The sequence below is a fragment of the Anastrepha obliqua genome, chromosome 1 (assembly GCF_027943255.1).
Source record: "Anastrepha obliqua isolate idAnaObli1 chromosome 1, idAnaObli1_1.0, whole genome shotgun sequence".
Taxonomy (NCBI): Eukaryota; Metazoa; Arthropoda; class Insecta; order Diptera; family Tephritidae; genus Anastrepha; species Anastrepha obliqua.
The window spans coordinates 76737377-76881555 of record NC_072892.1 but is presented as its reverse complement, the minus strand read 5'-3'; the positions used below and the strand labels follow the sequence as shown (position 1 = coordinate 76881555).

General features: G+C 36.4%; 1 protein-coding gene and 1 long non-coding RNA gene across 2 annotated transcripts in view; both read right to left on the bottom strand.

The window, feature by feature from the left end:
• LOC129242047 (uncharacterized) overlaps window positions 1–16470 on the bottom strand; it is a 23865-nt gene extending 7395 nt beyond the window's left edge. The window contains exons 1-2 of the long non-coding RNA XR_008582167.1: window positions 16313–16470; window positions 2242–2441 (exon numbers count right to left, since the gene is read on the bottom strand). This is a non-coding gene — a long non-coding RNA (uncharacterized LOC129242047). The remainder of the gene's footprint in view (window positions 1–2241; window positions 2442–16312) is intronic.
• Window positions 16471–28869: 12399 nt separating this feature from the next.
• LOC129242001 (cadherin-86C) lies at window positions 28870–102077 on the bottom strand. Its single transcript, XM_054878568.1, has 14 exons — window positions 101831–102077; window positions 100493–100872; window positions 74722–74822; window positions 74162–74664; window positions 72516–72599; window positions 69279–69404; window positions 58258–58407; window positions 53097–53211; window positions 49879–50071; window positions 47575–48883; window positions 47355–47503; window positions 38227–38317; window positions 33147–33346; window positions 28870–32700 (listed from the first exon to the last, which is right to left on the bottom strand). The coding sequence occupies exons 3-14, from the start codon at window positions 74798–74800 to the stop codon at window positions 30033–30035; spliced, it is 5667 nt and encodes a 1888-aa protein (XP_054734543.1). The 5' UTR covers window positions 74801–74822; window positions 100493–100872; window positions 101831–102077; the 3' UTR covers window positions 28870–30032.
• Window positions 102078–144179: the final 42102 nt, after the last annotated feature.

The window sequence follows — 144179 nt, the reverse complement described above, 5'->3', positions numbered from 1 at the left end:
ATGACATAGGCATACCCTTACAAACATGTAAGCTACTTATCCTTGAAGAAATCGTAAGGAAAGCAAACGAATGATGGCGTAATGAAGCCACCTGTAAAATCGTCCATCAACTGTGGCCGACTCTTAGTGTAGTCATAACGGGATATTGTCTAATAGATAGGCACGCCCAAAGGATGGGTGTGCAAGCACATGACTTCTGTAGAAGTTGTCTTGATGAGGAAGAGGAAGAGACAATTTTACACTTTCTTTGCCATTGTCCAGCTCTATCCAGACGGAGATTTGCTATTCTAGGTAGACAATTTTTTAACGAATTGGAAGATTTCAGTTCCGCAGAAATAGGAGGTATTCTAAAATTGTTTAAAAGCACACACTGGTTTTAGGAGAAATAGGGAAAGCTCCCCACACGACATCACAATGGGCTATGAGCTTGAGTGTGTTCCACAGGACAATTGCTTGGGCTTAACTCGCTTGTCTGGCAACGGTGTTACACAAAACGATAATAGTTAGTTTGGAGTTCATAAAAAGCAACGGAACATTTTAAAGGACGAATTCGCATTATTAATCAAAAGCCTGGGCCGTAAGCATGAATAAACGCCTCGCCAGTCGCGTATTGGTCGCTCGAGGAAGCCAATAGAACGTGAATGAGCCCAAATCATTCGAAAAGTTAAGATGGAGTTAAACCTCCCTCCCACACTAATATATGGAAATATCAAGGATGATTTTGGTAAGGAATCACATTCCAAAACAGTTTGAAGAGTGTTGCACGAGGTGCGGGTAAACTGAAAATAGCAAACACATTCACTTTTTAGCGACCGCCGTGGCCAAATGGGTTGGTGCGTGACTACCATTCGGAATTCAGAGAGAGAACGTCGGTTCGAATCTCGGTGAAAGATGAAAAATTAAGAACACGTTTTTTCTAATAGCGGTCGCCCCTCGGCAGGCAATGGCAAACCTCCGAGTGTATTTCTGCCATGAAAAATCTCCTCATAAAAAAATATCTGCCGCTCGGAGTCGGCTTGAAACACATATGTGGAACAACATCAAGACGCACACCACAAATCAGTCGACTACAAGCCAGTCGGATTTGCAAAAAGTATTAAAATCATAATCAGAAAATATTAGGGAAGAAACTGCAAAAAAATTAATAGCTCAACGCAGAATCGCTGAAATGCCGTCCTCAAACAAAAAGGCATGCTAACAAAATATTAAGTTAAGTTATATTTACATATTAGTTTTATTGCCAATACCTTTGCCTCTATGAAAGCGACCAGTTTTAAGTTATTTAATTTATATAGATAGAATAAATAAAGTTCATACTAATATTTTCTTTTATATAATATAAATAGTCAATAAATGAGGAAATGTGAGAAAAATATGTATCGATGCTACAATCACAGTCAAAATGATGTAGCAATAAAAAAAAAAAAATTAAAATCTTGTAATAAATTATAATACCCCAACAATTTTTTTTTTTATTTTTATTTAATATCATATTTATGTATTTTTATAAAAGTCACAAATAAGGTTTTAGTTAACAATTTACGTTTTTATGAAATAATAGATTAATTCGTCCCCTTAGTATTAAAATAGCCTATACATTTTTTGATGTTTTGAGAAAATGAATTTCAAACTTTTTGTCGAAAGTAGCTCTCACTCAAATCTCGTTATGTCTGTAAATATTTGTTATTTTTTGACTGACGTTTTGACCCACTTTGTGGAACTAGAATTTGACAAAATTATGACTATATATAAAATCGACGATGGAGAATCCAAAAATTCAATAAAAAAATAATATAATAGCCTATGAGCACATAGGCTATTGTTATACTAAGGGGACGAATTGAAAATAATTATTGCCCGAAATCGAATGCCTTCATTGCAATTTGAAATGCGACTCCCCTCTCTGCGAGTCCCCCGTACTGTTTACCATATTATTGAGCGTTATTAAAGAACTGGAAATTTAACTTTTGCTGAATGTAATATGGCATAAGTATGTGGATATTTCAAAGGAAAATTTGCTGCAAAGAGCCACACAATTAAACATTCCGGAAAATTCGCTTCTATCAGGGTAACGACTCAAAGCATAAAACCGTGATTGTACGCAATCGCCAGATTTGAATGATATCAAGAGCCTGTGGTCGGTTATTAGGTTCGAAAATAAACTAACTTCGAAAAGGAGTTACAAGAGGAATGGTAAAAATGTTCTCATATTAAATATATGTATGTATTATAAGTATTTACCTTATTTTCTTGATAAAGCATCATTTATTTTGTCCAATCCATTGTCAAGCCCTGCTTTTAGCCCGTCCCTTATTTTGCTTGCAGTGTCATTTTCTTGCTCATGATAATAAACAAAGTACACTATTACGCCGACTATTAGAAAAACCACAAAAAATGCGCTTAGAATTGATATTAGAACACTGAGCGCGCAATTGAAGCAGCTGCAAAGGAAAATAAATGTACACTTGTGTAAATTAATATGGGCAACCCGTTGGTAGATGTATACATATATGTATATTAATAAAATTTTCAGTAAATTTCTTTGATCTATTGTAGAAGCGCAATTATATTCCGATAAAAATTAATAATTTTCGCTTTACCATAATTTTGTCTTACACTGTTAAAATGCAGTGCTGCCTAATTTCAGGTATAAAATTTTGATAAGAACATAAAGCAAGTAACATCTTTTTAATCACCAGAACAGGATAAAAATTGTTGAAAATTGTAAAATTTATAAAACGGGAGTGGCTGAAAAGCAATTTTCCCTAGTGCAGCAAAGTAATCAATTGCAATTTATGTGATGAAAGACAATACTGACAATTTTCTATAAGGTTTTTCCGTTAGTGTGGGGAGTATGTGAACAATAACAATTCCCCTTCGGTTTTACTTTCCCGTAAACTAAGAGCTCTAATTCATTCATTCCGAAACACACATACATATGTATGTTTTTATAATATTGCTTAGCCCAAAACTTAACTAAAGACTTAAGTGTAGTGGTTCTTATAAATATAAGGGTGGTAAGTATGTGTAAATGTAAAGTTAATGTTAGTTTATCTTGGGTGGTACAAAAGTAAGTATAATTTGGATTCGTTTGGCAATTCCATGTTTTAAATTCATTATTTTAGATGTAAGTTCTTGATAAATTGTACGTACATAAGAGTTAAAAATGTTCGATACGATCTCGATCCCCTATGGAACGACAGTCCGATCAAGGAGATGTCAAATTGGACAGGCTGACTTAAACATTCAACTAAGGCAGCGCTGAGTTTCTCAACTGCCGCCTCAATACCCTGTTATTTTCGAAGTCTTGGTGGCGTTAGGCCAAAGCCCTGCAACGGCCCCCTAAACTTTTGCCAGTCTGTTTTTCTGGGGTTTCTAGAGGGCAATGACATTTGTGCCTCTTCGTCACACTGAAACTCAATATAACTGTGGTCCGAGCACGAATCTTCGGCAAGGACTCTCCAGTTCCTGATTGACCACCCAAGCTTTGAATTTGATAAGGTGAGATCAATCACCTCCTGCCTTTCATCAGTAACAAACGTAGGCTGTCTGCCATTGTTGTGTATGTTTAGGCAGAGGCGTCCCTGGAGGACGTAGCGCCCATGGCAGCGAAATATTAATAACGCCAAAGTGCAAAATCTTTCTACACCCATTGTAGCTCTTAAATAAGACAGTATAAGTTTTAACTTGCTGAAGGATCTCTCGCAGCTAGCAATGGAAACTGCTATTGTCAGTATAATTTGAATGCCGACGCGAAGATTCGGGAACACGCTTTCATTTTCGAACCGAACAATGAATTTGACGAGTGTTTCTGAACTTGAAATGGTGTTTTTTCGGCTCGTGAGCAACATCCTGCATTCAAGTATTTCTTCGTAAAGTTCATTTCCATCAATATCACTCACGTAGAATTGACCTAACTCGTTGCACTATTTTTTGAGATCGTATTCTTTTTCCTGATAAATAAGATCTTTAAGGGGGAAGGTCCTTCGCTTCCCACCTCGGTGTTTTCTCTCGATCCCACATACTGCTTTCTCCGTCGCGCTAGGGCCGCTCCAAGCTGTTCGCACTCTCTTTTCATATGAAAGAAAAACTTAAACCAGGAGATCTTACTGGATATCTCAATATCTTTAACAGGGTTCAACATGCAGTATGCATAACCCAGGCGAATGACCACACGGAATCCGTACTCAATTTTATAAAGAGATACAAGGCTATCTTTCCGTCTAGGGAAGAGTGGAACCCTAACCCAACATGGCTAAATGATGACTCACAAAAATGATACAGAGATGCTTCCAAAACGTTCCAAGGAGTAGGAGCAGGATAATCGGATCTAGAGCACACAAATCTCTAACTTTAAGTACAGATACCACGATTTTCCATGCGGAGCTCTTCGCCATAATGGAAACTGTAAGAATCATATCCAAAAGCCAATCGGTTCTCAAAGCCTTGAATAGCTTTACATTCAAGTCAAAAGTCCTAATAGAGCAACAATGCACTTAACAAACTGGGCACACATAATCAAGTCTCCCTGATTTTGGTACCTGGACATGAGCAACATGAAGAAAAGGAGAAAGAAAACTTGTATGCCAAAAGAGGAACAGAAGGGCTATTTATTGACCTAACCCCATTTTTCGGCTTTAACAAAAATAAACCAAAAAATGGATCCAAACTAAAATCAGGGAACACTGGAACGGCACAAGCGGCCTTAATCACTCCAAAAAGTTTTTGAACTTCAATGCCAACAGAGCAAAATCTGTTCTAACCCTAGATAAAAATGGCCTCAGATTACTCTGTGGAGCACTTATAGGTCTCTTTGCCTGTAATAAACACTTTAACACAATAGGGTTATCTAGTACAAGATCATGCAGGTTCTGCTGTGATGAAGAGGAGTTTATGGAACACTTAATTACCAACTGTGAGGCCACAGGAGGCACAGAATCCTGGGCTTGTGCCTACTAGAGGAGGAAGACCTACAGTTGCTCCCTCCTAAGGAACTGGTGCGATTCCTCGGTATACTAAATAATTATAATTAAGTAAATAGAGGCGCACAATAAATCAATGTGGTCGCAGTGCATAAAGCCTAATCTGTACAACCATTACCATGTAGTGGCAACATAGGGAAGTATTAGGCATCGTACAAAGAAGTGCTAACCAATGCGGTGTGACATGATACTATTACTTTTATATTCACAAAAAGTGTTGCCGATCCACAAAGTCCCCACAACTTAAAACCACTTCCTTTCTGATTACAAATTATGTACATATATATGTACATATGTATGTATGTACATATAACCGTTCAATATGGTTTGAGAACTTAGCATTTAAATTTGAAATTTAAAAAATTTTAACACATTCTAGCATAATTCTTTCCAATAATTCTTCGCCACTTTCGTTAAGATATGGAACTCTAAATTTTCTTTTTACCCTAAAAAATCTCACTATTTTAAAACTTATGCCATTAACTTTTATGTAGTGGTTATGTTTCATCTGAGCGGCGACATATCTACTCACACCACATAAAAGTAAGTACATATCTGCGCAGTTTAGTAGATTTGCTCATGTTTGTATTTGCGTCATCTTGATTGTATTATGCGAAGTATTATATTTGGGTATTGCTGGCGCCAAGGAACACATAAATATGAAATTGTTAGTGTATGCTAATGCTTAACATTAACATAGCTTCTACAGAAATTTATTCAATGAGGTCACAAATGTATTACAAACTCTCATGCAATGGGTGTACAAAACACTTGGGAAAAGAATGCCTCTCAAATGCGAATAAACAGATATGTACACTCTTTTCATTTATATGTGTACATACATTGTATAAATCCTTATAGTGCGACAGAGGGGTTGTTCTAATTTGCTTTACATATATATTTAACACACATTATTTTTATACCCGCGCCCACTTGAACACAAGAATACTGCCATTTTGTTTACATAACGGTTGTATGTAACATCATATGAATATAGTATAGGGTGATTTTTAAGAGCTAAAGGAAAGTTTTTCAAAAAAACACACGTAAAATTCAGAAAAATGCATGAAATTTTTATTTAAATCGATAGGACAGTCCATATAATTTAATGTTTGAAGATTATTTCATGCAAATGTTGACCGCGACTGCGCTTCAAATGGCCCATCCGCTTAGTCCAATTTGTCCAATTTTGGCGTACTCTTTCCAATGTTTCGGCCGGTATCTCACAAATAAATGCTTTAATGTTGCCTTCCAATGCGTCAATTGAAGCAGGCTTGTCTGAATAGTCATGAGCTTTAACAAAGCTCCACAAAAAATAATCTAAAGGGGTAATATCGCACGATCTGGGTGACCAATTGACAGGCCCCGAACGTGAAATAAAATGTTCACCGAACTCGCCTCTCAACAAGTTCTTTGTTACGCGTGCTGTGTGGCATGTGGCACCGTCTTGCTGAAACCACATGTCATGCAAGTCAAGCTCTTGCATTTTGGGCAAAAAAAAAGTTGGATATCATTTCACGGTAACGCTCACCATTCACAGTTACGTTACGATTCGCAGCATCTTTGAAGAAGTACGGTGCAATGCTACCTCCAGCCCATAAACCGCACCAAACTGTGACCTTTCTGGATACACGGGGTAGCTCTTGCAATTCTTCTGGCTGATCTTCACACCAAAATCGACAATTCTGCTTATTTACATACCCATTGATCCAAAAATGAGCTTCGTCGCTGAACACATTTTTTCGATAAAAAAGTGGGTCTTAAACTTTCTTAACAGAACACGCATTTTTATAATAACATTCAATGATTTGCAAGCGTTGATCGTTTGTAAGACGATTAAAGGTTAAATTGTAGACCAAAATGAAGATGTTTGACAGTGAAACAAAACACGAGACGTGCGTCAGCTGTTTAAACCAACTGTTTAAAAAGATATTAGCTAAAAAATTACCCTTTATATGTGACTATATTAACTTATTTTAAATTTCAATCTTAATATTAAAATATTTTGAAATGCAATTCTGCAACAATGTTTAAGTTCTTATTTCTGAATGCAACCATGTGTAACATTTTCCCTTTGTAATGTTAGATACAAGGCTCGTTTGCAAAGTCCGTTCAAAAATAAAAACTACTTACATACGTAATTGTTTGGGGTAAACCTTTTTTATTTTTCTACATTGCCTCCTTTAAGCTTATCTACTTCGTCTACAACTCTGTTCTACTTTGTATACCCCTTCCGACTAAAAGGATTTGTCCATGTCTGAAAAATAGTAATTTCTTTAAATTGGAGAACAAACAGTAGTCCGATGGATCCGAGGGAGCCAAGTCTGGAAAAAAGAGTGACGCGAAACGAGTTGGAACCCTATTTCCATTAATTTTGCGACAATAACTGCTTTGGCGTGAGCTGAAAAACTTCTTCGATTAAACGGATGCCGAGCACAAATAAATATGTATATACATACGTATTTATGTATATATGTATGTATATTGACAATGCATGTGTTTGGCATCTACATATTTGTGCCTAGTTACCGAGTTCTTTATACATGCATATACTACATTTCACGGTATTGTTGTTTGTAAAGCTTTAATTTAGTAATTTGCTACGATTTTTTTCAGGGTTTAGAAAGATGAATATTCTAAATCCAAAAGGTAGTGGTTTGACAAACAATTGTGATAACCAAAATCATACAGAAGTAAAATACAACTTAACGTAGTATTTTCAACCCATTATGGAAAGAATAATGAGATGGCGCCTATCATGGTACCGTTACTTTGCTCTCAGCGAATTTGACTATGAGTTGAATTGTTTAGCACCAGTATGGCCAGATTACCATTTTCGTAACTTGAGTTAGCATTTTTTTAGTCTCGGAGTTTTAGTTCTTTCTTCATGACATTTTTCTAGCCTGTTCTAATTAAAAGTAATATATACATTTTTTAAAAATTAGTTATAATTCACTTAGTTTTATTTAGCTTTACTTTTTTTAACATCTGGTCGCATTGCCCACGATTGCAGTTGCTGTTGGTTTTCTTCTGCTTTCAGCAGTCAACTCTCTCTCTCTCGCTACTGCAGTGTTGCCTAGCTTTGCATATAAAAACGCACTAAAATGCCCATTTAAAGAAAATAAAATACCAAATATTAATTGAATTACTTAAAGAACTTTATATGCGTGACAAATTGTATTTAAAATGTGCGTTTTTTTTAATAAATAAATATTTTATTGATATGTACAATTAAATTTATGAGTTTTTTTGTTAAAAGAAACTCTTTTGTTAGGGGAACAACTTATTCGCTATATTTCATGTTATGTAACAAAATACTCTTTCTCTCTCTCTCTTTCAAAGGTACTCTTTTTGTAAAAATGTCGTTATGGTTTTTTCAGTAGCCAATTCTAATAATCCATCTAGGTAGGAATTTCGGATATTGCTTGTGTCATATCGTCCCAAGTCCAATGAAGTCCTTTATTCGTTGGACGTTTTATGTGTTGCTTATTGGGCATTTACAATTATTTAGGGAACAATTTTGTTCTTATCTTCATAAAATTATTTGTTTTATTAAGTTTTTTTTAATTTTTGTGAAAAAATATGTAAAATCTGTAATATTATATTTAAAATGTACATTTACTTAATCAAACATCATACACGCTAAGCTCTTGGTATGGATGTATTTAATTGTAGCGCTCCATAAAATTATCACGATAATTTTGATGCATTCGACGAGTCCTTTTGGAATTATTTGTCTAAAATTTGTTTTTTCTAATTTTACCATTTTGATAGATGTTTTTCGCCTAAAGCCATTAGAGTGTTTTGAAGCCATAGTTGGAATATAGATGCCTCCTAAGGTCTTCACGGTCAAAAGTTCTCATTATCACATTATTTTATAGTGTGAAATTCTATAACTAAGTTTCTATAAATAATTTTTTTAAAGCTCTTTTGTTACAGTTAGTGTTTTTTATCCAGTACTAAATACAAGCCAAATCCACAAAAATGTTTAGCCCATTTGAATAAAAAAAAAAATAATTACATACGCTTGAAATTAAAATTGTTAACTACGAGACCTTTGGTTGGACATGTGAGCTTAAAATTAGTTATTTATGCAGCTTTATTAATTTGTATCTATTGAATTACTTGTGCACTTAATACTGAAAATTTACTGAACCAAAATTTTTTAATCCGACGACTACTTAATAATAAGTTTAATATACAATGCATAGTTTTTTTTATCCACCCAACCTTTATTCCACTTGGGTATATGAAAGTAATTTTTCTTTAAACTTATTTAGTTGATTTTACGGAAAAATTGGCCAAAAATATTCGTTATGGGTAGATACCAATCGACCCATTTTTGAACCAGTATTAATACTCCAAAAACGGAGAGTAATTCTTTAAAACCGTTCAAAAGATATTAATAAAAAAAAAAAAAAAACGATTGCGTAAATGTAGTATTTTGTGTCACTATCAGCTTGAACATTAACTCAAGAACGAGATTATACTCGTATATATACTATAGGTATATATAATTGGCACGTACACCCGTTTGGGTGATTGGCCGAGCTCCTCCTCCTATTTGTGGTATGCGTCTTGATGTTGTTCCACAAATACAGTTTCAAGCCGACTCCGAACGGCAGATATTTTTATGAGGAGCTTTTTCATGGCAGAAATACACTCGGAGGTTTGGCATTGCCTGCCGAGGGTCGACAGCTATTAGAAAAATGTTTTTCTTAATTTTCGTGTTTCACCGAGTTTCTAACCGACGTTCTCTCTGTGAATTCCGAATGGTAATCACGCACCAACCCATTCGGCTACGGCGGCCAAGAATGAGATTACAACATGGTGAAATAATTTGTAGAGGTGGGGCCAAGATCAAACCGTTAACCGGCTCTCAGCGATTTCGAGAGAATAAGCTGATTGGCTGACGTAGCTGGGGACATCATAGAGGTTTGTTTACGAAAAAACTGAGATTGTGTTAGTGATATAAGAAAAAAGGCCTCTTATCCAAGCGTTAGCAAGCGGCGAATAGATGAAGCTACTGGCATGAATAAATATATCTTGGCGGCGCTGAAATAGAGCTGCCTAAAATTAAATTAGCCACCAGTTTTATGAAGCATAACCATACTTGGCGAGTCTTGCACGATAACTTTGTTGTTGCTTTTGCATGCAAATTTCACGTCAAGCGAGCCGAGCAGGGAAGTGGCAAATAGAAGAGGTCTAAAATCAACATAGCCAGTTAGATCTTTGCCGTCTGAGCAACGGCTGATTTGTTTGTTTGTTTACAATTCTTTATTATCTTATAAAATATATACATTTTTGTCTAATAAATCTTATAAGTGCACTTACATACATACAAGAGTTCAAATAAGATAAAAGTTAGCTTTCGGTAAACACATTGGGATGTGAGTAACCCCATATTTGGGTGTAGTTCGTTTATTTCTGGCACTTGGAAATATACCGTTAGCTGTATTTTGGCAAAGACGATTTTAATCTTCGAATTCATGCAGTAAGTCCTCAGTTGCTGCGCACCGAATTTATGGAGATGAAAAAAAAAATAATTGCGTGAAATTTACCCAGTGTGTAGTTCGCGTACGTTTTTTTGCATATAAGTCACCATATACTGATAAGTTTATGAGTTTGTCATCATCCCAATCAGATCAAAATTTATCGACCTCACTTTCTTTACGAGGCCGACATGGAATTACAAAAAAGAAAAAAAATCACCTTTCAAAGGTAAGTGTACGCCCCATATTGAAAAGTTTTGACTATTTACTTATGTATATATTTTTCAAGTTTATACAAAAATATAGTTCATACTATTGCAAAAACCATATAATGCAAGTAACTAACTAACTAATAATTCACTAACTAATTTTTATGAGTTTGCTATTTTTTCGTATTCTTACTACTTAATTTTTAGTTTATACTATATATCTAATTAGTTTTCTGAAGCACAAGATAGTTTCCCCGATATATTTCTTTTTCCTTTAGAGCGCAAAGCTTATTTCTAATAAAATTTTTCTTTATGTTAATAAAATCCAAGCATGATATTGTATTATGTGATATCTTTGAATAAATTCAATAAAACGATTCATTTTAAATTTATTTAATCTAAATACTTACAAAAAAAGCTATAAATAAAAACTTCAACTCTGTTTGTGGAAAAAAGGTGTGTCTATCGAAGGCTAATGACAGAGTGTTCGAAAAATATAACAGTGATAATGGCAATTCCTTGTATAGTTATGTAATATTGGATTCTAAATGCTGTAGGACGCATTAAGCATCAATTAAATATATGTATAAGATAATAAATGGTAACTTACGTAAATAAAATAATTATACAGAAATTACTTCAATATCGCATGTTTTAAACCAAAAAAGATATTTCCACTTCTGTTAGGAAAACGGGTAATTTTATAAGTTGTATATCTTTAAGAAGTTTATTAAAAAAAGGGTGGTGCGAAGACATTGGAACTACAACATGTGAATGAGAACTACTTTTAAATTGTTCGACGTGTAGATTGAACTTCGTAAGTATTAACTCCTTATAAAAACAATTTCAGAACTGTAGTACAAGTACAAGTTTATCATGGGAAGAATATTAGCATTATAAAAAGATCCACAGAGTGCGCCAAACAACTAACGTTGCATATTCTTCGAATGAGACACTTCTGCAAACCTAATTTTAGTAGTATATGCACTACCCCAGTAGATTTTACTATATTGTAATTTAGATTGTAAGCCCATAGTACACCATTTTCAGTACACTGCTTGAACACAATTTTCTAAGGCGATGGAATGAACGTAGATACCATACAAGGTAAAGTCCAAAATAAACAAGTCTGGCGTCAGAAAAATGTTTTTGATGGCGACATCTTTTTAATGATTTAAGAAATTGGAAGTTCCATTCCTAACTGACTTCCAGTGAAAGCTTGGTGACATTTGGTTCAGTGGAAGCAAAGTAGTGTCAGTATGTTTGTGTCATCGGTACAAAAATAAGTTTCCAACAAAGAGCTGTCAAATTTAGTTTTAAAATCGGTAAAACGTTTACCGAAACATTTGAATTGATGAAAAAAGATTAAAGCGATGATTGTCCGTCTCGTACCAGAGTTCATGAGTGGTTTACACGTTTCGGAAATGGTTGTGAGGACATAAATGTCAATGAACATACGGGCCGCCCAAAATCAGTAATTACCGAAAACTCCATCGAAATTGTTCGTAAATTTGTCAAAAACTGTAATCATCGTTGAAATTCATGGAATCGGAGTTGAATATCTCCAAAACATTGATATATCGCACTCATGAACTCATCATTTGGGCTTACGAAAGGTCTGTGAACGTTTCATTCCGCACAAGTCAACTGAGGACCAAACATTTCTCAGAATTCAACATTGTGTTTCCAACATTAACCTGAAACTAAGCGTCAAAGTGCCGAATGGAAGACCCCAGATGAGTCACCACCCAAAAAATTGCGTTTGAAGAAATGAAAAATCAAGTCGATGCTATAATTTTATTATTTAGTAAAAATAATATAGAGTGTTTATAAGTGAATATTGTTACTTTTCTGTGTTTGTATTTAAGTAAATCAAGTGTCTGTAATAGGGCATTTTTTAAGCTTATGCAAAAAAGAAGTATTTTTAAAGTTAAATATTGTTATTAATTCTTAATGCTAATTTATAAGAAGTACTATAAATCAAAAGGCTGATGTAGTGACTAGATTTTTGTGTTATAATTTTTAAATTCGGTCCACGCTTTAGACATTATAAATAACTATATCGTGGTAGCAATGGAAAGCCAACCCGAAAATATTATTTTATCCCGATTTTGACGTTATTATAATTCGATGTAGCCGGCTGCACGCACCAAAAAATGCGTCGTTATATTCCTCATGCGTCGTTACTATAAATTATGTTATGTTGTGTTGTGTTGCGTTGCGTTGCGTTTTGTTATATTTTGGTTTGTGTGCGTGTGTGCGTTATTATGTTTATATACATAACAATGATGTGTTTATATATACACATAATAGAAAAAGTCTGCGTTCACCTATGCAAATATTCTTTGCATTAGAAAAAGTTCAAAACAATAAATATTTCAGAAATTTTTTTTAATGAGTTTTATTTAGTTCACTTAACCGTAACTATCACACATATTTCGCTACCAATAACAAAATCAAATTTAAAATGAGATCACATAAAATTAAAAAGGCCATTCAAACTAAACGGAAAAAGTCTGCGTTCACTTCAATAATAATAAAATAAAAGGCTTAAGATCATAGAAATGTTTTAAAATTAATAGCTAGTTGCTTTTTATGACTTCTAGAAGGCGTCTTTTCATTGATCCAACTAGTTTGGCTGTTATTTCTGGACTTATGGCTTCCCATTCCTCTTTAAGCGCGTTCTTAAGCATTTCCTTGCTACGCTCTCGTATTTTTTTTTTCTAGAACGTCCCATAAGTGCTCAATGGGGTTAAGGTCAGGTGATTGTGGGGGTGTGCGAAGTTGTTTTGGAACATTATACAACAACCACAACCTAAAAATCTCTGCTGTGTGTTTCGGGTCGTTGTCCTGTTGGAAAACAAATCTTTCACCGAGTCCCAGTTTGATGGCACTTTCTCTCAAATTCGTTTTTAAAATATCGAGATAATCATGTCTGTTCATTATCGACTCAATAAACTGTATATTTCCAACGCCCGAACTAGCCATACACCCCCATATCATGGCACCTCCTCCCCCATGCTTTACCGTAGGTACCAGATTTTGCTTTCCAAGTGCCGTTCTGTTTTTCCTCCAAATAATTTTACGACCTTTTATCCCGAAAATGCAAAACTTGCTCTCATCTGAAAAAATCACACTATTCCAAAACACAGGTGGCTTGTTTACGTATTCCTTGGCGAAAGCCATCCGCTTAAGTCGATTTACTCGTGATATGAAGGGTTTTTTTCGGGCCACTCTGCCGTGAAATCCGATTCTTTTGAGAATTTTTCTTACTGTATCTGGATGTACTTTCTTTTGGTATTTTACTTCTATGTCTTTTGAAATTTGGTTTGCTGTTACTCGTGAATTAGACTTCACAAGACTAGTTATGTTGCGTTCTTCTCTTTCCGTCAGTTTTTTTGGACGCCCAGAACGAGGCTTAGACTCCAAACAATTCGTTTGCTTGAAGTTGTTTATCACTCTTTGGACCGAGGAGTATTGCCTCCCAACAATTTTCGCGATTTCACGATAGCTCTTCCTATTTTGCCACAAACTTACAATGATTTTCCTTTCACCAATATCTATTTCTTTTCGCCTTTGGTCCATAGTAACAAAAAATGTATTTCTAATATCAATTTTTCCCTCTTTAGATTTGTTCTTAACCGCGTCAACTACATGAATGATTTAAAATTAAATTTAACGTAATTGCCATGCAAATAATCGTCACTATTCGAAATGAACGCACACTTTTTCTGCTCAGCCTATTTAAGTAACTGTACTACAATCCCGTTATCTGAACACGACGGCTCAAACTCCAAAAAAGTTTGTTCATACCCTCTACGAATAATTTTCTTTGAAATAAGTGAAAAGAAATAACTGAGAGTTTTAAGATAAACACGTTAAATTATTTTAATACTTTATAACAGTGGGTGAACGCAGACTTTTTCTACCGTGTGTATATATATTATTGTTATTATGTTTATATAAAAATAAATATAATAATGATTTTTATATATGTTATTATTATGTGTATGTACAAATAAATATATCAATAATATTTATATAATGGGTTATTTGTATATATAAAAAACGAGGTTGTCTGTAAAGTCGGTTTACTGAAAATAGTTTAACGTGACAACGTCATAAGAAAATACATACTGATGGAATGGTTGCATTTTTCAAAAATTTTAATTTTATTTGTTTGATAGATATTTTGAATGGATATAGAGAAGGAGGTAAATGGAATCGCAATGGAATTGAACAAGTTACATTTACACAAACGTGAAAAATGTCGAAACATTTATCAAATTCACGAAAGATATGTTCAATTTCGATTGTGCATCAGACGTTAATAAGTCAACAACACTAAGAGGCAACATCAACGATTTGCCTTTTTCAAGACACATTACACTCGAAACACTCCCTTTTATTTTCTATCATATCATATCGGAGAGAATGGATTCGTACATTTGATATGTCCATATGATTTGTATGTATCTTCATTACAATTGTCAAACGCGCGAAATTGTATATATGCATGTTTATATGTATTGGCATAGGACATATGTATATTAGACCATGAAAATTGCACCAACGTATATGTATGTATGCATATTTATATACATATATTAGTATACAACGTATCTTATAAGGTATGTGATAAATATTACCATATATTTTTCCTTCATATATAATAATAAATTAATAATAAAAACATTAAAACAACAGGCATTATTAACAACTAGTCGTAACTAATTATAAATTCGGTATATATAAATATATCATTATTTATATTTCTATCGAATTTCGTCCCGCACAATTATTTTGCACGGTATTACAAATGTTTAGAAGAACATTTGTAATAATAGAATTTTAATAAAATTCGTAGTTCTATTGAGTAAAAATGGCTTTAACTTAAATCTTGAATTAATAAGTGAAGATTGTTACTTTTCTGCTAATATTAAAACAAGAAATTATTTCAGTTAATCCAAGATTTTATTTTGTGCATTAATTACTAAATTTAAAACTGATCGCTGGTACTGTGCTTTGCTAAGCCTCCTCTGGACACTTCATACATCCATGGTAAGGTGGGCTCATTGGGAACAAGTTCTGCCAACTGTTTTATAATGAGGTCTGCAATGTAATCGATTGCGTCGGGACTATCCAATAATTCTCTGTAACTCTTTAGCAAACGTCAGCTCTTTGCAAAACATGAGTTCCGTTTAAATAACCACATCATAAGAAATAAAGCTTTGTAAATTCTCCATCTCGATCTCGGATTGCGTCAAATACTCTATCATGTCCTGACTTAAGCGGTATGTATTCCATGTCGTACTATCATAGTCCTGAACATACCGATGAAAACTCTTGAGCGAGTTGTTGCTCGTAAGCAGACTATTTTGAAAATGATATGTTTTTTCTACAAATTTTACTTTTCCTACACTTTTACTTAAAATTTCTAGAGTTAGCATCCCGTGTTTTGCTAAGGGAGCCGATTTGTCAAAAGAGAACGAGAAAGCTGCTTACTGAGCAAACCTTTTATCACTGAATCATGATTGATATCCATGTTTTGTTTGAAGTGTTTCAATATCATGCCCGTAAATTAAATAATTGCCCGCGTTTCACATATTTACATTCTGAGTTAACTTACCAACACGCTACATTTCCTGCCAAACATTTACACATTTTGAAAGGTAGGTACTTAATCTTAATGAATACAAAACAATCCGCTCGTCAAATGCCCGGTTCTCACTTTATTCTTTCAAGCTATACAAACGGGAAATTGAAACTAATAATAACTTGCTAAACGAACAACCAGCCACCCAACACAACCTACATTTCAAATGTATTACAACTCGTCTCCACGGGCAACTGTTTATATCTTCATACTTAAAAAATATATTGCCATTGGCTAACTCTACACGCTCAATATATGTATGTATGAATATTGTAATATTTGGATTGATGAAAAAAAGTCGATATCATGGATAATGTTCGTGTCAGTATTTCCATAATTTTTGTGCTACATGGTTCAAAGTTTGAACAATGAAACAGGAAAATTCAAAAAGATTTTAATGTAGGTGTGTATGAATTCAAGTACCGCCAATTCCTCTAGAAGAGCCATGAAACAATAATAAAATGTGATGTAAGATGCCTAATTTTAACCCTGCGTCGGTCATCTTCAGCTACGTAAATGTCCGCGATGTCTTCTTGGAAAAGCTACCTTTTACTTCAGTGCAAATTTTAAAGAAAAAATAATCAAAAGCATATAAACGAAAACGTTTGCTAAATAACAGGTAATACCGGTGTGCTACAAAACACAGCAAAAGAGGGCATTCAGTTTATTCATGGCCCAAAAGACAAAATGAAAAAAAAGTATTGGGTAAAATTGTACTGCACTTCATTGAAACCAGACGAAAAAGTTGCGTGTATCACTTTTCGGCAAGGGATTTCGAGATCGGGCCAGTTCGAAAGATAGCGAAGTTGTCTAGTGATCATCTTCCGAAGCCTATCGAAATCTTGCAATGCTGAAATGAGCACAAGAAGGCCCATTCTTTTGCTTCTCCGCAAATATTTTTTTACGGTTTACATCGAGACGGGATAAACTTATGTCTCTTTTTCCCTTACTTCCAAATTGCATAAATGGACTAAATAGCATCCTAGGTTAGATTCTCTTCTTCTTAATATAATTGGCGCGATAACCGCTTACGCGATTTTGGCCGAGTTTAATAAAGCGCGCCAGTCGTTTCTTTCTCGTGAAGCCTAGTCCTTCTCCACCTGATCTTTCCAACGCAGGGAGGCCTTCCCCTTCCTCTGCTACCACCAGCTGGTACCGCATCAAATACTTTCAGAGCTGGAGCATTTGTATCCATTCGGACGACATGATCCAGTCAGCGTAGCCGCTGAATCTTTATTCGCTGCGCTATGTCTATGTCGTCGAAAAGCTCATACAGCTCATCGTTCCATCGCCTTCGATATTCGCCGCTGCCAACGTATAAAGGTCCAAAAATCTTGCGCAGAATCTTTCTCTCAGACACTCCAAGCGTCACTTCATCGGATGTTGTCATCGTTCTGCGCCATACGTTAGGACGGGCATGATGAGAGTCTTGTAGAGTGTTAGTTTTGTTCGTCGAGAGAGGACTTTACTGCTCAGTTGCCTACTTAGTCCAAAATAGTACTTGTTGGCAAGAGAGATTCTACGTTGGATTTCAAGGCTGACATTGTTATCGGTGTTAATGCTGGTTCCTAAATACACGAAGTTTTTTACAACCTCGAAATTATAACTGTTTGTTTGAAAACAGGAGGTACTTCGTTTTGTCCTCGTTCACCACCAAACCCATTCGCTTTGCCTCTTTATCCAGTTTGGAGAAGGCAGAACTAACAGCGCGGTTGTTAAGGCCGATGATATCAATATCATCGGCATACGCCAACAATTGTACGCTCTTATAAAATATTGTGCCTGAGCGATTAAGTTCTGCGGCTCGTACGATGCTCTCCAACATCAGTTTAAAGAAGTCACACGACATCGATTCACCCTGTCTGAAACCTCGTTTGGTATTAAACGGCTCGGAGAGGCGCTGCTGGTGTTGAGCAACGTCATCCTTGCATAGCCGTATTAGTTTTGTGGGGATACCAAATTCAGACATCGCGGCATACAAGTAGCTCCTTTCCGTACTGTCGAATGCAGCTTTGAAACCGACGAAAAGATGGTGTGTGTCGATTCTCCTTTCATGGGTCTTTTCCAAGATTTGGCGTATTGTGAATATTTGGTCGATGGTAGACTTTCCAGGTCTAAAGCCACACTGATAATGTCCAATCAGTTGGTTGACGGTGGGCTTCAGCCTTTCACACAACACGCTCGCTAGAACCTTATAGGTGATATTTAGAAGACTACTCCCTCGGTAATTGGCACAGATTGCAGGATCACCCTTCTTATGGATTGGGCAGAGCACACTTAAATTCCAATCAGCAGGCATGCTTTCATCCAACCATATTTTGCATAGGAGCTGATGCATGCACCTTACCAGCTCCTCGCCGCCATGTTTGAGTAGCTCAACCGGTAGTCCGTCGGCGCCCGCGGCTTTGTTGTTCTTAAGCCGCATTATCGCTATTCTCACCTCGTCATGGTCGGGTAGCGGAAAGACAATTCCGTCGTCGACGATTGGGGTATCGGGATCTTCACATTCTCTGTGACATGCGCAGCTATCACTGTTTAACAGGTTCGAGAAGTATTCCCTCCATAATTTAAGAATGCTCTGGATGTCGGTCACCAGATCACCATCTTTGTTCTTACAGCCCTGGTCTTGAAACCTTCTGTAAGCCGCCGAACTTTCTGGTAGAATTTTCGGGCGTTGTTCCTGTTGGCCAGCATCTGAAGCTCCTCGCACTCACGTATTTCGGCCTCTCGTTTCTTCATTCGGATAATACGTCTCTCTTCTTTTTTTAGCTCTCTGTAGTGATCCCACATGGCTCGTGTTGCGACCGATCGCAGCGTGGATCTATAGGCGGCATCCTTTCTTTCTGCGGCACCATGACATTCCTCGTCGTGCTAACTGTTTTTTCGGGCTCATCGGAATCCGATATCTTCTTCGGCGGTGGTACGTAGGGAACGAAAAATGTTGCTCCATTGCTCGTGCATGCCGGTTTTTTGGGCAGTGCTCTCTGAGAGCAGGAGTGAGAGTCGAGTGGCGAATCTTCTGGCTGTCTGTTGTGATTGCAGCTTGTCGATGTCGAACATTCTTTGCGTAGGTAGATGTAACAAGGAAATGATCCGAGTGGATGCTGGGCCCTCGGATCGTACGTACATCTAATACACTGGAAGCGTGTCTTCCATCTATCACAACATGATCGATCTGGTTTCGCGTTTTTCGATCAGGGGACATCCAGGTAGCTTGGTGGATCTTTTTATGCTGGAATCTGGTGCTGTAGACTACCATGTTTCGGGCCCTGGTGAAGGTGATCAGCCTCTGTCCGTTACCGGATGTTTCGTTGTGCAGGCTAAATTTTCCGACTGTGGGACCAAAAATTCCCTCCTTCGCACCCTGGCGTTAAAGTCACCAATCATGATTTATGTCGTGGCGGGGGCAGCGCTCATAGTAACGTTCCAAGCGCTCATAGAAAGAATCTTTGGTCGCATCGTCCTTCTCTTCCGTCGGGGCGTGGACGCAAATTAGCGAGATATTAGAAAATCGCGCTTTGATGCGGATTATTGCGAGACGCTCTTCCACCGGAGTGAACGACAGTACTTGGCGACGAAGTCTTTCTCCCACAACAAATCCGACACCGAATTTGCGCTTTTTTACATGGCAGCTGTAGTAGACGTCGCAAGGTCCTATGGTTTTCTTGCCTTGCCCCGTACATCGCATCTCCTGGATGGCAGTGACGTCAGCCTTTACTCTCACGAGGACATCAACCAGCCGGGCAGAGGTGCAGAGGGTGCCTTCCCCATTAAGGGACCGGACATTCCAGGTGCACGCCCTCAAATCGTACTCTTTATTTCGTTTGCAGGGGTCGTCATCAGTGAAGGTAGTTCTCATCCGAGGCTTTGTTGCTGTTTTCATTGGGGGGCTGTTTAAGTGACAAGTCGCAAACCCAGCGCACAACCAGCTATCCTGGAATGTTTCTCCTTCTCACGTTAGCTCACTCCCGAACGGGTGTTCGGAAGCTACCCAGATGATACGTGGGCTAATCCCGTAAGTTGTGAGCTGCTTGAACCATATGCAGAAGAATCGTTCTGGTCACTTCCAAGTGAATGGCGGTCAGTAACTTTCCCCACTTGCGTGGACTTCTACACATGGAACCATCCTCCTAGGTTAGATTAGTTTAGGTTAAATCGCTGCCCTTGCGAGGGGCCCACTTAGACAAAAATTTAAAATTTGTCCGTTGTGATATTATACAGGGGAAGCGGAGTGTTAATCGCTGCAAGGAAGTGTGATACTTAAACCCCAAATATCCGCTGGCGTAGCGAAAAAGTGAGAGCCCGACGAGAGCAGGGCAACTGAGAAGAAAGCTCTGAGATGATTCCACCTCGTCCTCCAGACAGCTTCTGCAGAAAGGGCTTGAAGCAATGATATGCCTCACCGCATGGACACCTAAAGGATAGTGTCCTAATACTAAATTCGATAGTTGTGAATTTGTTAGCCTTAGAATTTCTCTCGAGTGCCCCTGATCTACCCGCGGCCAGAAGGATCTTGCAACTTTGGAACAACTAAGGGAACACCAATCCTCTCACTGTCTGGCTAACTCGCCGGCCCAGCAGTTTCCCCCCTGTCCCGCTGTGACCATTGTAGGGCGCCAAAGTAGTGTTTGTTACCGGATTCTCCACGTGATGGTGATTAGCCGTTAACGCTGTTGGTGTTTTACATTGATCACTCCACGATGGCGGAATTGTTGATTCTCGTATTTTAGCCATAGTTTCTATTGTTTCTATTTCTGTTTTATCAGAGTAAGTTGAGCACTGATTTGGGTTTGTTGTTTGCGCGGTAGCTAGCGGTATACTCCGTTCACGCGGTAGAGTGCGCTCTACTGGCATTCTAATTTTGTTTATATCGTTGTTTTTTTTATATTGTTTTTTTTTTTTTACTTACGTCTATTGTCTTTTTTTGTTTTTGTAAATAACAACACTAAGTTGTGCGTCTATTTTGCGAAGTAAGGATATTTTAAATTGAAGATTTACCACTTTAAGGAGGTTGCACTCGAGAGCGAGGTGTTAACACGTCCGAACATGATGAGTATTATTACATTACCATTACTCATATAAAAGATCATAGTGTCTGCTCTGGAGATCCATGTTCTTAAACCAAGCAGATATCAATGTCTTCTTCCCTGAGAATGACACAGAGGTTATCGGTGGCTAGACTAGCATGGGGAAGGTTGATTTGAGCTACTCTTAACATGACTTTGTTAAGGGAAGTTCATATAAATCGGCTCCGTGGAAATCGGAGGTTCCCAAGGTGCCATGGAGCCATGTGCTCTGGAATCGCGTCCGTCGCAGACACATCAAGGTCACCATCCGGAGTAGCAGACACGGAGAAGGCCTTAACTTTAGCCATCCTGAGGCCAAAGCGAAGTTGATACTGCTTTTTCTTGAGTACCACCAGGGACTCGTCAGAAATAAGCAGCAGGGCTGTGAAACTATTTTTCTGAGGTTCCAGCTTCGGTTTCGGTAGCCAAATGTGATCTTTTGAGCTTAAACGAATGCCGGAGTGATATGGCTTGGGCTCGATGTACTGGGCCCGACAACTGTGTCCTGGCTAGTGTGCCCAGCACATTCTCAGTTTTTGTTCTTTTCCATTTATATTAAATTCTTTTTGAACACCGTATTTGGGTCCCACGAGTAGGTACGGAAGAGGATGGTTCACCACGTCAGAGCCGACATTCGGTAAGGCACTTACTACAGCCGACCTTGTAAGTGCATCGGAGCGGACCTTTAAAGACTGGTTATTTTGCAGTTATTGGCACGTTAGTTTAAAGTGCCAAGCTTATCCTAGTCACAGGTTGATATCGCGAGTTGCTTGACGCAAGACGGATATCCACTGTAGACATAACTAACTTGTGGTCAGACGATACTAGGAGGATTGTTTTAGTTTCGGTGCTACGCTACCGCCGGCATCGCTCTCAGGATCATCACACCTACTAAGTCTCTTCATCGCGGCAACGGTTAGTAGAAACGCATGTAAGTAGAGATGTTAAAAGACTAGATATCATGGATGCCGGTAAAAGAATGAGATATAATTTTAAACATAATTCTAATAATTTTTTTGGTTTTGTTTTGTTTATGCATTCATATTACAGAGAAAGGCGCGTGTCCATAGATATTCTCACCAGTTATTGCTTATTGATGCTTTCCATTTCAATTCAACCGGGCTATTCGGGTCATGTTCTTCGATTTCGATGAAACTTAAATATGTTGCTCTCTGGTCAAAATAATAAGACACGTATTTTTTTGTTCGCCCGAAAATTTTTTTTTTCAAGCTTTATCGGCAGTTTTGTTTTTCGGCTTAAAATCGATTTTTTTTAATAATATAAGAAAGTTTCTTTTTTAAATGCTCATAACTTAGTCAAAAATGAACCGATTTTAATAATTTTGGGTTCAAATTGATCGTCATTACTTACACAAGCGATTTCATGTAGAAACAGTTGCAAAAAAGTAGTTGAAAATTTTTTATTTTGCAAAAAACAAAAAGTGCGAAACAGATTTTTTACTCAAAAACTCATTACTCAAAAACAACTCATTTTAGCTACTGGGCATTCAGCTTAATTGAAGTTTGAGGTGTCCTCTTGATTTGGAAAAAGTTATAAAAAAAAAAATACACTTTTTGAAATATTGAATTTCGAAAAAATTTCAATTTTTTTTCTTTTTTGCTAAATAAAAAATTTTCAACTACTTTTTTGCAATTGTTTCTACATGAAGTCGCTCGTGTAAATAATTACGATCATTTTGAACCCAAAATTATTAAAATCGGTTCATATTTGACTAAGTTATGGGCGTTTAAAAAAAATTTTTTCGTATACAATTCAAAAAAATCGAGTTTGAGCCGAACAACAAAATTGCCGATAACTCTTGAAAAATTTTTTTTCGGGCGAACAAAAAAATACGTGTCTCATTATTTTGACCAGAGAGCAACATATTTAAGTTTCATCGAAATCGAAGAACATGACCCGAATAGCCCGGTTGAATTGAAATGGAAAGCATCTATTATAAAATGCAATATCGGTTTTCACATGCGTATCCACATGTGTAGCCGCTGAATCTTTATTCCCTGCGCTATGTCTATGTCGTCGTCCAGCTCATCGTTCCATCGTCTGAGATATTCGCCCTTGCCTACGTACAAAGGTCCAAAAATCTTACGCAGAATCGTTCTCTCAAACACTCCAAGCGTCGCTTTATCGGATGTTGTCATCGTCCACGCTTCTGCATGATGAGAGTCTTGTAGAGTGTTAGTTTTGTTCGTCGAGAGAGGACTTTACTGCTCAGTTGCCTACTTAGTCCAAAGTAGCACTTGTTGGCAAGATAGATTCTACGTTGGATTTCTAGGCTGACATTATTATCGGCGTTAATGTTGGTTTCTAAATACACGAAGTCTTTTACAACCTCGAAATCGTGTCTGTCAACAGTGATGTGACGCGAGTACGCCAACTGTTTGTTTGTTTGTTGACAGGAGGTACTTCGTTTTGTCCTCGTCTACCAGCAGACCTATTCACTTTGCCTCCAGTTTGGAGAAGACAGAAATAACATCGCGGTTGTAATGGCCGATGTTGTCAATATCATCGGAATACGCCAACAATTATACGCTCTTATAAAATACTATGCCTGAGCGATTCAGTTCTATGGCTCGCACGATCTTCTCGAACATCAGGTTTAAGAAGTCACACGACATCGATTCACCCTGTCTGAAACCTCGTTTGGTATCAAATGGCTCGGAGAGGTCCTTCCCAATTCTGATGGCGCTACTGGTATTGAGCAACGTCATCCTGCATAGCCGTATTAGTTTTGCGGTGATACCAAATTCAGATATCGTGGCATATAGGTAACTCTTTTTCGTAGCGAGATCTTCACATGCTCTGTGACATTTGCAGCTATCACTATTTAACAAGTTCGAGAAGTATTCGCTCCATAATTTAAGTATGCTCCCCGGACCTCAGTCATCAGATCGGCGTCTTTGTTCTTAAAACCTTCTGTAAGCCGCCAAAATTTCTTGCAGAATTTTCGGGCGTTGTTCCTATTGGCCAGCATCTCAAGCTCCTCGCGCTCACGTATTTCGGCCTCTCGTGTTTTTTATAATGCGTCTTTCTTCCTTTCCGAGCTCTCGGTAGTTCTATAGAGAGCATTCTTTCTTTCTGCGGCAGGATGACAATACTCGTCGTACGAACTGTTTTTTCGGGCTCGTCGAAATCCGATTTCTTCTTCGGCGACGGTACGTAAAGAACGAGCAGAGAATTGCGCAATGAAATTAACTGTTACTTCTCTTTGCCTTTTCGTCATATCGTTAATAATGATTAAACAAACCAAAACTCTAAAATATTCTACCAAATCAATTTCTATAAGAAAAATCTTTCAAACAGTCTTTACAGTCATTTAAAATTAGATTTATAAATCGACTGAATCAATAAAACTTGTTAAACACTTGTTTTTGTCTATTTTTCATTGAAATCAAATCAAACGCATTGTTTATTGCTGTAGTTTTCTTCCTCCATGATGTTGGGCAGAGAAGTCTCAATGACAGGAACGTATGGAATTTGGGGGGTACTCGTTTCGCGAAAACTAATCACCACAGACACATTTTTCACCAAAAGTTAACAGTAAGGGACTGAATTATGTAAATTTAGTAGCAGTCGATAAGAATTTGTTGGTGATTAGAAGCAAATAATGTTATGTAGGTTAAAATGACTATATTTGAATATTTTCCAAATCATCCAAAATTATATACATATATTATGTCTGTCTCTCTGGTGCTCTGTAAAACTTTGTTGAATTCCCTTCAACTGAATCAAAATCCTCTATAGAAAACACTTCATTACCAGGCACACAGAAAGATGGCATATGCAAATTTAAATTTGTGAATTTACACTGTATGCGGCCGTGTGCACTTGCCACAGAAAAAATATTAGGATCCGCAAAAAATGTCCAAGGTATCCAGCGCGCACTCATAATCACAGTATTATCAGAGAGCGTTAATGGAATCCATTAACATTCTCTGTTTTTACTAAATATTACATTAAAGTTACAAAAGGCTGCGCTGTCGAACGAACATTTGCCAAGTCTAATATTAAAACAAGAAATTATTTCACATAATCCAAGATTTTATTTTGTGAATTAATTTTTAACTTTAAAACCAATCGCGAAGATTCGCCAATATGAAACTATTTTGTTAAAAATAAATAAATAATTGGCACGTACATTTCTGTTAGGTGTTTCGCCGAGATCCTCCTCCTATTTGTAGCGCGCGTTCCAGAATTGGAAGGCCCTACAGTTTTAAGCCGATTCCGATAGATGGTTTCTTATGAGAAGCTCTTTCATACTGGTACTGTGCTTTTCTAAGCCTCCTCCGGACACTTCATCCATCCATAGGAAGGTGGGCTCATTGGAAACAAGTTCTGCCAACTGTTTTATAATGAGGTCTGCAATGTAATCGATTGCGTCGGAACTATCCAATAATTCTCTGTAACTCAGCTCTTTGCAAAACATGAGTTCCGTTTAAATCACCACATCATAAGAAATAAAGCTTTGTAAATTCTCCATCTCGATCTCGGATTGCGTCAAATACTCTATCATGTCCTGACTTAAGCGCAAATTTCACTTTTTTCACAAATTTACTTTTCCTCCAATTTTAGTCAAAATTTCTAGAGCTAGCAACCCAGTGTCTTGCTAAGGGAGCCGATTTGTCAAGAGGGAATAAGAAAGCTACTTACTGAGCAAACCTTTTATTATTGAATCGTGCGTCTCAACAACGTTTACAAATTGTACGAAATCGTTGTGTTACGAAAATCGAAGCTTTGTGAGAAGTGTTCATCGCGCGCGAAGGGACCAGAATTTTGTTCAGTGATGAGTTCTATTTTTGGTTGAATGGCTACTTCAGTAGCGAAATTGCCGTAATTGGGCTGAAGAGGAACCCGAAGCCGTTCAAGAACAGTCATTACATCTATTGAGAACAACCCTTTGATGCGGCCTATCGGCTGGAGGAATCTTCGGCCCATATTTCCTCACAGACGAGGCTGGCGCCAATGTAACAGTGAATGGTGAACGCTATCGCGCCATGATAAACGACTTCTTGATACTGGATATTGAAGCGCGAAATCTCCACAACATTTTGTTCATACTGCCCGTCAAACAATGGATTTATTGCGTTGACGTTTCGGTTCTTAAGTTCTTTATGGATAAATCAGCTTCGATTGAGGCATTGGAGATCAACTTACTAAATTTATTCACAAAATACCAACCGAAGTCCTCCAGCGAGTCAATTAAAATTACGGAATGACGAATTACGGCGCAGTTGCGGCCAACATTTGAAAGGGATTATTTTTAAGAAATAAATGTCATGAATAGTTCTATATAAAAATAATAAACATATTAATCCCGTATTAAAGTTTAGCTCAATAAAAGAAAAATATTCATATATAGATATATAGCTTTTCATTTATTTCTGGAAGTAGTTTGAAAATTTTAGTTCCTAATTTAAAATTTCTTTTACATCTGATGAATTTATGTACATGTGTGTATCTTAAATAAAATTCATTTATATTTAAATACAATATTATAGACTTTCAATAAAAAATATTTTGAATAAACATCACAAAAAGGAAAATACATGACTTATTTATGAGTAAAATCGAATTGAAAGTGAAAACGGAATAAAAAACTAGTAACTCTCTGGTACATAGTATCTATACGGTTATGTATTTATGTATATATATGCGTTCGTATATATTACTTAATTGATTCGTAAATGCTTTGTATGATTTAGGAGTAACCAATTTATGTCAATACTGTGCATACAACTAATAAATGCGTCTATAAAATGGGTTTGGAATAACTCCTTTTCTTATACATATATTAAACAAGTATGCATGTACATATGTATATATATTTATGTGTATATGGGCATAACAGTGTTGATATATGTACATATGTAAGTAAACATTGAATATTCCAGTATATTCACTTGTATACGTAAATATTAAACTTATACATATATACATATTATTATGTTAATACTATACTTATGGTATATTTTTTAAGATGTAAATATGGTATTATAAATAATAATATATAAAAACTTTTACTTTAAAATTCATTAATTCATATTAATAAGGATATACATATGTACATATATATTTACTTACCCTATATGCAGCAAATCTATTATCTCTTTTTTAAAGACTTCGTACACATATATTTATAAATATATGTAAGGATATATATGTACATATTGTTTCATTATATATTTAGTGAAAGCTCCAATAGGCGGGCTTTGATGGTAGTCTACTTGTTGTCAACTTATCAGAATGTCGCAAAAATAATATTAATATTCAGAATAAAATATGAGCTAAACCTGGCTCGGACCGATATTTAAATTGGGCTGCCTGTCCATTTTTGGAGTCAACCAAACTCATAGCCAATGAAAGTTATAGTTTGTACCACCAAAAGGACGGATGGAATTTTTGTCTTAACATACAAAAATGGACGTAGTTTTTATTCGATCTCAACAATGTTTTTGCCAGATCTACATAAATGAGGGAAGAGATGAGTCGTTATCGAAATAAATGCATTTTCCCAAAAATGGTTCAGAAGCAAATCAGTTGATTCCTTCTAAATCGCCGGCTAATCTGAAGAGATGAGTCGTTATCGAAATAAATGCATTTTCCCAAAAATGGTTCAGACGACAATGAAGTAAAATGGGAACTGGCTGTGTTGATTTTTTTTACATATCACCAACATACATATCTCAGTTTTTCGTAAACACAACCCCCAGACGTAAGCAAATCAGTTGATTCCTTCTAAATCGCCGGCTAATCTAATCTCGAGCCGGTTAACGGTCTGATGTTGGCCACACCTCTGTATTCTGTACATCGCGCATTAAACTGTATTGTACTTGTAACGTTGCAACTTATTGTTTTTCTATGTCGCTACGAGTGAGTAGTGCATAAAGATTATGCGTAAATTCATACAAAAAAAAGAAATCGTTGAATTGTCGGGAGATAACAGAACTAGTAAAAATGGATAACAGTAACTTTGTAATAAACAATATCAGAACTTCGTATATGAGGTCTATTTTCTATGGGAAAAATACAAAAATTCTTTGCTCTCAAGAATGTGCCCCTCTATGACAGCTTTCACTTTATATACATATTAATATATCATACTATATACAAATGTATTTTAATCATCATTTTTATAAATTTTTTATGAATTTATGATATATGGAATACTTATTATGTAAATGAAAAAAAAACCCTATGCCTACATACATACGCTTACTATTTTGCCAAACTCGGAATTGCTGAGGTGTAATGAAATGTTGAAATAATTACTCTTAAACTGTTGTAGTTTAAAAATCTATCTTCGGGGTTTAGGTATAGTTATATAAGTAATTTATGCAATATATATACATATATATATATATATATATATATATATATATATATATATATATGTATATATATATATATATATATATATATATTATATATATATATATAATTGGTGAGTACACCCTTTTTGGGTGTTTGGCCGAGCTCCTATTTGTGGTGTGCGTCTTGATGTTGTTCCACAAATGGAGGGACCTACAGTTTCAAGCCGACTCCGAACGGCAAACATTTTTATGAGGAGCTTTTTCATGGCAGAAATAGACGCGGAGGTTTGCCATTGCCTGCCGTGGGGCGACCGCTATTAGAAAAATGTTTTTCTTAATTTTGGTGTTTCACCGAGATTTGAACCTACGTTCGCTCTGTAAATTCCGAATGATAGTCACGCACCAACCCATTCGGCTACGGCTGTTAGCATATCAAAAACTGTAATTTCTTCGATTTGTTTATGATATAATGCAGTATATTCACTGAACATTTTGAGTCATTTGAATTAAAAGTTCCCAGAGTTACCAACTTCAGAATTATACGGAAAACAGGCCAGTACTATTTTAAGACGTTAAACTTTTTTTTGAAATTATGTTTTCGAAGTCGGTGACCGCTGTAATTCGATGCGTTTGAAGGAAATTCGAAACATCAAATTTTTGTCGAAAACTTCAAGTTTTTTAAGCAATAAATTATGCTTGTTTCCTTGAAAATTCGAGTGTAAACTGTTAGAGAGCACCATTTTATTAATTCCCAAAAAGAACTTACCGATTATGCATTAGATCACTATTAAACTAATAAATTCTTTGATTATCAGTACAAAGTTATGATGAACATGTGCTAATTAAGTAAGGGGTTTTAATGTATGTATGTATATATCCCCTATAAATAAGAATAATATGATGATGTACATCGTCTATTACAATTATTTGTTTTTGATGTATTCTTTTTTGATTCAGAATTTGTTGTTTTGAATTTCTTTATAAAATAATTGACTGCCGAAAATCAATTGCCCAAAATAATAAATTTTTCATGCCTATTATTGCCCCTACCTAAAAAGCAAGGTTAATCCAGAAGCAAAAACTATTACAGAAACATGAGTTGTTTTGTTTGTATGTATGTATGTATGTAAACATGATGACATATAGAAGACGAGTTCAATAACAAATTGTTGCTTATAAGTTTTAACAAAACTTAAAGAGTATCACAAATAGTATTTATGTTATTGATATTATAGTACCTTGCAAATATTTGTAATATGTGGTATAAATATGCTAAGACCAAATAAGACACCTCCGTTTCTATGAGTATTGTGGTGATTCGCCTCCCGATGCAATTTTTCTCACTCGACTAACATCGTCGTATGCAATGGAAAATACACTTTTCTTATCAGCAATGGGATTTCGACGGCCCATGCTATTGAGCAAGGAATTCATGGCTATACCAGAGTCGTGGTCGTCTTCTAATGTAGATGCGTTCAGTTGCTTTTGAGTATTAGTACTTGACGTTGCAATTGCAGAATTTTGGTTTCCTACATTTAGGCATATTTTCGAGTTAGTTACTTTTACTTCATTTTCCCTGATGGGTGATGGCTTGGGTTTCACTTTTATGTTGTTGCCTGGTGTCTCTTTAAACGCAGCAAAAGGTGGAGTCTCTGGATACATGTAATGCGGCAGTTTAGTTGGTGGTAATGGTACCTCAGGAGCATTTTCCCGTTCAAATCTGTGCTCTGAATGTTGTAATAGTGGATGGCTAGTATCAGTCTCAATTTTGGGGTTATGTTGCTTGTTCATAACAATGTCTTCCTTGAGAAGCCTATTGTTCTTAGGAGGTGACTTTCTAGGAGCTGGTTCCGGCTTGGATTTAGCTTCGTCAGAAATAATTGCATCGGGTTTCGAGTATAAACGTGCCTTTGAAAGTCGTTTTTCTGATACACTATTCTTTTTTTTCGATACCGTCAAAGACTTCAAAGAATCCGTTCGAGCTCTATTATTTGCAGTTTTCTGCTTGCCGTAATACCATTCCATGTATTTTGGCACACCTTTTTCAATAGTGTCTGTGTCATTGAAGCGATCATCTTGATAATTTAAATCAGTTTCACTTTGGTATACACGATCTTTTGCTGCATTACCTGCTTCCGGTGTTTCTGTGTATGTACTATTTATAATATTTAATGAGGAAGATTTTTGTTTTTCAGTATAATAGCGACTATGTGCAGGTTCAGAGGAGCTTTTACAGCGATTTAGACGCTGTGAGTTTGTTTTGCGTGTATTTCGCGATTTTACTTCTGGTAGCCTTTCTCTCTGGTCAGAGGAAGACCTCGAGAATGTTCCGTTACTGGATTTCTCAGCAATAACCTCTGCTCTGCTATAGTTTTTATTCTTATTTTGATTAGGTGTAAAAGCATTACTTTTTATGACAATTTCGTCAGCATCAGATTCATTCGAATACTCAAGCTCATTATCATCGTCGTAATCATCATCAACATCCCCAGTAGAAGCGTTGTTTTGAGGGTAGTATGATATTTCATCGACTATTCTTGTTCGATAACGGCCAGGACTTCTTGTTTTCTCATCTAATGAATCGGACACTTCTATTATAACTTCCCGACCCACTTCGGTCGCTTTTTGTCCCATGGCAATATCTTTTCGTTTCATTTCTTCGTTTTTTTTTCGTCGTAGAACACTGGTTTTAGTTTCAGCGTGCCTGCGAAGTGGCTTTTTGGGTGGGGTCCGTTTTCTGTACTCGAACATCTCATCGTCTTCCTCCTTAATGGGAGTACGTATTTTTCTCTTAACGTCTTCTACCATAATAATTCGCTTCCGGGGATGTGTGCTGCTCCGATACTTACTACGTTTTTTTTGCTTCTTACGTTTTATCCAATAAACATGATCGGGACTATTTGGAGGGCTGAAACGCACAAATTCGTATTCATTCTCCGACATGGAATCATCATTTTCACTTCGAGCTTTGCGCCGCATAGATTTTCCCTGCGTATTAACAGTCGTTTTTTGAGCAAATTCAACATCTTCGTTTGTCTGGGTCCCAGCTTCACATTCTGTTTGTGTTGCAATTGCTACATACTGTCCTGGAAGGCTTTGGGTCTCTAATACTACCTCTTGTTGGGTATACCGAGTTTCCAGCTTTTCTTTTTCCATTAAGATTTGTCGCAGTAATGCATTTTGTTGCTTTAGTGAGTTCTCGAGCTCGTTTGTTAGCGATTGATTCGATGTTGAGAGATGCATTTGACCTACGAGATCATCGGGCTGTATTGTTATTGCTCCATGAACAGGTTGCGTATGTATCACTTTTACTTCAGGCTCTGTTTGTGAATAAACTATGCTATTGGCACCTGATTTACCGATAGCAATTGATCCCCCCTTCATTGTGGAATGTGGTTGAATTGCATTGGGCATTGCTTGGATATACGTGGCACCTGGAACGATTTGATAATGCTCGCGTATGATTTGTTTCCCATCTGGTTGCTCTTCAATGAATCGGCGCATTAGAATTTCTTTCCCACTATTATCAACCATTAGTAGTTGAGGTTGTGAGAGGTTTGTTGATTTGACTGGTAAATTGACATAAACGTTATTATCGTCGTCCACCACTGCAGCGCTATCGCGGGTTTTATCCCTAGTCATAAGTTGTAGTATTTCAATGTTTCCATCTTTGATAAAAAATTCGCGTTTATTTTTTAAACTGCTTCGAGCTGTATTATAGTTCATATCACTGCCGCGATCCATCTCTTGACGACTCAGGGAATCGTGGTCAGAATGCTTAGCTTCAATGCCATTGCGTTGCTGATGTTGAGCCAATTGTTGCTTCATTTTGTTGGATTGAAAGTGTTCTGTATCTGTATCTAAAAGTTCTCTCTCATCTGCGATATCCTCGATGTATATATCTCGGTCATTTATCAAATTAGTTCTAGAGTTATGAAATGTGTCGTCTTTGGCTGTACTGCTGTTTCTGAAAGATAAAAATGGTAAGAGAGATATAGTAATGCATTGAATTTATTTATATGTATATTATATTTATTGTAATTTTAATTGTAATAAATAAAAATATATTAATAATAATAATGAATTTGTTTGTACTACATATACGAGTATGCAAAATCTAAAATTCAAGATAGGGCGGTACTTCTAAAATACTATTTTTTTGTCTATTATGAAGAAAAATATGTTAATAAAACAACACTCTTCATAAGCTGCAAAATTATAAGGCCCTATCTTTCCATTTTTAGGATGGCATTGAGGCGCACACCAAAAATTTGAGCGGAAAGGAAAAGAATCTTGCGACATAACTTCAGTGGCATTTTTTTATGAATATCATGATTTATACTCTACTCCTATATATGTATGTATGTATGTATTTCATAGTACGAGTAGATAAATCTGAGCACTTTTGCTTACTTTATTTTTACACGCCTTTGTTGTTCTTCCGCGGAACGAATGCGGTGTCTGTCTTCGCCGCTTTTTACAGTTTCATGAATTCCTACGTTTTCGTTAAACTGCTCACGTCCATTGTGGAACTCCCAACGGGTTGGCTTCGTTCGCGGATCTGTTGGTTTCTCGGCGGACCAGGCCTCGCGTCGTCCCATCCATTCGGCGACCTGTGGTTACAAAATAACAAATGTTTATATTCCCAAAACTTATTTAGTTTGTTATCTATAAAGCAATATACTTATAATTAAAGGATATACAAAAATATAGAAAATACGTATATATATGATATATATGTATATATATATATATATATATATTCTCTAAGCACATTTTAAAAAGGTATTAGGGTCTTACTTAGACATACATACATATCTCTCTCGTGTATAACTGAAAGAACTGCACGAGTAAGTAGAATTTGTATAAATGTACTTATACTATGTACTCGTGTGTACCTACATAAACATGCCTATGTGTGCCAATAGTCAGCAATTGGGAGCAACAACAAGTATTTCGAAAAAAAAAAACACCTACAAATGTACAGAGCTGGGTAAATTCAATTGCATTTCTCAGTGACTTTTATTAATGCCAATATAAAGAATGAATTTTGTAATTTTAATTAATTATAATATATATGCTGGTAATGTATTTTTTTTTTCCAAGTATTTGAAAGGAATTGAAAATGTAATCAACCTATTGCTAGAGTATTTTTGTTTGCACTTAGAGCAATTTTAAAATTAATTGAGAAAGCGAAATTTCATTCATGAATGCGAAATTTGAAATTTTTGTTGTTGGTCAAATAATAAAATATGTAAGAACACGCTACAAGTTTTTTGTAAGTATTGCATTTTATACATATCGTGTTAAATTTAATAAAAGGGAAAGAGGTGGAAAGAAGCATATTCGTTTAATTGTGAAATTAAGGGCAAAAAATAAGCAACAAACGGAAAATAAGTTTTCACTAAGCCGTTGGAGGGAATGTGCGTTGACTTTCATTGAAGTCAACATTTCAAAGCAATCGAAGGTTGTGGTTGGCAAGGTTATTTTGTCCGTCGTAAAATTTGTATAAGAATGATCACACGATTAATCTCTTATCTTTGTACAAGTGCTGAAAAGGAGCACAATGGAAAAATATTTGATGTGCTGAAAGGAAAAGTGATGTAACTAATTTGAAGTTGTAAAAAAACGATGGTTTTTTTTTGGAAAAAGCAATGTGTATGAATGCGAGGAGAAAACAAGCAGGCAATGGTAGGAGAAGCTCTGAGAATAAATTAAAGTCGGCGATTAGTAGCCAAGAATGATAGAATAAAAGATTGCGTCTTCCCGATCCGCTGGGAATAAACAGACAAAAATAAAGGAATAAGCGAAAGCAATGAAGACTCTCAAACACCAAAAATTATAGAATATGTGCTTGTGCCTTCAGAAATCGCTGTGTCGTCAGAGCCCATGAGTAAACGAACAAAGGAAGTGGAATTACTTGTGTGGGAAGAGAAAGAGTAGGCGAAAGCAATAGAAACTACCACGTACACACACTTTCTTGCTACGGCGTCTTCCGCATAAAACTGCATTTGGGATCTTTATATTCCTTTGTTCTTTCACAATTTAACACGCGGAATTTCGTTTTCATTAGTTTAAATCTCATAAATATCAATATTACCAAATTAGCCAAAAACCAAATTAAAACTGCATTTGGGGGCAAGAATGTTGGAAAAAATATTGCGCCTTCCGTATTCGCTGCGACGTTAACGCTACGAATATACAAAAAAAAGGCAGATAAATTTCTTGTTTGTGAAGAGGAAGAATAAGCGAAGGCAATAGGAACTGCCAACCACAAGAAACTCACACACTTTGTTGCTACGGCATCATCGACATTTTGGTTATTCCAAGTAATGATGACAACCGGGTGTCAAAATCGCGAAAAATAAAGTAATGGTTTTCAGAAAGCGCCACCTTCTGCATCCCTTGGTACTTCTAACCGACTTTACAATTAATAGAAAATTTATTGTCATTTCATGCCATGCTAATGCGATAGTTCTATTCGTATTTGTAACGGAGCAGCCAACAAATTAGTGAATACATTTTTTTGGATTGCTGTTAAAATTACTTTGAGGAATCTTAAATGCCTGCCATGAAAAAGCTCCTCATAAAAATATCTGCCGTTCGGAGTCGGCTTGAAACTGTAGGTCTCTCCATTTGTGGAACAACATCAAGACGCACACCACAAATAGGAGGAGGAGCTCGGCCAAACACCTAACAGAAGTGTACGCGCCAATTATTTATTTTTATTTTTAATCTTAAATGGAATTAGAAACATTACATTCCCTGAAACTCAATTGAAAAATATGTATTACATTAAATATTATTAACCCCTTCAGATCTGAATTATTGTTAATGGATAATAAAATTATTTTTTTACTAATTATTAGTAAGAAAGACATCATAAAAACAAATGTTTGAAAATCATATATTATATATTTGTTGAGTTTTCCGAATTTTCCGGCATGTGCACAATTATGCTCATTAGGTCCCAAGTGTTGTCAACAAAGTAAAATAAAAATATTATAAGGCTTTAAACATTATGTGCATAATTCTGCACATGAGGTCCGAAGGGGTTAAGCATGTAAAGGTCTATACGTGTAGCTACAAACATATGCCTGAATGTATAAAACCTGCAGGAATCAATTGCATTTAAGAGAAAAGCTTGGTAACGCCAGATTTTCAAGTATTCTTGTTTGCAGTGATTTTTGGTGATTTTTAACGTTTAGATAGTGATTTATTTAGCGCTTTTGCTAGAAATATTACAATTAGAATGAAATGAAATATAATTAGTTACAACAGCAATATTCTCTTCTCCATTTTATAATGTGCGTCTTATGAAATATTGTGCTCTAATGATGCGTCTCTAACGACGCTACGACGACGGTTAATGCGACACCTATTTGAAGAACAAATACAGTATAAGTTAAAAATACAAAGTCCGGCACTCGAAGTGTAACCAACTGCATGGGCATCAGCTGTCTGTTAGTTGACAGTCCAGAGAGTGAACCCGAAAAAAGAAAATCCGTAATGGATTTCAAACGTAAAAGTGTGATTGCATTATATTTGGCTGGGACATAACAACCAGTGATTGTTCGTGAGCTCGAGCACCTTAAAGTAAATAAAGGTTTTATTTATTGCACCAATTGAATTGAATTGTACAATGACATTGGTAGCATAGCGAAACGTCATGGAGGTGATCATCAAAAGACTGCAGCGTCACGTGAAATGGTTCAAAAAGGGAAGGAGCGACTTGAGCGATGTCCCCGATGAAGTGCCAATCTGATCGTAGCATTCGCTGCATACTGAAAAATGATCTTAAAGTCAAGCCTTGCAAGATCCAAAAGGCGAATGATCTCACACTAAAGCAGCAACAAGCCAGACTTGAGTGAGAGAGTTGCTTCGCTTGGCCGAAAGCGGTCAATTTCCGAACATTGTGTTTTCTGACGAGAAAATTTTTCAAATTGAACAATTCGTAAACTCCCAAAACGATAGGGTTTATTTAACCGACCGTTCGCACGAGAATTTGAGTCATCGATTGGCTACCAAGAGGCTGCACCCGCCACAGGTAATGGTTTGGGCCGAGCTTGGCGTCAAGGTAAATGCGAAAGATTATCGGGAAAGTATTCTGGAGGTTGTCTTGAATCCGTGGGCAGACAAACATTTCGGTGGCAGACCATGGACGTTTCAACAGGTCTCGGCACTGTCTCACAAAGCTTGATAACAAAAGCTCATAACGTACACACAATGGCTCTCAAATTCACCAGACGCGAGTTCGATGGATTATTCTCTATGTGCCATTTTGGAGAGCAATGTTGGAACTAAAAGATTCACCAGTCTCGAGGTGCTGAAAAAAGCCATTGACCGCAAGTGGATCAAAATACCTGGAAGTCACATTCGGGCAGCTTGCGAACTAATTCTGCTATTGAACTAAATCTTCTATGTAATTAAATTTAACAAATCAATAAAAGAAAGTTTGTTTTTTTACAATTAACAACAAATTTGGGGCAATACTTAAACATGATGTACTTAGCATGAAACCTATGATTTTATGGTCTCTTTGTAGACGCTCCCGTACTTACTCGTGCAGCTTACTACATACTTGTATATACTCATATATGTAAAATAAAGAATTTTAGTGTGTGCCATAAATGAATGAATTAACTTAAGCAAATCATAATAAATAGCATTAAATCAAATACAAGTACATGTACTTACATATGTACATACACATATGTGCATCCGTATGTGGGTTGTTCTTCTTTAACTTGAACGCCTTTTAAGAGGAAAGTTTTCCGCTATGTATGTATATATATACATAAGTATATCAAATGGCGATGATTTCATAAGCTCGATGAACTTTTTGAAGACATCGCAAAGTTCAGAAAATTAAGGAAAAAAGCTATTGGTGAACTTTCTTAAATACCTTTACAAGAAGAAAGGTACTTAAAATGAGTTGGGGCAGCTATACATATATATGTATGATGGGAATAAAGAATTTGGCGACTAAATAACAAGCATTAAGATGTTTATCCACAATTTTATGAGATTCTACAAATTTTAACGTAATGGCATTCAACAAAGATCTAACGTGTTGTAGATGTAGACAAGATATACATATGTTTTATGTTTTAAGGCAAAGCAAATCTTTTAAGGATTATTATTAAAGTTATATCTTATCTACAATTCGTTTGGTTAACTAGCGATTACTGGAACCTTTATTTTCAATTTATTTTCTTATTTTGAAAATAACTACTATATTAATTTTCCCCCAAATCCGTTCGAGTTAAAAAAGAATGGCCCATATATAAGTACAATTACTAGCTACCACTGTATAAGGAAATAAAAAATGAAAAACTTAAAACTGTGCAAATTAAATGTCTAATCGAAATTTTTTACTTCATCATGAAAAAATAGAAGCACTTTTGTACAGTTATTTTTTGTGCTAAAAGAATGTGGCGCTGCTTGCAAGGAAATAAAAGAAATTTTACGAAATTCAATATTCAAAATCTACCTGAACAGATTTTGCTTGTTTTCCATTTGCCATTTCCCTATGCACTAGGTGAACATCGTCTTCAGTTCTACTGACATTAACTATTCTCTTGCTACAATAGAAAAAGAAAGAATTACAGATAGGTAACTTACGATTAAATAAGAGCAAAAATACGGGTAAAGATATTAATTGAGGAACATAGTTATTTGTCCAATACTTGCCCAATCATTATAAACGCAACGGATATATGTTTTAATTTTGCTTTAATATCTTCATAACAAGATTTTTCGGATTATTTAAAAATATTTTCAATTTCAAGATAAATCTTCACTTCCAACTTCACTACCGTTTAATTGAAGAAACTTTCTACGAGAACGAAATCTGATGAGGATCTTCGAAATATGTAGCAGCAATATTTTTAATAAAATCAATAGGCCCTGGGCTCGTAAAATAGCTACTAATTCAATTTATTATTGAATAAAATATTTTAAGAAATCCCCTATCAAAATTTGTATGAGAAATGGCTTGCAATAGAATTATACAAATACTTTTCGATTTGCGTTAATGTAACATGCGTGTAAACGTTTATATTTCAACGCTTCATACATCTAATGAATGTTTAGATGAATACCCCTAATATTTTATTTGAGAAGGAGAAAACTTACTTAACACTTTCATATGATTGAATTACACTGTGCGACAGTGATTTTATACTTTTATGGAGACATAGTACAACTTGTAGGTATAGTAAAACTAAGAAAAATGGTATAGGACAAATTTCCAATACACCTCCAAAATCTCATTTTATGGCCATAAAACCGATTTTCAGTAGGTTGATGTGAAGAATCACTCCTAACTTCGCCAATGATTGTTATTTTTGTAAAACGGACGTAAACGGTCATCATTATAAAGCTCAAAAGCACATAAAGTATGCTGATGTTGCAACTGTTAAGAACCCCGTAGTCTTGGACGATATGATTGACTCAACTGCAGGACATGAACTGAAGGAAGTTCAACTCATTGCTGATGATGATCAAAGTGATAACAATAAACCTGATGATGAAGAGTACTTTCCGTCTGGTTCTAAGTCTTCAGAACGACACATTGTATCAAATTCAGATTTTCAAGATCTTTCTCGTGATTTACTTCTATCGGGAAGACAATCTGAAACGCTCGCTTCTCGATTTAAGCAATGGAATTTAGTTGATGACGACTTCAGATGAATGATGATGATCGCATTTCTTACAGAGAAGTATTCAAAACTGATGAAGAGAATGACAAATGTACCGTACCATACTAAACTCTAAAGGGCCGTTTCCAATGCATTTTTGAGTTTGGAACCAGTTCCGTTGTGTACCGCACCGTACCGCACCGTACCATACCGTGCAGTGCTGCACTGCACAATACTGCAATAAATATTATGTGTTTATAATGACACTTGTTATCATTTTCATGCTTCTCGTAGTAAAATAAAAGAAAAAATCTTAAAACCCACACAACTCTATTAATTTTAATTCAATTACAGTCAAATATAGCTCATTCGACGCAAAATTAAATTTACTATAACAGTAGTGTACTAAAAAAAATCCTCAATATCGGATAATATCGTAAAAATAAAAAAATTCCAAATACTTCCGTCTACAGTCTCGTCAGTTGTCATTTCAGAAAAATTGTCAACACACTGTCAAAAAGGCTTGTTTTTGTTCTTTCGAACTAAAAAAACAAATTCGAAATCGGATGGAAATTGGCGAAGTTAGGAGTGATTGTTCACATCAACATACTGAAAAACGGTTTTATGGCCATAAAATGAGATTTTGGGGGTGTATTGGAAATTTCTCCTATACCATTTTGTTTAGTTTTTCTATAGCCATAAGTTGTGCTAGGTCTCCATAAAAGTATATTTAATTTTTTTTTTTGTCACACAGTGTTATTAAAGGTTTAATAACTAAGCAGCTTTCTCACTTCTTGACATGTCGGTTTTCTTAGATAGACTCATGTTGCTTCTTTTCCAATTTATGTGTGAATTTTGTAAAATATAATATTTTTAAATACCAGTAAAAAGTTAGTTTCTTCATAGAAAGTTAAGGCCGATAGATAGGTTTGACTATTGAAGCAAAATTGTGAAGTTAACTTTGACAAATCCCCTTTTTGGCAAAGAGAGATGCGAAGAAATGAAAACAAAATGCAAGGTTTTACGGCTGGGAGGTCAAGTGCCACTAATCTTTCTGTTTTTTTTTTCAGATTTTTGTACGTCGGCTTTCAATACTAGTCTTCAAGTTCCTGCGGTTCTGTAATTATAGTACCCATATAGCAGAATTCTATAAGCTGTTCGATACCTTTTTCTTGTACTGCGAGCTTACACCTGAGCAGCTGTTTACATATTGTTATGCTCTGCGTCTACTACCGATATCTGTATACATACATATATAAATAGTAAATGCAGAAGCAGCTTTCTCGAAGGTATGCAACATCTGCTTAAGGTCGTCTTCATTGTCCGGTTGTCTGCGTCATCGGCGTCGCACATTATCTTGAGTTCATTTCCCAGCAAATATTCTCTTGCCCGTGTAGATGTTACAGCAGATATTATCTCGCCCATAATCAGATTGAACGGGATAGGACTTAAGCTGTCGCCTTGTATTATACCTATTGCCACCGGTATTGGGGTTGGTATTTCAGTATTAGTCTTGACATAAGTGGTGTTTTCGGTGTTGAGATTTCTAATTATTACCAGAACATTGTTGTCAATATAGTGTACTATCTCCTAAGCGAACACCTAAGGGACTGACAAATTTGTCCGCTTAAGAGAGATGTCCACTTATGAAAAAAATATAAAACGAGTTCATAAAAATTTGTAATAGATGTACATATGTTTAAACAGTTTTATTTCCAAAACAAGAATATTCAGCCCTATCAGGCAATTCATTGTAGACTGTTTTTTGTTAGATCGTAGAGTTTCGTACAGTTTTTTACGATGCCGTTAGAATAACAGACAAAAATTAGAACGAGTAATAAAAAGAAGTGGTGGCCGCCGTAGCCGAATGGGTTGGTGCTTGACTACCATTCGGAATTCACAGAGAGAACGTAGGTTCGAATCTCGGTGAAAGACCAAAATTAAGAACAATATATTTCTAATAGCGGTCACCCCTCGGCAGGCAATGGCAAATTTCCGAGTGTATTTTTGCCATGAAAAAGCTCCTCATAAAAATATCTGCCGTTCGGAGTCGGCTTAAAACTGTGGAACAACCTCAAGACGCACACCACAAATAGGAGAAAGAACTCGGCCAAACACCCAAAAAGGGTGTACGCGCCTAATATATATATATATACATAATAAAAAGAAGATTTAAAAGGAAACAACTAGAAAATCTGTAAAATGTAAGTTCTATATTAACTAAACTATGAATAAAAAAATTTTTTTTTAAGTATATGTACTTTTATGTGACTTCCACAGGCGTAAAGAGGGAGAAATCAATCATGACATTGATACGGTAATAGCCCTTCCGGTTGTAGTAAAGGAAATAATTTTTATGTGCGTCCCATCCACATAAAAAAGGATGTCAGGAAATCTATATTTTTGAGAGAATTCCATCTTGCTTTGCCGTTTTTTATTGGCACTCATGCCGACATTTACCCACTGAGGACTCAATCGTGTTTGTAGTGACGAGAATACGTCTTTTAGCACATAGCTAAAAATTAACTGCCCCATTGGCACGTCGAAATCTTTGCCAATTCCATGCTGATAGCCTCCCTCCGTAAGAAACCGTAAAACAGAGGATAGTGGGAGAACTGGAGTTATGGACGACGACCTTGCTGAGCTCGCGCTGTCTTCAATAAAACTTGAAACGTATGTAAATGCAGTTTTATTTAACCGGTAATAATAAACCTGTTTTAAACCGTATTTAAGTAAACTTACATTGGTTCGTCCAAATCGAGAAGGTTGCTTGCATCTCTCAATATTTTTCGCTTAACTCTGAGACCCCGTTTGCTTCTCTCACTTTACATTTTAATTCGAAAATGCAACTAACTTGACAAAAAACTTAAAGATTATTTGGTAAATTATCTTGTTTACATTGAAGTGAGCTGTTGTCGCAATATCAAAATTTGACATTTGATTTTGGCAGCACTTTTTTCGTGTTCACATGGAACCCACGATTATAATTTTTTCGTATTCGTAGTATACATTCGTATTCGGAGTACACATTCGTATTCATAAGTTTTCTGCGTCGGATTCTATGATCGGGCTGGTTAATACATATATATGTACATATATAAGGCAAAGAAAGGATTTTCATCAAAATTTTTTCAAGAATTAAAAAACAAAATTTATTATACAAGCTATTCAAATTGATTTAAAAAAGTCAGAAATTTTAGCTGTCTCGAGTTTTTCCTTTAATTTCAGTATCTTGAAGATGTATTTGAAGATCAATAAGCAGTTCAACACCATTAAAGTTGTTCTGGTTTAGAGAAAAAGCTTTTAATTTTCTTATATTTAGCTAAATAAGCCTCTTTATAGGAAGTTAACTTGTCGTCAATCTCATTTTCTATTTCATCTTCAGACGAGATGGTCAACGATTCTTAGGAAACAGTTAACACTTCAGTATTGATATTTTCCAAATTTTCATCATTAATGAATATTTCATTACTTAAATTAAGGTAGTTTTCCATGCCATCTTGGACTTCGCTCTGAACTTGATTAATAACGTTGAGAACTGAGCAAGTGCTGATAGCGGATACTCATCTTCTGCGGTCTAACCGCTATCGTTATTATGCCTATTTGTTTTCCCAAACCCAGCTTTAATGAGTCTGTGGATTCACTTGCTCCTATGCTTTTTGTATGAAATAAACAACATCTAATAGATTGATTTTGACAACTCCATAGCAGAATTTGTCTCTTCCATCCGAAACAAAAGGTTGTTTAAAAATAACGATTTATATATGAATTAAAATATTTTTATAACGCCTTGGTCAAGGGGCTGACAAAATGCTGTTTTGTCCGCTGGGAGAAAAATAACTTCAGCATTTATTAATTTTAGATCGCAAAAATGGGAAGACGCATGATCTAGAAATAGAACGACGCTCCGCTCTTGAAGTTGCATTTTTTTTTTATCGAACTGTACGAGAAAATCTGTCATCAAATCGCCATCCAAGCCTTTTTCTTTGATCGCTACATAACGGATAAGTTGTTGAAATTTATGCTGCAAAATGCGCGAGGTCATGCAGATTTCCGAATAACAAAAAGACCGTTGCATTTTCACCTTGTAATGCCGATGTTTTATCGGGTAATGCACGGAAAAACAAGCGAGTCTCATATGCATTTCAAATCATTCGATAAAACTTTTAACATCATCTTGATGGATGATGCACTAAAATCCTCGTCATTTCTCACTGAAATCTCTTTAGCTTTTCTCCTTATAAGTGTGCCTGACAAAGGAATACCTTTTTCAAAAATCTTTAAGAATTTTTTAGTACTGAAAAAACTGTCCTTTTATGGTAGGTGTCCGTTTAAAAGAGGTGCTCGTTAGGAGAGAGTACACTGTATTGGGGTTTTCTAAAATTTAATTACATCTTTAAGAAAAACCTTATAAAATATTTTTGTCAAGCTGATAGCATAAATAGCAGCTGAAGTAAACAAGGGATGATTAATGCAGCACGAATCTCTGGATGCTTACACGGTGTAATATGGAGAAGTAAGCTTCTAAGCTTATAAGGCAAAGCCCGAATTTATAAAACATGCTTTCGACCAGTACTCACTTATGCTGCCACAAGTTTTAAATGGCAACATGCGATCAATCACAGGGCATACTCGCAGAGATCTTATGCGAGCCGAATACGAAAATGAGAATGGAAAAATCACGTGCTACGCATGCCCTACAATAGATTGGCTAATGAGTAATGACGGGTAAGCCGATGACTACGAGGCCATCCGGACGGATGAAGACATACCTTTTCAATCGTCAATGAGTAGTCGTCGTCGATAACGTGTCTTCTTATTCTTTCATTGCCTCTTCCGGTGCCCCTCAGGGCAGTATTTTAGTCCCTTTGTTCTTTGTAACTTTTATTAATGAATGAATGTTTCTGAATGTTTCATTTCTCTGGGCTTTTTATATGCAGACTGTAGTAAACCAAGGCAAGAAAACCATAGGACCTTGCGACGTCTACTACAGCTGCCATGTAAAGAAGCGCAAATAAGGTGTTGGATTTATTGTGGGAGAAAGACTTCGTCGTCAAGTACTGTCGTTCACTCCAGTGGACGAGCGTCTCGCAATAATCCGCATTAAAGCGCGATTTTTAATATCTCGCTCATTTGCGGCCACGCCCCGACGGAAGAAAAAGACGATGCGACCAAAGATTCATTCTATGAGCGCCTGGAACGTTCCTATGAGCGCTGCCTTCGTCACGACACAAAAATCGTACTTGGCGACTTCAACGCCAGGGTGGGAAGGAGGGAATTTTTGGTCCCACAGTCGGAAAATTCAGCCTGCACAACAAAACATCCGGTAACGGACTGAGGCTGATCGACTTCGCCGAACCCGAAATATGGTAGTCTGCAGCACCAGATTCCAGCATAAGAAGATGCACCAAGCTACCTGGCTGTCTCTTAAATGCAAAACGCTAACCCAGATCGATCATGTTGCGATAGATGGAAGACACACTTCTAGTGTATTAAATGTACGTACGATCCGAGGACCCAGCATCGACTCGGATCATTACTTCGTTGCAACCAAACTGCGCACACGCCTCTGTGCAGCAAAAAACGTACATCTACCTACGCAAAGAATGATCAACATCGAAAAGCTGCGATCACAACAGACAGCCAGAAGATTCGCCACTCGACTCTCACTCCCACTCGCAGAGAGTACTACCCAACAAACCGGCATGCACGAACAATGGAGCAATATTTCCCGTTCTCTACGTACCGCCGTCGAAGAAGAAATCGGAAACCAGAAAAAGCAGTTGGTACGACGAGGCATGTCATGCTACCGCAGAAAAAAAGACGCTGCCTATAGAGCTACGCTGCGATCGGGCGCAACGCGAGCTATGTGGGATCGCTACCGAGAGCTAAGAAAGGAAGAGAGACGTATTATCCGAAAGAAGAAACGAGGAGCTTGAGATGCTGGCCAATAGGAAAAAGGCCCGAAAATTCTACCAGAAAGTTCGGCGGCTTACAGAAGGTTTTAAGACCGGGGCGTTTTCCTGTAAGAACAATAAATAGTGATAGCTGCGCATGTCACAGAGAATGTGAAGATCCTGACAGCGCTCTTGTAACGACTGGTAATTATCAGGATTTGTTGGTTGGTTGATTAAAGAAAAGCAATGTAAATGTACCCACAACTAAGGTCATAAAGATATTGTAAATTCATTAAACAACTCTTATTACTTTAGCGTTTCTTTTCACAAATTACGCCAATCAGCTTAATACCTCCTTACAAGGCAACAATAAGTTTATGTTTGATCTTGTGCGTGCAATTGGAGGGTGTACTTCCTGAAAATGCCAATCATCCATGAGGAATTTCAAGATACTATAGACATTAGGTAATTCGATGAAATATTAGTTGCATTGCTTACCAATTACAATTCCTGATTTACGGACATTAATAAAATCAGAAACAGATGTCGTTTGGAGAATCAAGAAGAGCTGGAGAATATGCCCGTTAACGTACAACTTAACATTACACCAGGCATTGACTTTTGAGAAACCTGTGAAAGCAATTTTTCCTTTTTGAAAATTATCAAAATTAAACATTTCAGTTCATTAACAGATGGACATCTTAAACCTTGCTTCATATTAAAATTAAAAAAAAAAATACCAGTCTAACGGTTAGACGCGATAGAAGTGCAACCTTCCGTAAAACAAACTGAGAGAGAATGAAACGAAGGCAGCATTAGGAGCGGGATAATTATAGATTCATTATAATATTGCTATAAAGTTCATATTTTATTCATCCTCAATGTTTTCAATTTCAACAAATGATACGAGTGTACCCCAAATTGTTCAGCTGTACATTCAAAATTCCTTCTCGATTGTAAAAACGCAACGTGCGTGGAGAAAAAAAAATAAAGTGAAAAGTGCGCCGTCAAAGACATCAGACATTCGTTTTAGAGGTATGGTTCCTTCGGCAAAGTTTCTTATTTTGATCCCTAGAATACGATTTTCATAGAGCAATGAGCGATTTTTAAATCGACCCGCCCTACTGTACATGCAATGCTGTGCCTATGAATGTGCGCTGTGCCTATGAATGCGCGCTGGATTTCTTGAGAAATTTTACCGTATGTTTTGCTGTGGCGAGGCACATATGTACATATATACATATATCCGCATATATACATATATATATAAATTCACAAATTTAAATTTGCTTATGCCATCCTTCTGTGTGCCTGGTAATGAAGCATTTTCTATACATACATATATATACTATATCTTTTTTCTTCTTCTTTTTGGTGTCGCTTTTTCGTTTCACTTTTTCTCAAATCACTCCCAACGATTCTAAAGAAGTTTTCACTTCAAAATTTTCAACTTTTACAATTGCGCCTGGGAGCAAATCATTTCTCGCCATGTGACCCGCATACATAACTACAAGTACTTTTGTAATGCATCTTTGGCACTCGTATCTTTTACTCGAATGTTCCACAGCTATGGGAATAGCCACTTGCTAAGCTCTCGGCAGTAAATCCATTCTCTAGGCATAGGCGCTTCAGATTTGGCAAATGCTGCTGTGGTGACAGTTCTTGTTGAGGTTAGAAAAGTAACAAATTACATTTAAAATAAATATTAGGCAGCATTGTATTTTATACGACAGCCGTATGTCAGAAAACTGAACTGAACCTGCATTTTTTCTAAGTTCTATACATCAATATGCAGCAAAATGTCTTATGATACAGTTCAATTGCTCCAAATAATTGAGAAGCTTCAGCTTTTTTATATTTTTATCACATAAAAATATTATTATTACTATTAAGGCTTAAAGCTGATATTTTCAAAGTCTAAGAAGTAACGATAATCAGGAATGTCCAATAAGTAAATATGCCCTATAAACATACGCATTAACGAACTTTATTAATCTCAGGGAATGCAATTCTAGACATTTCTGAGTACAAATCTGTATGCATATGTATATACTTGTATATACGTGAATTTTTATTTTTACCTTGCACTTCCATACAGAGGACACCAGGAACAAATACAGCATAACAATAATATTAGAATCGTTAAAGCGACCAAGGTAGCCAGCAAGATGAGAAGCCAGAAAAGCAACTTATTTTCCGCTTTGTACAAAGTCTGCAAAGGGGTCAAGTTCTATTTGAATTTATTAACTTGGAGAATTACGCAGAAGAATTAATGAATAATACTCGTAAATTCATACTCACGTCTGTTTCCGCTGTATCGCTACCACTCATTATCGCATACGAACTATTGTGCTGCGATAAACGCTGCTGAATTTGAGAAATGTCTACAACAGAAGAGCTATCGTACAGAACTGTGGCGGTCACAACACTTCTTTCCATTGCATCCATATTTCCTCCCGTAATTGCTTTGGCGCCTGGCTCATCAGGTTGCAACAGTCTAATATCGTGTATGATTACTTTTCCTCCCGTGATCGTGGAAAGCGTTTCTTCTGTTTTCACTTTGTCAGGACTTCCACCTGGTACTACAAAAGTCACAGTACGTGTACGACTTTCGGGTGGATATATACGAATAGCAGTCGTGCTAAAGCGTACTGGTACTCCTAAATCATAAGCACGCGCCGTCATCAAGAATACATCGTCTTCAATGTGAGACATTGTTTCACGTCGTTTTCGCTCTTTAGATCGTATCGAAATTTTCTCTTTAACGGATAACTCACCAGTTATTTTATCCAAATTAAATTTATTTTCGTAGTTTCCGTTAATTATTTCATAACGAACTTCGTTGTTGGGGGCTGTTGCGTCCTTATCTGTGGCGTGTATAATAGGTGTGGATGTAAAGCTTTTGAAGTCGGGCGATAGGATGAATTCATACAGATCTTTCTCAAATATTGGTGTTTCATCATTGACGTCTATTAGTTTTATAATCAGTGGCACTTGAGCACGGTTACCAGTGCCATCATTGTCGCGGGCTTCTACGTATAGGTGGTATTCGGGCATTATTTCACGATCAAACCCGTGATTAGTCGTCGATACTGTGATCAGACCGGACTCTGAATCTAGATTCAATGAAGTGTTTAAATAACCCAAAATTGCCGTGTATCTAACACGTCCGCCTAAACCAGCCGTGTCTACGTCGGTAGCCTTAACTTGGACAACCTTTGTTCCGGCTGTCATATTTTCTGGTAGCTCCACAGTGTATACAACCTGGTCAAATATCGGTGGGTTGTCATTAACATCGTTTATGTATACCGTCACATTTACACTAACTGACAGATTAGTAGCTGGTCCTAATTCTTGCGCTAATATTTGGAATTGCACTGAGTGCCGTTCCTCATAATCTAATAGCACATTATCGCGCACAAGTATTAGAAATGAAGTACTACGTTCAGCGACATTGGGTGAAATCTCAAATGTTCCGTTATTGTTGAGTAACGTTAAAGAGAAGACTCCGTTTTTTCCAGTATCATCATCATAAACACGTGGTACATATGGATCGTTGAATGTAAGTGCAGTGCCTTGCGGAGCGTTTTCTTCCACTCTTGAAACGTAGCTGGAAAGATTGTATGTAAGCAAAATATTTATAATATTAAATTTGATATGCCTGAAAAAAATTAAATTCAAACTACTTTTTATACCAGTAATAGTAAATTCATTATTGTGATTACGCGGAGCTAACCTATGACAATATAGACAGATTTAGTACGTAAGATACTAAAATTGGCACTAATTATTTTAATGGTATCGCCTTAGTAAAGGGTTTTTCAATAAGGGCGGGTAGATGTGGAAATGGAATAAAATGGCGTTTGCTGTGGGGCACGTAGCGCCGTCCTGCTGGAACCACATGTCCTCTAGGTCCATATGGTTCAATATGGGCCATAAGAAATTGGAAGGGCCACCAAGTCTACCGAAAAATGGGCGCAATGCGCGCAACGTTTGCGTTAATGAACACTCATTTTGATAATACAGTTTTATCATTTGAACGTGCTGTTCAATCGTGTAACTTGCCATGATGATTTGGCATAAACAACTGAATAATAAACAAAAGATTTGACAGATGCCACCAAAACAAAATGGCTGCCACAGGGCGCCAAAATCGACCCTCGCCAATTGAAAAACCCTTTATAATCTTCTGTGTTAAAAATTCTGAGGATCATAGTGTCCACTTCTTCTCATTATCCGTACGGTTCTCAGAATTTGAATGCTGGATTTTACAATACAGAATTTTAGCAGCCAGACTATTGAATTTGAATACAGAATATTGTACAATGAACATTTTATACCCAACCATTAGTAGATAATGCTCATTTAATGTCGGGTGGTAATTTCTCAGTAATTTCTATTCAGTATGTCCTGTACTTATTTATCCGGTATCTAATTATATATTTTGAGCATGATTTATATTTTTATTCCTTGTCTTGCCTAATGCAATAATTCATTTAAGTAGAGTTTAAACCATTTCATCTAAGGAAAATATTTTTAGTGCCTTAAGTTAGATGCTATCTGATTATTAATTGCGGATTCAATTATGATTACGGTGGTACTCACTGGTCATTTTCAAAGTAAGGTGCTGAATTTGTACGTTCTGGCAGAAAGAATGCCAACTGTACAGTTGAAGCCATAGCAGCGGGTTCGTCACGGCCAACCTTAACTTCCTCCGCAATTACTGTGAGTAATACTGGATCTCCAACGTGCGTGATTGCCGCAATATCCTCGAGGGGGCGCATTAAAAAAATTTCTCCTAAAAATTACGTAAATATTTAAACTTGGAGTAGTTATCATAATTAAAAAGTGTGGTGTTGCCACATACATATGTATATTAGTTATATAAAACAATATGTTTCTTAGAGAATATTACATTTAAAGATCTATTCAGTCATATGTCTTTTAATATTCTTCCGATATCTACAAAAAGGCCAGCCGCACTATGTGCGCATATTTGAAGTGAAACTTCTTAATTTCTGGATTAAATTTAAAAATTTTAATGAGGATTGAAATGATTTTTTATAAAATTACATACAATAATAGTGGATAATATTATATTATTATTTATTTATTTCTGAAATGTGTACATTAGTCGGTGCTTCAATAGCCTGTACATTTTGTATTGATAGTGCAATAGCAGCAGTGGATATAATCGGTTTGTGGTAACTGGAATAGGATATATGTATATGTTCTTGACCTGATTGTGCCGATATAGCGAGAAAATACGGAATCTATCGTTGCTCCTGATTTTGTTGTTGAAATATAGCGGTCATTACTCATTTGTAAATTCAGTTGATGTTCTAAAAATGCTATTAATTTCATGGAAGTGTCCGATACAAAATTTACATTAAAATCTCCAGTTAATATGAGAGGCTTCAGATCGTCGCGTTGAGGAAGAAGTTTACCACCATCACGAGTGTATCTTAATAACAAACCATGTAAAAATGCGATAATGTCGTTGATATGTGAATTCGGAGTTATGTAGACACCCACAATTACTATGTTTTGAACGGCACACGGAATTACAAATATCATCGACATCTTCTGCTATAGCTGCATTTGATGTTGACTGTACAGCGGTAAATCGTAAGTGTGGTGTGAGGACATTCACGGTATCATTTTTGTTGTGGTAGATAGCGACTCTTCCGGTAAACTGATTTCCTCGTCTTCACGCAACCAAGTCTTATGAAAAACTACCACGTTGCATTTTTCCATAACTGGATTCAATACGTCAGTAGCATGAGCACATAGACTTTGAGAATTAAAAGAGTATATCGACAATCCTTCTCTTTGTTGTATAATGCTGAAAACCGTGAACGACGTACGCAGTTCCTTTCCGCAAAAACTCATCCCGTGCGAACAACTGCCTTCTATTAGTTACATATTTACACAATACATCGGTTTGTGTGTGTATGTGTTTGGTTGTATGTACACAATGTTGCCATTGATATTTTTGCTTACACACTTTTTCACACATCCGCGTTATCAGTTACAATTTTTCATTGTTTAATAAATCAAAGCCAAAAACCAACAAATGCAAATAGTTCATTTATCTATAATTAACATTATTCAACAGTGTTTTTAAGTTATTTCAATAAAAATTATAATTTTTCTAAGTTTATTTTGTAAATGATTTCGAAATGTACTGCTTGGCAACACTGTGTGGTGAGAGAGCAATCAGCTGACAGGGTTCTACGGGAATTTTCAAATATCTTTAAATAAAATTTACGATAGTATGATACGGAAGGAAGGAATTTTTCATTTATATTACATGGGGTTCTCATTAGTTTGATCGTAACAGCTGACAGGGGACTGCGTTTACGTCGTTCACTGTTTTCAGCATAAATTGAATCATTTGTTGATCAAGAGTTTCCAAACAATTCATCGACAGTCTTCGAAATTCTGCTTGGAATGATGCCATTGTTGTTGATTGGTCTCCGGCCATGGTAGAATCTCAAATCGTCAAATCGTGTAGTTGCTTTTTATCGTATTCATAGACTATTTCAGAATATGTACCGCTCTGAGATTTGTGTATGGGACTGGCACATGCACAAACTACAGGAAAATGTGTACGTTTTGCATTTATAGTTTTAATGTGATTTAATGGTATTGTAACTGATCGTCTAACTATCGGTACTGCTGTTTTACTAACGACTACGAAGCACCGCACAAAGCGGAGAAAGAGAATAGCTTGTATGCCGTATGCTTATACATTTCGTGACGGTTTTTCATAACGCTAGCTCGTGTGTCGCGGCCTTGAAATTATACTCTGACGCGCATAAAGAAGTTTCACTTCAATAATTCCAATCTTGCTCTAAAGATGATACCAATTAATGCGGTTATTGTAAACATAGAAATATTTCAATAAATACCTATAGATATGCGCTTAGGAATACGAGATTTTGATGCAAAACATGTTGCGATATTCAAACTCGTATTTGGAATCACAATTTCATGCCTATTCGTATTAGTATTAGGGTCCGTAATCATTTTCGCCGCATTTATATTCAGACTTCGTTGGTGCTGCTGTCTATAATTAGCCCATACATCTCTTGTTCAGTGTTTGTCCGAGCTTCTGATCTACAAATGGTTTTTTTCTGCTGAAGGGTGATCGCTTTTAGAAAAAAACTTCTTTTTATAGTTTCATTGTGGGTTTCGAACTCAGAAAAACCGAATGGAACTCGGCGATACGGCGCGTAAACCTTCACTCAATACTGTAAGATTTCAATGTTACGGTTTAATAGTAGCTGCGTTCTTTTGAAAAATAGTACTAGAAAGTTTAGTGAATTGTACGGAAAGTAGTGAATTGTACGGAAAGTAGTGAATTGCTGAGTTGACTCGAGTACTGACTTGAGTTCTTTAGAAGCACTCACGTATTCTAACATTTTAATGCGCTGAGACCGATAAAAATGGTACCAAATTCTCCACTCGAGATAAAAAATTGGAAAATAGGGCAAACAACTGGTTGAGGGACTCTTAATGTGTTATAACTATTGGAGTACGAGGGTCGCTTGAAAAGTCCGTGCAAAAATAAAACGACTTAATTGCTTGAGGCCAATCTTTTTTACTTTTTGATATGTTCCCCTTTAGACTTATACACTTTGTCCAACGCTGTTCTAGTTTGCTGATCCCTTCCGTATAATAGGATTTGTCTAAGCCTGCAAAATAACCAGTAGTGACATCTCCCTGACTTTGCACGGACTTTTTGAACGACCTTTGTACATACATACATATGTACATGCAATTGACTTGGATTAAGAATTAGTTTCTCATATCCTTACCACTGGTATCATTGATATCAAAAAAAGAAGTAAATGGATTGCCCTCTGAAACAAGGCCATATCGAACTTCTCGTGGATTTCCTTTGTCACCATCTTCCGCATGAACTTGAAGTATCTGAAATACAAGTGAAATATATAAGAAGAAATTCGGAGTGTTTGAGTGGTTATGAATTTTAGAATTAGCATGGTCAAAAATTTTAAAAATTATTTCCACTGTTAAAAAATATTATAAACTGTGTATGAAGGATGACATTTATAGTATTTATTTCACAGCAAACTTCATTTAAGTACAATAAACTTTCACTTATCGTAGATTCGGGGTTCTGGAAGTGGTTCATAAAGTTTTATGTATACTACTCGAAAATTCGACCAATAATAATTCCCATTGTAAATAGCTGGGTTTATTCACTTTAAATTTCAATTTTAATTTCGGTTTTATCTTTATCTTTAAGTATCTTCATTTTTATTGCTATCTTCGCTTTTATTATTTTCTTTATCTACATATTCACCTTTATCTTCATCCTTGTATTGATCTGAATCTAAATCTTACTCTTAAATCACAGCTTAAAATTTTTCTGCGTAACAGTATCAATATTAAAGCATACATTTAGGAAGCATATGTACGTACTATACATTTTTTTGCTTTTGTACTAGTGCCATTTTTGAATTGATTTCTTTCCCTTTATATTAACTTATTTTGCCTTGTTAAACCTGATTAATTTCCTTAATTTCATCAATAAAATATTTGCCTTTCGGAGTCGGTTTGAAACTGTAGGTCCCTCCATTTGTGGAACAACATCAAGACGCTCACGACAAATAGGAGGAGGAGCTCGGCCAAATACCCAGAAAGGGTGTACGCGCCAAATATATTTTGGTGAACGATATGAAGTGTTAAGAGCAGAAACCCGACCAAAACTTGATTCGTTATGGATGCATAGGTTTTTGTTGAATGTCATGTGGATTTTCAATACCCCAAATGCGGTAGTTTTACTTCTTATCGTATTCGTTTAGTGAGAATGTGCATCGTCGCTCACTGCGCAGTACGCGAAATGCACTTGTTGTAGAACGGCTTTTTTATAAAACGTTTGGATTACTTTTACGGATTGTTCAATTGAGTATCGCTCCATGAGCAAGTTTACCACAACCTGTAGTACCAATTGCAGACATGGGTGTAGTGCACCGATCTTAAATTCCATTAACGGTAGCAATTGTGATTATATGAAAAAACTTTTAAATAAAAAATATCAATATTCTCACTACCACTATTACTTTAGGTGGTAGTGCAACAGGTTACCCATCACAAGTCTATTGGTTGTGGAACTAACAAAATTTTCGCTAAGTTTTGATTTCAACGATGTAAACAGTAAGATTACTGGGGTTTCGAAGGCAGCTAATACCTGGAAATATTCGTTAAATTTTGTATGCATTTCTTAAGAACAATGCATATGTACGAGTATATGTGCGTGTGATATACAATATATTTATTTCTAACGAGGAAAAACAATAAATTATTTTTACACCAAATAAGGAGCACTGGCTGCCAAGGCCTTCGGCTCGCTGATGCGGATATAAAGGAAAGGTAAACTTAATTACGTCTTATAAGTAAAAGTAGGGGAATGATGAAATTAGCTATTAAGATGTAGTTGTCCATATCAAATTAAAGGTTTTAATCCTGGTCGTAATAAGTATTCTGATATTTTTAATATGTTTTCTGGAGAAGTAGTATTGAATAGCGAAGAAGGGGTTTGGCCAACGAAGATATTTTTCCTTATTGTGTGGCGATGGTATGTCCTAGGTGTAAGCGGATGAATGCTTTGATGTTGTTGAACCTAAACTTGCTGGATAGTTTGGTGTTGTTCTGTTCGGATTATGTGTGGTATATTGGTGTGTGTTGGAACTCAATGATGCCATTAGTATGTTATGTTGGCGACGGGATATAAAGTTGTATATGTCTTTTTTGTGATATATTCAAAGGTTATAAGGGGTTTGAGGCAGGCTTTGCTTTTTCGTCTGCCAGTTCATTTCCTTTGATGCCCACCTGTCCTGGTACCTATATTAGTTTCATACGATTGCCCTTAACGATCAGTTTGCTTCGAATGCAGGAGATTAAGTAGTATTTGTTCTTGATGATTGAGTTGAAGAATGCTGCAGCTTCAGCTATGTAGACGGAAGCATAGCTGGGGAGTATACCTGCTGTGATTGTTGCCCCATGAGAATCAACAACTGCAAACGAAGTATTTGTGTCGGTTTTTGAATCATCTGTAAAAATCGAGTACCATTCGGAAAGAAGAGCACTTGTGTGCTCCGTAAAAAGATGTTGGTACACTGTCGAACTTGTACTGCTCTTCGGGTGATTCTCTAAGTTTAATAGGAATTGAGATTTTGTTATCTTCCAGGACGGAGACAATTCCTTTTGGCGAAGGGAAGGATAAAGGATGCTGAGTTCTCTGGCGTATTCGACGCAGATTGAAATTGCCGATATGCGTCTGGGAGGTTTTTTAGGATGCAGCTCGGATAATATTATACATTCTCGAAAAGTTTGTTGTTATGACAAAGGAAAAGCTTGGGTATAAGTCTCTTTATGTTAAGTTCATATCATTCTACTAGTATATATTTTATTGGTGATGTAGGGAAAGCGCGAATGCTTCTTCTTACATCCATGTGGTATGGGAAGTAAAGCACTTTGATGGTACTTTTAGCGCAGTTACCATAGATGAGGAGCCCATAATCTATCTTGGATAGCACTAGTGCTTTCGTTGTATTAACTAACGTAGAATAGTTGATTAAACAATGTTTGGATGATAGATATTTAATAATGTTTAATCTGGCAATCAGTTGTTTTCTTAGATATGAACAGTGTTCTCTGAAAGTTATTTTTTTATCGAAAATTACCCCCAAAAATTTAAGGCTATCTGTATTTAATATTTGAGTGTTATTGTAAATTAGTGTAAAGTAGTTACATTTGCGTTTACGGCAAGTATGAAAATTCTTGTATTTGTTTATATTCACGTTCGCGCCCGAAGATATGAACCAGATTCTTAAATCAGCAAGTATATTACTGAAGTCCTGTTTAACAATATTTAGGTTACTTATTTTGGAATACAACAATAGATCATCTGCGTAGCATATATACGAAACATTACTATACTTATTCATGATGTATTATAGCAAATTTCATTGGAAGCAGCTATGAACAAAACCACAGAAAGTGGAGAGCTCTGAGGTATACCATTGTACAGGGTTTTCCAATAACAGGTGTTACAGATGAATGAATTGCGCTATCGAGAGATGTTTAACGATTTTTTATGGCCGGAATTGGATGGTATTAATCTGGGCAAAGTTTATTTTGAACAAGACGGCGCCACGTGCCACACAAGCAACGGAAATATTGACCTTTTACGGGAGAAGTTTCCGGACCGCGTTATTTCTCGAAGAGGTGATCACAATTGGCCACCGAGATCTTGTGATTTAATACCTTGCGACTTTTTTCTTTGAGGTCACGTGAAAGAGAAGGTCTACGCCAACAGTCCAGGGTCGATTCAAGACCTCAAAGATGGAGTTCGCGAGGCTATTGAGGACATAGGGCTGCCACTTTGCAATTCGGTTATGGAAAATTTCATGAAAACGATATTGTCCTGTAAGCGTGGTCGTGGTGGTCATTTGCCTGATGTTATTTTCTACTATTAACGGCATACCTTCCTCTTTATAATGAAATAAACATCCGATCGTTTATATAATATTAAAAAATAGCATTTTTCTTTGAATATCAAAATAGCACCTCTTATTAAAAAACCCTTTATAAAGAAAATAGGTCGGGGCATGTGTTGTTTACTTTGGAAACAAATCTACGATTGGTGAGAAAAGCATGGACTATTGTGGTGTTCAAGAAAACTATTATAGTTGTTGTGGACTTATAAAATCGTTGTTTGAAATATGTCCCGAGATGCGTTGGGCTACTATTTTTTCAAAAACTTTACCTAAATAGCTGAGTAGTGAAATTGGTCTGAAGTCTGAGACTTCTATTGCTGGGTTGTTGGTTTTTGGAATGGGGATAATAATGGCATTTTTCCAGGTTTGTGGATAGATACCTTGATATAAAACGTTATTGTACAGGTCGTTAAAGTTGTAGTTCAGGTACGTGTTTTTTCTGAAATGAAGGTGGTGTGAAAATTTGAATCCTTAGAGTACTCAGACCAATAGACTGCGTAATGGTTAGCCATTTTTAGCGATTTTTTATATGAATTGATGGTTTGATTCTTGATCCGCCGCAGTTGCGTTTTATATTGTCCCTTCGATCAGTTTTATTTTTGACTACTTTTTCCAATAAATCTGAATAATAAATCTCAATGAGCCCGAAAAGCTAAAATGCGACGCAAACGGTAGTCATTTGGCTTCAATTCTTGCATGAGCTATATTTTATGGGTACGTAATCGACATATCGGCGTCATCTTCAATACTTCGATCTAAGAACTTCACCAACAGATTTATTTATTTTTTCAAAGTAAATTTCCACAATTTGGAAGCGTTGTTCAGGCGTTAAACGATTATGATGACTTACCAAACCTTACTGAAAAGAAATGACAATACAGTTTGCCATCTCAGCTGACAAATCTTTGTTATCGATATCAATAGTTTTTATGCGGCTAAAAAAACACCCTTATATAACCGATTTTCGAAAAAAAATAGTTTACACTTTTTTTATCCTCACATATCGAGAAAAATTTTAAGACATAAGTAAAAGATATAAAAGTTATTCTAATGAGAATAAACATATTAATGTTTGCATTGATCATTCTTAAGTGAAGTTGGCCAACACAGAACACAGAAATCGAAAGCAATACATTTGAATTATGAAACTTCATACGTATTTATAAACTTTTTTTCAAGGACAGCAAACTTGAATTAAGTACATAGGAATTGGAGAGTCTGGTTCTTGGGTAAAAAAATTGTTATTATTTAAAAGCCAGTGCGATCGGCTATGGAGACTGGGTATACAAGGTACATTGCCAAACTTCGTTAGTATGCAAATATATGCGTATTATAATTAAGTCCAAGTCGGGGGAACACATTCCCCGCGTTGTCTGGAACACATTTCATAATATATGTATGTAAATCTTTTATTTCTGAGATATAGATAGTACAATATTTTGTTTGAACTCACCTTATCTCCTGGAAGAATACCTGCGGGCAACTTCGTCACAGGTGCAGCTGAAGTAAATACAGGCGGTTGGTCCTGCACGTCTTGTACAATGACTACGAGTTCAAGCCCAGCTATATTGCGGCTATCTTGGCCAGGCTCGGCGTATGCGTCCTATTGCAATGGAAAGAAAAGCTCATTTATTTAGCATAAATTCAATCATAGAAGGTTAGGTAAGTAAGCAGTTTTCTCGCTCCATTTTGACAAATCGGCTCCCTTATTTGAAAACATGTTATTTCTACACAAATATACGTACATATTTTATGAAAAAACTTTTAAATTGTAGTACAAATTAAACTTTTGGTGCAAATTATATGGTCGGCAACACCATTTCCACTTTGAGACTTTACCTTGTTATTATTCGTTGAAAATAATTTATCTGTTTGTAAACGTTCAAGTAAGTAAATACTGTATAATAATAAAAGCTAATTATTTTGTAAATTAATGTCGTTTTTCACTATTTATGGTAGGTCGATTATGTCTTCCAGATCAGACATTTGTAAAAATTCTTCTTAAACTTTTTCATTCATAGGCTTTTAGAACAGCGTTTTTGCTGATATAATAGTGACCACTTTACATATGATACAATACGTAAACTACAGTTAGTAAGTTCTGTTAGAATATTTACTAATAAATTGTTTATAAAGTTTTTATTTTTATTTAGTTTACTCAAGCTCCGTCAACTTCGACACCTGTAATGGAAACGGGAAAGCGTGACAGAACAGAGGATTTCTCTGTAGCGTTACACTCTTCCGGAAACGAAACGGGGTCTGTGCCAACGACCGGGAAGTGGAGAAAGGCAAAGAAGAGGAAAGTCGAGAGACGAAATTCGGAAATGCCTGCATCCTCGACCCAATCCAAGGCAGACAAACCTTTGCCTAACAAGGCAAAGGCTAAGTGACCTAAAATGGCGAATGACACTCTTCCGTCAACGTCTGGCGAATCATTCGCGAGAATGGCAGCAAAGGCAATGACGGTGGAGATACATACCGACAAACAAGACGGTCTACTGTCCAAAGGGCAACAAGACTATCTTGACAGCTATCTTTGGGAAGCTATCGGTGAGTCGAAAGACGCGCCGACTTTCGAGGGGAAAAGCGTGGTGGACGGCATCGTAAAGGTGCACTGTTCCAATGCTTTTTCCCGAGAATGGCTGGAAAAAGAGATATCAAAAATTCCAGCCTGCGAAAACAGCAAGTTCATTCTTGTTGAGAGTAGCAAAGGAAGGTTGGTACGAGCGAGTGTGTGGATTCCGGGTACTTCCAGTAGTTGAGCAGAACTTCTCACACGCTTCCGTGTTCAGAACAAAGATCTTGACACGACTCTCTGGAGAGTATACTCGTGCACCAGGCAGAAATCTGCTACCACTTCGGAGGCGGGTTCCCATTTAGAGACCCAAACAGAAGAGGACTGGGCTAATCATCGACTTATACAGAGAGAATATAAGAAAAAAGTACAGAAAGCCAAACTTGAATCCTAGAAAAATTTCTGCAGTAACGTCGAAGAAATGAGGGAAACAGGGAGACTTTGTAAGGTCCTTCATTTAGACCGCTCAGTAAGGCTGGATTCCATTCGAAAACCTGATGGTTTATACACCATTTCCAAATCGGAAACGTTTAATGCTCTACTCGAAACCCATTTTCCGGGTAGTAGAACTCTTTCTGAAGTAGAGAATGGCATGAACAATAACGGTAGCAACGGTGGAACCTCTAGGTACAGCTGGTATGTTGCTAGTCGGATAGTGACAAAGGAATCGATAAGGTTCTCCTTGTCTTCCTTTGAGAACTTATAGTCCCCTGGACCTGACGGAATATATCCAGCAATGCTTAAAAAAGGAGGAGACAGGCTAATTGAGGCCCTGAAAAGGATCTTCACAGCCTGTCTTGCATTTGGTTATATACGATCCCATTGGCGTAAGAGTAGTATTTATTCCGAAACCCGGAAAAGATGACTATTCTCTGGCAAAAAGTTTTAGACTAATCAGTTTGACATCGTTCGTGTTGAAAAGTCTGGAACGAGTGGTGGAGAAACATATTCGAGTGGAGGTATTGCCGAGAAGTCCACTTAGTAGAAATCAACACGCTTACCAGAGTGGAAAATCATGTGAATCAGTCTTACACGATCTTGTTAGCACGATTGAAGCCGGGCTGGAAGCTGACGAATACACAATGGACATTGAGGGGGCTTTTGATAATGCCACTTTCGGCTCGATATGCTCTTCTGCCGAACGACACGGAGTTAATCAAACCATTGTAAAATGGATATATTCCATGCTCTCTGAGGGGCTGTTAACCGCTGGTGGGAGCAGTGACGAACAAATCACAGTCAGGGCCAAGCAAGGATGTCCCCAAGGGGGTGTTCTTTCTCCGCTGCTGTGGTGCTTCGTCGTAGACTCTCTATTAGTGGAGATGCAGGAACTCGGTCTTCACGTCCAAGCATATGCGGACGATGTCTGTAAGCTAACATCGGATACATCCTTAAGGAGGCTTTGCACGAAAGTGCAGAGGATTCCTGACAAAATCGATGACTGGTGCATGAGACAAGGTCTTTCCGTTAATCCGAACAAAACAACCATAGTCTTGTTTACTAGAAAACGGAAATTGGATGGACTCAGCCTTCCAACACTGAAAGGTGTGACACTTGGTCTTTCCGATGAAGTCAAATATCTAGGAGTAATCTTGGATAAGAAGTTGACTTGGGAGACACACGTTTCACTGAAGGTGAATCGTGCATTGACGATTTTTCAACAATGCCGTAGAGCCTTTGGTAAAACCTGGGGTCTGAAAACTGCTGTGGTCCTATGTATATATACAGCACTTATCAGACCAATCATCACTTACGCCTCTGTGGTCTGGTGGCGACGCAGCATGGTTAAGTCCACACTCCGGGAACTATACAGGCTGCAAGGAAGCGTATGTTAATGCATTACGGGTGCCATGAGTACAATCTCCCTAAATGCTATGCTTGATTTGCTCCCCCTGGATCTTAAGATACAACAGGAAGCAATAAAACAATGTGTAGACTCCATAAATATGGGTTTCTGCACGAAGATGGAACTTCGGGACACAGAGAAATCTTTAAGTTGCTATCGGAGCAGTATCCACTGTTTTTGGCACCCAAAGATGACCTGATACCCACAGTTTCATTTGGAAAGAAATTTGATGTCAGAATGAACGATGGGTCCAAGAATGAAACAGGGTCTGGAGCCGAATGGTACTTAAACGATAGTAATAAGTATCACTATGCTATGGGGGAAATGGCAACTGTTTTCCAAACAGAAGTTTTTGCCATCCTGAAAGTAGCCGAATGGATAATCGAGAGGAGATGGAGCGGGAAACAGATTGGAGTTTTCAGTGACAGTCAGGCTGCACTGAAGGCCCTGGACGAAGTAAACCTCAAAGATTGTTCAAGAATGTAAGAAGAAGCTTAATTCTGTCGCAAAACAAAACAGGCTTGTACCTATATGGGTTCCGGGACACTCCGGTGTTCAAGGAAACGAAATTGCCGACGAATTGGCCAACTGTAGATCAGCGGTGCTCCCACAGGGGCCAGAGCCAATAATCGGAATCAGTACCGCAGGAATCAAGAATTGGATCAGCGGTTATGTAGGCAATCTACATAAAGAACGATGGTCCGGTCTGGAACCCTGCAGAACTGCAAAGCCTTTTGTGACAAGTCCGAACAGAGAACTGTCAAACTCTCTACTAAAACTTAGAAGGAAAGACATTCGGTTGGTGGTCGGCATCATTACAGTACACAACCCATGAGGTCAGCATATGACCGCCATTGGAATCATAGAGGACCCGGTATGCCTGTCATGCTGGGAGGAGGCGGATAGCACTTTCTCTGTGAGTGTCCTGCCTTCGCTAGAGCACGGCTACGAGTATTGGGTTCCGATATCATGAGAATGAGTAATATTCGTTCTCTAAAACTGGAGGATGTTTACAGATTTGCCAAAGAATATGGAAAATTCTCACAGGACTAACTATCTCTATCTGTGTCTCTATTCTTTCCTATCTCTTTCTCTGATACTTTTCTCTTTCCCTCCTTGACTGTCTTCCCCCTTTCCAGAGCTTTAAATACAGGGTGGCTGATGAATTTTGCTACATTAAGAAACTCAAATAACTTTTTTTTTGTGTATCTTCTTCTTCTTAATTGACGCTATAACCGCTTACGCGATTTTGGCCGAGTTTAACAAAGCGCGCCAGTCGTTTCTTTCTCGTGCTAACCGGCGCCTGTTGGACACACCAAGTGAAGCCAAGTCCTTCTCCACCTGATCTTTCCAACGCAGAGGAGGCCGTCCTCTTCCTCTGCTACCACCAGCTGGTACCGCATCGAATACTTTCAAAGCCGGAGCGTTTGTATCCATTCGGACGACATGACCCAGCCAACGTAGCCGCTGGATCTTTATTCGCTGCGCTATGTCTATGTCGTCGTAAAGCTCATACAGCTCATCGTTCCATCGTCTGCGATATTCGCCGTTGCCAACGTGCAAAGGTCTAAAAATCTTACGCAGAATCTTTCTCTCGAACACTCCAAGCGTCGCTTCATCGGGTGTTGTCATCGTCCAAGCTTCTGCGCCATACGTTAGGACGGGCATGATGAGGGCCTTGTAGAGTGTTAGTTTTGTTCGTCGAGAGAGGACTTTACTGCTCAGTTGCCTACTTAGTCCAAAGTAGCACTTGTTGGCAAGAGAGATTCTACGTTGGATTTCAAGGCTGACATTGTTATCGGTGTTAATGCTGGTTCCTAAATAGACGAAGTCCTTTACGACCTCGAAATTATAACTGTCTACAGTGACGTGGGTTCCGATACGCGAGTGCGCCGACTGTTTGTTTGAAGACAGGAGGTACTTCGTTTTGTCCTCGTTCACCACCAAACCCATTCGCTTTGCCTCTTTATCCAGTTTGGAGAAGGCAGAACTAACAGCGCGGTTGTTAAGGCCAATGATGTCAATATCATCGGCATACGCCAACAATTGTACGCTCTTATAAAATATTGTGCCTGAGCGATTAAGTTCTGCGGCTCGTACAATGCTCTCCAACATCAGGTTAAAGAAGTCACACGACAGCGAGTCACCCTGTCTGAAACCTCGTTTGGTATCAAACGGCTCGGAGAGGTCCTTCCCAATTCTGACGGCGCTGCTGGTGTTAAGCAACGTCATCTTACATAGCCGTATTAGTTTTGCGGGGATACCAAATTCAGACATAGCGGCATACAGGTAACTCCTTTCCGTACTGTCGAATGCAGCTTTGAAGTCGACGAAAAGATGGTGTGTGTCGATTCTCCTTTCATGGGTCTTTTCCAAGATTTGGCGTATTGTGAATATTTGGTCAATGGTAGACTTTCCAGGTCTAAAGCCACACTGATAATGTCCAATCAGTTCGTTGACGGTGGGCTTCAGCCTTTCACACAATACGCTCGCTAGAACCTTATAGGCGATATTTAGAAGACTAATCCCGCGGTAATTGGCACAAATTGCAGGATCACCCTTCTTATGGATTGGGCAGAGCACACTTAAATTCCAATCGGCAGGCATGCTTTCATCCGACCATATTCTGCATAGGAGCTGATGCATGCACCTTACCAGCTCCTCGCCGCCATGTTTGAATAGCTCAGCCGGCAGTCCGTCGGCGCCCGCGGCTTTGTTGTTCTTTAGCCGCGTTATCGCTATTCTCACCTCGTCATGATCGGGTAACGGAACGACAATTCCGTCGTCAACGATTGGGATATCGGGATCTTCACTTTCTCTGTGACATGCGCAGCTGTCACTGTTTAATAGGTTCGAGAAGTGTTCCCTCCATAATTTAAGATTGCTCTGTACGTCAGTCACCAGTTCGCCGTCTTTGTTCTTACAGGAAAACGCCCCGGTCTTGAAACCTTCTGTAAGCCGCCGAACTTTCTGGTAGAATTTTTGGGCGTTGTTCCTGTTGGCCAGCATCTCAAGCTCTTCGCACTCACGTATTTCGGCCTCTCGTTTCTTCTTTCGGATAATACGTCTCTCTTCCTTTTTCAGCTCTCTGTAGCGATCCCACATGGCTCGCGTTGCGCCCGATCGCAGCGTGGCTCTATAAGCGGCATCTTTTCTTTCGGCGGCAGCATGACATTCCTCGTCGTACCAATTGTTTTTTCGGGCTCGCCGGAATCCGATTTCTTCTTCGGCGGCGGTACGTAGGGAACGAGAAATGTGGCTCCATTGCTCGCGCATGCCGATTTGTTGGGCAGTGCTTTCGGAGAGCAGGAGTGAGAGTCGAGTGGCGAATCTTCTGGCTGTCTGTTGTGATTGCAGCTTTTCGATGTCGAACATTCTTTGCGTAGGTAGATGTACGTTTTTTGCTGCACAGAGGCGGGTGCGCAGCTTGGCTGCAACAAGGTAATGATCCGAGTCGATGTTGGGTCCTCGGATCGTGCGTACATCTAATACACTAGAAGCGTGTCTTCCATCTATCACAACATGATCGATCTGGTTTCGCGTTTTTCGATCAGGAGACAGCCAGGTAGCTTGGTGTATCTTTTTATGCTGGAATCTGGTGCTGCAGACTACCATGTTTCGGGCCCCGGCGAAGTCGATCAGCCTCTGTCCGTTACCGGATGTTTCGTTGTGCAGGCTGAATTTTCCGACTGTGGGACCAAAAATTCCCTCCTTGCCCACCCTGGCGTTGAAGTCGCCAAGCACGACTTTTATGTGTATGGAATTCATTTATTTTTTTTTTCAAGTTGAAGGTCATTAAATTCTATTAAATGTAGCTTAACTAGTTTTAAAAATAATTGAATTTAAATGCCCCCCATGCTCGTTGACACAAGTGCGGCATCTTAGTAAAAAGTTGTTCATTGCTGCTTTGAGAGTTGCGACAGGAATAGCCGCAATTGTTGCCCGAATGGATTGTTTTAGTTCATCCAAATTTGTTGGCTTTGTTTTATAAACTTCTTGTTTACATAAACTCCACAAGAAAAAGTCAGGTGCAGTAAGGTCAGGCGACCTAGGGAGCCAACGAAATTCGGAGTTTCTTGAAATCAGTTTATTGGGAAATTTTCGTCGCAACTCTGTCATAACAGTCTGGGCTATGTGAGGCGTTGCCCCATCTTGTTGAAACCACACAGAGTTGAAAGGAATTCTCTTTCGGCGTAGTTCTGGATAGAAAAATTCTTTCAGCATTTTCAAATAACGGTCTCCAGTAACCGTAATGGTGTGACCATTTTCTTCAAAAAAATAAGGCCCGACAATACAGCGTGAAGAAACCGCACACCACACTGTCACGCGAAGAGGATGCAATTCCGCCTCGTGGAGTATCTGTGGGTTAGAAGTACTCCATATTCGACAATTTTGTTTGTTCACATTGCCGTTTAAATCGAAATGGGCCTCATCAGACATGAAAAGGCAGTTTAACATGTTTTGGTCTTCTTCCACCATTTGCAGGATCTTCTGGCAAAATTCCAAGCGAATCGGCAAGTCTGCTGCATTCAGTTTGTTAACCATTTGAATTTTGTAGGGAAATAAGTCTAAATCTTTGTGCATTATTGTTTGCAAAGACTGTCGGCTGACACCAAGTTGAGCAGATAAGCTTCTTGTTGAAACCCTTGGATTGCTTTGTATAGCTGCAGCTACAGCAGCGATCGTTTCCTCCGTCCGAACTGGTGGGTTTCGATGATAAGGCCTTCTTGCGACTGTTCCTTGCTCAGCAAAATTATTCACCAGTCTCATTATGGTCCATCTGCTCGGGGGATCGCCGTCAAACATCCGCCTGTACTCTCTCTGTGCCAAAACTACGGACTCCAGTGCGTGATAGCGGCGGACTATCCAAATTCTTATTTGCGTGTCCCAGTTATCCATTTTAATAAATTTTAAAGATCAATCTGCAAATTAAAATAAAAATGGAACAGATAACTTAAAAAGAAAAAAAGTTATTCAATTTTTTTTTGGTAGCGGCTTTCATCAGCCACCCTGTACAATGGGCTTTTTAGCCTGAGTGTTTTAGGAGCCACCAAATCTCCTGGTGCTCCTTGGCTCGACCTTTTCAAATTTCATTTCAGTAAATTTGTAATTTTTGTTGCAAACAATTTTAACTCTTCTAACTCCAAATTTTTTCTTATGTTTAGAAATGATCGACTGAACTTCTGTTTTCGCAATGTCTTTACGGTAACATATGTACATGTATTGTTTTGCACGAAATACGAAATTAAACTTTCTGTTTTATCCCATTCCTGTCGTTTAAGTATATTTTGACTTTAAGGACTTTAGGGAAATATTCTTGTAATAAATTTAACACATTATATTCCCTTATTATGACTATTTTTTGTTCCTTCCCAGAAAATAGATATAAATCTAATTGCGAGATTAGATTCTTAAAATGTTCCTCGGATATATTCCTGGTTATTTTTAACGTATCTTGGCAGTCAAATCTGTATCAAAAACAATGGCTTAACAAGTTACTCTCTCAATGCATAATATAACTATTTATGATATTTCAGGAATAAAAGTTTGTAAAAAAAGTTGTGAAACGTACATTAACGTCCATACAATACTGAAATGAGCAAATTTGCCACATCTGGTAATGCAAAGGTTACTAAACATATATGTATAAGAGTGATCAAATTTTCCAAAATGTTTTTATTTACTAGCAGCATTTTCTTTTTAATGTAATGAAAACACTCCTTTAGAGACTCCATTTTTTAACTTTTGTCTCATTTCACATCTAACTAATATTTGTTTTACAACTACGAACTAACATAAAACACATATGTACATAAGTAACATGGTATAGTTCTGCGTGCTCTTGTGTTAGGTAAACATCGAAAATATTCTAAATAAATATTACATATGCTTAAAGAAAAAACTATAGTTTTTCTGTTGTTTTGTTTTAAGGTAGATTCAATAACCAATGTAGGTACTTGTTTTTCTCTTATTACAGGACTAAATAGCTACTTTACGTACTTTTTACTACCTTTAGGCTAGAAGGGGAAAACATTTTTCTCTCTTTCCCCATCTTTCGTAAATATTATACAACCCATGAAGCAATAATTAAAGGTGATGTAAGTAGCCTAATTTTCACCCTGTGTTAGCCATCTTGAAGCTACTTAATAAATCCGTGTTGTCCTCTTGGAAAAGCTACTTTTTATTTCAGAGCAAATTCTAAAGAAAAAGTACTCAAAAGCGTAGAAATTAAAATTTTTGCTGAGAAAGTTAGCGGGCAATATTGTTTTGCCTATTCCATTTTGCTTAGACCTTCGCATCTTTACATTCTATTGAAAGTTCTGTGAAAATTACATTGATAAATAGCTGCTACATAGCCACATTTAGGTAAGTCTTTTGTTGCAGATTATCAATCTGATTTTTTGTTAATAACTGCTTAAAATTTATTTACACAGGTGTGAAAAAATTTGTACACAACGCAAAATTAATACTTCGTTGCTCCACCTTTTTGCGTTTCAACGGCTTGGCATCGATTCCACTAACTTTTTGCAAACATCAGGGCTTATTTTATTCCATTCTTCCTGCAGAGCAATTTTCAAGAGTTGAATTGATGTACACTGCCTTTCCTGCGTCCGGCGACCTAATTCATCCCACAAATGCTCAATGGCATTGAGGTCGGGACTTTGTGCAGGGGTTTTTATTACCTTTGAACAGTTATATAACAACCAGCTCTTGACGTCATATGAGGAATGTTTGGGATCGTTGTCCTGGTAGAATTGAAAACTACTTTCGATGCCTAGTTTTCTCACGCTTTCTTTCAAATTTTGTTTCAAAATTGTCATTATTCCATCAATGAAATGCAATTTTCCAACTCCTGACGCCGCCATGCATCCCCAAACCATTACAGATCCACCACCGTGTTCAACCGTTTTTCTTAAATTCTTGCCTTCCAGATCCTTGTTCGGTTTGCGCCACACTTTACCTTTGCCCGACTTTAAATGTGAGACAGAGAAGTGGCCTTTTTCAGTTTTTTATACATTAGCATTTTATAAAGCAACTTGGAATATATTTTTTTTTGTTGTTTTTAAATAAAACAATTTTTGTGAAAAATCAGAAAAAGGTAGAACTGTTTTCTTTCATCAAAACATAGATATTATGTCTAGAAGTTTTCGTATGCATCTGCCCGACTTTGAATGTGAGTGACTGTATATAAATTTATCTTTTTTTAACACAGATTTTCTACTTCTAACTTTGAAGGTAATCTCGTTAAAAAATCAAATGTATGATTAGCGGACGTGACGAAATAAAAGTGGTTTTTCCTCGTTAAGAGTTTCCACTATTCTCAAGTTGTTTTATTTTTTACTTCAGTGTAGGTTTACAAATGGCACATATAGATTCCAATCCGATGCATGGTCAAAATACATACATATATGACACAAATCCATGGGAATAGTTAAGTTAAAAATATAAATAATTAAGTACCACTTATAAAATAACATAAAACTATGGCTTACAACGACCTTTTTCAATTTTTTACTACATTTTCAGAAAGGGGATAAACGTATGCCCTTTTTTCCCTTGCTTCCAAATTGCATCAATGGATTAAGTAGCATCCGAAATCAGTTGTCAAACTTTACTTAACCTTGTATAATTGAATCATGATACAACCCTAAAATAAGGGAGTGTCAAAGCGCCCTTGTCATTACTTACGTAACCTTCTATAATTGAATCATGATTTATGCCTATGTTGGTAAAAAAAATAAAATTTTACCGACATAAATAGTCATTGATAATTTTTTATATTTTTCTTTCATAATATGCTTCGATACAAACACCAACGTACATATATAACAAGCAAGCTCAGCCGTTGGAATTTGCTTTTCAAGTGGATAAACTTTTCGAAAATAATCAACTTTTCGATTTTTGGCAAATATGTATAATAACTGAATTTCATGAAAGTATTTTTACTTTCTGAATATTTAATGAACAATGCTTAGATTTTCTAACACCAGCTACGCGGCGTGCCAGATGCATATATTATACAAATTTATCTTTTTCACTTCTTTATACTTACGTTGGCCAATATTGTTAGATGGTGCATCGCTTGCTTCTCGAAATCTAGTGGACCTAGCAAGAACACGGTGCCTTCTGTAGTTTCTGTTGATACAATTTTTTGCCTAATTGCAAAGAGCTGAGAACCCTAAAAATAAATCGATTAGTCATAGAGGTATGGTAAAAAATGGATAAAAGTTAAAATTACTATTTATTATTTATTCGACTAATGCATTTACGATTGTCGCCAAAACTTGTGGTTTTACTAATTGGGAACAGCTATGTAAATTTGTGAGTTTTCGAGATTATATTTGTTATTAATTTTTTAATTTTAATTAAATTTATTTGCTATACTTACTGAATATTAGTGTGAGCGCAAGGACTTGGTTTGCACCACGATTCGGGGACATAAAAAAAATTGTATAGAAATTAGAAAAAACCGAATTGAATCAGCGAATGAAAATGAGAATTTCTGAGAAGCTATTGTCAAATTTCAACTAATTCTTTAATTATATATTAAAGGAATTCACTGCGTCCACCTCGATAATAATAATACAAATACAAGCTTTTTTTTCAAATAAAATTATTCTTTGTGGTGTTACAAGTTGCTCTCCAAAGTATACAAGACTTTTAAAGATATGTAGATATATAAGTATTTCACTACATCATAAGCCGCATAATGATTTCGCATCGATACGCAAATGATTAATTGAATGAGATCAATTTGTTAATCAACCAAAACCTATTTCAATGCGGCTTCCATAAAAACTTCAAATTCTCCAAAGATAAAAAAAATTCGGGGAAACTTGACGAAATTACGATTTGCTCCATTTCATCTCATCGATCGAAACTAACTACCGATTTTGTTAATAAAAATTATATGTACATATGTATGCACATATGCAAAGTTTTTAAAAAAGTATTTTGACTTTGTATTTTATTAATGTTGAATCATTTTGTCTTTGGTTTGCATGCATCATATGTACCATTTAATACAAAAATTGTATCGCTTTGCAAATGCTTATCTTGTGCGTTAAATTGGTATTATTAAACAGTGGATTTCATTGGAGGGTTAAAAATGGAATCACAGGTATTAAAAGTAAGTTCTGTTTTTGGTTTAAATTTCCAACAAATTGTAAAAAGTGTCAGTGGCAACAAAAAAAAAAAAGCTCAGTTGCAAGCTTTAGCTGTATTATCTCCCTAAAGTTTCATTGCATTTAAAATGGAATTGTGAATACCCAACGTATATATCTGCTAAGAAATTGTAGTCACTGAGTTACATGGGTTTTTAACTTCAAATTAAAGTTTTTAATTTCAAATTAAATTTTTTTAAAAGCAAATCAAAGTTTTTTTTATTTCAAATTAAATTTTTTAAATTCAAATTAATGTTTATTAATGTAATATTGAATGTTAATGGTATAATACAAAATGAATAATAACAAGAATAAGAATCAAAAAAAGTTAAATAGAGCAATTTGTACAAAGCATTTAATGCAACGGTTGTTCTGCTACAACCAGTGGTAGTTTTCTAGACATGTCAACGTAATAATTGTTGCAACTAGTAGAAGTAACAGTGGTCATTGATTCTTCAATAATCTGTACCAAATTTTGATTATTTTGTGGATCGGCCAGCAAATTTCGTGCAGACAATTTTCTTCAGGTGATGCATTGGTGTTCATTATCATTAACTTATTTATTTTAAAATAAAGAATAATTACACAACAAGAAAAGAAAAGTTTTATTCTGTGTTTACTGCGATTGCAAAAAAAGTTTTATTGCTAAACTTTAAACAAGTGTTTAACCTTATTATCAGCAAAATAAACATATTTGGAAAAGAAAAATTAATTATCATATCATATTTCATAAACTTTAATTTGAAATTAAAAATCTTTAATTTGAATTTACAAAAATTTAATTTGAAATAAAAAAACCTTAATTTGAATGTAAAAAAAATTAATATGAAATTAAAAAAACTTTAAGTGTTTAAGGTAAAACTCCATAAATATGGAAATTAACATAATATAACCTAACCCAACCTATATTTACCATTAAAAATGTCTTTAGGAGTTTATAATAAAATTGAATAGCGTATATTTTTGGGGAACATTTAACCCAATTAAATTATTTGTAAAGAAAATTAACTCATATACCTAAGTTCTTATTTAATTACAGATTTTCTTAAATAAAGCTGTCGTCACGCCTAACGGGTTATTGAAAAATATTATTCCCTCAACTGAAAGTAACGTTATTCAATTAAAAGTTATGATGACGTCAATAATAAAATTTCATTGAAGGAGTATCATTTTTCCATAAACGATGGATACACAGAGAAAGATTACGTACATGACACAGGAACAGTTTTTAAGAATTGCAAAAACGTTTTTTAAAACAATTAACCTTGTTGAATAGTTGTAAATTACTAAAATTATTTTAAATTATTAATAAATTTTATGAGTGCAGTTTATGAAATTTATTACATTTTCATGCATCCTATCTGTCAATTCTTTCGTGCTTATGTATGTCTGATACCAAGCTAAATTCTTAATTCGACGCAGTTAGCCTTTGAGATAAAAAAATAGAAAATTTAATGCGGTCTTCAGTACCACCACAACCAAGGGGGGAAAGTCGGAAAATGTGTGCTGCTTGCGGACCAATACAGGATCGCATGCAACAGCAAAGCGGTAATTCCAACGATTCCACTCTGATAGGCCAATCGTCGAATATATAGACTAAATCATCTAAATCGTCGAGTCGGTCTTAACACTGCCCTTGCACTATTCCATTGCCTAGGAATCAAAGGTTAGCCAGGTAACTGCTCGAGCCTTCGCATAATGATACATGTTTTCTTAGGTGTTTGGCCGAGCTCCTTCTTCAATTTGTGGTGCGAGTCTTGATGTAGTTCCAGAAATGAACCTACAGTTTTATGCCGCCTCTGAACGGCAGATGATTTTGTATGAGGCCTTTTTCATGGCAAAAATACACTCGAAGGTTTGCCATTGACTGCCCAACTCATTTGGCTTCCTTCAACTTCATACGCTTGAATTGTAAAGCATGTCTAAGTGAGACATCGGGGTGCAACACCTTTTGACCAACTTAGGGAGTGCCCAAGTAATAAAGAAAGGAATTTTGTCATACAGGTATATGAAGTACAAGCATTTCTAGCTCATTTTTTTCATCTAATGTGGTATTGTACGGCTCACAAACTTTGTGAACGTAATCAAGAGGCTTTAAAGTTTATTAGTTACCATCTCGTACTTACCCATAATTCTAGGTAAACTGGCTTTTGGAAAAGTGGATTTTTGCGTGCTATCACGTAATCCAATTCGGTACCGCGTTTTGAATCCTGGAATATAGAGCAATTATTATTATTTAGAAAATCGTACGCTAAAAATTAAAACTTATTTTAAAATATATGTGTTATATGTATCATAGTATGGAATGTCACCTACCCGGAATGCGTGTTATTTAGGCAAGTACCGAAATTTAACTTTTTTGGCGTATTGTCTAAAACTGAAGTACCGCCCAGATGGAATTTCAAATGATGTCAAATAATTACCACAAATTATAAAACCGCATAAAATATTACATGTTTTTACAACTTGTGTTTCCTTCGGTATTATTAAAACGAACTAAATTATAAAACATTTTTAATATTTATATTACAAAGTTATTTATGTTTATTGTCTAATATTTTGTGCGACGCCCATTACGTTTTATGACTCCAAGACTTTCTTTGTCATCGAATAAATCAACAACTTCCAGAGATATGTGGTATTGTGTCAGGTTACATTGAACGCTTCAAACAGTCACTCGTTTGTTATACAATTTTTCCTACTGATTTTTAAATTCACAATCTCCCATAAGTTCTTAATATGATTGATATATGAAGAGAGAGCGGGCCTATATAAAGCCTCTTAGCATTTTGCCGCAACCATTTTTTAGATTATTTAGGATCTTTGTCCTTCTCGAACTTAATTTTAATGGCATTTGTTCCTCAACATACTAGCTGTGATACAATATTTATTTAATCTTACTCACTTTATTTCATTTAAATCTCTTTGATAATATTTGGTTTCATTAGAGCACAATACAGTTTCCCACTTCTGAACTGGCTAGTTAAGATGGGATTTGGAAAACTTAAAACTTACTTTACTGCTTATATACGAAATAAATTGAACAGGTAGGCCGCCACTGCTTTTCTTCTAGTCGTCCTAGCACTAACGACCAAAGTTAGTTCACTTTGTGGCATATATTGTCAGAAATAATATTATGTACCTTTTCAAGAAAAAAACATTTAGACGTTTTACATACAAACCATCTTTCCACCCATCAATCATGGGTATATAATTTTACAGTTTTACTTCAACGCTTAAAATATGCCATTAAACTCTGAATATATGCTTCAAAAATGCTTATAAAATCCTTATAAGTCTTAAGATATGCTTTAACATTGTATACAGAGTACGTTTAATAACTATAGCACAGGGACGTATGGACCAGTTGTGACAATTTAATTGTTTCTTCTTTTACTTTAATAATTTTCTGTGAAAATATATGTAGATCATTTGCCAACAGAAGCCATACAGACCCAAGTTTCAAACTTTATACAAATAAAAAAAAAATCTACAAATTTTCGAAAAAATTTCGAGTTAGCAGATTTAAAGCCCATTGAATTTTGGTATATTAAGCTGCAAGTTGCCATAAGAAATATAACCCAAAATTGTATATTTTTTTGTACAAAGGATACTAATTTTATCGCCTTTTTCCTAATATGCGCGACAAAAAACATAGTGTAACATATTTTGGGCTGCCCTGGTAATGAGTACGTGGAAGGAATGAAATATCGTTTACGGTATAAATTTGTGGATGAAATATGTATGAATTTATGCTTATACTAGTCCTTACCTCTGAAATCATTATAATACCCGGTTTGTGTGGAAATATGAGATCGTGGGGTGTTGTGAAATTGGTGGCTGTAATCGAACACATTTGGCTAGCCATGCCACCTTTGGTGTCCTTCACTGAAACTTGGAAATCGTAGTAGCGCCCCGGTTCCAAACGTCGCTGTAACACAACATTGGCTTGGCAAACGGAATTGTATTTTGTACATGGAAGTGATTCAATCTTAACAGTAGCAGATGCGGCATCTCCTTTAAGTTCAAATGTCAGTGGATAGTCAAACTCCTCGTCAGTGGCACGTAATCGATAAATTACAGAACCGACTTGCGCATCTGCCGGCACCAATACGAGACGCATTCGTGTCGAAGGGTCGAACTTTGGATCCACACAATGAACAATGTGTAATGGGCATAGAATGCCAATTAATATACCGAGTGTCCATATTCGAGATGTCGTTCTTGTGTTTCTCATTGAAATAGGGAGTGATAACGTAGTTAATGGGGAATACACTGAAAACCGGGAGAGTGGTTTGAATATTCTTCTCTTCTTTGGTGATAAGCCCATACCTCGTATGCAAGAACCGTGTCTTTTTCTGACGTAATGATTATGATTGTGTTTTCTGTTGTTACACCAGCTGGAAGTCATCACCGCAAACCTCACTGAAGCTCTGAAGAAAAATAACATAAATGAAATACTTTAAAATTACATGTACATCTGTGAATACTAGTGACGTTCAAATATATGAGTGTACGAGTATACTCGTATACATAAAAATACAATGCGCTAAAAACACCTATACATTTTTAATCAAAGGTAGGAAGTAAATTATTCAAGGAAGTAATATTCTGGACCCAAGGAGAAAATCAGTCTCATTGAACATGGGCGTGCAATAAACCTTTAATTAAAACACTTCTCCAACTAGACTGGGAATATATATGTATATTTATATTATTATATATGATAGGCACTTCCATTTACTTGGTGTTTGGCAGAACTCCTCCGGCTTTTTGTGCTGTGCATCTTGTGTTTTTCCACAAATGGAGCAAAAGTAAACTACGAACGGCAGATGATTTTTATGAAGAATTTTTTCTATCATTTGGTGTCTCATGCCCAGAGATTCGAACCTTGGAATATACTCCAGTGGAATTTACAGGTTCTGTAGGGAGGAAGAAGAAATCGCCAAACAGGTCGTAGCATTATGTTCAGCATAACATCGGGTAAAGGTGTGTTACAGGAAGAGCAAATAAAACTCAATAAAATAGGGGAGATACTAAAATTTATCGATCAAGTTGGTTTGCAGAAATACACTGAATCCATGAAAGGGGATTTTCCAAATAAGAGGACTGCTAATGCCTACCTGGACTAGAACTTCATCTTCTGCTCTAGGATTAGATACTGGCCTTGATCTTCCGGATCATTGTTTGATTAATGAATTACACAACCCTTCGTGAATTCTTTTAAACACACGATGTGAAGGAATCTGGCGGTTTGAATACGAGTTTGTTGCAACATAAATACAACGACAACATATCAATCGAGAACTTGTCAAATTTTAATCTATGCTTTGGATGGTGAATGAAATACTACAAGAAAACTTTTTTAATGGTTAGTATGTCTATTACTCCCGATGGTTCGTGTTGAAAAATGCAAATGCAATTCATTTTTCTCGTGCAGAAATAGTGCCTGCCCACAGGTGAATAGGTACGACAATTACACTTCTCAACAATTTTACTACTTTTGATTTTTGGGGTTCCACTATCTAATTATTATTCGCTTTATCTTATTGATGTAATAAGAATATGTAAATACAACTTTTCAAATCACTTCAAATCGCTTGCCGCAGCACTTGGGGCAAAGACAAAGAATTGTTGCTATCGACATTTAAGGCAATTGGCCAGCCGGTTCTAAACAATGCTGCGCCTTTCTGGTCGCCTGGAATCAGTGACTCGCAGGGGATAAGGCTGCAGACATCCCAAAAGACTGATATTCGGATAGCGACGGGTTGCCTCCTGATGTCTCCTCTTCAACACCATCCTCTCCCTCTGGACCCAACCTGTCGAAACAGCATTTTTCCTGGGTCTACCTTTAGATGAGGTAGACGAAGACGACCGGTGGTATACCCTACACTGACGGGGCTTATATTACTGCTAAAATAACCACAACTACTTTCCTATCACATCTCAGTCCCCGATAAAAAGCCAAGTCTAAAATTACCATTTTCCTACAAACTGAAACATTCTTTTCGGCTATTATTGATATTTTGATTAAACCACCAAGGTTTTTTGGGTCAGCAAGTTTTCCTCTTATACTGAAATTTAGTGGTATATCTCATAAGACTCAAAGAGTAATCTTCGAGCATTGTGGGCGAGTATCCTCCTTGGTAACGCGTCTCGAATGCAGCGACATATTGATGAAAGCGTTCTCTGTGTTCGTCCTTAACCAAACCCATATTTTCGGGGAGAAAGCTCAAATGTGAAAAGAATGTGAAGAAAATGCAATTTGAATGACATACTGCATCTCATTTTATAATAGTAGCCAACAACACTTTCATTTTTCGCGAATGCCACTAACTTTTGTGCGGCACGATTTTAACTTTCTCTATACAGAAAATAAGTTCGACTGTCAGTCAAATACGATGCCGGAACGGATACAGTAGACTCATCCTGGTGGCGTATCATGGCTCAGTCCACCTCAGCACATTTTAAGAACCCAAAAGTTATTTTATGATTAAGTCAGACTTTTTGATTTTAGTGTAAGCTCGCGATAAATATAACAAAATAAATCAAGACTATTAACAAGCCAATTTCAATATTAGCCATTAGACTAATGTGTACGAAAATTTTTGTTTGCAATACAACACTAAATTTTCGTACTAAGGCAAATATTGGAAAAGTTTCGTGAATACGCCATAACGACGTATCATTTTTTTATAGATTTCCAAGCCGCTTCCAACAGCATAATTCGAACTCAGCTCTTCTCAGCGATGACTGGGTTCGATATTACTGATAAGCTAATAGACCCGATTTACACGAGGAGACATCTGGAAGGGAAACATTTTGTTCAAGGGCGAAGGACGGTCGGGGAAGAGAGAAGGGATTTTGTCTCCCGTACTCGGCGACACGCTTTGCTCTTCTTATTCGTATTTCTTATCTTAAAGCAATTTTTGACAGTTGCTTCATTCGTTTTCTTCTTTTGTGGAAGAAAGTTCTAAGTTATGTGTTGGTTTTCAATCAAACGGAAGATAACAACCATGACAGACATCCGAACGCTGCTTGGGAAAAGCACGATTATTTTTGCTAGTAAAGTAGGTATAATTTAAAATAGTTATGGGACATGTTTATGTTGATTTCTAATTTTTCCCTGCATTTCTAGATACTCAAGTTAATTTTAAGTTAATTATTTACATATGAAGTATTTTTAATTTAATTTTTTTTATTCAAGTATAAGAATTTATAAATATATTTCAATAAAAAAAAAACAGCAAATTATTTATTATTTAACCAGTTGGCATTTTTCATTCATATATAATATTTAAGAAACTGTTGTCGAACGCTCTCTGCTTTACATGTAAGCGCGTGCTAGAATACATCCGAACCAGACGATGCTAAAGTATTAAATGTCAAAATGTCGCGGAAACATTTTTGCCCGTGTGTACGCGAATGAAACATCAAAAGAGAATTTCCAGTGTCTCACTTCCAGATGTCTCCTCGTGTAAATCGGGACATACGCTTCACGCGTTCGACTATGCACAATAAAAGGAACGTTTTAAGAGTTCAAAACGATTTGTCGTTTGAGAGGAGAACATTAATGCCAACCTTGAAATCCAACGTAGAATAATACATAGCATGCAAATAACTGTTGACCGTTTTATTCTTTACGCCCTATTCGTGAACACAACCGAAAAAAGCATACACACTCGCTCTCGCTTTGACCAATAGACTTCGTTTCTTTTTGTTTTTGTTTTCTCTTGAGTGCATTGAGTTCAGCCATTCGTTTGACACTCTTTTAAGAACATCGTGTAAGGAGAGATACGATTAACGTTCGCAAAATGAGACTCAGTAAGTGAGCAAATGACTGAAAAAGTCAATGCAAACGGTTTCCACATTCTTCAAGAAATGAATTTTTTTTTAAGAACAATTTAAATTTATTTTCAATTATTTATTAGAAGTTGAACTTAATAACTAATAAAGCGTTAAGCGTTATTGGGTTCATGCCAAGTGGTTCATAAATTGGATGCATTATTTCTCTAAACCCTCCACTGTTCAGGAACAGAAATGGTTTTCTATCGGTGGTGACAATTTTTAATATTGAAGAAACAATTGAATTTTCACTCGGGTGATACGTCACTTTTCTTTTCTCCTCGTTATTGTCCCATTCTTTATAAATTTTCGCATGTTTTGTAGTTAAATTAGTTTTAAATTTGTAGCATGAGTGCCTGACAATTTCAAACCGCATATACATATTACAAATTGCTTTATTTTCTTGCGGATTAAATTTAAAGAATTGATGCACTTTTTTATTCAAATCTCTTCCCATTTTGTATGTACAAAATATTATATAATATTTAACCGCACACACACAATTCATGAACGCAAATAATATGTTTAGCCACACTTTTCTCAAAGTTTGAGTAAAAGACACTTATTTGTAGACAACGAGAAACGGTCACCAGTTATTTGCGACCTCTGGTAGAATGTCTAATGCCAACAAGTGCTACTTTGGACTAAGTAGGCAACTGAGTAGTAACGTAGGCAACATACGTCGTAATGTATGGCGCAGAAGTATGGAAGATGACAATATCCAGTGAAGCGTGGCTTGGATTGTTAGAGAGAATGATTATGCGCAATTTTTGGATCTTTGCACGTTAGCGATGGTGAATAGCACAGGCAATGGAGCGAAGATCTGTAAAGCTTTACGACAACATAGACATAGCGCAGCGAATAAAGATCCAGCGGCTACGCTGACTGGGCCATGTCGTCCGAATTGATACAAACGCTCCGGCTCTGAAAGTATTCGATGCGGTACCAGCTGGTGGTAGCAGAGGAAAAGGAAGGCCTCTTTTGTGTATGAAAGATCTGGTGGAGAAGGACTTGGCTTCACTTGGTGTTTCCAACTGACGCCGGTTAGCACGAGAAAGAACGCGCTTTATTAAGCGCGACCAAAATCGCGTAAGCGGTTATCGCGCAAATCAAGAAGGAGAAACATTTTCTTTATATACATATAAGTGGCTTAGTCCTCGAGATTTGAACGGTTTGAAATACTGAATTGTCCATTTAACCGTTTTATGACGTGCACTTCCAACGACATGTAGCGCGTACGTCATGGTTATTTAAGGAAGTCATTCTTTGAAATATATGGCAAATTTCGCTATGTTTCACAAAAATATCATTTGCGTAAGTTTTAAAAATGTTTAATTACGGTGAATCTATGAATATGATATGAAAGCAAATCCACAATCAACGAAATGGCGTTTTTCATGCGAGCCAAAGCTTAAAGCTCGAACCAAAATGGAAGTTTTGTTTATCGATTCCTTTGGTTGCCATCACTCTGAACTTATTCCGCTAGTAAATGAAAAATGTATAAATAAGTATTGTTGTGCAGCGTAATGATGTGTTTGAGGCAGAATATTTTTCGCAATAGGTCGGAATTATGGCGGAACATTTTCCAATGCCTTGAACAGTTTGATGCAACGTCAGCATCTCATATTTTATGCGAACAACAACGTTAATATCATTTCACCAGCTCTGTATTCATCTCACGCGGCTTCGTATGTCTTTTCGTCTTCTCGTGACCCGAGTTACCGCATAAATAGAAGACGGTTCCAAGTTCGACCAATGAAAATTGTTTTGAACATTGAAAAAGAGAAGAGAATAATACATATATGTACGTGAATATCAATGAATATTGAACACTATGTATGAACCTGCTCTTTAGCTTAGAGTACAGATTTATGACGTATAGCTCTTAAATTTACATACATACGTATTTCAGATATGTATAAACAAACATAAGTACACATCTACATATGTATATATGTATAAAGAGTGTGCCAGCGCAAACACATGTGCACATACGAAGGTAAATACATATGCATGTACATATATGCGGATAATTTTTATAAACCACCTAACAAATAATAGCGTACGCTCTTTAGGAAAAGTATTATTTTTTATATTGGTGTTGAGAACTTAGGGCTTCTAGTAAAAATCGTGAGTGGAATTCTGCAGACTCTGATCAAGATATTTTGGGCGTTGTTCATTTACAATTGCAACACGACATATACCGATTGTTGACTGCATTTTCTTGCATTACGGCAACTGCAACAACTGGCGACTTCTTACAAGCAACAAACCGGACAAGTAAGCTAAGCACCAGTCCGCAATTATTCGTATGCAGACTGCTTACGGTGCGGGTGCTTGCATACATACATATATATGTAGCTGTAGTGTATACAATCTTTTAGGTCGTGCACGTGCACTTCGAGCCTTCAATTGCGCGCTTATGTTCAAAAAATCGCAACGCAAAATAGTGCCTGTTGGGACAAATATTGAACACAGCCAACAGAGTTCAAATTAGGAAAATTTCAATAATTTGGAGTTAAAAAAAAGCTAAAACAATATACATACATACATATATACTCATACAAATGTTACAGAAGAAAAAATAATCAAATGATTAAAATCATCAAATGCTATTTAATGCGCGTGTACACTTACGCATAGGCGATCATAAGACTTGGGATATTTTTTCGAGAAGATATTGTGCGAGTGTATATGTATGTATATTACAATATTTATATACATATGTATATTTTGCATTTAGTGGAACAAATTTTTTTGCCTACGACATTTACTCCGTATTTTTAATGCGAGCCGCACAAGCATAGGACGTGTGTCACCAGATACTATGTGAGAAATTGAATATTCAATTCAACAAACTTAGTACCAGTTCCTAATACGAGTACTATATATGAATGGTATCATCGTTACAGGGTGCATACCGTATTTGGGGACTTGATATGGAGGACTAAAACTTATCTCAAGAAATGAAGAGACATGCAGTTATCGAATCAGAGACAGTGCAAATCACACCGATTTACATATATCTATAATAATTTTCTTAAGTGCAACCGTTTAATCGACATAAGGTTCGCCGGGAATTGGAAGCATCAGGCTTCGATGTAGAATATTTTGCAAAACGCAAAAAACACGAAGGACACTGTTCGATATGCAGAATTTATTCAATAAGTACAGACGATCATTGACCAGGGCTTTTCGGAATTAGCAGAATGTTTAATGTTTCTGAAGGTCTTATCCGTCGAGTTGTCCATGAAGATCTCCGGTATAAATTCTGTGTTATGCGTAGAAAACAGTTTATGCCGGAGCAAACTTGTGTGTGTGAATATGTGTGAAATGAGAGGCCGAAACCCCGCTAACGTGGCAAACGATGCTACTCTCATAGTTTTACTTCGAATGAGCAAACCTGGTAATCTATCTCCTTGGTTCCACAGGATGGCGACTTGGATACTCTGGACATCCGTTGCAGCAGTTGTTAGTGACTTCTTTCAGAAATGTTGTGAATATCTCAGCGAAGAGCCGTGCAAAATACTACTTTGAAAAACCAATACTGTAATTAATTATTGTACCTACATATTGGCAATTCATAGTTAAAGTTTAATTAAACAATATCTCTGTAGCTGCGTAACATATTGCGGTGAACTGTATGTCCATTCTGCGTCCACTTAAATACGCGAGGGCATATAAATATACATTCAAAGAAGATGAATATAGCAAAAGAACTTAATAAGTACAGGCAAAAGGTAAAAAGGTACAAAGTAAAGTTCCACAGATTACAAAACTTTTTGTTATAAAGTTATTCTCATATATAGAAGTAGTATATGAAACGAAATCTGCGTTGCCACCAAAGTCAGATAAGAATATTATTCACCAATATTTCATTTAACTGGTTACCGAAACTCTTTTAATCGAGTAATCGTACGGAAATTCTGGGCTTAAAATGGCTTATATAAAAAATTGGGTACTAAGTTAATATGCAAAGACAACATCTAAAGCGTTTTAGAAAAACAATGAACTTGGCTATATTCACTTGTAGGGCAAAAAAGCAGATGAGCGAAAAGAAAAACGTAATGTTCGTTTCAGCGTTTTATTACACAATTAAATCTATACAAGTAAAAGAAACTGACGTAAGAATATAAACTAAGTAGGAATTCGGGTTGCCATCTAGTTATAATTTTATTATTTTCCAATACTCAGCCCAAATATATATCCCAAAATGTTTACATTTGTTCAATACATTCGTTCAATAAAGAAAAAAATCATACATTTTTTCAATTCAAAAATTAATGTTTTTCAATATAATCCCATATGTTTAACAAGTTCATAATGTTTTGCTTTCCTTCAATTTTTAGTATATAATATTTTTCCACTTTGAATTGATTCTCAATTCTCAATATTTCCACTTTTAATTGATTCTCTAATTCTCTTTGGTACATGCGTGATACAAATAATTCTTTGCTAGATGCTCCGCACTTATGTTGTCGCCTAGTAACAATATTGTTTTATCTTTGGAATGAAATCGTAATTCTGTTAGTAAATTTTTTAAATAAATTGCTTCTTTCCCCGCCGTTGAAAGTGCGACGTACTCTGCTTCCGTAGTACTTAAAGCAACAGTCGTTTGCTTCTTTGATTTCCATGAAATTGTAGCGCCTGCTATCATAAACCAATAACCGGAGTATGATTTTCGGTCATAGAGCTGCGTCCACATATCTACAGACTTCAGAGTTGTCAGCTTAGTACCGAAGCTTGTAGTCAGAAGTCTTGGCTAAGTAACGTAGGACATGCTTTGCTCCTATTTTGTGTTCAGCGTTCGGATTGATGTTGCATTGCGCCAACTTGCTTACCGAATGTATCAGTCCGAGTTGTTACAGCCGAGTAAATGAACGCGCCAATGCGAGATTGATCGGATGTCTGATCAATCTGCTTCTCAGTATCATCGCCACGTTTGATTTGGTACCCAGCATCGAGGGTAGTTGATGCCGGCCTGCAATCTGGCATTCCGCATTTCTTCAACAGATTGATGATATACTGCCTGTGGTCAACAGTGATAGCGCCAGTATTGCCATCGCGACCCATCTTCATACCTAGAAAATGACTTATGGGCCCCTTGTCGACAATATCAAACGCATTAGCTAACTCATGTTTGATTGCCGTCAGATCGTCTTGTGATGAGCATACTAGAATGAGATCATCAACATAAATCGCAATTAATGCCAATTAGCGTGTGTTTCGCCTTTGGTACAGGCATGGTTCATTCTTGCAAGAAATGAAAACCATTCTCCTTAAAACTGAATCCAAGGTAGAATTCCACTCCTTGCCAGACTGCTTTAGGCCATAGATTGTCTTTTTCGTTTTAAAACGCCTCCGAGGGATTGCTGCTTATAAAGCCATCAGGTTGGCGCATGTGGCATTCATCTTTCAGCTCACTGTTTAAGTAAGCGGTAGTGACGTCGAGCTGATGTAAGTAGAGTCCATGCTGTTCTGCTAACGCCAGTAGCATGCGGATCGTGTCACGACCGGAGAAAATGTTTCGATATAGTTCACGCCATATTCCTGACTACAGCCTTTAGCTATTAGTCTTGCTTTGAACCTTTCGATGCTGCCATCTTTGTTCATCTTTAAACTAAAAACCAATTTACTTCGGATTGGTTTCTATCTTTCTGATAAGTCCACAAGCGTTCAAGTGTTGTTGATGATTAAAGAGCCATACTCCCTCTGCATTGCTGCACGCCATTCTTGTGCATACTTATTATTTTTGACGTCCTCGAACTTTTCTGGAACTCTTATTTCGGGGTCGTTGGTCATCGCATTTAATAAATTACGCTGTTTCCTGGGCCGCCCTGGGTTCCCAGATCGAATGATTTTTGGCCTTCCTTCCATGATCCTCATCGTTGTCTTCTTCGCCGTTTTTTACAGGATCTTTTTCGTTAAGAATTTCGTCGCAACTTCTTGAAACATCATTATTATTTTTCCAGCAGTTGTAGATCTTCATGCGTTGTGTCATTTTCGTGCGTTTCTTTTGACTTACGTTTGTGGAAGTGTACATCTCTTCTTTGAATTATTTGATGACGATTTGGATCGTGGTGAGGTGAGGTGATACGCTTTTGAGCATAACGAATAACCCACCATATAACACACTTCGCCTTTTGGGTGTAGCTTATTTGACTGCGTTTTATTTAGCGCTATGGCGAAAGAACCAAAAACAAAGAGGTGCTTCACCATCGGCTTCTTTCTTGTCTACATCTCGTAGGGTCTCGTATCATTCAGCGCCTTTGTGGGACATCGGTTACGTATATACGAAGCTGCACAAATGGTTTTAGCCCACAAATATCCACTTAAACCGGACTCAATAAGCATACTCCTAGCCATCTCGGTTAAAGTACGATTAAGGCGTTCGGCCACGCCGTTTTGCTGTGGTGTGTAGACAATCGAAAGTTCGCGTTTAATGCAATTTTCCTTGAAGACTCTATCGAAATCTTTCTTTATGTATTCACGGCCGTTGTCGCTGCGAACTGCTATAATTTTTAATCCACTTTGGTTTTCGACCATATTCTGAAAATCTCGGACCTTCTCGTATAAAGTACACGAAAGATCTTCTGGAGCAATCATCCACAAAAGTCACAAAATATTTGCTGTTGCCAATCGAGGATTTTGCGAAAGGTCCACAAACATTGCTCTGGATAAGTTCTAGCAAATTTTGGGACCCATATTGAGACACTTTTGGAAATGGTTTGACGTGCATTTTGCTCTTTCCACACACTTCGGATTTTACGTTTCTTGGCACATCGGTAATATTAATATTTTGCACCATGTTTTTGTTAACTGATTCGTGCAGATTGTCGTAATTGCGGTGACCAAATCTGTAGTGCCATATGCTGGCCTTGTCCACTGATACAGAAAAACACGATTGCTTTAAGTTTTCTTCAAAAACAAATAAGTCTTCAATCTCCTGGGCAATTAAAATTGTCATTTTGTTTTCGTCATACGCTGTTGAAACTAACCGTCATGCCTTCGCTTACAGCTTTATTTACTGATATGAAATTGCATTTGAGATTTGGTACAAACAGTACGTTCTTAAAACGGACCATATACCTATGTTGGAGTTGTAATGCAAACTACCCCTTTTCCAGAAGAATCCATGTGGTTGCCATCAGCAAGTTGCACACGCTCTGTCGCTTCTTCGAACTTCTCGAATTTATTTCGTTCTCAACACATGTGTGAGGTCGCACTGCTGTCAACGCACCAACCATGATTGTTCAATTGAAATTTATCAGTTCGAGCCGAAAATAATCTTTGTTGTTGGTTTTGTTTTTTCGGTAATCGACAATGTGCTGCGAAATGTTCGACCGCAGTTATGACATCTAAGACAAGATTTGTTGTTGAGCTTTTTAAAATTTTGCTTCCCACTATCGTTCTTCACATGTTTCTGATCTGACTGCATTACAAACGCTTTTTGACCTTCACTGCCATTTTGATTTGTTTTGTGCAGCATTCGCCACGCCCCTTTTTTCAGCAACTTTGTCTTTAAAATTTCGAGGGTAGGCAACGAATCGCGAATCTCGACAGCTATAATGAAATTCTCGAATGACTTGGGTAAACTTGTAAGAAGAATTAGAACAAGCAAATCATAGTTTATGGTTACGTAAATTTCGGGAGTTTATTAACAATTTCACAAAATTTACTCATGTGGTGTACCACTGTGTCACTCTCAGCCATACTCAAGTTGATTAGGTATTTATACAGTGTAACTTTTCTTGCCGGACCACGCGGCTGGTGTACACTGTGGCTTCTGTTGAAGTCTCTGTATGTTTAATATGACATATATATATGACATTAATATAACATTCAAGATTATAAGTGCCAACGCCTTTTTGTTTTTAGTGTTAAGCTTCTTGATTTCACTGTCTTTCATGTCATCGCTTTTCACATAGCTTCCGCCGGGGATCTCCCATAGATCTGCATTGACGATTAGATGTTTAATTTGCAGGGACCAGAAGTCGTAGTTTCCATCATACAATTTCTCAATTCGCTGAGGTGCACTCATGGTGGTTAATTGTCTTTTACTGCCGTATACTTCAGTCAAAGTGAAGCCGTTGTTCCCACTATACTTGGGATCTCGTTTCAACCGCTGGTTTTGTATCACTGCACCTAAGCTGCGATTTCTTTTTGTGAGCCTCACCTGGGCTCATAACCTTTCTAGGACAAAAAACCAGATGAACGAAAAGGAAAACGTAATGTTCGTTTCAATTATTACACACTGAACTTAAATCTATAAAAGGAACTGACGTAAGAAAAGAAATTAAGTAGGAATTTGGGTTGCCATCTAGTTACAATTTTATTATTTTCCTATAGATGTTAACAAAATTATAATACAATAGCTGCATACGATAATGCAAAAAATTGTATAGTTCTTCCTAATTTTTGCAGGTAGGCGTTTGATAACGCCAAAAAATTATCCATCACATACAAATTGGGAGAGCAAAGTGACAGCTCGATGCAAGAGTCAACAAAAATTATCCATCACAAAGCATATGAACTTTTGTAAACAAACAACTTTATTTTTTGTGGAATCTGGTCTTTCAGACATTTATGCCCTTGTGGACCTGAAATTTGTTTATAGTCAGAAATGATAAAATGGAAAGCTTAACAACAAAAAACATGAATATATAATATCTTAGCTGATATCTCTTCTTCTACCGGTTTTTGAAGGGATGGTAAATTTTGCGTTCGTTATCGTTTTTGCTTTTCCAGCGAGAGAATTTCGGCTTCTGACCTTAATTTGCTGAGGGCTAATTCTGTTATTGAACAGAACTAATAGCGAAAGTAATTTTTCAACCCATGATTTTATGTGGATGTCCTACACTGACAAATTGCAAGTGCATCAAAATAGGATTTCAAAAATTATGCTTAATCTCAGATCTTACAGATAAATACAGATGTATTTCATGTGGAGATAATAGGTATGTATATTGCGAATTATTTTTCCTTGAAACCCCATATTGCTTCTGTATTGAAACTTGGAGAAAAAAATCCATTATTTTCACGGTAAATGGCTGTAGTGATCGATATCTCGTAAAGCATCGATCAAACAATTTATATATAAAACCGGCTACAGAAAACAAAGTAAATTTCCTAAACTTATTAGAATATTAAACAAAGACATAAATTGATGATATTTTCGTTGTCGATTATATTATATATCAGTTTCTGATCTTAAATGATCAAAGGAGGAACTTATAATTGAAGCAAAGAGTTTCATGCTATTATCTGTTTCTTAATTTTCAACAATGTATTAAAATAAATAAAAAAAATTATGGCGCGTACACTTCTGTTATGTGTTTGGTGGTGCTCCTCCCCCTATTTGTGACGTGCGAGTGACCTACAGTTTCAAACCGACTCCGAACGGTAGATGGTTTTTTATGAGGAGCTTTTTCATGGCAGAAATACACTCGAAGGTTTGCCATTGCCTGCTGAGGGGCGACCGCTATTTGAAAAACTGATCACCAAATAGGAATCTCTTGATGTGTCATTAAATCTTTATTAATATTTATGTACTCTTCCAGTTTTTCGAGTATGAGAAAGCCGATATTTTCTAAAGTTTTTGTGCGAACTTTCTAAGGCTTCTTCAGAAAACAAACCTGCCAAAACATATTAAAACAAATAGCTGGACAAATAAATAAATAAATATCTCAGAAAATATTACCTATTGGTAAATCAAACAACTTAATTGCATTGCAACTTTATGCACATAACTAGGCATGTTTTACCAACTATAAATTCTGAGGTACCAGCCTTTGGTTTCGGTTAACAAATTACTAAATTCACAGGTTTTTATTTTTTTCACAGGTTTTTATTTTTTTCACTGAGAAAAAATGAAAATTAATCATTTATCCAGACGAGTAATTTATGAAGCTGTCTTAAACTCTTTCTTTTGGTACCAATATTGAAATATTTCACATAACTTGGGTATGATTTATTCAAATTTGACTTTCCAAAGGTGGCAACCTTCTCCAAAAATTCATTTGAACGAAAATACTCTTAAATCTCTTCCGTTTGACACACATATTGTGATTTATACAGGGAGCGCTATCTTTTATGCTGGTATGTAAACGCTGAATAACTGTTTTCGATACGTCAATTCAGTACAATTTCAACCATGAATCGCTTTACACCGAGATAATGCGAAATCGACTCTATAAAACCCGAAATGCTTGACAAGGTGATGACAGACGCAGAAAAAAGATAGCAGTTTGTTTTTGCTAATAAAGGCGGCCACTTGATTGATATTGTATTCAAAAAATAGTTTAATAAATTGTAAATAACCAAACCAAACAAAAATAGCTCACTTATACAAATCAGTTGTTTTTTTTTTGTTCCAGTTATTCAATGTTTTCATACCGACATAAAAGATGGCGCACCCTGTATGTATTTTAATTAACTGTTGAATTAAGTAAAATTTCACAGATGGCAACCTTCTTTTAAAATCTAAAAATGCAAATGTTAGTCAGAGTTATAAGCAATGATTTAATCTAAATCCATCTTACCGTCGCAGAGTGAAGAGAAATCTCTTATGGTGTCGGTTTTTCATTTACTCAAATTTCAAATTACCCTGTCCACCTCTTTAATTCGACAACTCATGTTTGAATATCGAACAAACAATCAGGTCTGATGACATTCGCAAAAAACGCTTTCGCGTAATATAAATATAAATAACAACAAATACCGAAATAGGCCATAGGCACTTTTTCAAACTGAAATATTGCTCCCAGGCTGAAAAAGGGCGAGAAAATATTACTTTTCCCTAGTAATAGAGGGTACGTTCTTGCCATTATATATATACAGGGTGGAAGATATGAAGTGTTACCAACTTCACACTGCTTGTATCTGTAAAACAGCTCATGACATCAACGTCAAAATTGTTCTAATGACAGTTCAAGATATTGTTTATAAGCCATCAAAAGCATTTGCGTCTCAGCTTTGTTGAATTTTTTTTGTGATGGAATTCAAACGTAACAGTGTGATTGCATTATATAGTATTTGGCTGGAAAATCACAACCAGCCATTGTTCGTGAGCTCAGTCACCTCAAAGTGAATAAAATGTTTGTGTATCGCACTATAAAACGTTACCATGATACTGGTAGCATTGCAAAACGCTATGGAGGTGGACCAAAAAAAACCACAACAACGCCAGAAATGGTTCGGAAAGTGAAGGCTCGATTTGAACGAAATTCACGTCGAAGTGGAAGAAAAATGGCCAAAGAACTGAAAATATCGCAAGACAGCATTCGACGCAAATTAGTTCAAGATCAAGCCTTACAAGTTCCAAAAAGCACACGATCTTTCACCCCACCAAAAAAAAAGTTCATAAACACCCAAAACGATCGTGTTTACTTGACCGAACGCTCATACGAGAATTTGAGCCTACGTATGGCCACCCGAAGCAATGTCCCATCGCAAGTAATGGTTTGGGCCGCAGTGATCGCTGATGCACGCTCTCCAATCGTTTTTATCGAGCCTGGTGTCAAAGTGAATGTGAATGCGACTTATTATCGGGAAAATGTTTTAGAAGCTGCTTTAGAGCCGTGGACACGCAAACATTTCGGTCGTAGACCATGGACGTTCCAACAGAACTAGGCACCGTCTCATAAAGCTCGTGTTAACCACGAATGGTTAAAAAATCATGTTCAACACTTCATTTCGTCCACACAATGGCTTTCGAATCCGTCAGACGCAAATCCGATGGGCTATTCCATCTGGTCCATTTTGGAGAGCAAGCTGAGGACTAAAAAATATGCTAGTATCGATGCGCTGCAAAAAGCGATTATACGAGAAGGGGCCAAAATACCTCAAGATCACATTCGTGCAGCATGCAACTCATTTTTTGACCTTTTGAAGGCTATAGTCAAGGCAAAAGGTGGTCATATCGAGCTAAAGTGTTATATGTTAAAATTGTAATCATTTTTGAACAATTTTGTCTTTGAAATCAATAAAAACTAATTTCACACAAAACAGTTATGGTGTTTTGAATAGGTAACACTTCATATTGTTCACCCTGTATATATATAATTGTCGCGTACACCCTTATTGAGTGTTTGGCCGAGCTCCTCCTCCTATTTGTGGTGTGCGTCTTGATGTTGTTCCACAAATAGAGGGACCTACAGTTTCAAGCCGACTTCGAACGGCAGATATTTTTATGTGGAGCTTTTTCATGGCAGAAATACACTCGAAGGTTTGCCATTGCCTGCCGAGGGGCGACCGCTTTTAGAAAAATGTTTTCCTTAATTTTGGTGTTTCGCCGAGATTCGAACATACATTTTCTTTGTGCATTCCGAAAGGTAGTCACGCACCAACCATTCGGCTACGGCGGCAGCCATTAACCATATCCAAATATTAGGAGGTTTTGTGCCTAAATTTTTCCAATTTTGGGGTTTAGCATCTTCAAACTCGGATTTAGTTAATATGATATTTAAAAAAATATATGTTTCCAGGAGACATATATTTTTTGTTACCCATAATTATCTTTATTAAAGTACATTAGGACATCTTGTTAAAGATGAAATTGTATTTTTAACACATTTTTACGACAACCACGAGTACTTCTACTACGCTTGGCATGGAAGTGAAATAGAGAGTAAAAATTACTTGCGATTGGAGGGGATCTACGCTCGGCTCTCATAAATCTGAAGAGCATTGAGTCCCTTATTTGAAGATGGATAATGTTAACGTATTATTGTAATTAAAATAAAATATGCAATCAGTGGTCAAGAATTTACTCCAAAAGTATAAAATAGTGCAGGCCAGAACAGAAATTTGCCTACGTGTTCTTACTCCATCTTGTATTTCAAACCCTTTTTCCCAATAATAACTCGCGTGTTGACGGTAATGCTATGGTAAATTAAAAAAAAAATCATATTTAATTTTGAGGAAATTCAGTTGGAGTTAAATCTTTGCCATAAAATAATTTGCAATATGATGTTCGAGGAGAAGCCCAGAATAGTTTTTAAAGCCATTGAATTGTGCCGAAAAATGTACTACGGAATAAACTTATACATAGTTAGTCCTGCCATAAGTTCTGTTGCAAGTTTTTAAATGAAGTTAGTTTTATTTATAATGATCACCATTTGCTTTTACACAAGGCTTCAAACGATTGCACCATTCAGCTATTGCAGCTCGCGGTTTCCATGGATTTGACGTCGCTGTTCGAACCAAAAATTGTTTGAGACTCGCCAAATTTTTGTGAAGCCTTCGACAGATCATGTTCTTCAATTCGGACCACAAACTTCATTGCATTCAGACCTGAACTTTCAGGCGGCCAATCTTCTGCGACTATGAACTTAGGAATATGGTTTTATAGCCACTACTGGGTGGTTTTTGCCTAATGGGCTGGAGCGGAATCTTTCTGTAAGAATGAAGAGATGTAACGCCTTTACAAGACACTCCCCGCTAAACTATTACGTAGGCTGGATGGTAGCAACGCTGAACCCTTGGAACAACATTTTTTGCGTCTTTAGAAGTTTTAGCAAAGATTTTGTCGTTTTGCTTATTAAAAACTTCTTCAACAGTGAACATTTTCTCATCTGTGAAAATCATGTTTTCATGGCCGTTGACCGCGTGCCACAGAAGAAGCTGCTTGCATCTGTCGAGTCTAAATTTCTTCAAACGCGTTGGCAAAAGATGGCCTGTTGAGCGACGGAAGACTTCTCTAATTAGTCTTCTAATTCTCTAATTAGTCTTTACATGGATCTGGTCGATACATTCATTTCTCTGGACATGATTTTCTGCTTTCTAGGAGGATTTCTGCGAACTCTTTCTCGAACGGCTTTTGTGGATGCATTGGTTCAAACCATGCGAGGACGACCACTTCTTTTTCTGTCTGTCACTTCAGACGTTTAGAAAAAACAACTGATTGTGCGATAAGCAAACATTCTCGAAATATTAAGTTTTTTCAGTAATTCGTAAATCCCACTTCAACTTTTACCTCACTTTTGTAATGCAATCACTGCAATTCGATTTTTCTTAGCTCCCCCATTTTAAACTTAACAAGTGAAATTTCCCACCAAACTGAGTATAATTTATGAGTAGACAAAGTATACGAAGAAAAGCAAAAATAACGGAACTTTTTTCTATGAATTTGTTCTCCCCGTATTCATTGTAAAATTTGTCACAGAACTTATGGCAAGAGTTATATACTTAAATTTATTAATTATTCTAGCAAGTTTTTCGACAACAACTTGAAGGAATGAAAGACAAAGTGCAAGATTACAACAGACTAGGTCATGATTTCTGTGAACTACTCTTTATCGTACCGAATCGAATTTTTGAAGTAATTGTGAATAGTAATGATCACACATTAAACTATTATCGAGAAGAGAGGATTTTTTACCAATCACTTTATTGACAAACTGTGACGACAGTGAAAAGAAATTTCACATAAAAACAAATGGAAAATATTAGGCCTTAATCAAGTAAGAGAGAATATGTTTTAGAGGTACAAGAGATGTTTAATTGAGCAGCAGATCTTTATACACGTATCTATAGAGGTTCAATTTCCCACGGTGGAAAGAAATTTAGTACTTTTTTTCAATATCTTTTTTTAAATAAACGATGAGTTGAAATAAAAAAATTTTGTTTTGTATTTTTATTAATTTTGTTTTTAGAATATTGAGTGAATTTTATTCAAAAAGAATTAAAGAATTTCAAAAAAATTTGGGAGTATTCTTACCCGTTCTAATACGAAAATTTCATAATTTCGGAGACCTTAGGTGGAACGGGTACATTCAAATAAAAACGGCGAATCAATCATCTCACTTATTATAAATATAAAACACAGATGCCAATTATTACTATTTAGAAATTTTCAGCTAATTAAGAGACACTTAGCGCTTTAGAAAGGTATCGGATCTTGAAACCGTAGTGACCGAAGACCAAAGCGCTTAAAAGTTTTTTGAATACGCACAAGCCATTTTGTATGGCAGAAATAAGACCTCTTCGATTGGTCAAGCATTAGCAAGCAGCTGCCAAAGAGTATATTTGTTTAGAAGCAACATAAGTATCTTGAAGGAGAGTTGGCAGAAGTTCGAAAGCCCAAGTAATAGAAAAAGTTTTTTCTAACAGCGGTGGTCCTTGGCAGGCCAGGGAAACCATCAAGTAGATTTCTACCCTTCAGACGCGGCATAAAGTGTGTAGGCGCCCATATTATATGTGTATATAAATATGTATATATGTATATGGAGGCGAAATACTATATAGTATTAATGTAAACAGTAGTTTAAGCGTCCATGAATCAGTGAAATCTGTCAATGTCGTTAATAATAATGTCAAACATAAGAAGTCCATGAACACTATCTTGTGAGACACCAGATGACTCAGTAAAAGAGCATGAGGAATGCCATATATAAAAAAATACAACGCCGTTACGCCAAGTGTGACTTCATTCAAGATAAAAAGCTAACATGAAAACAGAGATCACTTCGTTAAGCAAATAAGAGTGTGTGATTTACTTTATCCAAAGGCTTAGAAAAACCGGTATACCCGGTTTCCACTTGAGCTCGATTAATAAAGACAGAAAGACAAATTTCAGAAAAAACCGTGAAATTGGTTACAGTTGACCTCTCAGGCATAAAACCATACTAAAGAAACGTTTAACTGCAAAAATGTTTTGACCTTGACTATGATTTCGAACCACTTTGGAACTGCTGAAAGTTTGTGAAGTGGCCAAATGGTAATATATAATAACAGTAAAATAATAATGGAGGTTCGCGTTGTTGTTTTTATTCCCATTTTTAAAAGTAGGAGTGAAAGAGTTTACTTCCAAGATTTACTGAACTTACCTACTTATATACCTATATATTAGGAGACTTATTGGATTTAAGTAAGATTCTGAAAGCAATTACTAAGAAATGATTTAACGAGGAAGAGCAAAAACCATCTCCGTCTGTTTGAGATGACGATTTGAAATACCTGTACAACGCCATCAATAGTTGTGGAAAGTTCCCAAAATTGATAGGCGAGTCGAGGTTAGAAGCAACATCATCGCTCAGAATCGTATTGAGCTCCATGTTTGAGCTGAAAAAATTCGCCAAGATATTTGCGGCCTCTAAAGAAAAATGTCAAAGAGATTAAATTTAATTGCAGACTCAAATTTTGCGTCATAGTTTTTACGGACCCTTCTTTCGTCTAGAGTTAAACTTGCGAAAGGATGTTTTTATAACTGTTCCTAAAATTCTTAAGTTCGCTTAAATCCTTTAGCACCAAGAGATTTTACTTCTTCACTTCTTTGGATAAGTCTGACAAAAATCGTGCATATTTAGAAATATCGAAGTACTCAGTAACATCAACCAGAGCAACATCAAAAACATCAAAAAGTCGAAGTATGGCATACCATTTAGCAGTATGACATTTATAGCAACAAAATTACAGTTCCTAAAACTGTAATTTTTAAAGTGAGTTTCAAAATGAATGCCCCCTGCCATCAATTGCAATAAGAGGAACATGATGCTGACCGGAGCACGACAGTGGGTAGAGACATTCATCTAGGGAAGAACTCATGTTATCCCTTATAAATATTAGATCTAGGATACCTTCTTCTTTAATATCTTCTTCTTCTTAATACAAATTTTGAACTATATTTGAAAATAATTCGCGGTCTCTAGCTGCTTCCAAGAGGGGACCCACATGTTGTTTACCGGTCCACCGCCTTAAGTTCCTCAACCAAGAAAACTGCTTACGCCCGATACCCATTCTTCCTTCAATCTTGCCCTGCAATATGAAATGCAACAGTTCATATTGCGGGTTCTGTAGAATATGCCCAAAATATGAAATTTTTCTTCGCATGATGCCCTTGAGTAGTTGTCTGTCGCCGTGAACTCTTCTCAGCACGTCTTCATTAGAAACGTGGTCGGTCCAGAGTATCTTGAACAATCTACGGAAAAGCCACATTTCAAATGCTTCCAGTCTATTCATGTCGGAGAGTTTTATGGTCCATATTTCTATACTAAATATATAGCATTTTATGAAGTGCATTTTTTGTTGAAGATTAAAGTCGCGACATTTTAGAAATTTGCCATAATTAAGAGTATGTAGCCTTGTCGAACCCCTTTCGAAATCGGTATGCCTTCAGTACGGTCACTATCAACTACAATATGCGGTGTTTGGTGGTTATATAAATTTTCAATTGCTTGGATTTCCTTTTTATTGATATTCAGAGATCTTAAAATATTGAAGAATTTGTCATGTTGCACAGTGTGAAATGCTTTTCCGTAGTCTACGAAACATAGAAAGACATCTTTTTGTAGACCTCTACAGTTTTCAACAAGCACCTGGACATAGAATAAAGCTTCTCTTGTACTCATTTCTCCACGGAAACCGAAATGCAGGATACCAGCGAGTTTAAATATAAATACAGTTGTGTTCAAAGTAATAGGTGTGACTTCAACATAAAACAAAAAGTTTATTTATTGAAAAAATTAAATTGTTCGGTATTTTTGTTACCACAAGCTGTTATTTCTTCAGTCTGTCCATACATACTTTTTTTATTAATACTAAGAAAAATAAAGAAAACAAATATTTTAATACAAAATCTAAATATTTTAAATAATTTTCCTAATATTAATATAGATTGAATAAACATGGCGGCCCCAGTAGCCGAATGGATTGGTACCTGCTGATCCATTGTTTCTTTTATTAAGTGCATTGGTTCAACGCCCCTATAAGAAAAACTTCCCAATGCCATTACTCTCACACTGCCATATTTGACTGTCTGGACGGTGTATTGGGGATTATATTCAGCAATTTTGCAGATTACGGACATACTGTCCAGTCCCAGTTCCTCCAAATAGAGCAACCTTAGTTTCATCCGTTCACAAACAATTTCTTCACTTTTCCTTTGGCCAATTTACGTGTTCTTGCAAATTTTAAACGTGCCGCAACGTTCTTTTTTGCAACAAAGGAAATTTTCGTGGACTTGGCGCATATAATTTGTGCTCCAATAAGTGTCCACGAACTGTTACGTCACATACCATACATTAAGATCTAAACGTTTTTTTATTACTGCAGATGCCCATGTGAATTCTTTTTTAGAGTATATGTCGATCGTTTTTTCTGTTCTTTTGCGTTTGCCACCATTTTTTTTTCGCGTGTACCTTTATACGACAGGGCATTCGCTATCATTTAATCAGAACACCCGAATGTTTGCTTTATTTCTCCATATGTTTTACCGTTTCTTTGTGATTTGCAATGATTTGACGCTCTTCATCGTTGTAGTGATTTCCTCGAAATTAAAAACAAAGCGAAATTCTTGAAATGTACTCATTATTTTCTAATTTATTTTTTTATACTCACTTTTAATTTTTCTACACAAAGTGTTAAATATAAATAATACATTTTTTATAATAGTTTTTAACTCACACTCCTATTTTTTTGAAAAGAACAGAAACAAGTTGCAGATTGATTTGAATGGGTAAAAATATTCCTCTATGTTAAAAAATTGTGATTATTTATAGTTGGAATGGGCACTTCTATTATTTTGAACACAGCTGTACACATATTTATAAATATTGTACATATGGAAGAGATTCAGGCTTAATAGATTGTCTATAATATGTGTGTCAGTAAAAACTATAAACATTATTAGGAAACAAAGCTAAATTGTCATTCACTGGTGTCAAGACCAAGTTATCTTGGTTAAAATCTCTAAAATAAAAAAATTGTCACTTAGATTGTCATAAAAACTAGCATTTAATGTGACGTTTTCGAATGGGGATTCAGCGGGCTCATTTGTTTTTTTTTTTTGAAATAAGCAATTTAAATATTATAAAGAAGTATAGAGTTCCATTAATACGTTTCATACATATATAGTGGCAAAAGGTTTGTGAAAGGAATGAGAGTCTAACTTGTTGTAAACTACTTCCAGATATATATGATCTTTATACGTGATGTGACATTATTGATGAATTTGAAATGTTCAATCTTGTCAAGCAGATGAAGTCGATCGGTACCAATACCCAGCAGATGAGTCCCGGGAGCATGATCTTGTCCTTGCATATTGGAAGAGGATTGTAGGTGTATATTGATCCAACATTTGACCAATTCTGAAGCGGATTATTTATCTTTATCCATATAATTCTGACTTTCATTATTTTTATTCGTTTCTTACATACATACATATTAATTCTCACCTTTGTCTTTATATTAAGTATTTTACTTAAGTTACTTAAGTGTTTTATATAAGTATTTAGCTATATTAAGTATTTTACTTTAGTTATGTTATTTATTTATTATTAGAAGGCCATTACGCACTGCGACCAGAGCTGATCTATTGTGAAAGGCCTATTTTGTAACCCTAGAGTTTTAGGCTTTTTAGAAATTTTAGCACAGTTTTGGGTTTGTTGTTCCACCACCAAGGTGGTGAAGTCTTTGTCTGCCCAACGCAGGACATTCACAAATCACATGTTCTGAGCTTTCTATGTCCATTTCGCAAAAGCGGCAGACATTGGTCTCGGATAGACCAATATTATTTAGATGGTACCTCAGGCTGCAGTGACCTGTAAGGTATCCTGTTAAAAGACGCAGATCTACTCTGTTTAGTGAGAGAAGTTTGTCAGATATTCCTTTGTTGGGACTTAGGAATAGTTTGGCTTGACGCTGACCGGCACAGTTTAGCCAGTGTGCGGCAAGTTTTCTTTCTTCCCATTTCCTAAGGAATTCATTAATGTGGCTTTTCGTGAGTCCACAGAAAGGCTCAGGACCAGTGAGTTGCATATTTGCTCCTTGTTTTGCAAGATCATCAGCCATTTCATTTCCCTCATGTCCTTCATGTCCCGGAATCCAGGATAGTGTTACTATATTGAGGTTTCCTAACATGTTTAGAAGGTTTAGGCAATCATTTACCAATTTAGAGGTGATAGTTGTTGATAGAAAGGCTTTAAGAGCCGCCTGGATATCTGAATGTATGTAGATGTGAGTACCTCTCATTTTCCTTCTAAGGCATTCTCTCACACATATTTCACTGGCATGTATTTCTGCCTGGAATATTGTTGGGTAGGATCCCATCGGAATCGATTTCTTTTTTAGTTATGTTACTTTAGTTCTATCTCTATATTTGCACCTATGTATCTTTTTCTTCATCTAAAGTCCATATTCAGCTTGGCATTTCTCCTTGTATCAATTTTATTCTAAATCTTATTCTTAAACCGCAGGTTAAAACGTTTCTTTATAACAGTATCAATATTAAAGCATACATTTAGGCGGCATATCTTGGCATTAGTGTAATATTTTAATAGATTTTTCACATTAAATTTATTTGAAATTTGATTAATTTGCTTCCCTTCAGCACAAAATACCTTTCGAAATATAGTAAGCGATGTGAAGAAAACATGCTCGACTATTTATTGATAAGATGTATGTACATATTAGACTATTGAAACGAAAGATTTTGGGCGCAAACTTCACTCCATTATTGATGAGTTTATTAATTACCCGATAGCAGTTTAACCGGCTCCCCTTTCATAAGTATTAAAAACAATCAAAAAGAGTTGATAATTGTTTAATTATAGCTGCATTCTTTTGTGCACGACCATATAAATAAATATAACATAAAATAATAATTGGGTCCATCAGTTCATGCTCCCGAAGCATGGGGTTATTTAGTCGCGTTGCTTTATATACTTGCAATCAGGTACTCGTCTTGTCATCCAACTACAAAGCTACTCCTTCTGCATCCTAAAACGACAATTACTATTTCTTTGGAAACAATAATTAGTATAATTGTTACCTACCTTATCATTGAAGGTCACGACGTCTTCCAACACATTGGTATAAGCCCACTGTTTTTTTAGGTGCTCACATTCAGCTTTTAGAGCTAAATAAAAATGGGCCCATCTTAATCTAATATTTTTTTCACTTCTGAAAACATTTTTCTATTAATAATTAAAACCGCTTTTATTCCTCTTACTTTATTTACAAATATATTTTTATTTTCTTTGGGTGAAATATTTTGACGGTTGAATGGACATTTTCCAAGTCCTTCTATAATTAATCGCAATAGTGCCACAGTTGAAGGTGTCAGCATCTCACCCAAATTCGTATGCCTTAATACGAGCTTGACTCAGCTGGTGTTATTGATTCACATGTGGATCGCTATTTACGATTCTTATTGGCCGTCCAGCCGTCGTATTTTGAGACAAAAACACATTTAGGTAATCAACCAATTTTTTAAATTGCACTTTCAAATAACCCTTGTGTAGTATCTCCTCTCAGTAGGATCACTGAAAAACATTAGTGAATTTCGGAAATATTAAAAAAATAATACAATACATTGCCAATATTACGGGTACAACCATTAATAAACGTGTATTATTATATATATATAAATTTAGTAATATATTTCTATATTTATGAATACATACATGTACACGTATATTTAGCGAAGTCAAGTCAGCCAAGGTCGTTTGGTGTTTTACAAATAAATACGCACAAATATACATATATTGCTGAACATGCTGAAATTAACTCCAAAGTTTTTCTCGATGCATAACAACATCAAATACAATAAATATTGTCAAAATATGTTTAGTTGTATAATGAGTTATATACTGGTAAAATATTTGTGGGCAAAACTATTTGTAAACGGCAACATTATTGCAACGTTTTCGGGGATATTAATATTTGGTATGCATGTATATACCATCATTACCAATTTAGACAACCGCTTTCGGCATAACATTTAATTTACCATAATTAAGCACTTAGTGGTTCGCTTGAATAATTACTACTATTTTTAGTTTGCTTCAATATTTTATTTTTCAATTAGAGCACAGGCTTCCATGATAAGAAAGTATCGAAATTCTGCCACCTAAATCTCCATTAACATATTCCGCCAATGAGTACTAAACTTGAACACATTTAACCTAATTTTATTTCAAAAGTAAATTTTAAGACAAATCGTGATACAATGCTTAGTCAGATATGGGGACCTACATATACTACTATGCCCCTCCGAATGGCAGGTGGTTTTTATGAGGAGCTTTTTGATGGTAGAAATACACTTGGAGGTTTACCATTCGTGTAAAGAGACGATAGCTATTGAAAAAAATTGTTGGAGTCTCAAATGATTGCAATGCACAAACCCAAAATAAAAAAGAATAATTAAATGTTAAAAAAAATATTTTATAAAACATTGCGCTTTTATAACTAATGTTAACTTATACCACTATTTACCAAAAGCATCGCAAAATAAGGTTTATGCTTGAATAAGGTAACTTACCTTTACGTATTTATTTTTTCAGTAAACATGTTCTCTGCCCTTTCCAATTTACGATGAGCCGGCTTTTAAACAAATTCACATATACAAGTATATGATTGTAGATATATCTTTCTAATGACGAATTTAGTACGTACTCGTATACGAAATGTAAAATATGCAGCCACTATACTGCAAATAACAGTTTTTCCACTTTTTGATGTTTTACCACCGTTGAATTGCCTTGATAGGAAATGAACTTTGCTGATATGCATATACACACGCACACTAACATTCTTTGATTTGTTGATTTTCCGGTTTTGTTTTTACTTTTTCACTCGTTTCGAATACATAACACAATACATACGCAAATGCATTTGACAGTGCCCATTTCTAAATAAAAACTGTAATTTACTTTATTCCACAACTAGTTTACACTCGGTAGGATTTTATCCACTTCATCTGAGAAACTTAATGTATAATGGAATCAGAAAAATTGTCCCTAAGATATCGGTTGAAGTTTTACTATTGTAAGCTTTAATGCCTCTTTCAACCACCTATCTTAACTTCGGGGCCTGATAAAATGTTGTCATAAAATAAAAAACTTTATGGTACAGATATATTCATACATAAATGTACGATTTTGGTATATCTGTTCATGTATTTTGCGGTCTAAATTCCATTACTTATTTTTATCATAGATATATGAAAATGTCTGTTGGCATTTGCATCTGGATTTTTTAATTATAATAAATTCTTGATAAAATATATGGCAAAGCTATTACTGTCCTCAAAGCTATTTCTCGCTTTTTGGATACACAAAATATCCCATGCTTAATTTACAAAGTTAATGCATTCAAACGCATTTGTAAAGCTAGATGTCGAAATAATTACTAAATACTCATAAGTAAAGCGATGATTTTAAGATTTTATTCAAGAAAATATGTTACTGTGTTAGGTTTTTGCGATTGAATTGAGTGCTGTTTTCTCACAATTCACACTCATTGCTTGTGCGACCACACATTTTTATCTTTACTTTTACTCCAAAACTTGGACGGAGAGAACTGCACTTTGTTTGACTAATTTTAAACAGCAAGCCCATATATCGGATTTCATGATTAAACCAAACGGTTTGCACTTAAATTTATACGTATTCCATGGGCACGCATGTACGAGTATGCATTGTATCTAACGAATTTATTTGTGTACACTGAAATTCTTTAATATGTTTAATTATTTTAGTTTCCGGTTTAAGTATAAAATATATTCTTTGCACATACAACTTCTTTGCACAGTATTTCATTTTTGCTACTGTCAACGGCGGTTATAGAAACGTATACAAATAAGTGTGTATCTACGTACGAACTTTCTGAAGCATACGCTCGCAGGCGTTCAGAGTCTTTACGTGCTTCGCGAGAACCCGCTATTGATTGCATACTTTTAATAGGAGCAGAAATGTATTTCTCTGCGACGATCTTGCATACATATGTAGGTGTATGTGCATACATACACAGCCACGTTTGTAGGTGCGTTATGTGTATATTTAAGTAAAACTCAAGTCTTTAGTAGCATAAATATGTATTATACAAACTACAAAAAACTATTTAAAAATATTATAACATTTCAGTAGTCCGAGCCACCCAATCAAGTTGCGGGGTTGAATTGATACTGACAACCAATCAACTAGAAAGACCAGTGATTGCTTTAAGGCCGTTGCAGTCATGAGTTTGCTCTCTTCATATTTTGTTAGATTCGAAGCTCAACAGATCAACGAACCTGTAATGAGAGTCAAAACCAATGCTGTGTGCTTACATACATATGGATGTATGTATGGCATGTACGTTTGGAATTCTTCGATTTGGGACTGGTTTTTGTTGATGCTCTCGCTTAACGACTGCATTCAAGAGACCATCTAGCTAGCTTGCTTTTACGAGACGTCTTAGACGTGGCCTCTGAGAATTACCCTGCAGGGAAATAGCGACATCGTTTTTAATAGAAAAATAAAGGCCAACAATCAGCTATCAGGCACAGTATTTTCCAATGAATGTGACATACAGTTGAGTTTTAATAAAATTTATATTATTTATATATTGCATCGAACATAGGATCTGCTGAATTGTACTGAAGTACTCTAAGCCCTCGATTATTGTAGTAACGACAACATCAAAAGCCAGGATTTCATTTTATTTCTCTTACGTACGAGTATTACATTACGATTTACACTGGTTCGGAATTATAAAAAAGGGAAGCAGAAAGTAATAGTCCTCGTCTGTTGTATTTAGTACTACCTACTACAGTTACTTCCTTGGAAAAGAGAAGGAATCCATATCATGGCTCTTCATTCACTAGAAGCGATCCAGTTCAATAGCAGTGAATTTTCCTGCAGAGTATGCTCGAAAATTTACATACATACACATAAATGAACTTTCAAATGTGTGTACTTGTGTATACAGTAAGCCCTATGACTTACTCTGTAAGTCGAGCCTCGAAACGGAGTATTCCAAAAGCAGAGTATTGACTATTGCTGATGTCTAGATAAATAACTGTCACATTTTGTTGCCATACCACTAGACGCTGTAAAGCATTTTATACGCCCACATATGTGCATATACTATATGTATACTCGTATGCATAAGAATGCAGAAAGTTGCATACATAAAATATGTACTTAGGTACTAAAGAAAATTATCCAATTGTAGGTACTCAGAATCCAATTTTGGTACTATTTAGGAATTCGATTATCAACGAATTCGAGCGAAAGCTTTTACAAGTACAAACCTCATTTTGCGTACTGATTTTTGGCAAATAATTTCCACAATTTGGCTTACACTAGGATAATAGCAAGTAAAATTGTATAATACGCTTGATTCTTACTTACACGCTTTTTAACTTTCTAGAGTTATTGTTTTGATCCAAGATAAATAGTTGAGCACGCATAAATCTAAACTTACATATGTATGTAAATGGCAAATTCGTTTTTGAAGCTGATGAAATTTCTTGAGATTGAGATGAACCGGTCTTGACGTGAACTAAATTCGTCAGGAATCGAAAAAAGCGATTGACTTGGAAAACCATTTTTATACCCGCACGCACATAACGGTTGTATGCAACAGCATAAAGGAATTGATATAGATATGGACATATACATATATGTATATACACCAAAATACTCAGAATAATGAGAGTCCGTGCGAACGATAAAAAGAGCCTTGGTACGTATTACTGTGCGTCCAAGGTTGTGAGGTATAGAAAATTAGCAAAAGCGATCAATAACCAATGGTCACATACCGATAATTGAAATTGCGCATACATATATGGATAAGACTTGCCCAGCTTTATCACATTACCGAAGAAAACCAGCGCGAAAAGTGTGATTAATATAGGGGCCTCATGAATCACTCTCTTAAAATTTTCTCAAAAATAATTCCTAATAGAATTTACAAAAAATGTGAAGAAGCCATGGGAAGTTCTGGTTGCCTTTTTTCGCATTGAAGTCACCCATGAAGAAAGTTATATCGCCTCTGCGGGTGGAGTTAAGTGTGGACGTTAACTGTGCGTAGAACTCCTCTTTGGCAGCACAATCAGAGTCCTCTGTCGCAGCGTAGCATTGTACGATGCTAACGTGTCGATGAGCGTTACTGCAGAAGAGTTCTAGGATTATGCGGTCTGAGATTGGCTTCCAAGAATGCAAGATGTTACGCATTTTCCTAGAAATTATAAGGCCAACGCCGCTTTCATCTCTGTCATCTTTTCCGCTGTGCAACATTGTGTTGTCACGTGCTTTCACCGCTGCCGTTACATCTCATTTCGCTTACGCCGAGTATGTCGATGTTGTAGGTCGCCAGCTGCACTTCGATTTGGGCTTGTCTGGATGCTTCCCTGAGAGTCCTAACGTTCCATTGTGCTATTCGTATCCTGGTATGTGTGCCAAATGTCGTCATCATAGAAGAGATCGCGTACCCGAGGTTTTGTCTTGCGTTGACCGCTTCCTCTTGCTGGCGCTACTGATGCAATGTGTGACTCTGTGTTTTTCGTTTTGCTTGTTTCAGCAGCTACAATGCAAATAATGCGTAGCCTATTGTGCGGGAGTAAGGATGGAAAGGATAAGATTTTTGGAGATGAGGAATAATAAGTTTTTTTAGAAACAGGGAAAGTAGATAAATTTGGAAAAGTGCGAGGACCGTGATTGACGTGGGATTCGAACCCACAACGCATGGCTGCGGATCACGTAACAACAACGGCAGCAGACTAATTGATGTGTGCCAGACGTTTCAGCTTATTATTGGTGGCTTAATCTTCCCCCACAAGGAAATCCATAAATACACTTGGACCTCATCCAGTGGGACGGCTCGTGAGTCGTAAATGAAGAGGCACGTTACTTGATGTCAGGAACAAACGGAGAGCCGACATAGACTGCGACCACGAGTTAATTACCACTGACGTCAAGATCGAGCTGAAATGCAGTAAAAAAAGTACACGCTCACCAACCACAACAATACTGATTGGGAAGCTATAAACGCCACGCTCAGGCAGATGGCTCAGGAAAAACTGGGCACAATAAAGACCACCAACAGCAAACAACGGATCTCTGACATAACTTCGGGCATCATTCAGCGCAGAAACGAACTTAAAAGGCAACTTATGAGCCATGGCTCCTTTCGACCAGCCTACAGAGAGGTGGCGAAGCAAGTAAAAAAATCGACCAGAAATGAGAGGTGAAAGTTCGTTGAAGACCTTGCTAGCGATGTCGAAGCGGCAGCAGGACTAAACCACATGACACAGCTGTATCGCATAGTTGGCCGCCCGATTTCCAATGATAATCAGATCCGCAGATAGAAGATCCACTTGAAGCAACTTGCAACATTGTTCTTAGCAGTATACCTAGCTTTGAAGTGGGCAGCACAACAACAACCAACAATAAAATAACAACAATCTGCCCCAGCCTACCGGAGATTAAGGATGCATTTGAGAAACTGAAGCTCAACAAAGCAGCGAGCGAAGATGGCATACAACCTGAACTAATGACAGCCATCTGGAACATTGAAAAGCTGCCTCCGACCTGGACAAAAGGCATCATAGTGAAGCTGCCAAAGAAAGGCGATCTGCGTGAATGCGGCAACTGGCGAGGAATAACCCTACTTAACACCATCTACAAAATTGTAGCCGTAATCATATAAAGCAGGCTCAAAGATATTGAACGCTCCTTAAGAGACCAGTAAGCTGGTTTTCGCCCTCACCCAAGATGTGTTGACCAAGCCAACACATTTTGGATTATAGTAGAACAATCAGTTGAGTGACGCTCCAAGTTAAACCGCCTCATCAGAGCCCTCTACGAGAACTCCGAACTGGCAGTGCTTCACAAAGGCGATATCACTGATCCATTCACTATCAACGCAGGCGTAAGCAAGGTTGTCTTCTGTCGCCCCTTCCCTTCGCCATCGTCCTTGATGACGTCATGAGCCAACTGAACCTGCACAAAAACGGCATCGTATGGAGTTTCACCAGACATCCTGAGGACCTGGGCTTCACCGATGACATCTGCCTCCTCTTTCACAAACTCTCTGACATGCAAGCGATGGCGGACAAACTAGTCGCGCTGGCACGCTCTGTCGAACTGGAGGTTTACATCGCCAAGACCAAGGCCATGAGAGTTAACCACAATAACGCAAGGCAGATATTGGTTGACAGATGCCCGGTGGAGTTCGTTGAAAGCTTCTGCTACCTCGGCTGCATCATCACGGCAGATGGTAGAGCAGATGAAGATTTCCACTGCAGGCTAAACAAAGCAAGGGCGGCATTCGGGCGAATGCATACAGTATGGGGGAGTTCGACTAAACTAGGAATATTTGGCTCATGCGTAAAGCCAGTATCGTTGTACGGAAGCGAAACATGGCTGGTCTCTAACACCATCACACAGAGGCTACAATCCTTTATCAACAAATGCATCCGCATCATCTGCAGAATATTTTGGCCAAACACCATCAGTAACCACGCACTGTGGAGATTAATGAACGAGGAACCTATCCTTAGGCAAATCGAACGTAGAAAGTGAGAAAACCAGCAGATAGCATCACGAGAATGGCTCTGGACTGGAACCCGGAAGGGAGCACAGGGAGAACTAGCAGATGTCGACTTCATGGGACGGTGCAAAAACAACAGCACAGAACCGTATACGACGGAAGAGTCTTGTTGAGGCCCTAAGCTCCCGAGAGGAGTGAACAAGAAAACAAAATGGGAAGTTCACAATTTGGCTTCAAAAATGGTATGAGTGCTCGTGAAGCTCTGTTTCTTTTAAATGCACTTCTTCAGATTGCAAAGATGTGCAAAGATATATATTCATATAATTATTACACTGAGGAAAAGCGTTCGCCAAAGTGGAGCACGACAAATTATTTGACTAATGGAATAAACGAAAAAATAAAGTTGCCTAAAAAACCGATGCGATGAAAATACCAAAGATATACATATCCTTAAAGGCATTAGATAGGCGTGCACTGTCACCCCTCCTTTTTATCATCTATGCCGAAAAAATATGCCAAGAAGCCTTTTGGAATGCACGCAAAGGCATAAAGGTTAATGGTGTTATCATAAGCCATATTAAGTACACCGATGGCACTACACTACAGTATGACTGATCTGCAAAATTTATTGAATAAATTCACCAATAGCTGTCAGCAATTCGGACTAAGAATCAAACACAAAAAAACAAATACTAAAATTATGGATATGAACAGGAAACCTATAGTCATTTCTTATGTATCATACTAACGATAAATGAAGAACCGATACAAATACCTCGGTTATTGGGACAATGAAAACTGGGATGCATCAGTTGAAATAAGGACAAGAATAGAAATGGCAAGATCCACCTTCTTCAAATTTAAGACAGTCTTCAGTTGCCATGAGTTTAACATAAAACGCAAAATTAGTTTTATAGTGCTACGTATGGTCTGTATTTCTATACGGTGTGGAATGCTGGACATTGAAAGTTGCTGACATGAACAGACTTGTGAGCGTTTAGAATATTTTTAAAAATTCCCTGGACGGATCGTGTCTCTAGTACTACTTATATATGGAAGTTTTACGTCGTATGGAAGTTTAACGTCCTGCAGACAATAAAGAGTCGCAGAACGGCGTACCTTGGCCACATATTCAAAATATCAGCTTCTGAGTTAATACTGTAGGGTAAAATTAAAAGAAAACAATGTGTCATCAGGAAGCAGCGTTCGTGGTTTCGTAACATCAGGAACTGGCGACACAGCTGAACTATGAAATGCGGCTAAAAAGTTCGACACTTATGAAGAAATTATAAGCAATATAAATTAAATTTAATTAGGGTTAGTAGTAAAAATTTTGAATGTAAAAATAATTATTGTATAATTATTGTAGAAATCGATTAAGAAAATAAAAAAAGAATATTATTAAAAATGTGGTTTTGTATAAAACATTTTTGGAATGAAAACAAATTAAATTTAAATCTCAATGGAACAATTGAGCATATTTAATCTCAACTACAAAATCTTCCATCGTAGAAGTTTGAGTCTGCATAGATGTAAACCTCCGTTGGGTACCCGGGTCTGGCTTTTTCGGCTTTGGACGTGAATTTGACATATTTCTAGTATAGCTTACGATTTGAGCTTCCGAGTAGCTTCCTAAATTTAATCTTCTATCGATTTATGGATTTAACCTTTTAAAAAGGATTCTGGAATAGGGCGAAAAAGTTACACCTTCGGTTGGGCACCTCAGGTCTGGCTAGACCCCTATACAAATATATGAAAATATGATGCATTTTGTTTTGCATGCCTGCATGTTTCTATATTTATTTAGACTATATTTTACGGTCATTTAGCTTACCAGCAAATATACTCATATAAACCGGTTTTTGTGCAATTCCTCTTTCTTTTTTTTGTGTACTGAACGTAGAATACTTAACACGTTAGTGCCAAATAAAAAGTATTTTATGCGTAAAACAAAGCACCATAATGGTCGATGAACTAGAGTGAGCAGGAAGAAATAATTAATCCAAAAAAATACTTGACAGCGATGAAGAAATTGAGCCCGATTTATTGAATGAGTCGACGGCTGCTCCAGAACCAAGTGCTGACGATCAGTTTTTCTACAGCAGAGATGGAACAAAGTGGAAAAATGATAAGCCATCAGCGGCTATTCGTATTCGACAACACAATACTCGTATTATGCGACTTCACTCCGGGCCAAGGCATCAAAATTCCGTTCCCATTGAGGTACTCAAGAATTTTTTTACACCCAATATTTCATTAATTACCGTTATGGAAACAAATCGAAATGCAAGTGAAGCCATTTAAAAATGGAATGAAGCACATCCAGATGCGAAACCAAGAGTTTGGATTGATCTGCCTAGCACTGAGCTTGAGGAATTTATTGGTATTCTTTTGGCCTTGGGTGTAACACACGGCGTTCGGATGCTTTGCCCATTTTTCGAGAAGCAATGTCCCATCGTCAATTCAAAATTTGGACACGATAAATTTGTTTTGGTAAGGAGAAGAACGTGAATTTGATCAAGGGAAAATGTGCAATAATAGCTGATAACTTTTTCGTCACATTGAAAGGAGCTAAGCGCCTCCTTGCAATAGGTCTTGCGTTAGTTGGTACCCTACGATCCAACAAGCACTGCAATCCACCAGAAAGTAAAAATAACAATTCTCGCCCAGCTCTTTCGTCAATGCTTGCTTTTCGTAAAAACCTTGTTACAATCAGCGGCGATGTACCAAAAAAGAATAAAGTGGTTAATTTATTTTCCACCGTTCATTATACCAAAGATTGTGACGCCGAAGCAAAAAAACCATCGTCCATTATTTACTATAATGCACACAACATGCAACATGTTGGATGTTATGGCATTGGCAAAGTTTTGCATCATATTTGCAAGGAAGTTGATGGGCTCAAAAAAAGTGAAGCGAGACGAAAATTTTTAACGACTTTATCGAACACATTAGTTCTTGCAAACATCGAAAACCGTATGAATAATCCCACTACTCCCTGGGAATATTGTAGTCAACCAACCAAACGGAGCCGATAGGTACACTCAAAGCGAAGAGAGATTGTCGTTTTTGTCTACAAGGAGGCGAAAAGCTACACTTATACATATTCTTCCTCAAAATTTTTCGGAATGAGTCAAAGAACATAACAAAAAAATACTTTTTTTTCACAAACCAAAGTATTTTGGGCGATTATTTTTCCTTCTGTAGGTAGTTCAATGTATGCCAAAACCAATGAAAAAGGAAAGAAATTAAAAATATATACGATATTAAATATATATGTTGTCTCCTGCGACGCAAATGCCCACAATACCCTGTGGGGGAGCAGCGACACTAACTCTAGAGGTGAGTCACTACTGGACTTTATCTTAGAAAATAAAATTAGTGTTTTGAATTTAGGCTCAGAGCCGACTTTTGTTACTATGAACAGAGAGGAAGTTTTGGACATCACCCTGGCTTCCGACATGTTCTCTAATCACATTAAAAGATGGCGAGTTTCAAACGAAAATTCGTTCTCAGACCATCGGTATATTGAATTTGAAATCGAAACTAGGTCTCCCCAAGTTAGCCAGTTCAGGAATATACGGAAAACTGACTGGGGAGTTTATAATAAAAAATTAAGAGCTTTACTGCCAAAGAAAGCCCCCAAAAACCCCACTACTCGTGGGGAGTTGGATAAACTGGTTAATCAGGTAACTAAAGCAATGAATAGCTCGTTAGCAGCCAGCTGTCCGGTTGTCCGACCCAGAGGGAAGTCTAAACCACCCTGGTGGTCCGAGCAACTAACCTCACTACGAGAATACCATAGAAAACTATTTAATCTGGCCAAGGCCACGAGAAGGTCAGAGGACTGGCAAGCCTATAAGGCTGAATTGAAAAACTACAAAAAAGCAGTTAGAACTGCGCAGCGTGAATCATGGCAAAATTATTGCAAAGAAATTGAAGAGACTTCAGAAGCGGCCAGATTAAGAAAAATTCTCTCAAAGACGCCATGCAACCTAGGCTACCTACAAGGTCAAGGGAATACATGGACTACGTCAAGTGAGGAATCGTTAGGTCTTCTTCTAGACACACACTTTCCAGGTAACACGCCGGTGGAACAAAACCATTCCGCCAATAATGAAAGGCAATCCGACCTAGGAAATCTCTTAGTTACACACTCAAAAATCGATTGGGCTATTAATACTTTTGGTCCTTATAAATCGCCAGGAATGGACGGTATCCACCCCGCTGAACTGCAGCAATCACGGGGCATTGTACTACCGTATATCAAAATTGTCATTAGAAGTTGTCTTAACATGGGCTACATCCCGCTAGGATGGAGGGAGACGAAAGTCTCCTTCATACCCAAGGCAGGTAGGTCCTCACACACTAACCCTAAAGACTTCAGACCCATTAGTCTAACGTCTTTTCTTCTCAAGATCCTGGAGAGAATAATAGATGAATACATACGGAGTGTCGTGCCTTTAAATAGGCTCTCTTCGGCGCAACACGCCTATACTAAAGGGAAGTCCACAGAAACCGCCTTACACTCACTCGTCGGGTTGGTGGAAAAAAGCTTATCAGACAAAGAGTTTGCATTGGTTGCTTTCGTAGACATAGAAGGCGCCTTCAACAATATAAATGCAAACGCCATAGTAGATTCATTAGAAGATTTTGGAGTTGAACCACACGTCGTAGCCCTGATAGAAGATATACTCATCAAAAGAAAGGTAACGGCTAAATTAGGAAGCACTACTCTAAGCAGACAGGTCTGCAGAGGCACACCGCAAGGTGGAGTCCTCTCCCCTCTTCTTTGGATCCTGGCAGTAAACTCCCTGTTGCTGACCCTGGAAAGAGGGGGTTGCCACGTCACAGCTTACGCAGATGACGTAGCAATAGCCGTTAAAGGCAAATATCCTAATACCCTTATGGATATTCTGCGCTCTAACATGGCCACGCTTAGAAGCTAGACTGAGAACAGGGGACTCGATATAAACCCCTCAAAAACTCAAATAATTCTCTTTACAAAGAAACATAGGCTCCCTGCAATCTCCCCGCTAATTTTTAAGGTTGTGGAGATTCCTTTGAAAGAGAATGTCAAGTACCTAGGACTCATATTAGACAGGAAACTTACGTGGAAATCTAATATTGAGGAAAGAGTAAAGAAGGCCAACGTTGCATTATACACTTGCAAAAAAGCGGTCGGTATCAAATGGGGACTAACACCCCGTATTACGCACTGGCTCTATACTTCGGTAGTTAGGCCAATCCTAATGTACGGAATACTTGTATGGTGGCCATCTGCTCAAAAGGCGACTTACGCTAAAATCATGAGTAAGGTCCAAAGAACAGCTTTTTTATGCATCTCTGGCGCTTTAAGGACTACTCCAAACAAAGCGCTGGAAGTGCTAATCAACTTACCTGCGCTAAATCTGGTAGGAAAACACGTCGCCGCCGCCTCGGCGCTCAGACTAAAAAGTATGGCGCTATGGAAAGACCGGTGTGTTGGCCACGCTTCCATTTTGCACTCTCTGAATAGTCATACACAAGAAATAGACTACTCTATCCCTAGACTCACCTTTGAAAGGCTCTTCAAGACGAGTATACCGTCAAGAAGTGAATGGCATACAACAAGGCCATGGAGAAGGGGGGAATTAAACTTTTACACAGATGGCTCCAAGCTAGACGATAGGGTTGGCTACGGAGTTTTCTCGAAGGAATTAGGACTGGAACTATCCGTTCGACTACCAGACTACTGCAGCGTCTATCAGGCAGAGGTACTAGCTATAAAAGAAGTGGCTATATACCTAAATACGCACGCCGTAACAAAAACGATTATAAACATATTCTCGGATAGCCAGGCGGCCATCAAATCAATGAATGCGGCTTTACTAAGATCGAAGGTTGCACAGGAATGCCGGGCAGCCCTAAATGACATTAGTGACGTATTCAAGGTCAGCCTTATTTGGGTTCCGGGACATAGAGATATTGAGGGAAACTGTAAAGCAGATGAGCTAGCCAGAAAGGGTACTGCTCTCCAACTGCTTAGTGATAAAAGTACCATCGGAATACCCATGGCCACGAGTAAACTAATGATAAAAAACCACTTCATCCAAGAGGCCAATAGGTCATGGAGAAATGAGGATACGTGTCTAACAGCTAGGCTACTATGGCCGCAAATAAACAAGAAAAGAACAAAGGAATTGCTTAGTCTCTCAAGAGACAATATCTCGAAAGTCGTGGCTTGTCTAACCGGTCACTGGCTATTTGGAAGGCATTCCTCGAGACTAGGAGTTTTCTCCCATGAATATTGCAGAAGTTGTAGAGATGAGGAAGAGGAAGAAACAGTTGAGCACTTCCTTTGCAATTGTCCAGCCCTAGCTAAAATCAGAGCAGGTTGTCTAGGTAAATACTTTTTTAATTGTCTTACAGAACTGTCTGGCGTGGGGTTGGCATCAATACTACGCTTCATAAGAGCCACGAAATGGTTCCACGAAGGAAGATAAATGAGGTTCCCGTGTAGCACAGTGGTATCACAACGGACCTGTAAGGTCTAAGTGAGTTGGTCGTGCAGACCGACTACCACCATAACCTAACCTAAATATATATGCTATACTTAAAAATAGATTATAAATGTGGCGTATTTGCCACATGTTCTGATACAAATGCATATAAACACATGGGGGTCTGGCCAGACCCGGGTGCCGAAGGGGACCCGAAGCGTTTTTATCAAGAGAGTTGGTTGACTTGAACTACTTAGATCATTAATATTAAGCAAATTAGCAGGTAAATTCAGTTTTAACACAAATTTACTTAAACGACCTATTGGAGTCCTCGACATTATCATTCGAAGATGGGGAAATTTCTGTGTTTACAAAAAGTGAAGAGCGTAGGTGTGCGTGGTGGATGTGGCCCACTCATATACGTTTATGTTAAGAGATAATTGAAAGAAATTGTTATTATTTTCCTTGCTTTAAATTTAAAGTTTAAAATACGCTTTAGGTGCATCCTGAAAGTGCAAACTATTTAATGAAAATAAAGTATAAAGGTGGAAGCGGGATTCACTCCTGAAATTCAAATTATAATTATTTTTGTGGCTTACCATATGCTGCTTTTTTAATAAAGTCTAACAACCTACAAATACAGCAGCGATCAAAAAATAAGATAAATATAGACATAGACATAAAGAATTTTACGTAAGTGTCTTGGCTTATATAGCTATTAGTATAATTGGCGCTTATACGTTTTTTGTGGACGAGGCTCAAAACAATATCTCTTCCAATCCAGAAGATCAACAATTTGTTTTTAACAAAGCCGAACTTATCGTTGAGTAAAGCTGAAATAATTTTAAGAAAAAGTGGTGTTAATGTCTCCAGAGATACGATCCAAGGACGTTTACGAGTGGAACACTTCAAATTTCAGCGCTCTCATTACCACACATTGAAAAAAGATTTGCATGGGCAAAATCTTCACGGCATGGGCAAATTTAGAACGGAATTCTTGGATGAATCTTCCTTTTGGGCGAATAGTTACACACGTCGGTTCTTTTATATTGCTGATATTCGACAACTTCAACGGTCTGTTTAGCATCCAGTTAAGGTTAATGTTTGGGGTTGCTTTTCCGAAAGTATTTATTTGTCCGTTTATTTTTGTTAACCACCAATTTGATTGCAGTTCTCATAAATAAAATTTACCCAATAGCATTATTACTGTCATCTGCGAAGATATTTGGAAGTACTATCCAAACCTCCGAGTGTATTTCTGCCATGAAAAAGCTCCTCATAAAAATATCTGCCGTTCGGAGTCGGCTTGAAACTGTAGGTCCCTCCATTTGTGGAACAACATAAAGACGCACACCACAAATAGGAGGAGGAGCTCGGCCAAACACCTAACAGAAGTGTACGCGCCAATTATTTATTTTTATTTTATCCACCTTGGTATGTAGAAGAGGAAGGTGTTTAAAGTGGAAATGTTGTACTAGTCCTCATAGTCGCCTAATGCCAACCCTATTGACATGTTTAGGCAATAGTTAAGCAAAAGCTCAGAGGAAAGACGAATATGGACGATCAACCAGTGATCAATTCAAATTCGACTGATTTGGAGCGGATTAGCTCCACAACTTGCACGGAAATTAACACAAAGTATGACTCTAAGATGTGAAGCCATTATTGAATGTGTTATGGCGGCCACGTTTCTATTAGATAGACTGTACCTTTACTAAGGGTATGTGTATTGAGGGTTCAGCGAAACATTGAACTAAATGTGAATAGTTTCGGAATTACCACTGTGTCCGTATGTTCTACGAAATTGGTAAAATAAGACAAAAAACAAGCAAATTTAACTGGAAACTGAAAGTAAGCAACTAACTGAAAGGTAACGGGTTGAGATTAAAAATAATAAAAATATTAAACAATTTTTTGAGCTTGAGTTTACCGATTGCTTTTCCGATTTTTTACCAATCATGATAGATACCTATGAAATGAGACTTTCAGCTATTAGTCCATAGATGTCGCTAGGAGTATTTTTAAACCTTCCCAAATGTCTTGTTTTTTCGTCTATCATCTGCCAACAATATTAAGTTCATGGTTTGTTACGTTTCATACAACAATGCATTTTTTCGAGGACCATGGCCGGCCACCGAAAAAGTTTGAGGACGCCGAATTGCAAGCATTGTTGGATGAAGATGATGGTCAAACGCAAGAAATGATGGCAGAGTAGTTGGGAGGAACCCAAAAAACCCTTTCCAAACGTTTGAAAGACGTGGGCATGATTTTATGGTAAAGGTCGGAAGATGGGTGCCGCTTGAACTGACTGAAAGGCAGCAAGAGAACCGGTTCAAAAGGAAGTCTTTTTTGCATCGAATCGTTACGGGTGATGAAAAATGGGTGTATTTCTCCAATCCCAAGCGTAAACGATCGTATGGTCCGCCCGGCCACAAGCCAAAAACAACGGCCTAACCAAATCGATTCGCAAGGCAATGCTGTGTGTTTTCTGGGATCAGCGTGGTATGATTTGGTTCGAGCTATTAAAACCAGGTGAAACAGTTGACGGTACACGCTACCAACGACAATTGGCCGATTTGAACAGCGCTATATACCGAAAACGCCCAGAATATGCCGATCGGCGTCACAAATTCGTGGAGACGTAAGATTGGGAACCGCTGGTGCATGCGGCTTACTCACCAGACTTGGCACCTTCCGATTATCATTTGTTTGCATCGATAGGCCACGCACTTTCCGAGCAGCGCTTCAATTCTCACGAAGAAGCCAAAAAATGTCTCGATAATTGGTTTGCGGCCAAAGACGGACAATGTTTTTGGCGCGGCATCCACAAATTGCCTGAGAGATGGGAAAAATGTGTCGCTAGCGATGGCTATTATTTTGAAGAAAAATTGTTTTTGAAAACAATGTGGAGCATGCCAAATGTAGCGCATCCCTTGGATATACGGTTACGTATGTCAGCTGCTGACCCGCCGGTTTTGGAGGTAATCCTCTGCAGGTAGCAGAATCCATCTACATCTTCCAGGGGTGTGCCGGCAATCTGAAGAGCTTGCGATTCGCTGGTGTTGATGCGCATAACTTTAGTCTTCGCGATATTGATTTTTAGTCCAGTTTGTGCTGCGGCCTCGCTCACCGCATGAAGTTTTGCTGACATGTGCGAATATGTGACAGCAGACATATGTTGTCAGCATAGTCTAAATCCTCCAGGTGGCCACACATACCCCAGGATATGCCTCGGTTGGTCGCACAGGCTTGCCGCATTACTAAATGCAGAACTAAATTGCACCTCGACCCCATTACTTAAAACTTTTTCGTGTTTGACGCGACAGCAAGCGCCCGCGTACAGCTCTTTGATGATATTGATTATTTTTTCAGGCACTCCTTTGCAGGCGAGCGCTTTCCAGATAGCTTCGTGCTTAAGAGTATATTTTTTATATTCACATCCCAGAAAAACTATAAAGGTCTTGTTTAGAATTTTTTACTCAGAATGATGAATCTGGTCATTTTCAATAAGAAAGTCACAAGAAACTTGGAAAGGAAGTTAAATTTTCAAGATGGCCAAAAACACGTTGAAATGATCCACGCACTGGTCGCCCATCCAAAATGCGTTGGCTCTTTTTCATTGTCTACCAAGTTGCTTCAGCCAGCAGCATCTCTTGTTTTGTTCTTTCACATTATTCGCCGGATCAAACGCCGTGTGAATTCTAAAGCGAAATTTGTATTGAAAGACATAAGATTTTAGTTCGTTGAAGCGGCAAAGAAGGAGAAAATATGTATAGGCACTGTCCAGACAATTTTGTGAACACAGCCATACGGACCATGGAACGATACACAGAAAATGGCGTTATAATTTAGAGAGCCTACCATAACCTACCACAATATCATATCCAGAGATGACATGAATCTCGTTAACTTTTCTGCCGAACTCCTGTGGCATCGTTGTTTGGGCTGACAAAGAAGCCAAATCATTGAAAGGGGAACAGTAGCGACGGAAAACTGAGGTACCACTACTAGTTACTTATAAAACATCCGATTCTAATCCGAAAACCACTTAACTCAAGGGCTATGTTTCAAGACAATATTATTAATAATTGGTAATATTAGAAAGTAACAACACGAAAAATAAATAATATTCCAACCTTCTAGCCCTTTCGTTTAATTAGAAAAATTACAACAAAAAATCTCTAATAACTCTCACATAAAACAAGAATCAAAAAGTGGATCTTGTAGACCTGTGTAATTGAATTTTTCGCAGGTGTTAAAGAACTCTTCCACTTCACTGAGAGCTGTCAAGGACAAAAGCTGACACTTTTCTATATTAAAGTTAGTTTTTTATAATATATTACATATTACTTTATCGGGAGCTTGTTCAGAAAAAAAATTGTCTTTGTTTCTGGTTGGTCAAAATTGGTCAAACACTTAGCCTATTGTAAAGTCAATCAACGAGAATAGGTATACTTGTAATGTTAAAATTCCTTCTCATTCATATGAACAACTTTTTTGGCATAGATATGTATACTCGTAGTAAAAAGTTCAGCTAATCTTCTTTAAGTTTGTGAACTTTGCAGCATGTGAGTAAATATGTATATATGTATTATAGCGATTGGAAAAGTTCGGGGGTTCTCAAAGAAAACAAATACCACAATGCTCAGCATGTAATCACAAACGATGAAAATTAAGAGGAGCAGAGCACTGTTAACCCAATTGTTCCAAATCCATTTCGATGTTGAACAATTTACGCATTATGATCAGATTTTATTAAGGTAAATAATTTGTCTTACAATAAATCAGTGAACTATTTACTCATATATATATATTAAAAGCAAAAGCGGCTTAAATAAATTCGCCTCTGGCGAACACGAAAAATTCACTTCACCTTCTTGTCACTGCGCTTCTCTACATAGCCGTTTACCTCATCATAGTACAAACATACAGACATATATGCATTTTATATCCTATAAACACTTTTCAGAATTTTCATATTATATTATCACCAAAACTATTAGAGTTGCCAAACACGAAGTACACATTTTACAATAAATTCATGTTTACTCTTGAAATATTTTGTTAATTTTCTTCAGCACATCTCTCATTTATCAATTTCCACTTTTCCATCCTCACTTGAACAACCGAGCCTACCGATTTCAATATAGAGAAGAAGTATAAATATCCGCCCGTCAAACGTTTTGCGCCATTCCGCAGGACTAAATGTTATTGCCTTAAAAGCCAATGCGACCGCCGAGGACAAAGCATTGACCACATCTAAAAGGCCATTTGCATGTGTCATAGCGCATGAAACTTTCGATCCTTTGGAAGTTTCTTTTGTTTTGGAACAAAATTACGCATTCAAGGCAAACAGCGATGGCGGTGAGGTATTTTTTGGAATATGGAAATTGAGTTAGGCTTTATATAATAAAATCCTGCTTTTCTTATATACATCTAATACATGAGTGAATGGATTGTTCCTGTATATTTTTGATACCATTTCGTGATAATGAAAATTGTTGGTTAAACACGCCAGTAATTGTATTCATGAATATGAGAATTTAAGTATACTTATAATGTGTTCCTCTTTCCTTTTCCTTATGAAAAGCAAGTTGCACAAAATGTATGCAGATGTACGTTTACCAGTTATTTATTTTATTGTGAAGTTAAGTGCTCGCATCTCTAATTTTTATGAAATATCTGTAAACTTTGGAAGTTTTTCACTATTTGGGTGCGATAGAAAAGCAATTTTGGGTGGCATCAAGAACAAGGGTTTCTGTGATACTGTGGCTTCTCTGTTATATTTTTTTAGTTTTTACTTAAGAGAGCGCATTAGTTGCGTTCTACATAATTTATTTAAGTTTTGATCATCGTCCACAGTTTTATACATATCTATGTGGTTAAATATGTATATACTTTTTGCTCAAAAACGCATCGTTCAATAATATATTAGTAACACTTTTTATTTTCAAAAATTATATATATTATATATATATATTATATATATATATAATATATACATGTATATGCGTGTATTTGGCTTATATACCCTTTGTTGTGTGTTTGACCGACCTCCTCCCCCTATTTGTGGTGTGCGTCCTGATGTTCTTCCACACATGGAGGTACCTACAGACTTATGCCGTCTCCGGACGGCAGATGGTTTGTATGAGGAGATTTTTCATAGCAAAAATACACTCGGAGGTTTGCCATTGCTTGCCGAGGAGCGAACCCTATTGAAAAAAAAGTTCGTCATTTGGTGTTTTATGCCCGGAGTTTCAAACCCAGTCACTACCCATTTATAGACATTTAGCATTATTTGTTAAAAAGAAATGGTTAGTTGTAATTGTTTTTAACAAATTTATGAAATAACTTTGTGCCATTCTGTTTTCTTTAAAAATGTCTTCTTATGGAGACATAAGCTTTGCGTAACCTTGAACAGCGTGAAAGGTAAAGAAAAGTAGCACTAGTGCGATTCCCAACAACGGCTCATAATCCTCATATAATATATTTACATATATATAAAACTAAGATAAAAGGGTGATAAATGGTAGCTATAGAAAGAAAATATAATTCAAGCATAGATAATATAATATTAAAAAAAAAATTTTGCGCAAGTTTTACATTTTATTAACTCCTTCTACATAGTGGTGAGCTATTTTGTATGAAGTGGAACAATAATATTGTAATAACGGGCAAACTTTTCCACTTTCATCCAGTGCAAAGTTCAGGGTGGGCCACATAGCGTTTGCTTTTTGAACCACCTATTTTTTTGAGAATGGTAACACAAATGGCATGTCAAATGTGTTCATAATTTACTTAAAGGTTTGATATTTACGAAATTGGACGCTATACGCTTGAACAAAATTGGGAAATATTGAAAACCTATTTCCAAAGTGGTGAGTCCTCTTCTTCTTTTCTGATTTTCACATCGGAGGCTACGTCAATAACCAAAATTGTCGGATTTGGGGCTCAGAAAATCCACACGTTACTGTAGAGAAGCAAATGCATCCACAACGAGCCACTGTTTGGTGCGGTTTTTGGTCTGGCGGCATCATCGGGCCATTTTTTTTCGAAAATGAGCGAGGAGCCGCGGTTACAGTAAATGGGGAGCGCTACCGTGACATGCTCAACGAGTTTTTGTTCCCAAAAATTGAAGAGGATGACATGGACAACATTTGGTTTCAACAGGACGGTGCAACTTGTCACACTGCCAAAGTTACACTCGAACTTTTGGTTATCGTTTTTGAAAACCGAATAAACAGCCGAAATTCCAATATCAATTGGCCGCATCGGAGCTGCGAACCATCCAGAGACGATTGATGCTTTAAAACCTAAAATTGAAGTTGCCATTCATGAAATTGGAGCTCAAATAATCGAAAATGTGCTTAAAAATTGGGTTGATCGAATGGCCTACTGTAAAGCTAGTCGTGGCAGTCATTTGAACAATATTATTTTTCATTCATAAATGACAATGTTCAATGTTCAAAATAAAAAAAAAAGTTTGAAAAAATATTGATTAGTTTTTTTTATAGCCGTTTCAAAAAGCAAATTTTACAGCCCACCCTATACTTAGGGGTAATTCTGGACTCCAAACTTAGCTGGAAATTAATCGTCGAAGGACAGGTAAGGAAAGCAGAAATTGCTTTATATGCCTGTAAACGTATGTTTGGCAGAAGATGGGGTCTATAACACAAGCATATATTATTGTTGTATACGGCGGTTATACGACCCATTTTATTTCTAGGGAGAGATTACAATAAAAAATTGCTCGGCAGAATACAAAGATCAACCTGTGCAAAACGGTCGGTGCAATCAGATCATGTCTTAGGGAGGCTCTCAATGCATTGGCACAGGTTGTTTATGTATAAAGAAGACGGCAACAATGAGTGCATTTAGGCTAAATGAAGCGGGTCGCTGGTAAGAAAAAACATATGGTCATGCAAGTCTATTAACTTTTAATAAACATTTTTCCATTATCTTTCCATCTAAGGGGGAATGGAATAAGGGATTCTCACTAAACAACTTCGATACTCTAGTCTATACAGCTGGCAATAAAATGGATTGCGGTGTTTGGAGCTGGTATATATTCTCATAGACTTAAAATTGGAAAATCTGTGCGTCTCCCTAATACCAGCAGTGTCTTCCAGGCGTAAGTACTGGCAATTGGGGAAGCTTGTAGGCTACTAATCTCAGATTTCTCTTTTAAGGGCAATATCGCTATTCTTTCAGATAGCCAAGCTGCAATCCAGGCACTGGATTCGGGTACAACAATCTCTATGGGGGTGGAATAAAGTAGGAATAGCCTTATCACCTTGAGTGAAAACCATAAATTTACCTTATTCTGGGTCCGGAGACATCCCAACATTGAAGGTAACATAAAAGCAGACGAAGTGGCAAGAAGGGGATCTGCCAAGAGTAACCCTCTTGCAGAATCGGCATTCACATCATTAGGTGCAGTCAAGTTTCCCTAAAATACCTCCAAATCGCGAATTGTAGATGTAGAGACCAGACGAAATGTACAATTAGCAGAACGTTATGGCCCAACTACAACCTCAAGCAATCGTTGACATTGATAAACATGAAACGACGGGACGCTTGTAGACTAACGGCAGTCTAACTGGCTTTTGGTCTATCGGAGAACAAGCAACCAAAATGGGCATCCCTCGCAACACATAGTGTTATAGTTGTAAACAACCGGAGAAAAAGGAAACAATCTTCCATTTTCTCTGTGAATGCCCTGCCCTACGGAAGGACAGAGTGTTAACCCTGGGCAAACCGCTGTTCGAGAGTCTCGAACAACTGTCTGGCTTATATAGTACGTCAACAACCTAATAAGGTTCTTAAACCGCACAGACTGGATATAGTCTTGCATTAAATAAATGATAAACATGTTGATAACGACGATGTGGCAAGAAAATGCTGCGGGAGCCCTAGTTGGATTCTGGATGAATCACCACTTTAACCAACCAACCAACCAGAACAATGCAACAACCGTTTAACTGGTACCTATAACTCAAATCCTGCCTGAAAGAATTTAAGAGTCACAATAGGGGCTTAAAATTTATATACCATTGAACTTGAGAATAAAATTTGTCATATTGAAATGTTCCTTATTCCACATTATGGAAGTTTATATGACAGGCTTCTATCACTGGTCTTTACTGAAAGGTCTTTCTAAAGGCGCGCCAAGATTCTGTTATAAAATAAACAAAATACAAATGTAGTAGATTATTTTTTTTTTTGGTTTCACTATTTTTATTCAACATACGGTTCTTAGCAATTATATATGAAAAAATCAGACCACTTAAACGTCCAAAATGAAACAACTACAGGTAAAATCCACCAAACAGTCAATTCATGAATGCCTAATTTTTGAGAACGTCGAAATATTGATGTTTAAGATTGTTTAGCAACTTTGCGATACAGCAGCAAAATTCTCAACGAAACGTCCAGATTTTTCTCTGTTTGTTCTTTTTCGATCGCCGACAGAACCAGTTTCTTTAAATTTTTTCACCAACCTTTGAATTGTGGACGATTATTTCCACCAAATCGACACGAATTTTACGATATGTTGTTTTTAAAGGTAGACCGTTTTCATAATAAGTTTCAATGATTTCACGCGTTATGTTATCGTGTAAAATTGTGGATATGTCTTCTTGACAAATTTCAAATGGCATAAAAAAGGTACCGTCTAGGAATTATTCACTACTGATATCTAGGCGTCGCTTTTGAAAGACCCTTTATTTTGCATATACTATATGGCTGTTATATGTTTAAAATACAGTTTTTGTACATTAATACACCTCGAGGTCATGATCGTTAGATAACAGTATCAACCGTAGCCGTGTGGGTTTTTGATCGCTGCTAATAGTGATCGCTCCGCGGCAGGCAATAATAGAGCTCTGAGTGTATTTCTCTTTCTCATAGAAATCATCTACCGTTTAGAGATGACATGCAACTGTACGTCGGCAAATTCAAGACGCAAAAGATGCTCGGTCAATCACCTAACACATGAAGTACGCGCCAATATTAAGTGAAGTAAAAAGTTCTGACCATTTGGACGATGTAGGTATGTATGTATGTTTTACGCTTCAAAAAGTATTCTTGTATTTGTGTTTTTTAGCGTTCCAAAATGAACCTAAAAGATAAGAAAATTCGATGCAATCTTCAATGCCTACTGCGCAATATGTTGAAATCATTGAGCTTGTTAACGGTATGCGAACAGGCTTCATTTGTAGGTTAAATTGTCTCTTCTATCTTGTTGAGTGAAATCACTTCTTTAAATAAAAATATGAATAATATTGATATATTTTAACCTATGGAGGACCCTTGTGGGTATATGGATTAACACTAATATTTGTTTTTATTTATAATAGGTCGCATATATTTACATATGCACATACGTGTTCGAATAAACACGAGCCTAGTCGTAACATAAGGAATATTAATAGCATTCCATTGCGTTTTAAATTTTGATATTCGCGGGACTGGTCAAGATATACTTGACCACCGCCGACAGCAAAATACCATAGCAACAAGGTTGGTCAAAACGAAAAGTGGTACTTTCCAGTGAAGGAAGGCTCTCTTCCAATTAATAAGGAATAAACTTAGAACTCAAGCTACGAAGGAGCTTTGTAGGTATATATGTATATACATATGTAGTGGCATGTACGAGTATATGCAAAAGTATACTAGGGTAGGTGTAGGTTCTTTAACTTCTCAATAGTACGGCACACATCGAGCCTATAAATAAAAAAATAAATGCCATTAATCCTTCTATTGAAACGATTCAGTTCATTATCGTTATGAGAAGTTTCGAGTATTCCTTTCGAAATTTATACGAGTTTATATCAAAGAAACTATTGTATAAGAAATAAGAAGCGGATAGGCGATACGCTATTGTTTTCTAAGATGTACAAAATAATGCTAGCTGTGTCCTCAGCAAATGTGAAAAGAGAGTTTTCAATTCGAATCTTAGTGAAAACTAAGTGATTTCCTTTCTAAGTGACAAGTCCTATCTGTAGTATGAGCTTTTTCTGTTTTAATACAAGTAAAAGGCTACAGCAAAAGTACTAGTTCGTTTACGCCCAAACGCCCGAAAACACCCGCCCGAATCCACACGCCCGAATGTATATTTCCCCGAATTGACAGTTTCCCGAATTTTTTTGCCCGAACGTCTTCGCCCGAACCCATTTGCCCGAATCCTTTTACCCGAAAAGAAAAAAAAATTTAAAATAATTAAGAATTAGTATACACTTGAAGTACATGCAAGAAAAGAACAAAAGAGTGCTATTCCTTTATTTATTCATAACAAATGTTGTCAAAATTCTTGTGTCAAATTCATCAGTCAGTCATTCGTTCTTAATTATTCATAAAAATGGAAGAAATTGAGGAAGTGGGACAACTTGTCGGAAAAAAATTAATAATCGGAGGATACATTTATGTCAGATCCAAACCGTCGAAAAATAATCAATTCTATTGGGACTGTCAATTGGTTCGAAGAAAAGAATGCAAAGCGCGGGCAATTACATTGCAGACAGTTTCTGAGTTAATAGTTTTAAAAGGCCCTAAAAAATCTCCTCATGAACATCCGCCCAATCAGGATACAGCGAAAGCGGAATTAGTGAAGGTTAATTTAAAACGAGTCGCGGAAGATCACTCCAAAAACGATTACGCACAATAACGGAAGAATACCAAAGATATAAAGAAGAAAACAAAATTTTGGAATACTTAACTAATTTAGCATACAACATTCAAATATCCTAAATTCACACAATTCAATGTCTTTCACACCATGCCATATAATTAAAACTTGTTTACAAAATTTTGAATTTTAATTATTTATTAACATTTTTATATAAAATTTATTTTTATTTTTTCGGGCATTTTTCGGGAAAATTAATAAGATTCGGGTATTCGTATTCGGGCAAATTTATTCGGGTAAATTATTTTCGGGTGATTGGGTTTCGGGTGAATGTCCATTCGGGCATGTGTTTTCGGGATTTTGACCTGGAATCTACTAGTTTACGTTTCTTTAATTTAAATATTGAACTTTTAACCAATACTGTAGAATCTGATAAGCGTGAATTGGCCGTTTTTCTTATATGAAATTTTTCTTACCATATATGTTTTTGTTGCTATTGCTAAATGAAATACATACATATGTATGTGTTCTTGGGGTTTTTTGCTTCTACCTATTGTAAGATTAAATATATGTATATACTATATGTAATGTGAAAGATTTCTTTTCTTTTTGTTTATGTCTTTTTAAAAATAGGCTGCGGTGTCTATTGTTTTAATTTGCAAAACGTGCATTCGGTTTGTTGAAAGCATATTTTAATGGTAAATGCACAAAAATATAAAACAAGAAAGCAGATTTGACAGCCTTATACTTGTACATACGAGTTCAGGCAAGACATCGTCTGCAAACAACGAACAACTTCGTACGTTTAAATGCGAAGCCATAGTGTTTCCTTTACATGTTGACAGCGAAATAAACATTTTTTTGCTAATTTATTTCGTTTCAACATTAACGATTAGATTTTATTTCGTTTATTTTGCTTTGAAACAAAATGAAATACTTTCTAGAGGAATTCCTCGATATCAAATCGCAAACGAACCCCATCGTAATAAGAATATGGCACGCTCAGGTTAAAATTTAATATTTGTGCATTCTAATTTACATAGAAGTATTGCAGTTACTTCATAATAGTCAGAAGAGACAGAAGAAAATGAGTAACTCCGATGAATCTTTCTTAAATACATACCTACATATATTACATAACTCTTTCTACGTAATAGAGGTTTGACAGCTAGTGTAAATAAACAACATCCGCATGTCTAAACACAATTATAGGAATTCTTTAATACATAGAATTTGCTTAACAATAACAAAGGTAACAGTTAAATAAATGAAATGTCTTAAAACAAGTGACAATAGTTTCATTATTTTAGTTCACCCTCGTAAATGCAATATTCAACTGGTTATGGGCAAAAATATACTAAAGTGGATGTTCTTGTACATATATTTCTATACGTTGAAAGCAGTGGGATTGTGCTACGTGTTTACATATACATAAATTTGAATATATACTAAGTTCCAAAGCACAATAAACTAATTATTGGTCACGCGAAAGTTGGCCTCAAGGGTGAAAATTGATTTACTCATTGACTAGTTGCAATGTTTGCTCGAAACGGATTTGTGTTTTTGTCGACACAGAGGAAACTTTTTCAACTATAGGTACATATATCAGGGAGGTAAATATAAGTATATGGAAGTTCTTGAATGATATTTACATGTGAGTGGGACAGAACAAATAAAGCAACCTATTTTATGTTATATGACCGGTACTTCTGTTTAGTGAAATAATTGAGGCAGAAGCCTATACAAAATTAGTATATAATATAAATATGTAATGTATAGTGATTTTAAATAGTGCATACATATTAGGCAACACATAAAAAATATCTTCAATTTTAGCAGGTTAATGCACCATATTTTTGACGTAAGGCAAAATTATGACACAGAAAAGTAAACTCCATGACCCATTTACGGGTTTGGTGATTGATTTGGAAACAGCAGATAGTTCTTGTGGTACATATAAATATATATATACATACATATATATACCATTGACTGCCGAGGGGCAACGCTTTAGAAAAAAACTTTTTCTTAATTTTGATGTTTCACCGAGATTGGTAGTCACGCATCAATCCATTCGGCTACGGCGACCAACGGTGGTGTTACATATATGTATGTAGTTATATTTAGGGGGTATTGTATTGATGTATACCATTTCTATCATTGAATAAGCTGATTGTAAAGAGTTAAAGAAATCAAAATGCCCGGCAGAACAGAGACAACCAAAACTATAAATGCATTATGTGAAAGTTATACATTATCTTTGGTAGCATAAGCATAGCATAAAAAAAATGTCGTGCCTTCGTTATACGGAAAAAGTTATAAAGATAAAAATTATAAAAAATCAGGTGTATTTTCAGCAACTTCGAACTTGTACATTATTATAGTATTAAAATATAATAAACTATAATATAAAACTGCCAAAATAAACTACCAAAAATCTATATAGAAATTATAAAAACCGTGGAATCGAGATGACTAGTTTTTCTTATTTTTGATTAAAATTTTAAAACTGGATTGATATGGTTTTTATTAAACAATTAAACATACTTTTATTAAAAAATAATGGGCATTAAAAAAAAACGATAATAATTATAATAAAGGAGTAAAAATTGGTCAAATATTGTTCTGTTATCATTTTGCTCTAACGTAGAAGCAATCGCATATAACAGCTACGCTAGTATTTTAAGCTATTATATTTAGTATTAAAATATAATAAACTATAATATAAAACTGCCAATCTAAACTACCAAAAATCTAAATAGAAATTATAAAAATCGTGGAATCGAGATGAATAGTTTTTCTTACAATATTTTTGATTAAAATTTTAAAACTGGATTGATATGGTTTTTATTAAACAACTAGCGAACTTTGTTCCATCCTAGAGGCAATAAAAAAGCAGATTTTTGATTTTATTAAGTTAATTTTTTTTATTATTATTTTTTTGCCCAAAGGTCAAAGTAAAGATTTCCATCGCTCAAAATCATGGTTTTTATTTAGGAAAAAAGTTATTCCATTATTATTATTATTATTTTTATAATTGTTACTTTTCTAATTTTGTTTCTTATAATTATTACTAGCTGACCAGGCGAACTTTGTTCCGGCCTAGAGGCAATGAAAAACCAGATTTTTGATTTTATTAAGTTAACTTTTTTATTAATCAAATATTTCAATAAAGCTTTAGTAGATTGCACTCTTCAGTTAAGTACCTTGTGATACACGACATTTTTTGTTCTGTTATCAGGTGCAAGAACAAACAACGCAGATAACTTTCCGACCCGTGAACATGCCACATATAATTGACCATGTGAGAAACATTGGTTTTCTAGATTCAGACCACAAACTTTCAAGGATTGGCCTTGTGATTTGTTAATGGTCATGGCGATTGCAAGACGCATCGGAAATTGAAGTCTTTTAAACGCAAACGGAAGATTGGTTGGGATCATCGGGATCCTCGGAATGAGAACTTCTTCACCTTCGAATTTTCCTTTGAGTATCGTCGTGTAAATCACATTGTTCATCAATTTATTTACCACCAAACGCGTACCATTGCAAAGTTTTGGTGGGCTTATGTTTCGAAGCATGATTACTACGGAGCCAACTTTTAGGCGTAAATTGTGCGGTGGTAAGCCAAGCACATCCAAGGAGTTTAAAAATTCAATTGGATAGTTGGTGGATTCATCTTCATTTGTTACACAGTCAATAGATTTGAATGAATGCATTTTTCCAATGATATCATTTTGAATTATGTAATTTAGGTCATTTACATCTCTATTCTTAGCCGCATCTTACTCGTATTTTATTGATAAGTTCGTCTTTCAATGAGACAAAGTTACAGAAATTCTGAGGAAAAGAAATCAATCTGCTCGATTCGTCGACAGGTACTCGACCATCATCGATAGTCAGTAATTGCTCAGAGAAATCTTTAGTAGATGTATCATTAAGTAATGCAACTCTCATGCTTGTTGTCAGCTGAAGTTTCTTCACATAGCGTCATAGATTCGATGATTTGAGGCAAGCGTTTATTTCGTGAGCAGCCGTTGATCTTGGAATTACTGGCAGTGTTTGGTAGAAGTCGCTAGACAGTCAAATCAATGCGCCTCCAAAAAAGACAATAATGGCAATTTCACTCTTCCACTAAGGCAGCACAATCCGGGCGTTTCTCCGGAAAACTTCAATACGCCAAAATACTCGCAAACAACGTTCATTGGCCCAATGCAAACGCTAGGATGCAAGCAGTAATCAGTGTTGCAATCATATCGAAACGCTGCTCGATTCAAATCAGCTCTTGAAAATCAGCTCTCTTCTTGTGCGTCGAAAATGATCTACTTGTTGATCTCTGTTATTCACTCGACGATTTCGCATTGCCAACCGAGCCGTTTTACGGGCTGCCTCGCTTTGCTCTTGTGATTGAGAAGCACGAAGTCGAGCCATACTAACGCGGCGCTCTTCACGGGCAATTCCTTGTGCTTCTTCAGTCATTTCATTCATTCGCAATGTTTCGTATCCTTCTTGGATTACGGCTTTGTCGGGAAAGATTCGATCGTCTTGGTCGCGGCATTGATAATAATGATTCAAAGAGAATACAAATTACTGTGATTATATATTTCTGACAAAATTTATATTATCAAATTTTCTACTTAACTATAGACAAAATTACGTTTAGCTTTCATTTGCGTTTTGTTATTTCATATCAGATGCGTTTTTGTTATACCACATTTTATAGTGACTTCACGGAAACGAGTTCGAATGGGATAAAAAGTATCCTATGCCCGTCTCCTGGTTCTAAGCTACTTCTTTACCAATTTTCAGTCGTTCTCGAGTTATAAATAGTATAACTAACATGACTTTCTTTTATATATAAATTAAACATACTTTTTTTAAAAAATAATGGGCATTAAAAAAAACGATAATAGTTATAATAAAGGAGTAAAAATTGGTCAAATATTGTTGTGTTATCATTTTGTCGTGGAGTGTATGCTCTAACGCGATTGCATATAACAGCTATAATATTCTTCCAAATTGAAGGGTTCTATAACTTGACCACTCTCCGTTCCATAGCCATTTGCCTTTCCAAATATATCTGGATGCTTGATTTTGCGCCAACTTGTATGTGTCGGGCGTTTTTTGAAGAGTTTAAGAGCTTAAAATGATAGTACAAAATAGACATTTTGTTTGATTTTTTTTTGTTATAATCTTGTAGATAATTTCCACGGTTATGAGTTACATGGCCCATTTGATCAGTCCTTTAAATCGATTGTTAATCGATTCGAGCTGTATGATATGACAAGTTCCATAGTCTTTTTGGAATCAAATGCTGTTGATGTTTGGCTGATTAATTTTTGGTAACAAAATTTCAGTCAGCATGGCTAGATATCGCTCTCCATTTGCCGTGACGGCAGCTTTCTTTCTCATTTTGAAAGAAATGCTACCAGTGCTCTATGAACTTCGCGAAGACATTTACTTTTTTCAAAGTAAATTCCCACAATTTGGAAGTGTTGTCCTGGCGTTAAACTATTAATGATGACTTGCTAAACCTTGCTGAACAGAAATGTCAACATCATAGTTATCGATATCGATAGTTCTCATGCAGCTAAAGAAATGCCCGATATAAATCACTCACAACCATGAAGGCCCGCAGACGTACGTCGATGAACTTAAAATCAGTTTTTCAAAATTTTTTCTATCATAGATATGTATCGTCCCCTTAGTATTAAAATAGCCTATACATTTTTTGATGTTTTGAGAAAATGAATTTCAAACTTTTTGTCGAAAGTAGCTCTCACTCAAATCTCGTTATATCTGTAAATATTTATTATTTTTTGACTGCCGTTTTGACCCACTTTGTGGAATTTGACAAAATTTTGACCACATATAAAATCGACGATGGAGAATCCAAAAATTCAATAAAAAATAATAGCCTATGAGCACATAGGCTATTATTATACTAAGGGGACGGTATCTTAAGACTAGTTTCTAGCTAAGCCCCCGTTTCCACCAAAAGCAAACACCGTGTTTGCAGGAGTTGTGTTTATGAGAACTGTCAACTGTTTCCACCGAAATGTGTTTGCAAAGTGTATGGTCTTTGGTATGGTAAACAGATTTATGATACATTATTTTGCGGCGACAGCACAGCGCGATAGCCCAGCGGCTAGCAATGTGGGCTTCCGATCCGAAATCCTTGGTTCGAATCACAAGAAAATTTTTTTTTTTTTTTTTTTTTTATGCATTTATTTCATTTTGTTTTATGATATGTTTATGAGCAGATTTTTTTCATGGCAGAAATACACTCGGAGGTTTGCCATTGCCTGCCGAGGGGCGACCGCTATTAGAAAAATGTTTTCATTAATTTTGCTTTCACCGAGATTCGAACCAACGACCTCTCTGTGAATTCCGAATGGTGATCACGCACCAACCCACTCGGCTACGAATGCAATAAAAAATGAGGAAAATGAGCAACATTGCCACCACTTAATAATTAAATTAGACGCAAACCCAACAAAACACGCTTTAAATTAGACGCAAACCCACAAAACACGCTTTGAAAGTGAGTTTAGGTATGGAGTTGTGTTTTAATTTTGTATGGGATTTGACAGGAGTTTTGTTTCGTGTTTGCGCTAAGAACACGACAGCGGCAGAGAACACGCTAGCGGCTGCGGTGGAAACTTACTATAAAATGAGAGAGACAGAGCTATCCATATAAAAACTAAAATTTACTTACTTGTGTTTGCCATACCGTTGCGGAAGTAAGTGTGCATTGTATGTATGTATATAAGTTTTCGCTCCTGGTATGTTTTCTGTTTTAAGCAAAACCTCGTAATATTCTTTGACTAAGAATCTTGTTGTTTAAATACGATCGTGTCAGTTGCTTTAAATTTTTCCCGGCTTTAATAACATTTTAAAATCGCGTACTCCTCATTTTAAAATAAAACTCCGTTTTTGTGATAAAATGCATTTTAATTTAATATTTTAAGTTCATTATGGCAAGGTTAAAATGTTGTTTATGATAAGACACAATTAATCGTTAAACACTTTTTTAGCTTCTATGACTACCATTTCCATATACGCTATCTGTCACACGGAATCTCCCTGAAACGTGCAGAATAACATTAGCGCATGCCACAACTTGAAGGAGAAATTGGCCAATTATGTGCGTACACAAAATCTCTACATTTATAGGCTCATAAGTCGGCCGCCGTAGCCGAATGGGTGGGTGCGTGATTACCATTCGAAATTCACAGAGAGAACGTTGGTTCGCATCTCGGTGAAACACCAAAATTAAGAAAAACATTTTTCAATAGCGGTCGCCCCTCGGCAGGCAATGGCAAACCTCAGAGTGTATTTCTGCCATGAAAAAGAGCCTCATAAAAATATCTGCCGTTCGGAGTCTGCTTGAAACTGTAGGTCCCTCCATTTGTGGAACAACATCAAGACGCACACCACAAATAGCAGGAGGAGCTCGGCCAAACACCCAAAAAGGGTGTACGCGCCAATTACACAGGCCGACAGCATCTCAGACCCAGAAACCGGACTATATATTTTCGAAGGATTTTGATGCGATGAATCGAAATCTGGCCTCAAAATTGCTCTATCAGCTCTGATTTTCGAGATATCCTAACCTAAAAGTGCAAAAAACACCGTTTTTGCCCATATTTGAGGTTATGTAGCCTTGCAGATGTTTTCTTTCACCAAAATTAAAGGATGGCATCTTTAAGTACAAGTCTTCTTCTTTCAAATGGCGTTTTGTTTGCTCAAATATCATTTTTTTCGCAGAGATATCGCATTTTGAAATTTTCATGTTTCTAAATTTTCCTACACCTGAAAATCGATTGAGATAACATAGACATGATATAGTCGATTACTAATTTTCTTGAATTGAGTCTTATTTTTCTTAAAATTTTGTCTCACACCATAAGTGTGCTAACTCACCAAACTCCTACACTATCTAACCCACGGGTACCGAGTCACACACAGCCCTAACCCCTAGAAACCACCCCTACCATACCGCAAGCAAGCTAACCCACTTAACCCTGGAGACAGTAAGTTTAGTCACATATCTTATTTTTTACTTCCAAAAAAATAGTAATAAGTCTCAATTGGACACTATAAGTGAACTGGGAATAAAAGAGTGGACAAAGCTAGTGATATCGCTATTCTAGGGCATAAGAACTGTATGTATCTACATTTAGTACAGCCTGAACTATTTAATGGCAGAAATACACTCGCAGGTTTGCCAATTTCTACCGAGAGGCGACCACTGTTAGAAATAATTTTTTCTATCATTTTGGTATTTCATGCACGGAGATTCGAACTTACGCACTTCCGAATGATATGCCAGCACCGACCACATGGCCAGTTAATGTGAAGGCCTTTGTTTTTGAAAAAACAGCAAGTTGTTGTTCAAGAACATTTGCTCCTACTTGTTTTTGAATATCGTGCAGCGTAAATAGCCAACTGTGCTTTTTCGAACCGTCTGGATATACCAAAAGTCATTTTATAAAATAAATAGTTACGTCTTGGTACAAATTTAAGTTAGGATATATCATTCAACGACTCTTTCTAAAAGATCCCTGTATGAACGAAATGATCAAAGGATTGTTATTTATTGTTGTGTATTAGGAACATTAAAATAAAGAATCTGTGCTATGATAAATCAAGCGGCAAGTAGGATTTTGTAAATATTAAAAGAGGTCAACGCGCTGTGGTAGCTCACAGAATGTCTAGTGATTATTCACCATATTTTTTAACAGAACGAATTTTGTTTTAATTTCCAGACACAAAGGTAGCAATCCGAAAGAATAAATAAACTTACCGGTAATTGTAACTAAATTTCAATGGAATTGCTTTCGCTTTTATTTAAAGTAAACTAACCACGAGACGGGCATCATTTCCATCAGTTATTTTCACATGTGTATGCATATACGTAATTTGTTTACAAGGTCTAAAAGGGTCTGTTTAATTTGTAATTATAAGATATTGCTAATATGGATTTTTATTTTTTGAGGCCGGAAAATTACGAGGAATCATCAAATAAAAAATTAAATTATAAAACTAGTAGTTGAGAAAGCTCAGAACTTAAATGTTTACAAATTTGCTAATAAATACATAATATTATGTCTATATACGAGTATATATATATATACATATATGCATGTTTTATTTTAACTCTTTTTGGAGCGTCATCTGAGGCTGTGAATTTGACGCTTCCTTAGCAATTTAGATTCGAATAAGCCAAACTGCTATCCCCCCTAACTTAGTTTGGTGAAAAATAAAAACGCCCTATATCTGTAAGTAGGTGTTGCCCGTTTTGGTCCGCAAGTGCTATTTTAGATCCCACCGAGTGTCTTTCTATTCACTTCCCGTAGACACGCCGGTAGGGAGACAGGTAACTTCACAGGGATGCTAATAAACAACATTATATAATTCGTTTTAGTTTCTCTTTTAATATTTTATATCCTTTAGATATTTAACAAATATTTTTCTTCGGGGATTTCACTGATGATGGGAAGGATTGGTATATTTCACAGCTTTCGATTATTTCGAAAATTTTTCAAAATTCAGTCAATGTTAAGTGTAACTTTGCTTTAAAGTTTAAATCTTTAACTTGCCCAAATTGGTATGGGTTTGTTGCTAATAAATCTTTAGTTTCTAATCTCTTGTTTTTAGTGTATACTGCATTGAGCTTTTTTCGGCAGGTTTTCAGGTCGACTATACAGGCTTGTCGGGAAGGTCATCCTACATAAGGACATTACCCTTTAGCTCATTTCTGAAGCACAGTCTGTCATATCTCCCATGCGCAGACTAAATAAGAAATACGGAGACGTAGAGAATCTGTCGATGCAAGAATTCTTAAACCGACCTTTTCGATTGTGTAAATTATGCGAGTTACTAAACGAATATTGTTTGGAATCGATTTTTGTTATGTTGTTTTTAATCGATTATGTTACCTGCTGAGCTTATTCAATTACGTTATAATTTTTTGAATATTATACTTTCTGGATAGCTAAAAATACATATTAGATTTAAAATAGAAGTAGGAAGCACTTAGCGTAAAATCGCAAATTCAAAATTATATCAAGCAGCCAAAAATTTTAGATTTATTGATAATTTTTATTAATTAGTATACCCTGTAACTAAAAACAGAAAAAATTCGACACCCGAACTAAAATTTGAAAATATTGCTAAACCTCTCAAGAAGTCTTAATTAAATAAATTATATTGTATTGCTTTATGCTGGTGATTAACCATTAACTTTCAAACTGGCATTGTTATTCTTTAGTTGTGGTGTCAGAGATAATGTTTCTCACTGAATATATCTAAATGTGTTAGATTTCTTATCCCAAGATACTTAACACTTTGAATGCCAAGTACAACATATCAAATTGTACCCTTTAGCGTGTTAGGAGATTATGGACTTCGGCATTGTGTTTGATATTGAGCTTACATTTAATAAACCTTTCTATTACAATATTTCTAAATATCTCTACGTGTTGGGTTTTGTAAGACGTAATGCTTCGAAATTTTCTGATCTGTATACTATCGCTTTCAAGGGCTGCTTTTTTTGATTATATTAAATTCTGTGTTACAGGGTCTGTAACAGGGTTTGGAGGAATTGAAATACGCAAACTTAAATAAATAGAATCGTTTATATTACATAAAACGGGGCGTGTAATGGAACTGGCCTGTAGTTTTCAAAATATAAAAAACAAAAAATTCGTCCTGGTCTATCCAGCTTGTAAAATAATGTACCATAAATCAAATGATGGAGAATAATATTGCCGTTAGGTTTCAAAGGCTTTCAAAATTATTTGGTTTCTTTTTGTAGTTTAGGGAAAACCTTTTCAATACAGTATGTTTTCAGTATTTCAAACATAACCGAAAAAATATAGAAGACACATATACGTATGTATACATATGTATATGCCTTCCTTTCTTTCCTTTTCTTTCCATAAAGCAACTGATGAAGGAACTACCTTTTTTCGATAGTTTGGAACTAGTACAAAATATGACTGATAATACCTTGTACACTCTGCATCCCTTTTCGATAGTTGCGAAATAGGTTAAAACTCAACGAAGTATATCCATGAGAAATTAAACTGTGCTTTAGTGTCTGCTGCTCTTGCAGTCACAATAGTCGACTGGATAGTGTTGCACGATTCTGGTTCGATACTTTGGGGAGCCCAAAGAGCCTCAATATAGACGTGCACATAATATACAAAAGCTGTATTACTTACATTATACAATTTAAAAGTTCAAAAGTGCAAAGAAAACTCACTTTCTTCCTATTTACAAAAAACACATATCTTTCAGCTAAATTCGAATCAAAAACTTGTTCGTCATTAACTGTAGTATTCACTCGATGTCACGGATGTTGGCGAAATTGTACACGTTCTGAACCAGAAATTTTTTCACTAGATCAGATGTTCCATTCTAAGGATACATTGTTGATAGTTATACGAGTATAATACATATTTATTTATAAACCATATATAAGACTATGTTACTTCTTAATAATAGTGCATATGTTCATAAGTTAAGGTTCGATTTCATATAGATATCATAAATGAAATCATTACTTCTCCGCTTCACTGTTTTTGATGCACGATAAACTAACAACGCAAGTCCTGGAGAAAAGTTATTATTGAAACTCATGAACTTTCGCATCGCGCCACGTCAAAGCTTATTGAACTTAAAGGACTAAGACTCGAAAATAAAGTGTTTATTGTTTTCGAAGGAATCGGCTTGAAGTCCTTCTTTGCGTGTTCGCACAACTTTTGACACTGCAGACACCAAAAATCGCAACGGCGTGGCGTCAAGGTAAAGAAGCATGTGACTACAGCTGTCGAAAGTCGTTGAGAATAAAATAACAAAATGCTCCCATTGACGCTTGTATCCTGGCAACAATCACTTTAACACCTTTTTGTCAAATCACTAAATAGTGGTGTATACACATGCATATATATGTATATTAGGGCGGGTCGATTTAAAAATCGCTCATTGCTCTGTGAAAATCGTATTCTAGGGATCAAAATAAGAAACTTTGCCGAAGGAACCATACCTCTAAAACGAATTCTGATGTCCCCCAATTTAAAAATATCACCATTTTTGGCCCTTACATGAAAAAATCAGCTAAATGGCTATGTTTTTTCTTAATTTTTATTTATTTATTGTATAATAAAATTAAGAAATTTATTAAGTCAGAACATATGTAAATGAAAAAATTAATTTAAGTGAGTTATAGAAAAGAAACTAAAAAGTTCGACCCAAATTGGGGGGCATCAGAATTCGTTTTAGAGGTATGGTTCCTTCGGCAAATTTTCTTATTTTGATCCCTAGAATATGATTTTCACAGAGCAATGGGTGATTTGTTTGCCTCCCCACAAAAGACACTAAAAGTTCGACCCAAATTGGGGGACATCAGAATTCGTTTTAGAGGTATGGTTCCTTCGGCAAATTTTCTTATTTTGATCCCTAGAATATGATTTTCACAGAGCAATGGGCGATTTTTTTGCCTCCCCACAAATCGACTCGGCCTAATGTATATATACGTATAATATATACATATAAATTATATGCAATCAAAAATGTGGTAGCAGGTTTAAAGTAAACGCACACTTCCGATTGCATATTCATACACATACTACCCCACATTCTGTATGTACATATTTAGAAATATTTGAACAGAAGCCGGCTACACACTACATAATATTTTTCGTTTTTAACATTTATATCTGGCAATCAACTATTATAACTTAATTCACATAATAACATTTGCACATAAGAGAAAAGGGGGTTTAATTGAAAAGATACACAATGGACGCAAATTGAGTGTCTATGGACTCCTCTAAAGCAATCATGATTTGAAAATTATGGAAATCGGATAGCAACTGCGTCGACCTCTAATATTTATGGTTTAGGGACGTTAATATGAGCTGAAAATGTTGATCGCGGGATTTTGCCATATTTCTTAAGCAATACTGGGATTTATCTTGTGACATAACTTTTTAATATGAGTAAAAATTCCTTAACTGAAAGCACTTAAACATACTAAGAAATAAAATCAATTAAAATGAAATATAAACTGATTGGAAAAATCACAAATTTATTAATACAGTCAAATCTTAAAGTAGTAATATATACATATTTTAAAAACCTGCTGATAAAAACATCTTTCGGTCACTTGAAGAAAATATTTCAATCAGTTTCAAACTCTTCCTTAATTGTAGTCAAAGATGGCATTTTACAGAAAGCATACTTCATATAATATATTTTATTATGATTCATTAAAAAAGAAAAGAAAAAACGTCTATCATACGTTTAATGCTATTTAATCCGATCAATAATTTTCGAAACTAAAATCTTACTTAAAGGAAATTTATTATTTTTCCGAGGACTAAGTGTAAATTTAACCACGTTTTTTGGAAATTGGAAAGCTTTAATTGTAATAAAATTTTGTAATAAACAAGTTGTTACTTCTTTCAATTCGATATTAAAAAATTCGGGTTACCGAGATTAATACAAGCGGATCCCGAGATTGGCATCCCTAGTTTGTATGCATATGTATGTGCATAGCATAAATTTGAAACAGGTGAAAGTATTTTTGATCTATATATTTTAAATTTTTATTCTAGTTTTAGACACTACGTTGACTAACACATATCACATACTTATGTATGTGTACAGACAAATTCATTTACGAATTATTGCTTACTGTGGTACGGTAATATGGGATATCAAAATTGATGGACCATTTTGTCACGTTTCAATGAAGAATTAAGGGGGGATTCTACTGTAAAAATCAAATTTTCATGGATTTTGTTTTCATACTTGTATTAATTTAATTAGTAAAAAAAAGTTTAGGGTTACATAAACACAGGTCTTGAGTGTGCAAAAAAATTTTTTAAATTTATTTTCATTTCAAAATGGCAGCTGTACAGCCGCTCCCCCGAAACGCCTTTTGAAATCTGCCCACACTGTCGCGCATTTAAAAAAAATCTGAAATGAAAAAAACCAAATTTTTTTTATTATATTATATATCATTATTTTTAGTTGTTAAGCCTATTACTTGCAAAAAAAAAATTTTTTTGTAAAATTTTTGAAGTTTTTTAAAAAATCGACATTTTTTTGTTGTCATTTTGTTATTAAAAAAGGGGTTATAAATAATAAATTTTTTCCCACCATAGCTTTAAAAACTAGTAAATATTGTTAAAAATATACTATCAAAGTTTGAGCTTGATATTTTAATTTTTCACGGAGCTGTGATGTGGGCAATTTTGAAAACGTGGTTTCGAGAAAAACACGCTTAAACAATTTTTCATACTTACAGCTTAATCAGCTATTCCTGCCCCATATAACATTTCGTCTGCTCTTAATATTTCATTATCCTTTTCAAGAAGAGCCTCTGTACGAGCTTTTCGGGCTTCGCTCTGACGTTTAACCTTTTTCTTCTCACGACGATTGTGGAGTAGGGAACGTCTTATCTCTTGATCAAGGGCATATGACCGTAAACCGCTCGAGCGCTCAGTTTATACCTGCTTTGCTAAAACTTTTATAACTTGAAAACTATTCAAGATTTCTTTTTAAGATTTTCATGGAACATTCTGGAGTTGTTTCTGAGTATGTTTCAACAAAAAGTAAAAAATCGATTTTTTTTAAGTTTTACAGTAGAGGCCCCCCTTAAGAGATACGAAAAATAATTTTGCTATTCTATTTAATTAAATTAAAGCTTATTTTAATTTTAAAATTTTTAAAACTTATCTGAAATGTTACTATATGCCAATGCATCGAATGAAAATACATATAAGAGCAAGCAAAGCTAGGTTACTGTAGGTGTCACTCTCTATTAGGGTGTAAAAGCTCCCAGTTTAGTGTGGAAGTCCATTGAGATATCACAAGTTTAGACTCAAGTACACCCTCTAATTCCCAATGTGATGAGCCCCTTCGTCTCTTGGAAAAACGATAAAATACTATTAATGGCTGTCGATTCCAAGTCTGCTAGCCATCCAACTAGCCTCTGCAGTTGTGGTAGAGGTCATTAGGCTGAAATGAAAACCTCTTTTGGGGATGGAAACTACTCTCGCCATGGTCCATTCTCTTGATATGTGGGAAAGGTTGAGTCAATACTTGTGGATATATGTGAAAAAGAGACCTAGTAGTTTGCAGATGGTATACCCAAAACGGCATAAGCGCCAGTTATTATAATATTTGAGTGTTTATTAAATACGCTGACGCTTATACCGTTTTGGGTGTTTGGCCGAGCTTCTCCTCCTGTTTGTGGCATGCGTCTTGATGTTGTTCTACAAATGGAGGGACCTACAGTTTCAAGTCGACTTCGAACGGCAGATATTTTTTATGAGGAGCTTCTTTATGGCAGAAATACACTCGGAGGTTTGCCATATATTTGTATATGTATATATATTCCAGTGTGTTTCACAATTCTATCGCAGCCTTCATCAAAAAGGAAAGCAAAAATTTGTTATGCAAATTTCGTCACGTCTGTCAGCTGTTCGTTAGTTTACTTATATACAAGGAGGACAAAAATCTCTGGAAAATTTTGGATTTTGAGCGGTTCTTCCTCTCAGCTGTTTATCCGTGTTTAAAATAATATATCTTCGCAATCTCCGGAAAATTCTTCATTTGTTTCGTATATTCACTTCATCGAACGGTTTCCAGACATTTTTAATTTTTGGATCGTTAATTCTTCTCCTTAATTGGCTCGATTTTGGCCGAATTTAACAGAGCGCACCAGTCGATTCTTTCTCGTGCTAACCGGCGCCAGTTGGACACACCAAGTGAAGCCGAGTCCTTCTCTCCCTGATCTTCCTCTGCTTCCACCAGCTGGTGGAACAGCCGGAGCGTTTGTATCCATTCCGACGACATGACCCACCCAACGTAGGCTCTGGATCTTTATTCGCTGAGCTATGTATATGTCGTCGTAAAGCTGATACAGTTGATCGTTCCACCGCCTGCGATATTCGCCGTTGCCAATCCTCCGCAAAATCTTTCTCTCAAGCAGAAATCTTTCTCCAAGCGTCGCTTCATCGGATGTTGTCATTGTTCACGCTTCTGCGCCATACGTTAGGACGGGCATGTTGAGAGCCTTGTAGAGTGTTAGTTTTGTTCGTCGAGAGAGGACTTTACTACTCAGTTGCCTTAGTCCAAAGTAGCACTTGTTGGTAATAGGGATTCTACGTTGGATTTCAAGACTGACATTGTTATAGGTGTTAATGCTGGTTCCTAAATAAATGAAGTTTTTAACAACTTCGAAATTATAACCGTCAACGGTGACGTGAGTGCCGGTACCAAGTGAGTGCCCCAACTGTTTGTTTGAAGACAGCAGGTACCTCGTTTTGTCCTTGTTCGCCACCAGTCCAGTTTGGATAAGACAGAACTAGCAGCGCGGTTGTTAAGGCCGATGATGTCAATATCAACGTTAGTTCCTTTACGTAATACCAACAACTCGATGCGATAATTTTTAAAATCGTGATTCTTAAGGTCAAATGAAGTGAGTGTCTCAAATTGCGTGGTACGACAAAACTATTTTTTAATTGTATTTTAACATATTATATTGGTTGATTACAAAAACTTCGCAGTTTAGATAAAACCGCTGCATGGAAGGTCGTTTAGTTCAACAATTATTGTAACAACGCTCTGTTTCACATAGAAAATGAAATGATAGCAAATACACCTCTGCTGAGTACAATATTTTTGTGCGGATTATATGTAGAAGCATATGATTTACAACTTTGCGTGCAATTTTAATTTACAACCTACAACTTAATTATACTTTTTAAACTTCCTAATTATTTATATGTATTTATGTAAAAGTAAACGGTTATTAAGTTTGCGTTTATTCCATTTTCGAAAATAAATTAAAAACTGCAGAGTGTAAAAGATGATGGTATTCTTGTACATTCAAACTTTTTCATATCTTTTTTCAACTAAACAGAAATCACTTAAGAAAGGTTAGTATACCTTTTAAAAAGAAAAGTTTCAAGTTTTATGTTTAAACAGATGCCAATTATGCAGTTTCATTATCCACTTCCACAAATTTTACAGATGGGGGTCGTAACATCGCAACCATTCTTGCTTATCTTGCTTATTAGCGATACATTTCACATCGATTAAATTATTAAGACTTTTTAAAATAGTCAAAGGCAGGCAATAAGAATTAAAGGTCATTTTGGAAAATCCAAGAATTGGGACGTTTAAGAAGCTAAACAAGATATTATATCATATATAAAGAGATTATATCATACATGATCTTAAAGTAAAACATTAAGGGGGAACGCCACTGTGAGAATTCAAAAAAATTTATTTTTTTTTTTACATAAATTGTTAGCATAACTACTCAAGAAAATGTGGTAAAATTTTAAAGCAAAATTCGCTTTATTCCCGATTCTATGTGCACTTAAGTGAGCGCCCGTCGGTTCGGCCCCGTAGCGCTTACGATACGATGCTTTATTTCAAACGCGTTTTACTCGAAACGACTTTTTTTGACACGGTGGCAACGATTTCTCGAAGACTAATGAAACGATTTTAATTTTCTTTTTTCAAAATTTTTGTAATTGCATTGGCTATCGTTGTACGTAGCCGATTTTCAAAATTTTGAAAATAACTATTTTTCTAGACCTGTTGAAAATCAAACAAATGGTGAAAACACACATCGAAATTCAAATCACCACCATTTTGTCAAAAAAAATAAAATAAAATAAAAAAAAGCAGCTACGTACAACGATAGACACTATTGTGGAGATTAATTAAATTTTTGGTTTTTTTGATTTCAGATGATTATTCATTGCTGTATCGCTGCCACCAGATGACGCCATTTTTTTTAACTCGCTACGTTTATCTACATAAATTTGTCAATTTTCAATATTTTTTAATAACAATTTACATCAACATAGTTTAATACATATGTAATAAATTGCCTTTTGTCCGATCCTCACATAATAATTAGAAATTCGAAAAGTCGTGATACAATATGGCATTTAATCTCATCATCTACTTATTTCTTAAGGCTAGTACTAACTTCACAGCCGTGAAATTTCGCCATCAACATGTATTTGTATTTGGCTTGCGGTGAAATGTTGCTAGCAACATTGATTGACAAATGAAAAGAAACGGCAAATTTATGAACATGGTCCCAGAACCAATTGGAAAATTTTGGTAATATAAGTGTTTTTGAACAAATTAACACACATATATATTGACAGAAAAAAAATTTAATGATTTACTTACACTCCTTGCGATGACTTCGAACTTTGAACTTAGGCACTTTACTTACAAACCAAATGTCAGAAATTTCACGGCAATGCAATTTGCATGGATTTTGGCAGCCATTTCACGTGAAACGCGAACTTTTGTAGTACTATGCTTAAGCAAATAACTCTTAAAAACTAAAATCGTATAGGTTAGGTTAGGTTGAAGCGGTTACCCACCGTGGGACACACTTAGGCTCATAGCCTGATCCTATTCGGACAGAGCTGAGATCTTCCTATTCATTCAAGGATTATCTGCCCGGAATGGTAAATCTGCGTCTGGATAGAGCAGGACAATGGCATAGAAGGTGCAATATGGTTTCTTCCTCGTCTAGACAACTTCTGCAGAAGTCATGCACTTGCACTTGTCTTAGTAGAAATTCCGTGCGATTTTCCTTACTAAAACGATTTTCCTTCCGCAAAACAGTAGCCCCTCAACATTTTGACTAGTTTGGACCATTTAGACTTTATACAAAAATTATAAAAAATTGACAAACTTTCATCCAAATTTAGGGGGAACTAAATCAGGGAACTACAATAATATTAAAAGTCATCGAAGAAAAGAGCGTAACTCTAAACTCTGTCTTGTGATAGTAAAATTAAGTTCCTTGATGATCGACTAAATAAAAATGAAGTTATGCCCTGAAGGTTAATTGATTGCTGTTAAACCATTTCGAAGACCCATGACAGCGGAAATCTTCAGTTTCTTTGGCTTAGTGACCTTCTGTATTTGACAAAGAAAAACGCCATTTAGAAATGGAATGGGACACAACACAAAAGGCATTTGATAAATTAAAGCAGCTGATAACGATCGATATTCTACAGGACTATCACAGCGTTGATAACCATACACAATTTTATGATGCTGCTAGTCCAGTGGGATTGAGATTCAACATGACAACGGTGGACAATGAATAGTATCGTTAGCCAACGTGGGCTAGATAGTTAAAAACGTTATTGTCAAACTGAAAAGAAGTATTCTGACTCCTATGGCCTATCGAGCGGGGATAGGACGATTCAGAGGATTATGTCAAAGATGGGAATATGAACAGTAAAACCGCGTATGACTAACTTTGATAAAACGAAAAACTCACTGTAACACAATGTTTTGCCCCAGAAAAAACCTTGTTGTTGCAAAATATTCCATACAAAAATGCTCCATAGATATAACGAAGTAATTTTAGGCATTAACAACAAACGGAACAGCCTCTACATAACGAAATATAGTGCATTGAGGGCATATTGTCAGTCTTGTTTTGATTTATGGAAAACTGAGTTATACAGTGAAACAAAATTTCATCAACAAAAAATCTAAACAGTGCATGT

Excerpts from the sequence above, each read along its gene's own strand:
- LOC129242001 (XM_054878568.1), bottom strand. The coding sequence starts at position 74,800 with ATGACTTCCAGCTGGTGTAACAACAGAAAACACAATCATAATCATTAC. Across the intron at positions 74,665-74,721 it reads ACACGGTTCTTGCATACGAG|TGTATTCCCCATTAACTACG; the intron begins GTATGGGCTTAT and ends CCCGGTTTTCAG. Across the intron at positions 47,504-47,574 it reads GCGATACAGCGGAAACAGAC|AACTTGACCCCTTTGCAGAC; the intron begins GTGAGTATGAAT and ends AAATTCAAATAG.